The sequence below is a fragment of the Artemia sp. Qi Xiang Cuo genome, chromosome 6 (genome assembly GCF_049724085.1).
Source record: "Artemia sp. Qi Xiang Cuo chromosome 6, ASM4972408v1, whole genome shotgun sequence".
NCBI classification, from domain to species: Eukaryota; Metazoa; Arthropoda; class Branchiopoda; order Anostraca; family Artemiidae; genus Artemia; species Artemia sp. Qi Xiang Cuo.
Window position 1 is genome coordinate 12,179,173 of NC_142799.1, and position 134,043 is coordinate 12,313,215.

Consider the following 134,043-nt stretch of genomic DNA (forward strand, 5'->3'; position numbering starts at 1 on the left):
TTTTATTCGAAATACTACGTTGCTTGAAATTAAATGAGTAAATATACAATCCTTAAATTGTTTTGTTTCACAAAATTAGCAAATGCTTTATTCAAAATACCAAACATTTTATTCAAAATACAATGTTTCTTGAAATAAAATGAGGAAATAAGCAATTGTATTCCTCTAATTGTATAGTTTCATGAAATAAGCAAATGCTTTACTAAAAATACAAAATATTTGATTCAAAATACTTTTTTGCTTGAAATAAAATGAGGAAATATGCAATTTTGTTGCTCAAATTATATTGTTTCATGAAAAAGGCAAATGCTTTATTCAAAATAGTAAATAGTTTTTTTGAAATACTATGTTGCTGTAAATAAAATGAGAAAATTTGCAATAGTGTTGCTCAAATGGTATTGTTTCATGAAAAAGAAAATGCTTTATTCAAAATACCAAATATTTATACTAAATACTATGTTGCTTGAAAAAAAATGAGGAAAATGCAATGGTGTTGCTTAAATTATATTGTTTCATGAAATAAGCAAATGCTTTATTCAAAATACTAAATATTTTATTCGAAATACTGTATTGCTTGAAATAAAATGTGGAAATACTTAATTTTAATGCTCAAATTGTGTTGTTTAATGAAATAAAAAATGCTTTATTCGAAATACCAAATATTTTATTCGAAATATTATGTTGCTTGAAATAAATAAGCAAATATGCAATGGTGTTGCTCAATTTGTATTGTTTCATGAAATAAGCAAATGCTTTATTCAATATACAAAATATTTTATTCGAAATACTATATTGCTAGAAATAAAATGAGGAAAAATACAATGATAAATTTGTATTGTTTCAAGAAATAAGCAAATGCTGTATTCAAAATGTCAAATATTTTATTCGAAATAATATGTTGCTTGAAATAAAATGAAGAAATACGCAAGGATATTGGTCAAACTGTATTGTTTCATGAAATAAGCAAATGCTTTGTTTAAAATACCTTGTTGCTTGAAAATAAATTAGGAAATATGCAATTGTGTTGCTCAAATTATATTGTTTCATGAAATAAGCAAATTCTTTATCTAAAATACCAAATATTTTATTCAAAATACTATGTTGCTTACAATAAAATGAGGATATATGCAATGGTGTTGCTCTAAATGTGTTGTTTCATGAAATGCTTTATTCAAAATACCAAATGTTATATACAAAATACAAGTTTGCTTTAAATAAAATGAGGAAATATGCAATTTTGTTACTCAAATTATATTGTTTCATGAAAAAGGCAAATGCCTTTTTCAAAGTACCAAATATTTTATTCAAAATACTGTGCTGCTTAAAATAAAATAAGAGAATATGCGATGGTTTTGCTCAAGTTGTATTGTTTCATGAAAAAAACACATGCTTTATTCAAAATACCAAACATTTTATTCGAAATACTAAGTTGCTTGAAATAAAATGAGGAAATGGGCAATGGTCTTGCTAAAATTGTATTGTTTCTTGAAATAAGGCAATACTTTATTCAAAATACCAAATATTTTATTCCAAATACTATGATACTTGAAATAAAATGAGTAAAAGTGCAATGGTGTTGCTTAAATTATATTTGTTCATGAAATAAGCAAATGCTTTATGAAAATACCAAAAATTTTATTCGAAATACTATGTTGCTTGAAATAAAATGAGGAAATACGCAATGGTGTTGCTCTAATTGTATTGTTTCATGAAATATATAAATGCTTTATTCAATATACAAAATATTTTATTCGAAATACTATATTGCTAGAAATAAAATGAGGAAATATACAATGCTCAAATTGTATTGTTTCATGAAATAACCAAATGCTTTATTCAAAATACCAAATATTTTATTCGAAATACAATGTTTCTTGAAATAAAATGAGGAAATAAGCAATTGTGTTCCTCTAACTGTATTGTTTCATGAAATAAGCAAATGCTTTACTAAAAATACCAAATATTTGATTCGAAATACTTTGTTGGTTGTAATAAAATGAGGAAATATGCAATTTTGTTGCTCAAATTTCAAAATACCAAATATTTTGTTCGAAATACAATGTTGCTCAAAATAAATGAGAAAATATGCAATGGTTTAGCTCAAATTATTTTCTGTCATGAAATAAGCAAAGATATTATTCAAAATACCAATTATTTTATTCGAAATACTATGTTGCTTGAAATAAAATGAGGAAATGTGCATTCCTGTTGCTCAAATTGTAGTGTTTCATGAAATAAGAACATACCAAATATTTTATTCGAAATACTAAGTTGCTTGAATTAAAATGAGGAAGTAATGGTTTTGCTCAAATTGTATTGTTTCATGAAATAAGCAAATGCTTTATTCAAAATACAAAATATTTTATTCTAAATACTACATTGCTTGAAATTAAATGAGTAAATATACAATCCTTAAATTGTTTTGTTTTACGAAATAAGCAAATGCTTTATTCAAAATACCAAATACATCATTGGAAATGCTAAGTTACATGAAATAAAATGAAAAAATAAGCAATTGTGTTGCTCTAATTGTATAGTTTCATGAAATAAGCAAATGCCTTACTCAAAATACCAAATATTTTATTCAAAATACTATTTTGGTTATAATAAAATGAGGAACTACGCAATTTTGTTGCTCAAATTAATTTGTTTCATGAAATAAGCAAATGCTTTATTCAAAATACCAAATATTTTTTTTGAAATTACTATGCTGCTTGAAATAAAATGTGAAAATGTGCAATGTGTTGCTGAAATGGTATTGTTTCATGAAAAAGAAAATGCTTTATTCAAAATACCAAATATTTATACTAAATACTATGTTGCTTGAAATAAAATGAGGAAATATGCAATGGTGTTGCTCAAATCATATTGTTTCATGAAATAAGCAAATGCTTTATTCAAAATACCAAGTATTTTATTCGAAATACTATATTGCTTGAAATAAAATGAGGAAATATGCAAATCTCAATTTCTATTGTTTCATGAAATAAGCAAATGCTTCATTCAAAATGTCAACTATTTGATTGGAAATACTTTGTTGCTTGAAATAAAATGAGGAAATGTGCAGTGGTGCCTCTCAAATTGTATTGTTTCATTAAATAAGCAAATGCTTTATTCAAAGTACAAAGTTTTTAATTCAAAAACTATTTTGTTTGAAATAAAATGAGGAAATATGCATAGGTGTGGCTTTAAATATATTGTTTAATCAAATAAGCAAATATTTAATTCAAAATACAGATTATTTTAATAAGTTTAATACTCTGCTTGTAACAAAAGCCGAGAACATGCAATTGTGTTGCTCAAATTGTATTGTTTCATGAAATAAACAAACGCTTAATTCAACATGCTAAATATTTTATTTGAAATACTATGTTGCTTGAAATAAAATAAGTAAATATGCAATGATGTTGCTCAATATGTATTGTTTCATGAAATAAGCAAATGTTTTATTTAAAATACAAAATATTTTATTCGAAGTACTAAATTGATTGAAATAAAATAAGGAAATATACAATTGAGTTACTCAATTGGTATTGTTTCATGAAACGAGCGAATCCTTTATTCAAAGTTCCCACTTTTGTTTTAGAAATCCTATGTTGTCTGAAATAAAATGAAGAAATACGCAATGGTGTTGGTCCAATTGTATTGCTTCATGAAATAAGCAAATGCTTTATTCAAAATACCATGTTGCTTAAAATAAAATGTGGATATACGCAATAGTATGATGCTAAAATTGTATTATTTCATAAAATAAGCAAATACTTTATTCAAAATGCCAAATAATTTATTTGAAATACTATGTTGCTTTAAATAAAATGAGAAAATGTGCAATAGTGTTGCTGAAATGGTATTGTTTCATCAAAAGGAAATGCTTTATTCAAAATACCAAATATTTATACTAAATACTATGTTGCTTGAAATAAAATGAGGAAAATGCAATGGTGTTGCTTAAATTATTTTGTTTCATGAAAAGAGCAAATGCTTTATTCAAAATACCAAATATTTTATTCGAAATACTGTATTGCTTGAAATAAAATGAGAAAATATGCAAATCTCAATTTGAATTGTTTCATGAAATAAGCAAATGTTTTATTTAAAATACAAAATATTTTATTCGAAGTACTAAATTGATTGAAATAAAATAAGGAAATATACATTACTCAAATTGTATTGTTTCATGAAATAAGCAAACACTTTATTCAAAACACCAAATATTTTATTCGAAATACTATGTTGCTTGAAATTAAATGAGGAAATACGCAATGGTGTTGGTCCAGTTGTATTGCTTCATGAAATAAGCAAATGCTCTATTCAAAATACCTTGTTGCTTGAAATAAAATGAGGAAATATGCAATTTTGTTCCACAAATTATATTGTTTCATGAAATAAGCAAATTATTTATTCAAAATACCAAATATTTTATTCGAAATACTATGTTGCTTAAAATAAAATGAGGAAATACGCAATGGTGTTGCTCTAAATGTATTGTTTCATTAAATAAGCAAATCCTTTATTCAAAATAGCCAATATTTTATTCAAAGTATTATATTGCTTTAAATAAAATGAGGTAATACGCAATTATATTGCTCAATTTGTATTGCTTTAGAAAAAAAGCAAATGCTTTATTCAAAATACAAAATATTTTATTCAAAATACTATGTTGCTTGAAATAAAATGATGAAAAATTTAATCTTGTTGCTCACATTGTATTGTTTCATGAAATAAAAAAATGCTTTATTCAAAATACCAAATTTTTTATTCGAAATACTATATTGATTGAAATAAAATAAGGAAATATACATTGCTCAAATTGTATTGTTTTATGAAATAAGCAAATGCTTTATTCAAAATACCAAATATTTTATTTGAAATACTATGTTGCTTGAATTTAAATGAGGAAATACGTAAAGGTGTTGGTCCAATTCTATTGTTTCATGAAATAAGCAAATGCTTTATTTAAAATACCTTGTTGTTTGAAATAAAATTAGGAAATATGCAACTGTAATGCTAAAATTGTACTGTGTCATGAAATAAGCAAATTCTTTATTCAATATACCAAGTATTTTATTCGAAATACTATTTTGCTTAAAATAAAATGAGGAAATACGCAATGGTGTTGCTCTAAATGTATTGTTTCATGAAATAAGCGAATGCTTTATCAAAATACCAAATATTTTTTTCAAAATATTATGTTGCTTGAAATAAAATGAGAAAATACGCAATTGTGTTGCACAAATTGTATTGCTTCATGAAATAAGCATATATTTTATTCAAAATACCAAATTTTTATTCAAAATACCGTGTTGCTTGAAATAAAATGAGGAAATATTCAATTTTGTAGCTCAAATTGTATTCTTTCATGAAATAAAAAAATGCTTTATTCAAAATACCAAATATTTTATTCGAAATACTAGGTTGCTTGAAATAAAATAAGCAAATAAAAAATGATGTTGCTCAAATTGTATTGTCTCATTAAATAAGAAAATGTTTTACTCAAAATACCAAATATTGTATTCTAAATTAATGTACTGTTTGAATTTATATGTGGAAATACGTAAAAATGTTGCTACAACTTTATTGTTTAATGAAATAAGCAAATATCTTATTCAAAATACCTTGTTGTTTGAAATAAAGTTAGCAAATATGCAATGGTTTTTTTCATAATTATATTGTTTAATGAAATAAGCAAATTCTTTATTCAAAATACCGATTATTTTATTCTAAATACGATGTTGCTTAAAACAAAACGAAGAAACATTCAATGTTGTTGCTCAAATTGTATTGTTTCATGAAATAACCAAATACTTTATTCAAAATACCAAATATTGTTTTCGAAATCCTATGTTGCTTGAAATAAAATGAGAAAATGTGCAATAGTGTTGCTGAAATGGTATTGTTTCATCAAAAGGAAATGCTTTATTCAAAATACCAAATATTTATTCAAAATACTATGTTACTTGAATTCAAATGAGGAAATATGCAATGGTGTTGCTTAAATTTTATTGTTTCGTGATATGAGCATTTACTTAACTCAAGACACCAAATAATTTAACCAAAATACTATATTGCTTGAAATAAAATGAGGAAATATACAAATCTCAATTTGTATTGTTTCATGAAATAAGCAAATACTTCATTCAAAATGTCAACTATTTTATTGGAAATACTATGTTGCTTGAAATAAAATGAGGAAATGTGCAGTGGTGCCTCTCAAATTGTATTGTTTCATGAAATATACAAATGCTTTATCAAAATACCAAATATTTTATTCAAAATATTATATTGAATGAACTAATAGAAGGGAATATTCATATGTTTTACTCAAACTATATTGTTTAATCTAACAAATAAACATTTAATTCAAAATACAAAATATTTTATTCGAAATACTGTGTTGCTTGAAATAAAATGAGGAAATATTCAATTTTGTAGCTCAAATTGTATTCTTTCATGAAATAAGAAAATGCTTTATTCAGAATACAAAATACTTTATTCAAAAACTGTGTTGCTTGAAATTATATAAGGAAATATGCAATGATATTGGTCTATTTGTACTGTGTTATGAAATGAGCAAATTTTTTATTTAATATACCAAATATTTTATTCGAAATACTAAATTGCTAGAAATAAAATGAGGAAAAATACATTAATAAATTTATATTGTTTTATGAAATAAACAAATGCTTTATTCAAAACACTCTATTCAAAATACCAAATATTTTATTCAAAATACTATGTTGCTTGAATTTAAATGAGGAAATATCTAAGGGTGTTGCTCTAGTTTTATTGTTTCATGAAATAAGCAAATGCTCTATTTAAAATACCTTGTTGCTTGAAATAAAATTAGGAAATATGCAATTTTGATGCTCAAATTATACTGTTTCATGAAATAAGCAAATTATTTATTCAAAATACCAAATATTTTATTCGAAATACTATGTTGCTTAAAATAAAATGAGGAAATACGCAATGGTGTTGCTCTAAATGTATTGTTTCATTAAATAAGCGAATGCTTTATCAAAATACCAAATATTTTATTAAAAATACTATGTTGCTTGAAATAAAATGAGGAAATATGCAATTGTGCTGCATAAATTGTATTGCTTCATAAAATAAACAAATGTTTTATTCAAAATACCAAATATTTTGTTTGAAATACCGAGTTTCTTGAAATAAAATTAGGAGATATTTAACCATGCAGCTCAAATTGTATTCTTTCATAGAATAAGAAAACTCTGTATTCAAAATACCAAATATTATATTCGAAATACTAGGATACTTGAAATAAAATAAGTAAATATACAGTGGTATTGCTAAAATTATATTGTTTCATGAAATAAGCAAATGCTTTATTCAAAATACCAAATATTTTATTCGAAATACTATGTTGCTTGAAATAAAATGAGGAAGTACCCAATGGTTTTGCTCAAATTGTATTGTTTCATGAAATAAGCAAATGCTTTATTCAATATACCTTGTTGCTTGAAATAAAATTAGGAAATATGCAATTGTGTTGCTCAAATTATATTGTTTCATGAAATAAGCAAATTCTTTATTCAAAATACCGATATTTTGTTCGAAATACTATGTTGCTTAAAATAAAATGAGGAAATACGCAATGGTGTTGCACTAAATGTATTGTTTCATGAAATAAACAAATACTTTATTGAAAATACCAAATATTTTATACAAAATACAATGTTACTTGAAATAAAATGAGGAAATATGCAATTTTGTCACTCAAATTATATTGTTTCATGAAATAAGCAAATGCTTTATTCAAAGTACCAAATATTTTATTCGAAGTACTATGTTGCTTGAAATAAAATGAGGAAATACACAATGGTGTTGCTCAAAGTGTATTGTCAGAGGCAACGCTATAGCGTTGCCTATAGTAAAGGCCATACGGATTCAATGTTTTATTATTATTTTTTTTCCCAGAGGCACTTCATACGGAAGGGGTCGTCGCAGAAACTACAAAGGGGGCTCATTCGATTGCAAATTGAGAGTTCTAGTGCCCTTTTTAATAGTGGAAAATGATTCGAGGGAAACTAGCACCCCCCCCCCCCCATACCCATCATTCCCCCAAACACATCCAATCAAAATTTTGAGTTAGCCATTTTGTTCAGCCTAGTTGATTTCCAGATAGAAAATATATTTTTGAGGAGGACACTCCCCCACAACCCACAGGGCAAGGATTTTAAGTTATGCCCTGGGGGCATATAAGGTTTTTATAGAAGGTGTTGTCGTAGAAACTTCAAAACAGGCTCATTCGATTGGAAATTAAAGGGCTAGTGCCATTTTTAATAGGCGAAAGTGATAGGAGTGTAACTAGCCCCCTTCCCCCTACGCCCATCATTTCTCCAAACACATCCAATCAAAATTTTGAGATAGCCATTTTGTTCAGCGTAGTTGATTTCCAGATAGAAAATATATTTTTGAGGAGGAAACTCCCCCGGAACCCTAAGGGCAAGCGTTTTAAGTTATGCCCTGTGGGCATATAAGGTTTTTATAGAAGACGTTGTTGTAGAAACTTCAAAACAGGCTCATACGATTGGAAATTCAAAAAGCTAGTGCACTTTTTAATAGTCGAAAGTGATTGGAGGGCAACTAGCCCCCCCCACGCCCATTATTCCTCAAACACATCCAATTAAAATTTTGAGATAGCCATTTTGTTCAGCGTAGTTGATTTCCAGATAGAAAATATATTTTTGAGGAGGACAATCACCCACAACCCCCAGGGCAAAGGTTTTAAGTTATGCCCTGGGGGCATATTAGGTTTTTATAGAAGGCGTTGTAGTAGAAACTTCAAAACAGGCTCATTCGATTGGAAACTAAAGGGCTAGTGTCCTTTTTAATAGTCGAAAGTGATTGGAGTGATCCAATCACCCCCCCCCCACGCCCCTCATTTCCCCAAACACATCCAATCAAACTTTTGAGATAGCCATTTTGTATGGCGTAGTTGATTTTTAGATAGAAAATACATTTTTGAGGAGGACACTAGCCCAGAACCTTCAGGGCAAGGATTTTAAGATATGCCCTGGGGGCATATAAGGTTTTTATAGAAGGTGTTGTCGTAGAAACTTCAAAAAAGGCTCATTCGATTGGAAATTCAAAGGGATGATGCCCTTTTTAATAGTCGAAAGTGATTGGAGGGGAACTAGCCCCCCCCCCCCACACCCATTATTCCCCGAAACACATCCAATCACAATTTTGAGATAACCATTTTGTTCAGCGTAGTTGATTTTCACATAGAAAACATGTTTTTGAGGAGGACAATCCCCCACAACCCTCAGGGCAAGGGTTTTAAGTTATGCCCTGGGGTCATATAAGGTTTTTATAGAAGGTGTTGTCTTAAAAACTTCAAAAAAGGCTCATTCGATTGGAAATTCATAAGGATAGTGCCCTTTTTAATATTAAAAAGTGATTGGAGGGCAACTAGCCTCCCCCTTTCCCAACGCATCATTCCCCCAAACACATCCAATCAAAATTTTGAGATAACCATTTCGTTCAGCGTAGTTGATTTCCAGATAGAAAATATATTTTTGGGAAGGACAATCCCCCACAACCCTTCGGGAAAGGGTTTTAAGCTAAGCCCTGGGGGCATATAAGGTTTTTATAGAAGGCGTTGTCGTAGAAACTTCAAAAAAAGGCTCATTCGATTAGAATTTCAAAGGGCTAGTGCCCTTTTTAATAGTCGAAAGTGATGTTATTTGGGCCATTTTGCTTAGCGTAGTTGATTTTCAGATAGAAAATATATGATAGGTTTATATATAAATAGATAGGTTTCGATGTTTTATTGTTTTTTTAGTTGTGCAATAAAATCAGTGAAACCAGGACTACCAGCTCGAAGCTTTTTTACAGCCAGTCCCGTCTGGCCACCCCTTTGCACTAAACCCAACCCCCTCCTCCCATTTGTTGCACAAATAGGAGGATAGCTCTACATACTACTTTTTAATGGTTACCTCTTTTATAAAGCTATTTTAGTTGGGTTTTTTTTAATTAATGTTTTCTGTTCCTAAGTCTTTGACAATAGAAAACCAAAGGTCATAAAGACCATAAGACTTTAATGTTTTATTTGGGTCTTTTTTAACAGCTCCTCATTGTGCTATTCAAAGCCAGCCACACTTTTCCACACCTGTGCATTACACCTCACCACTTAATCTCCTCCCATTTTCAGTGAAAATTGGAGGATCTGCTTATATGCTACACTAATTGTATTATTCTTTCTATACCCTCAAATATCTTTCTCTGTTTGTAGATTTTGCCTCCATATAAAAGGATTTCCTTATGGCCATAAAGGCAATAAAGTTTCGATGTTGTATTGTTTTTAGTTTCGCAATAAGATAAGTAAAAACAGGGCCACCAACTGGAAGGTTTTGCGCAGCCAAAACTATTGGGCCTTCTTCTAAGAACTCCTTATTTTCAAAAATAAGCTCATTCGACTAGTTATCACGTACCCTTTTAAGAGTCAAAAGTTTTGAGAGGGCACCCCCCCTTACACATTTTTTCCTCAAATGAACCAGATCAAATTTGGAATAGCTATTTTAGTTCAAAATATTCCTAAGGCAAAAAAAATCACAGTGACATATAAGGTTTTCTTATGAAGAAAATAGGGCATGTTTGATCAAATTATTTATAATATCCTCCCATTTGCAGCGCAAATGGGAGGATAGGTCAGTCTAACCCCATTATATTCTCGCATTTGCAGCGCAAATGGCAGAATAGCTCTATATACTGCTTGTGAATGGTTATCTCTTGTGTAAAGTTATTTTAGTTTATTGTTAGTTATTTAGTTATTTAATTATTTTAGTTATTTAGTTTATTTTAGCATATGCCCTGGGGGCAGATAAGGTTTTTATTGAAGACGTTGTCGTAGAAACTTTAAAAAAGGCTCATTCGATTAGAAAAATTCAAAGGGCTAGTGCCCTTTTTAATAATCGTAAGTGATGTTATTTAGGCCATTTAGATCAGCGTAGTTGATTTCCAGATAGAAAATATATGATAGGTTTATATATTAATAGATAGGTTTCGATGTTTTATTGTTTTTTTAGTTGTGCAATAAGATCAGTGAAAACTGGACCACCAGCTAGAGGGTTTTGCACAGCCAGTCCCGTCCACCCACTCCTTTGCACTAAACCCGACCCCCTCCTCCCTTTTGTTGCGCAAATGGGAGGATAGCTCTACATACTGCTTGTTAATGGTTACCTCTTTTATAAAGCTATTTTAGTTTTTTTTTTTTTTTTTAATTAATTTTTTCGTTTAATAATTACTTTACAATATAAAACCAAAGTTCATAAATTACATAATAATTTAATTTTTTATTTGGTCTTTTTATAAAAACTCCTCATTTTGTTTTGCACAGCCATCCCCACCCGTCCACCCCTTAGCATTAAACCTGACCCCTAATATCCTCCCATTTGCAGCGCAAATAGGAGGATAGGTTTATATACTTCAACGATTATATAATTCTTTCTAGATTAGAAAGAGAATTATTAGATTAGAATTACTTTAGAGAGGGCTCATTTGACTGAAAATCGAAAGTTCTTGTTCACTTTTTAAGAGTCAAAAGAGATTGGAGGGTAACTAGTCCCCCCTTCTCCAAGCCCTAAATGCATCAGATAAAAATTTTGAGATAGAAATTTTGTTAAAATAGTTCAAACTTCTGATAACAAAAACTCCGGTGTCGACACAACCCATCAGGGCCCGGGGGTAAAAGTCTTAAGTTATGCCCTGGGGAAAAACTTATTAAGGGGGGTTTATAACTTATGGAAAGGGGATTTGTATGGGAAGAACACATAGGAAATATATTATAATTATCCAATTATAAGGCTAAAATACATACTCTGTAATAGATGCGAAATTGCTTTGGCACACAAAATCCTATTAAGGTCAATTCCAAAACAGTCGTGATCCCTTTTTGTCAGCAAGTGAAATGGTCTAAACCCCCATATTGGAGCTATTTTTTCAATCCATTCATTGTTGTCAATCGCTGTCCATAAGTTATGCAAGCTGTCCGTTGTTCATATACAGGATCTTTGTCTAAGGGATAATCGTACAGAATTCGAAAAACACTCATTCAATTTAAATTGAAAGTTCTAGATCTGTTTTTTAAATTAAATAATAATTGGACATTAAGTACCCCCCCCCCCCCCCATCCAATAAAAACTTGAAACCTTTTGCAATCAAAAACTAACAAAAATTAATTAAAAAAACTTTCCGAAAAATAAGTTTTTCAAAGAAAAGTAAAGGCCATTTTAAACTTAAGCTCAGGAAATACAAATACCTGTTAAAATTCAAACTCAAAACGACCAAGAATTACTACTAAAGAATAAATAAAGCCCAAAACGAACAGAAATTAAATAAACAATCATAGCAAAAAACCTACAACAAGTAATAATATAAATGAATAAATAGATCTTAAAGCGAGTAATGCTTAGATTGAATATGAAAATCAAGCTTAAAACGAAAACAAATATTTTGCTATTAAAGTATAAATGAAACTTAAAACGAACAAAAATTAAATAAAGAATCAATGCGAAAAAACATACAATATATATTAATGTAGATGAATAAATAAATCTTAAAACGAGTGAAACTTAAAAAGAATATGCAACTCAAGTTTGAATCGAATAAAAATAACTACAAACAAGAGTTTGGGTATCACCTCACTGCAGAAGCCTAAAACCTACTGCGTCATTGGCGCTTTACTGAAAACGAATTATATTACAAATGTTTTCTCTTGTACTTAATATTGAAAATAAATATTAAAATTCCAGTAAAATTTTTGAACTGATGAGATTTTAGCAATTAACATCATTATGCATCAAATATTCAGTTTAATTTATTAGTTCTTTTCAAGATTGGTCAAGACAAATATAGTTTCACTACAAACACAATTTGGATACTGCCCCTTCTTTAACTGTAAGAACTTAAAGCCTTCTGTGTCATTGGTGCTTCACTGAAAACGAATTACTCGTGTATTACAAATTTTTTATTTTCCAGTTCTTACAGCATTGAAAATCAAAATAAAAATTACAGTGAAAAAAAAGTCTTGAACTAATGGATCTTTCAACAATTAATATCAATATACATCTAATATTCAATTTGATTTTGTTTATACTTTCCAAGACTGTTCAAGACTCATATAGTTTTGCCATTATTTTAACTCTGCCAATTTTCAAACTAATCGTGTTATTTTGTTATGAAAACTATCTATGGCTTCTAGGCATTTCTATTTGAGCTCAAAACTGCACCTCAAACTTTATGGAACATACATTTTCTTGCATGAAACACCAAAATATAATAAAATGTCAAGTTTTGGAGTGTTCCACCACTCGCAAGCAAGTGCGATTCGTATTTTTGAATCCGCATGGTCAATTTAGGGGGTGGAGGGTAGGCTAATTCTCGTAGCCGCCTCATTCCGTCGTGGTATGATTCACATTTTCAACACATGGCGTCCGGACTATCATATAATCTACCAAGCATACAACTATCCCAAATCACTATCAATAAATAAATGAAACCCAAAACGAAAAAAAATTAAAATAAATATTAGAGTCAAACTCAAAACGAGCATAAATTAATATGAGTAGGGTTCAAAACCCCTATGCTTTCTAAAAGCCAGAATTATAATTTGTACTTTACTGAAAAAAAATTCAAATGAGTTTACTGAAAAAAAAGTGCATTGTCAATTTCATATACATATGCTGATATTTATTACCTAACATATTAATTAATTTTTGATTTCTTAAAGTTACAAAAGTGAAAACATTTCAAAGAATTGTTTTCAGTAAAGCATCAATGACGCAGTAAGTTTTAGGCTCCTACAGTGAGGCGACACCCAAATTCTTGTTTGTAGTTATTTTTATTCGATTCAAACTTGATTTGCATATTATTTTTAAGTTTCACTTGTTTTAAGATTTATTTATACATTGACATTAATATATATTGCATGTTTGTTCATATCGATTGTTTATCTAATTTCTGTTCGTTTTGAGTTTCATTTATACTCTAATAGCAAAATATTTGTTTTCGTTTTAAGCTTGATTTTCATATTCAATCGAAGCCTTACTCTGTTTAACATATAATTATTAATTCACGTTGTTACTTGCCAGGTGTTATTTGACATAATTGTTCGTTTAATTTCGGGTCGTTGTATGGATCACTTGATCTTTCACCGGATTTTCTGCTCGTTTCTACTCTAAATTCTGGAATGTATTTGTACATCTTGAGCTTTATTTTAAAATGGCTTTTGCTTTTCTTTCAAAAACATATTTATCGCTAAGCTTTTTAATTAATTTAATGAAATAAGCAAATGCTTTATTCAAAATACCTTGTTGCTTGAAATAAAATTAGGAAATATGCAATGTTGTTGCTCAAATTGTATTGTTTCATGAAATAAGCAAATTCTTTATTCAAAATACCAAATATTTTATTCGAAATACTATGTTGCTTGAAATAAAATGAGGAAATACGCAATTGTGTTGCTCTAATTATATTGTTTCATGAAATAAGCAAATACTTTATTCAAAATGCCAAACATATCATACAAAATACAATGTTGCTTGAAATAAAATGAGGAAATATGCAACTTTGTTACTCAAATTATATTGTTTTATGAAATAAGCAAATGCTTTATTCAAAATACCAAATATTTTATTCAAAATACTATGTTGCTTTAAATAAAATGAGGAAATGTGCAATGGTGTTGCTCAAATTGAATCGTTTCATGAAATAAAAAAATGCTTTATTCAAAATACCAAATATTTTATTCAAATTACTATGATACTTCAAATAAAATGAGTAAAAGTGCAATGGTGTTGCTTAAATTATATTTGTTCATGAAATAAGCAAATGCTTTATGAAAATACCAAACATTTTATTGGAAATACTATGTTGCTTGAAATAAAATGAGGAAATACGCTAAGATGCTGCTCAATTTATATTATTCCTCTAATTGTACTGTTTCATGAAATAAGCAAATGCTTTATTAAAAATACCAAATATTTGATTCAAAATACTATTTTGGTTGAAAAACAATGAGGAACTATGCAATTTTGTTGCTCAAATTTCAAAATACCAAATATTTTGTTCGAGCAACACCATTATACAACATAATACTATGTTGTATAATATAAAATGAGGAAATATGCAATGGTTTAAATCAAATTGTATTGTTTCATGAAATAAGCAAAGGCATTATTTAAAATACCAATTAATTTATTCGAAATGCTATGATACTTCAAATAAAATGAGTAAAAGTGCAATGGTGTTGCTTAAATTATATTTGTTCATGAAATAAGCAAATGCTTTATGAAAATACCAAATATTTTATTGGAAATACTATGTTGCTTGAAATAAAATGAGGAAATATGCAATGGTGTTGCTCTAATTGTATTGTTTCATGAAATGAGCAAATGCTTTATTCAAAATATAAAATATTTTATTCGAAATACCGTGTTGCTTGAAATAAAATGAGGAAATATTTAATTTTGTTGCTCAAATTGTATTGTTCCTCAAATTGTATTGTTTCATGAAATAAGAAAATACTTTATTAAAAATACCAAATATTTGATTCAAAATACTATGTTGGTTGAAATCAAATGAGGAAATATGCAATTTTGTTGCTCAAATTTTAAAATACTAAATATTTTGTTCGAGCAACACCATTATACAGCATAATACTATGTTGCATAAAATAAAATGAGGAAATATGCAATGGTTTTGCTCAAACTGTATTGTTTCATGAAATAAGCAAAGGCATTATTCAAAATACCAATTAATTTATTCGAAATACTATGATACTTGAAATAAAATGAGTAAAACTGCAATGGTGTTGCTTAAATTATATTTGTTCATGAAATAAGCAAATGCTTTATGAAAATACCAAACATTTTATTGGAAATACTATGTTGCTTGAAATAAAATGAGGAAATACGTTATGGTGTTGCTCTAATTGTATTGTTTCATGAAATATGCAAATGCTTTATTCAAAATAAAAATTTATTTTATTGGAAATATTACATTGCTTGAAATAAAATAAGTAAATCTACAATGATCACATTTTTTTATTCTATGAAAAAAGCAAAAACCTTGTTAAGATACCAAATACTATTACCAAAGCACTATGTTTCATGAATTTAAATACGGACATAAACAATGGTATTGCTCATAATTGTATTGTTTAAAGAAATAAAAAAATGCTTTATTAAAAATACCAAATATTTGATTCAAAATAATATGTTGCTTGAAATGAAATGAGGAACTATGCAATTTTGTTGCTCAAATTTCAAAATACCAAATATTTTGTTCGAGCAACACCATTATACAACATAATACTATGTTGCATAAAATAAAATGAGGAAATATGCAATGGTTTAGCTCAAATTGTATTGTTTCATGATATAAGCAAAGGCATTATTCAAAATACCAATTATTTTATTCGAAATACAATGTTGCTTGAAATAAAACTAAGAAATATGCAATGGTGTTGCTCAGATTGTATTTTTTCATGAAACAAGCAAATACTTTATTCAAAATACCAAATATTTCATTCGAAATACTATGTTGCTCTAAAGAAAATGAGAAAAAAGCAAATTATTTCTCAAATTGTATTGTTTGATGAAATAAAGCAATGCTTTATTCAAAATCCCAAATATTTTATTCAAAATCCTATGTTGATTGAAAGAAAATGATGAAATATGCACTGGTTTAGCTCAAATTATATTATTTCAGGAAATAAGCAAATGGTTCATTCAAAATACCAGATATTTTATTCAAAATACAATGTTGATTGAAATAAAATGAGGAAATATGCAGTGGTGCCGCTCAAATTATATTGTTAAATAAAGCAAATTCTTTATTCCAAATACCAATTTTTTTATTCAAATACTATGATGCTTGAAATGAAATGAGGTAAAATGAAATGGTGTTGCTTAAATTGTATTGTTTGATAAAATAAGCAAATGCTTTATTAAAAATACCAAATATTTTATTCGAAATACTATGCTGTGTGAAATACAATGAGGAAATACGCTATGATGTTGCTCTAATTATATTGTTTCATGAAATGAGAAAATGTTTTATTCAAAATACCAAATATTTTATTTGAAGTACTATGTTGCTTGAAATAAAATGAGAAAAAATGTAATTTTGTTGCTCAATAGATCACAGATCATCAAGATAGGTCATTAAGGCAAGGCGCGGACCACTGACCGCATCCTACGTCGTTTTTGATGGCCCAGAATTTACAGACATCGGTAGTTACATCAAGTCATGCACAGCTTGTCAAATGACCGCCAGACTCAAACAAAAGGAAGAGGTACCCCTTAGGCCTCTTCCCACCATAATTAAGCCATTCTCGAGAATTGCCATGAATATAGTTGGACCCTTACCTAAAAGCTCCACGGGTCATCGGTGGCATCTAGTTATTACTGAATACGATTCTAGATATCTTGAAGCTATACAACTGAGGTCAACAAAATCACCCGTTATTGCAGATGAAGTTGCAAAGTTCGGCTCGAGTTATGGAATTCCCGACGAAATCTTGACAGATCTAGGAATTCAGTTCTTGTCTTCTGTCTTAAAGAAGTTATACCAGGTAGTGAGTATAAAACTAATAAGGACAAGTCCATACCACACGGAGACAGATGAACGAACTGGAAGGTTCAACGGGACCCTAATATCCATGCTTCGCAAATACGTAAGGACATCAACTAACGACTGGCACAAGTTTATACCCTTCTTGCTATTTGCGTGTCGAAAAACAACGCATCCATGTCTGGGGTATAGCCTATTCGAGGTACTGTACGGACGGAATCCTCGCGGGGTCCTGGACCCAATGCAAGAAGAGTGGGAAGATAAAACGGGGGAAGACCTAATAATTATTGCAGAATATATTCGACAGATGCGCGTGCTATAATCGGAAATATGCGATATGGCCACAGAAACAAAAGCATCTGAGGCAGCAAAAATGAAGCGGTACTACGGCCAACCAACGCAGCCAAGGACCTTGTCCATCGGTGACCAAGTTCTACTTTTATTACCGGAAGGAAGTAACAAACTTAATGTACCTTGGCGAGGATCATTGAAGGTGCTGCGTATTATTTCATCAGTCGACCATGAAATAGAGCTTGGAGGCTCAAGAAAACAGAAAGCAATCTATCACAGATAGATTGCTTCCTCCTAAGGAAGTTTGAGGAAAGAGATGAGAAAGATAGCAATGAAGTTTTTGTTGCAACGGTCGATGAAAAAGAATAAAACACAGTTTCCATTCAAACCTACGAAAAATAGGGTATATGAAGTAAGGCCGGATATAAATCCTACCTTGCCACGGGATATGAGGGAAGAAATCCTAAATAATATCATGGGCCAGAAAGAAGTTCAGTCAATGAGTTTCCGGACCACAAATGTAGGACACGAAATACACACCGGAACCCATCCTCCCATTCCAGTTCCTCCATATCGTGTGCCACAGTCTCAGAGGGAAGTGCTGAAACAAGAAATGAAAAAAATATTACAAGATTGTGTTATCGAACCTTCACATAGCGAATGGTCGTCCCCTGTATTTCTCGTAAAAAAATGACGGCGAATGGAGGTTTGGCATTGACTATAGGCAAGTAATTGCAATAACTAAATTCGACACCTATCCCATGCCGCGCATTGATTAAATATTGTAAAACTTCTGGACTGCCCAGTTCGTCTCGATAATAGACTGCCGAAAAAGATAATGGCAAGTCAAGATGGCAAGTAGTTCAGTCGAGAAAACTGCGTTTTCGGCTCCATTTGATCATTACCAGTTCCATGTAATTCCATTTGGACTGAAAGACGCACCCGCGACTTTCCAGCAGATGATCGATGAAGTATTGAGAGAAGACCCACACGCTCGAGCATACTTTGATGACATAGTAGTTTTCAGCGACACTTTAGCAGAGCACCTAAGACACCTGAGTCAAGTATTAAAACATCTGAACAAAGCGAACCTAAAAATCAATACCAGGAAAAGTAAGCTTGGTTATACCAAAGTAGAATATTTGGGACACACCGTTGGGGAAGATACGATCAGTCCAGTACTGAATAAAGTACCAGCAATCAAATCATTTTCTCGCCCAGCAACCAAGAAAGTGCTGAGAACCTTCCTTGAAATGACCATCTATTATTCTCGGTTCATCAAGGAGTATGCCGGACTCACAAGGGAACACAGTGCACTAACCAAGAAACAGGTGCCTGACATTTTACCATGGAAGCCTAAACACCAAGTTTTGTTTGAAGAACTGAAATGCAGACTTACATCATACCCAGTTTTGTATTCTCCTGACTCTTCCAAGACTTTCTTCTTGCAAACAAACGCTTTCGGCATAGTAATTGGGGTAACGCTGTCCCAGTCCTTCAGTGGTGGAGAGCATCCACTTTGCTACCTGTCGGGAAAACTACTGGACAGAAATATTCGATATGCGACGATCGAGAAGGAGTGCCTTGCAGTGGTTTGAGCCCTCTCACGAGTCCGCTACTACCTATATGGGTGACATTTAAAGGTAGTAACAGACCACAATCCCCTGCCATGGTTAAACTCTGTGAGAAGCAGTAACCATCACCTTGAAAGATGGGCTCGGTCTCTTCCAGAATATAGTTTCACAATTCATGCAAGACCAGGAAAAATTAAATGCTAACGTGGACACCCTCTCGTGCCTCTAAGCAGCAGGCGTTGCTCAGTATGTAAATATGTGTGTTAATATTATTCTTTTTTAGATGGCAGACGATGCAGAAATCATCCTGTTGGAAGACAGGGACTTTCAAATAGACGATACGTTTGCGAAGCTTTTTGGTATCGCCGAGGTTTTTTCCGAGGACTTTGAGGACCTTCCAGAACTCGAGCCAATCAGGGAAGCATCCGGCACCACTGATGAGCTCCGGCCAGCTTTATCGGCCATGAATAATACTACAGAGATCCCATTTCTGACACCACCGACGCCAAAAACGAAACGTCCAGGGGCAGTTGTACGGAGGAAACAGCGCGAGTCCCTTAGAAAAATGTTTGACTACACACCTCCTGCTCCCCCACTACCAACTTTACCGACAAATGAAATAGTTTTCACCAGTAGCGATGGCAAAAGAATCATAATCCCAGAGGGAACAAAGCTATCGAATGATATGCTCGCCAAGTTTAATGTAACACAAACATTTGAAGCTTTACAAACTCTGAGGAAAGGGAGGAACTGTTATGTACCAATTAATGGCTTACTTGACCTTTCCAATGGGCTGAACTCAAATGTACCAATTAATGGCTTACGTGACCTGTCGCTTGGGCTGACGTCACACAAGAGTGCCCGCCGAGTGAAGAAGGAATGAATTGCTAGTATATAGGCAAATGTTGTAAATATTATAGTTAATTGAATTCTGACTACGGATTAAAACGGTTCATAATACCTTTTTGACTTACTTTATAATATTCCTTAATCATTGTAAGTTGGAAAATTCTACTCATGAAAAATCTCTCCCTTGCAAAGTTTCACCCTGAAATTATAAGAAAATCTCAGCTCGAAATTGATAAAACATTGGAAAACCATGGTCGAAAAAACACCAGGTACTGATATCCCCGACCTTGAAATGTGCGATACCACTAGACCTGATACAATTTAGCCCATACCTATAAGTGTGATGTGGACAACCCCTATACCGATACGTTTGATACAGTCGAAGGCCCTTTTCCCAGGGACTATGGAGGATCGTATCCTCACCGACTATGTTGAACAAGTGACTATGAACTATGTAGAATAAAATGGTTTTGTCAAAATTTTTATTGTATGACCTGGGGGGGAGGCTTTTTGGGAGGAATGCTTTCTGCCCTCCAATATTTTTGGTAACTCAACCCTTAACTGGTAGGGTGGGGTTTTTTTGACCCCAGGGACCCTTTGAGAGTGTATTCCTCCTCTGCCGTTAGGAGCAAAGCGCTGTTTTCTCGTGTATTCTCCGGAAACTTGGTGGTGTTGAAGCATACAATCAGTCAAATAGCTGGCACCGAAGGCAGAGGAGGTAAGAGGGGTCTGGGGTCATTTTGACCCAACCCTACCATTAACGTTACAAAAAAAAATGAAAATGAAGATTTGTTTTTTTTTGAAGAAATATGATATTTGTTGCTAGTATGACACGTTTCTGTCATTGCCAAGAGTGACTTAATTGTTTTTTCGTAAATTCTAGTTGGATTTCACTTTTTAATTTCTCTGTTTTGGCCTTTTTCACCTTCTCTTTCCGGATTTCACTTTTTAATTTCTCTGTTTTGGCCTTTTCCCCCTTTTCTTTCCGGATTTCAGTGTCGAAAAGTTATTCCTATGGAAAACTTTAACATTTTCTTTTGCCCTCAGAGAAAGAATGGTTACCCGAGCTGAGAAGCGCCTTACAGAGGAAGATATCATTTAGATACTTGAAGAAGATGACGATTTATCAAATGGTTCCGACACCCAGAACGACGATGATTACAGACCATCGAATGACGAGCAGGAAATCCTTGTTCCAGATGAAATTTCATCATCAGAAGAAAGCGCAGAAGAATCCAATGAAGCTACCGCTCCTTCAAGTCAATTTGGAGAACAGCCATCACCAGCTCCAGGTCAGCCAGACCTCGATGATGTGCCTCTTTCTCAAGGAACCAAAAGATGGACCCGCAAGTATGTGCTACTAGGACGTGACAGAACAACAAAGTGGTCAAAAAGTGCACCACCCCTGAGCCGAACCAGAGCTATAAACATCGTGACTGAACGAGCTGGCCCCAAAGGACCAGCACGAACAGGTCAACCTTTGCAACCAGAAACTGCTTGGGGTTTTCTTTTCCCTGAAAATATTATTGATGCAGTGGTGGAGCATACCAACAGAAAAATGGATTTCTTTCTTGTGAATTATGAAGCCGATCTACTGGATAAGCAGACATTTACAAAGCCAATTGATCAGGTAGAACTTCGGGCATTTTTTGGTCTCATATACCTTGCCGGAGTTTTCAAGTCTGGAAACGAAGATGCAACTGGCCTGTTTGCCAGCGATAGGACTGGGAGATATATTTTTAGAGCGACCATGAGCCTAAAAGGGTTGCCTTTACGTGGAGGCCTGTCTTCGCTTTGGCGATCCATGTACCCGTCTAGAAAGAAAAATGCCGCTTGCACCGATGTTCGATATTTACGAGCAGTTTGTTGGAAACTGCAGCAAATTTTACTCTCCTTCAGAAATCGCCACTATCAACGAGATGCTTATCGAGCTTAGAGGCAGATGTCATTTTCGTATGTACATTCCTACAAAACCCAACAAATACGGCATCAAAATGCAGAGCCTAGCAGACGCCCGTACTTTCTATCCCTGCGATGCGTTCATTTACTGTGGAAAGGAGACAAAGTTGCTTCGATCCGAGCATATTTTGGTACCAACTAGGACAGCCCTTACTTTGAGGAGGACCATCTCTGGCTCAGGTAGAAATATCACAGCCGACAATTGGTACAGTTCCGTTCAGATCATGGATGAGCTTCTAAAACAAAAGCTGACCTATGTAGGGACTGTAAAGAAAAACAAACGTGAAATATCTGACAGTTTCCTGCCAAACAAAACTTGCCAGGAAGGGAGTTCACACTTTGGCTTTAAAAGTGATAAAACAGTGGTTTCATATGTGCCAAAGAAAAGCAAGGCCGTCGTGTTGATATCATCGCTGCATCACACTCCTAAAGTCGACGAATACACGGGAAAACTGGAAACTATTGAATTTTACAACTCAACAAAGAGCGGAGTTGACAGTTTGGACCAGAAATGCGCGAACTATACCACAAGCCGTAGAACACGCCGTTGGCCAATGGCAGTGTTTTTTGCTCTATCAGACGTTGCTGGTGTGAACGTTTCTGTGCTTGTAAATCAAACTAGCAATCAAGAGAAGAGCATTTCCCACTGTGAGGTCCTCATAAGGTTAAGTATGGCTTTGGTCTGACCAATTTGCACCATCAGATCTTCAAACAAAGTTCTGCCATTAGAACTTCGTCGACTTAATGCCAGGTTGCTGGGATTCCCTTTGCAGAAAGCCAGAACACTGGGGAACAACATTCTGCAGCCAAACGAGCTCAATGTGGTATCTGTCCCAGGGAAAAGGACCGCAAGACTACCCTATGCAGTGCCATCTGTAAAAATAATGTCTGTAAGGAACATGCAGTGACTGTTTGCCCAAACTGGATCTAGAAACAAACTTTTTATGGGTTTCAGTGGTAGTTACGTCAATATATTTGAGAATAAAAGCTCATGTTTCCATCTAAATATTTTATTGACTGGTACCCTTTCGAAGATTGGGGTCATTTTGACCCCACCCTACCATGAGTGTTATAAAAAAACACCCTACCAGTTAAGGGTTAAAAAGGGCACTAGTAAATTTAATTTTCGTTTGAAGTAGCTATTTGAAATCTCTTTATGATGTTCTGGTCACCATTTAGCCCTGCTAGAAAAAAAAGTAACCGGGAGACAGATCAGTCCTACTTATGCAAAAAAAGGGATTTTCATTCTTGTTTAAGGTGGGGAACTGTAATTTACAACTACAAGGGTTTTGACCATTTTGAATCCAACGGCACACTTTTCATTTGGATCTGACGCCATTTTTGGGATGCTTTGTTTTTTTTTCAAAATTAACATAAATGTCTTTTCGCAGTAAACTTTTACTTTCAATATGAAGCGAAATAAGAGTTACCATTCCTTAATCATCGTCAGATGGTAATTTTTTTCACTAGGCATTTTTTTTTCAAAACGCATTTTTAACTTTTGGTTACTATAGACCTTGGTTCGCTCTTTACTAGGTTGCAGCTGCTGCTGTAACTCTGATTCATAAAGGTGTGAGGATTATAATTAAAAATATGGAATCAATCGATTTCTTCTAACCTTGTAATTTCTTGTATTGTGTTCAGTTCATCATTATTCTCTTCGACGAAAACATCAAGACTGTAGAAGCATAATGCGAAGCCAAGAAGCAGCCAAGAAGCAGACTGTAGAAGCATAATGCGAAGCCAAGAAGCAGAACAGAATATACTAGCAGAATTTGTAGAGTTTTTTTTAAAACTGCAACAAAAACTGCTACATATATTGAAAAATTTGGATGGTATCCCAATGAGAGAAACAACTTGAACGAGGCAAGTAAAATTGCTATCGACGCAGAGGTGACTGATATGTGTATGTTTTTACTTGCCCCTATTGTTGTTATTGTTAAAAAGATCAGGATAATTGAAGTAATATTCTCCAAGCTGCACCAATACCTTTTAAGGTCTTTGCTTATTTGAAAAAGTACACAACAAATAAGTCCAAATGTTAGGATTCCAAGCAGAACAATTATTGCTGTAAGATCTATATCCATCCCTGTCTTATTATCTCTGCCAAGAATGATTGTCATATTCTTTTGATTTCTAAACATTTGTTTTGTTAGCACAACATAGCTGGTTAGCGTGCCAATCATTATTAGGAACATAATAATAATTGGCCACAAACTCCAACTATATTTATGCCATTTATAAGAAACAACACTTCTTATAATGGGATGATCCAAAAGTGGCTGAAGACGTTTTGAAGATCCTATTTCTTCCAAAATATTTGTTCTTGAGTTTGTTATAGGTCTTGGCACTAAATTTTCATATTCTGCTTCAGTTGAATCTTTACTGGAATTGACAGGGGCCAAGAAAAATGAGAAGTCGAAATTCAGGCTGAAATTGCTGAAAAGAAAATTAAGATTTAAGACTCACTAAAAAAAGAACGACAACGCAGTTTATTTACTCTGACCATTGCACTAATCGTGTTTTAAGCTTATAAATGAAATCACACATTAATCAGACAGTAAATCATACCTTAAGTAAAAAAAAAATGCAACTGAGTAATCTTGGCTAACCCAAAAATTTTTGGTTAAATTATAGGTAGAATTTAAACGAAAATACCAGGCTATGAGGATTGCCAAAGCTTTACCTTTCTTAAGACCGTTATAAAATGCGTTTGAGGTAATTATTTGGTTAGAAAAAAAAGAAAAAAAACTGTCCTCCTACTCCAGTAATTGAGATAAACGAGGACTTGAACGAGGTCTTGATCTTACTTATCTGTCCAATTACCTAAGAAAAACAGTATAACCAAACCGTCAATCAAATCGAAACGTCCAAATCCATGCAAAGTCGTCATTAATAAATGTAAGCCGTTGTAAATTTTCAAGCAAAAGCCCCTCAAATCTAACAAAATATTCCCAAGTGATTACCTTTCATTAGGGCTCTTCAGAGGAATACCACCTGCATAAATGGGTTTCGATGATTTAATTTCCTTACCCGGCGAGGTAGAGTGTCTACCATAAAGCTCCTTTGTGGTATCCCTATGTTAGGTAAAACTTGTGAAATACATACCTACTAGTAAAACTATTCAAAAAAAACTACAAAATAAGATTAGCTCTATCCATTTCAGAATCCCATAAGTCAGTGAAACCTAAATACAAATATGAAACAATTACAGACTTTAAGAGCCGGATGTGGGCTTTGAGACAAAGTGCCTTAATGGCTTCTGGAACCAATTATAAATTTAGAGTCCTTCTAGCTGGTCCGGAAAACCCTGTATATATAGAGTAACCCCAAAAGAAAAATGAAAGAGAAGTTATATTAAAATATCCTTCAGTATTTTTTGATAATTTTATTATATTTACCTAAAAGTTCATTATATAGAAAACTAAATTTCTTAAATTACCAACTAATTTTATTGGCAGAAAAATCTCTTAAGATCAACTTTTGGCTAAGCGTTTGACATGCTTCTTAAAAATTTGTGTAATTACTGGAAACTTTTGCATTCCTAAATAGTTTGGAATAAAAAGCTAAATAAGGGATATTTGGATGTATATTACTTTCGAGAAATGGTAAATTAATTACTTACAAATCAAAATCGTCAGTTTTATCATATATTTTATAAACTAATTTGTTATTATCCGATATATTAATATTTTAGTGTAAAAAAGGTTCATGACCCATAGCAAGGTTCCAGAATTAACTCTAGTGGATAAATATTTTTCGAAATCTCAATAAACACCGAGCAATTTATCACCAGCAGATCATCCAGATATCTTTTATTATTTAAAAGGGAATATTCTACATTACTTGGGCTATTTTTATTTATCATATATTGATATTCTAATTGACTTAAAAACAGGCCCACTAAAAACGGACTGGCATTATCGCAGACAGTAATGCCTATAATTTGTTTATATAAATTACTATTAAACCTTATAAAAGTATTGAACAAAACAAATTCCAATAAATGATATATCATGCCCAAGATGTAAAATCTTTAGCTAATTATAATATAAAAGAAATTAGTTCATCGGGCTTTTTTATTAAAATTAAAAATTTTCAAAAATCCCATATTAGACAAAAGAAAAGATTTTTTAGAGACCGTTTTCAATTTTTTGTAAATACTAAATCAAGTGAAAGATTTGTATGCACCGTAGTAAATCCAATAAATCTACTGTTTTAGCTGAAACCATAGCCAAAGAGTCTATGACTTGTAATGAATTACTAACACTATAGTATTGATTAAAACTAGAAAAAATTTTAATTCCAGAGCAATATGCTTGAAATTTACTTCTAATTTCCCCTAAAATTTAAATATGGGTCCGTGGCCGCAATTCTTGTTAGACACCTCGCTGCCCCAGCAATGAAACGTGGTTCGGGTAGAATCTTATAAAATTTTGCCCTCCAATATAAGAAAGGGAACTTTTATCATTATCAATAATTTTATTATTGAATTCTTTCAAAATTATTTCTTCTATACTTTCAATTAAACTGTTATCCTCTAGATGAGCTATTTCGTATGCATTTGTTGTAAGTAACTCTTTTGATAAAATATCACAAAACAGTTTCTGACAAATTATGGAAAAATTATTAATAGCTTTATCATCTGGGACAATTACAAATTCATTCTGTATATTAGCTATTACTTGTTTCATATTAGCATAATAAAATATTGAATTTTCTTAGATTTATTTGAATGAATTTTAAATATATTGTTTGGTGCACTAGTCAAAATCAATTTCATCCAATTTAGAAAACTTTCTTTAATAATTTTTTTCGTCTTGCACCATTTACCAATAAGTAAATTCATATCATAATTTAACCCACTAAGAATACTTGCTGGCTTTATGTGATAGGAAAGACGGAATTTAGGCCCTATTTTCATCATATTTTGAAAATCAAGTTGCTTTATAATCGACAAATCCCTTTTTACAACATGTTCGCAAGTTTGATTTACATATTGTAAAAATTCCTCGCAATTATAGGCCGGTTTCCAATTGCTCTCCTTGTCTAGTTTTTTAAGTATTAAATTTTAGTTAAAAATTATTTGCCCTATCGTTTTTGAGAATTTATTTGTGAGAATCGGACTATCCTTATTCATCAAATTACTTTGAAGGGCATTTTTCACTTTCGCTGGTTTAATATTCAGGGTATGTTAATATCTTATATTTGTTTACAGCTAAAATTTTGCTGCAAAATATAAGATAAATATAATCTTTTATCCTTTTTAAAATTCTTATCAAATTTATTATAGTTTTAAATTAATTTTGTTTGAGCTAAAATGAAAACTGCATCGTAAGTTAATTTAGTTTTAGAATTACATGTAATGTTTTTGCAATCCAGAATAATTTTATTAAGTTATTCCTTGATAACTTATTGAAAGATTTTATTTTACTAGCAATACCATTAGAATCAAATATCTGGCATAATTCGATTAAAAATACTTTTAAGTTAAAAGAAATTTCAATTATTTTTCCTATGTCCTCTTGATCGTAAATTTATAACAATCAACGCCATAATAGGATAAATATCATGACTACCCTTCAGTTCCCTTAAAAAGCAAAATAACAAGAAATAACAAAACAGAGGACTTAAATACATTCTTAGACTTAAAATCCTCGGGTTTTCACCTTTTTTTTTTTTTTTTTCATTTTGTTATTTTCTTTCCTCTCTGAGTTTCATTTTTCAAAGAGAGGACTGTTATTGACGCCCAAGATAAAATCTGAAATTATCTAATTTTAGTAACGAAAAAGAAAAGTTAAATTAAGAAACCTTAGGAATGGCAACAAACATCTCAAATACAGATATAAAATTCTTAAGCAGTCCAAAAATGAGCTTATACTCATTCGATTGAAAATTGGAACGGCTAGTGCCGTTTTTAATAGTCAATATTGATTGGAAGGCAACTAACGCCCCTTCCACGCCCACAATTTCCCCAAACAAATCCAATAAAAATTTTGAGATAGCCATTTTGTTCAGCGTAATTGATTTCCAGATAGAAATTATGTTTTTGATCAGGACACTCTCCCACAGCCCTCAGGGCAAGGGTTTTCAGTTATGCCCTGGGGGCATATAAGAACGATGTTGGCACAAAGTAATATTTTTTTTCCCTTTAGACCGGGGCACTTTTTATCGAAGAAGTTGTCATAGAAACTTCAAAAAGGACTCATTCAATTGGAAATCGGAGTGGCTTGTGCCCTATTTAATAGTCGAAAGTGATCGGAAGACAACTAACACCCGTTTCACGCCCACCATTTCCCGAAACACATCTAATTAAAACTTTGAGATAGCCATTTTGTTCAACGTAGTTGATTTCCACACTGAAATTATGTACTTTAGGAGGACACTTCTCCAGAGCCCTCAAGGCAAGGGTTGTAAGTTATGCCCTGGGATCATATGATGTTTTTATAGGAACACTTGTCGCAGAAACTTCAAAAAGGGCTCATTCGATTGGAAATTAAAATGGGCCCTTTTAAATAGTCGAAAGTTATTGGAAGGCATCCAACACCCCTTCCACGCCCACCAATTCCCAAAACACATCCAATCAAAAATTGGAGATAGTCATTTTGTTCAACGTAGTTGAAAGTTCTGGAAATTATACCTTTGAGCAGGATACTCCCCCAGAGTCTTCAGGGCAAGGGTTATAAGTTATGTCCTGGAGGCACGTAAGGTTTTCATTCAAAGCCTTGTCGTAAAAAATTGAAAAAGGGATCATTCGATTGGAAATTGAAAAGGCTAGTGGCCTAGTGCAATACTTAATAGTCGAAAGGGATCGGAGGGCAACTAACCCCCCTCTCATGCCCACCATTTATCCAAACACATCCAATCAAAATTTTGAAAGAGTTGTCATAGAAACATCATAAAAGGTTCATTCGATTGAAAATTAAAGGGCTAGTGCCCTTTTTCATAGTCGAAAGGGATTGGAGGGCAACTAATCCCCCCTCACGCCCACCTTTTCCCAAAGCACATCCAATCAAAATTTTGAGATAGCAGATTTTGTTCAACGTAGTTGAAAGTTCTGGAAATTAGGTCTTTGAGGTTGATAACCCCCCCCCCCACATATTCGTCGGGGCAAGGTTTGCAAGTTATGCCCTGGGGGCATATAAGGTTTTTATAGAAAATGTTGTCGTAGAAACTTCAAAAACGGCTCATTCGATTGAAAATTAAAATGGCTAGTGCCCTTTTTAATAGTCGACAGTGATTAGAAGGCAACTAACACCGCTTCCACGCCCACCATTTCCCCAAACACAACCAATCAAAATTTTTAAATAGTAATTTTGTTCAACTTAGTTGAAAGTTCTGGAAATTTTACCTTTGAGCAGGAAACTCCCCCACAGTCTTCAGGGCAAGGGTCATAAGTTATGCCCTGGGGGCATATAAGGTTTTCATTGAAAGCCTTGTCGTAAAAAATTGAAAAAGGGCTCAATCATTTTGAAATTCAAAAGGCTAGTGGCTTAGTGCCATATTTAGTAGTTGGAAGTTATTGGAGGGCAACTAACCCCCCTCTCACACCTTCCATTTATCCAAACACATCCAATCAAAACTTTGAGATAGCAATCTTGTTCAACGTAGTTGTAAGTTCTGGAAATTAGGTCTTTGAGGTTGACAACTCCTCCCCCTATGAGCCCTCAGGGCAAGGGTTATAAGCTATGCCCTGGGGGCATATAAGGTTTCTATTGAAAGTTTCTCGTAGAAACTTAAAAAAGGGTGCATTTGATTGGAAATTCAAAGGGCTAGTGACCTTTTTAATGGTCGAAAGTGATTGGAGGACAACTAACCCCTTCTCACGCCCATCTTTTCCCCAAACACATCCAATAAATTTTTTTAGATAGCCATTTTGTTCAACGTAGTTTCAAAAAATGTATTTCAACTTTTGGGGCTACTTCTGCTCTTAAAATTTAACCAAATCAAAATAGATTAAGTGTATCGAAGCTATAAAGGAAAGTAAACAGATTTTTTTTGCGAATGGTATCAAGTTTTCTATTTCAAGTCACCAAGAGGAGGTATGAAACTAAATTAAACACTATTATTTGTGTAGAGATTTTTAAAAGGGTGTAGGCCTATGTCGTTAAAAATTGCTGAAAATTTTTATCCAGCAAACAAATAGCACGCCAAACTATAAAGTTAAAAAAAAGAAAAGATTTAAAGTATTATTTTCTTTTTCCCTCAAAAAATTATGTCAATACAAAAAAAAACAGAAATTAATTAAAAAAACCTTTTCCACAAAATAAGTTCTTCAATGAAAAGTAAAGAACTCCATTAAACCAAAAATGAGCAAAAAATAAAGTCAAATCATCTACCAAGCGTAAAACTACCACAAATGAGCATCGATAAATAAATGAAACCCAAAACGAACAGAAATTACAATAAATAACCGAGTCAAACTCAAAACGAGCAAAAAATTAAGATGAGTAGGGCTCAAAGCCCCTGTGCCTTCCCAAGGCCAGAAGATAATTTGCACTTTACTGAAAAAAATACAAATGAATGTGAATTGTCAGTTTAATATACATATACTAATATTTAGTAATCAAAATGTTAATATTATTTGATTTATTAAAGTTATGAAAGAAAAAACATTTATATTTTTCAGTATTTTGCAAATTGTGTTCTGGCCAAGGTAAGGCATAGGGGTTTTGAGCCTTACTCCTATTAATTTCTGCTCGTCTTGAGCTTGACTCGGTTATTTATTGTAATTTCTGTTCGTTTTCGGTTTCATTTTTTTATCGATGCTGATTTGTGGTAGGTTCACGCTTGGTAGATTATTTGACTTTATTTTTGCTCATTTTTGGTTTAATGGTGTTCTTTACTTTTCTTTGAAGAACTTATTTTGTAGAAAAAGCTTTTTTAATTAATCATTTAAAAAGATCGGGTGATTTGAATGCCCCTGAACGGCGTAGAGGCTATAAAATATTTAAGAAGGAATTAATAATGGTGCCTGCGCTTAAACTACCAAATCTTTTGCAAGACATGCTAGCAAACAAATGCGTCGTTTTAAGGGATTGAAGCTGAACTACTACATTTAGCCAAAGAAAGACCAAAGAAAGCCAAAGAATCTATATATCAATATGCTAGTCGTGCTTTGGCTGATGCTGAATTTATTTATCGATGCAGATTTGTGGTAGGTTCACGCTTGGTAGATTATTTGACTTTATTTTTGCTCATTTTTGGTTTAATGGAGTTCTTTACTTTTCTTTGAAGAACTTATTTTGTAGAAAAAGTTTTTTTAATTAATCATTTAAAAAGATCGGGTGATTTGAATCCCCCTGAATGGCGTAGAGGCTATAAAATATTTAAGAAGGAATTAATAACGGTGCCTGCGCTTAAACTACCAAATCTTTTGCAAGACATGCTAGCAAACAAATGCGTCGTTTTAAGGGATTGAAGCTGAACTACTACATTTAGCCAAAGAAAGACCAAAGAAAGCCAAAGAATCTATATATCAATATGCTAGTCGTGCTTTGGCTGATGCTGAAATAAAACACTCGAATTTTGAAAGGTAATGTTTAGCAGTGGTGGTGTACACCAAATATTTTCGTCAATATTTTCTCGCCAAAAAGTTTGACTTCAAAGCAGCCTTTGATTCGGTTGACCGTGGTTCTCTCTGGCTGATACTTGAACTCATGGGACCCTCTAAGAAGTATTTCTGTCTGTTTAAGGCCTTCTGTACTGATACTAAGACCATTGAACTACTGTATACTGATGCTATACTGATACCAAATAAACAGTCATGGCAGACCAGTATTCGAAATAAATACCGGCGTGAGGCAAGGATGTGCTACTACCCCTGAACTTTCCAACACCGTCAGCATTTATATTATGAACCGAACCACAAACTATCCTCACCTTGGACTGCAGTTTCGTGACCAAGTCCTCAGTGATTGCGACTACGCAGATAATATTGCTTAAGAAAGTCTATAGTCGATGTCAAAGAACCCCTTACCACACTGTCAGAAGAGACATCTAAAGTGGGCCTGAAAATCAGCTGGCAAAAAACTGAGGTAATGATCAATAATCTGGCAGAGGAAACCTTGAACTTATCTGCATTCAGTATATTGGGATTTACCATTGGAGTTGTGAAATCATTCACATATCTTTGCTCTCTCATCACGAACATCAAATCTATCGAAACTGAAACTCAGCACCGTATCATATAGGTTCCTTCAATCATGACCTGACTCTTTCGTTTAGTCATGTCAAAGCCCAGAACTACTCACAAAACAAAGGTGCGTATTTCTAAAACCACTTTAAACCAAGTTCTTCTGTACGATGTTGAAACTTGGCTTGCTGCCGTTTCAGTCAAAAACGCCATAGAGGTGGCTCAAACAAAGTTTCTCAGACAAATCGAAGGGATTAAGTTGTATGACTTAATCGCCAACCCTCAACTATTTTCAGTTAACAACTAGAACCCCTATTCGTGTCAGCTTGCTGCACGAACTCTTTTGTGGCTCAGCCACCCAGCCCACAGGTCAGTAGAAACGCCAGTCAAAGTTGACCTTAGATTCGATCCTTCGATACACGACTGAAAGCACCCGTGTTGAAGGTTTTTTTCTAGATGGAAGGACCGCCTTGATCACTTCCTGTCAATGATTGGAAGCATCCGACACACAGCTATCATGCTATCTAAGGACTCTCTGAACTCAACACAACGAGTGGCTTCTCTCACTATGTTGGACCAGCCGGTGCAATAAGTCAAGTAAGTCAAAAAGTTGTCCCTACCAGAGAACAAAAGATAGCTAATTTGGCTGCATATTATACAAAATAGTTAAGCAAGAATGACAAGATAGGTGCTCCACTTACAAGCGTACGATTATGACCCTATCAGAGGCAACGCTGTAGCGTTGCCTATAGTAAAGGCCATACGGCTCCAATGTTTTATTATTATTTTTTTTTCCCCAGAGGCACTTCATATGGAAGGGATCGTCTTAGAAACTTCCAAGGGGGCTCATTCGATTGGAAATCGAGAGTTCTACTGCCCTTTTTAATAGTCGAAAATGATTGGACGGCAACTAGCCCCCCCCCCCCACGCCCATCATTTCCCCAAACGCATTCAATCAAAATTTTGAGATTGCCATTTTGTTTAGCGTAGTTGATTTCCAGATAGAAAATATATTTTTGAGGAGGATACTCCCCCACAACCCTCAGGGCAAGGGTTTTAAGTTATGCCCTGGGGGCATATAAGGTTTTTATAGAAGGCGTTGTCGTAGAAACTTCATTCGATTGGAAATTAAAGAGCTAGTGCCCTTTTTAATAGTCGAAAGTGATTGGAGTGTAACTAGCCCCCCTCCCCCCCCCCACACCCATCATTTCCCGACACGTATCCAATCAAAATTTTCATGATAGCCATTTTGTTCAGCGTAGTTGATTTCCAAATAGAAAATATATTTTTGAGGAGGACACTCCCCCACAAGCCTCAGGGCAAGGGTATTAAGTTATGCCCTTGGGGCATATAAGGTTTTTATAGAAGGCGTTGTCGTGGAAACTTTAAAACAGGCTCATTCGATTGGAAATTAAAGGGCTAGTGCCCTTTTTAATAGTCTAAAATGTTTGGAGTGCAACTAGCCCCCCCCCCTACACCCATAATTCCCCCAAACACATCTAATCAAAATTTTGAGATAGCCATTTTGTTCAGCGTAGTTGACTTCCAAATAGAAAATATATTTTTGAGGAGGATACTCCCCTACAACCCTCAGGGCAAGGGTTTTAATTTATGCCCTGGGGACATATAAGGTTCTTATAGAAGACGTTGTCGTAGAAACTTCAAAACAGTATCATTCGATTGGAAATTAAAGAGCTAGTGCCCTTTTTAATAGTTGAAAGTGATTGGAGTGTAACTAGCCCCCATCCCCACCCACGCCCATCATTTCCCCGAAGACATCCAATCAAAATTTTCAGATAGCGTTTTTGTTCAGCGTAGTTGATTTCCACATAGAAAATATGTTTTTGAGAAGGACACTCACCCACCACCCTCAGGGCTCGGGTTTTAAGTTACGCCCTGGGGTCATTTAAGGTTATTAAAGAAGGTGTTGTCATAACCACTTCAAAACATGCTAATTAGATTTGAAGTTAAAAGGCTATTGCGCTTTCTAATAGGCGAAAGTTATTTGAGGGAAACTAGCCCCCCCCCCTCCCCCACACCCATCATTTCCTCAAACACATCCAATCAAAATTTTCAGATAGCCATTTTGTTCAGCGTAGTTGATTTCCAGATAGAAAATATATTTTTGAGGAGGATACTCCCCTACAACCCGTAGGGCAAGAGTTTTAAGTTATGGCATATAAGGTTTTTATAGAAGGCGTTATCTTAGAAACTTCAAAACATGCTCATTCGATTGGAAATTAAAGAGCTAGTGCCCTTTTTAATAGTCGAAAGTGATTGGAGTGTAACTAGCCCCCTTCCACCCACCCATGCCCATCATTTCCCCAAACACATCCAATCAAAATTTTCAGATAGCCTTTTTGTTCAGCGTTGTTGATTTTCAGATATAAAATATATTTTTGAGCAGGACACTCACCCAAAACCCTCAGGGCAAGGGTTTTAAGTTATGCCCTGGGGGCATATAAGGTTTTAATAGAAGGGGTTGTCGTATAAACTTCAAAACAGGCTCATTCGAATGGAAATTAAAGGACTAGTGCCCTTTTTAATAGTCAAAAGTGATTGGAATACAACAAGCCCCCTCCCCCACACCCATCATTTTTCCAAACACATCCAGTCAGAGTTTTGAGATAGTCGTTTTGTTCCAAGTAGTTGATTTCCAGATAGAAAATATGTTTTTGAGGAGGACACTCTCCCAGAACCTTCAGGGCAAGGGTTTTAAGATATGTCCTTGGGGTATACAAGGTATTTATAGTAGGTGTTGTCTTAGAAACTTCAAAAAAGGCTCATTCTATTGGAAATTCAAAGGGATAGTGCCCTTGTTAATAGTCAAAAGTTATTGGAGGGCAACTAGCCCCCCCCCGCACGCCCATCATTCCCCCAAACACATCCAATCATAATTTTGAGATAGCCATTTTGTTAAGCGTAGTTCATTTTCGGATAGTAAACATGTTTTTGAGGGGGACAATCCCCCAAAACCCTCAGGGCAAGGGTTTTAAGTTATGCCCTGGGGGCATATAAGGTTTTTATAGAAAGCGTTGTCATAGAAACTTCAAAAAAGGCTCATTCGATTTGAAATTCAAAGGGACATTGCCCTTTTTAATAGTCAAAAGTGATTGGAGGGCTACTAGTCCCCCCCCCCGACGCCCATCATTCCCCCAAAAACATCCAATAAAAATTTTGAGATAGCCATTTTTGCTCAGCATAGTTGATATCCAGATTGAAAATATATTTTTGAGAAGGACACTCCCCCACAACCCTCAGGGCAAACGTTTTAAAATATGCCCTGGGGGCATATAAGGTTTTTATAGACGGTGTTGTCGTAGAAACTTCAAACAGGCTCATTCGATTGGAAATTAAAGGACTAGTGCCCTTTTTAATAGTCGAAAGTGATTGGAGGGCAACTAGCTACCCCTCCCACGCCCATCATTACCCCAAACACATCCAATCAAAATTTTGAGATAGCCATTTTGTTCAATGTAGTTGATTTCCAGATAGAAACTATGTTTTTGAGGAGGACACTCCCTCACAACCCTCTGGGCAAGAGATTTAAGTTATGCCCTGGGGGCATATAAGGTTTTATAGAAGGCGTCGTCGTACAAACTTCAAAATAGGCTCATTCGATTGGAAATTCAAAGGGATAGTGCCCTTTTTAATAGTCGAAAGTGATTGGAGGGCAAGTAGCACCCCCCCACGCCCCTCATTCCCCCAACCACATCCAATCAAAATATTGAGATAGCCATTTTGTTCAGCGTAGTTGATTTCCAGATAGAACATATGTTTTTGTGGAGGACAATCCCCAAACACCCTCGGGGCAAGGGTTTTAAGTTATGCCCTGGGGGAATATAAGGTTTTTATAGAAGGGGTTGTCGTAGAAACTTCAAAACAGGCTCATTCGATTGGAAATTCAAAGGGCTAATACCCTTTTTAATAGTCGAAAGTGATTGGAGGGCAACTAGCCTTCCTTTCCCACGCCCATCATTCCCCCAAACACATCCAATCAAAATTTTGAGAGAGCCATTTTGTTCAGCGTAGTTGATTTCCAGATAGAAAATATATTTTTGAGGAGGATACTCCCCTACAGCCCTCAGGGCAAGGGTTTTAAGTTATGCCCTGGGGGCATATAATGTTTTTATAGAAGGCGTTGTCGTAGAAACTTCAAAACAGGATCATTTGATTGGAAATTAAACAGCTAGTGCCCTTTTTAATAGTCGAAAGTGATTGGAGTGTAACTAGCCCCCATCCCCCCTCCACGCCAATCATTTCCCCAAACACATCCAATCAAAATTTTCGGATAGCCATTTTGTTCAGGGTAGTTTATTTCCAGATAGAAAATATTTTTTTGAGGAGGACAATTCCCCACAACCCTCAGGGCAAGGGTTGTAAGTTATGCCCTGTGGGCGTATAATGTTTTTATAGAAGGCGGTGTCGTAGAAACTTCAAAAAAGGCTCATTCGATTGGAAATTCCGAGGGCTTGTGCCCTTTGTAATAGTCGAAAGTTATTTGAGGGCAACTAACCCCCCTCTCACGCCCATCTTTTCCCCAAACACATCCAATCAAAATTTTAAGACAGCCATTTTATTAAACGTAATTTTAAGTTCTAGAAATTAGGTCTTTGAGGATTACAACTCCGCCAAAGCCCTCAGGGCAAGGGTTATAATTTAAGGATTCTCTGAATCCTTCATATTATTTCTTATGGAAGGGATGCTCGCATAAACTTTAGAGACGGCTCATTTGATTGAAATTTGAAAGTTCTTGTTCACTTTTTAAGAGTAAAAAAAGATTGAAGGGCAACTAGGCCCTCTACCTCCTCCACGCCCTGAATGCATCAGATAAAAATTTTGAGATAGACATTTTGTTGAAATAGTTCAAAGTTCTGATAACAAAAAACTCCGGGGTCGAAACAGCCCACCAGGGCCCAGGGGTAGGCGTTGTAAGTTATGCCATGGGGCAAAACTTGTTAAAGGGGGTTTATAACTTATGGGAAGGGGTTTTGTATGGGAAGAACACATAGGAAATATATTATAATTATCCAATCATAAGGTTAAAATACATACTCTGTGATAGATGCAAAATTGTTTTGGCAAACAAATTCCTATTAAGGTCAATTCCAAACAGTCGTGATCCCTTTGTGCCAGCAAGTGAAATGGTCTAAACCCCCTTATTGGAGCTATTTTTTAAATCCATTCATTGTTTTCAATTGCTGTCCACAAGTTATGCAAGCTGTCTATTGTTCATATATAAGGTTTTTATCAAAGAGGTAAACGTACAGACTTTGAAAAAATCCTCATTCGATTTAAATTGAAAGTTCTAGATCTGTCTTTTAAAGTCAGGAATAATCGGACAGTAAGTACCCCCCCCCCCCCATGTAATAAAAACTTGAAACTTTTTACAATCAAAAACAAACTAGAATTAATTTAACAAAAAATTTCCGAAAAATAAGTTTTTCAAAGAAAAATAAAGGTCATTTTAAACTTAAGCTAAGCAGATACAAATACCTGTCAAAATTAAAACTCAAAACGACCAGAAATTACTATTAAAGAATAAATGAAACCCAAAACGAACAGAAATTAAATAAACAATCATAGCAAAAAACATCCAACAAGTAATAATATAAATGAATAAATAGATATTAAAGCGAGTAATGCTTAGATTGAATATGAAAATCAAGCTTGAAACGAAAAATAATATATTGCTATTGAAGTATAAATGAAACTTAAAACGAACAGAAATTAAATAAAGAATCAATGCGAACAAACATACAATATATATTAATGTAAATGAATAAATAAATCTTAAAACGTGTGAAACTTAAATTGAATATGCAAATCAAGTTTGAATCGAATAAAAATAACTACAAACAAGAGTTTGGGTATCGTCTCACAGCAGAAGCCCAAAACCTACTGCGTCATTGGCGCTTTACTCAACACGAATTATATTACAAATGTTTTCTTTTTTACTTAATATTGAAAATAAATATTAAAATTACAGTAAAATTTTGAACTGATGTGCTTTTAGCAATTAATATCATTATGCATCAAATATTCAGTTTAATTTCTCAGTTCTTTTCAAGATTGGTCAAGACAAATATAGTTTCACTATAAGCAAAATTTGGATACTGCTCCCTTCTTTAACTGTAAAAACCTAAAGCCTTCTGCGTCATTGGTGTTTCACTGAAAACGAATTACTCGTATATTAAAAATTTATTATTTTCCAGTTCTTACAGCACTGAAAATGACAATAAAAATTACAGTGAAAAAAAAAATCTTGAACTGATGGAATTTTCAACAATTAATATCATTATACATCTAATATTCAATTTGATTTTGTTTATACTTTCCAAGACTGTTCAAGACTCATATAGTTTTGCCATTTTTTTAACTCTGCCATTTCTTGTCACTAATCGTGTTAGTTTGTTATGAAAACATTCTATGGCTTCTAGGTATTTCTATTTGAGCGAAAAACTGCAGCTCAAACTTTGTGGAATATGCATTTTCTTGCCTAAAACACCAAAATATAATAAAATGTCAAGTTTTGGAGTGTTTCACCCCTCGCAAGCAAGTGCCATTGGTATTTTTCAATCCGCATGGTTAATTTAGGGGGTGAAGGGTAGGCTAATTCTCGTAGCAGCCCCAATCCGTCGTGGTATGATTCACATTTTCAACACCTTGCGTCCGGACTATCATACAATCTACCAGGCATACAACTACCCCAAATCAGTATCAATAAATAAATGAAACCCAAAACGAACAAAAATTAAAATAAATATTAGAGTCAAACTCAAAACAAGCATAAATTAATGTGAGTAGGGTTCAAAACCCTTATGCTTTCTAAAAGCCAGAATATAATTTGTACTTTACTGAAAAAAATTCAAATGAGTTTACTGAAAAAAATATGCATTGTCAATTTAATATACATATGCTGATATTTATTCCCTAAAATCTTAATTAATTTTTGATTTCTTAAAGTTAAAAAAGTGAAAATATTCCAAAGAATTGTTTTCAGTAAAGCGCCAATGACGCAGTAGGTTTTAGGCTTCTGCAGTGAGGCGATACCCAAACTCTTGTTTGTAAATAATTTTATTCGATTCAAACTTGATTTGCATATTCAATTTAAGCTTCACTCGTTCTAAAATTTATTTATTCATTTACATTAATATATATTGTATGTTTGTTCGCATTGATTGTTTATTTAATTTCTGTTCGTTTTAAGTTTCATTTATACTTCAATAGCAAAATATTTGTTTTCGTTTTAAGCTTGATTTTCATATTCAATCGAAGCATTACTCACTTTAAGATCTATTTATTCATTTATATTATTACTTGTTGTATGTTTTTCGCTATGATTGTTTATTTAATTTCTGTTCGTTTTGGGTTGCATTTATTCTTTAATAGTAATTTCTGGTCGTTTTGAGTTTGAATTTTAACAGGTATTTGTATCTCCTGAGCTAAAGTTTAAAATGACCTTTACTTTTCTTTGAAAAACTTATTTTTCGGAAAGTTTTTTTTTTAATTAATTTATAAAAAAGGGTATAAATAGGGTATAGATACTATTTATAAAAATATTAAATCAGAGTTCAAAGTGTATTTAGCTGGCATAAATCAGATATTTTATGACTTTATTTAATCATTAAGCTCTGTTTACCTTGGAAGTTGTGAAATATTTAAAAGCTCTGCAGTAAGCCTGTTTTGTAGTAATATTCGGTCAATTTTAAACTCTCCTTGATTATTAATGACGCTAAGTTAGTCCCACCCACAGGCTTATCTCTCGCTGTGTCTAATCGTTTCATTTTACTCCGCGATGACGGGCGAGAAACTGATTTGGAATGCAGTGCTAAATATCTTGTTTCGAGCAAGAAAAGCGAGGATTATTTGTATTGATATTGCAAAAACTGCTTGTGAATTTTTTGCCATTGATTTGATACTTGAAGCCAAGAAATTGTTGTTGACTGAAGCTGCCGTTTCTACACGTGCTACATATAGACAAAAGATGTTTGATAATGTCGGAGATATGATTAGATGTCTTGATCTCTGTGATGAGTATAAAATGGTCCTACCCATTTTGTCATTTTTGAACCTGATGAGGTGCCTGTAAAGCCCGGTGAAACAACTGTTAGACTTACTCGAAAAACAAAGAGTTATGCCAAAAATTTAATAATCTAGTTGATTCTTATTTGCTCAAGGCTAATGCTGGTTTGTCGCATAACGGGTCGTCCCAGGCTTCAAATCCGACCTATGTAGTAGTCTTGAAGAACCCACCCAAAGATTTTGACGATCCCGTATCGCGAAAAGACTTTCTTAGTAAAATGTGTGGCAATGGTAGTGATCGTATTATTGAATTAAAGCCGCGTAAGGAGGCTTGGGGGCTTATTTTGTCTGATAAAGATGCTGCTCAGATGGTAGCACACATTCTCAACGATCATGATCTATCTTTGAATGCTAAAGTGAAACCCCCCCCCCTCCTGAAAACCTTACATCTGATGATCTTATTCAGCTAGTAACAGACTGCTCATAAGCTAAGCAGCTAGGTAGAACGCGCTCCTTTCGGCTCAAATTTTCTGAAAAGGCACATCTCGAACAAGCCTCTTGTGAATGTTTATTAGTTGGATATGAGCGCCTACCTATTAGCGAGTTCAAGTTTCTGCCTATGCAATGTTATAACTGTCAATAATTTGGTCATGTCACGAAATCATGTTAAAATCCTCCCAAATTTGCAAGATGTTCTGGTGATCATTCAAAAGCTAAAGACAATCCGTGCAAGAAACCTATGAGGTGCAGCCTATGTGGCTCAACTGACAACCCTTCATACGCGTTTAAGTGTCCAGCCACACAGGCTATAATCAATAAATTACAGATTCTTCGCTCGGAATTTTTTCCTGGAACGCTAATGGTAGTGTTTTAACGAAGTGACCTCTTCTAGAAACATTCATTCAACATGAAACAAGTTTTAAGCTTTTTGCTTTTGTTTTATCATTGTTTTTTCTTTTCTGTTTGTTTAAAAAACGAGGCTATTCCAAGCTGAGGGGTGGGTGGACCGTGATGAACCCTAGTTTGATGGTAATTTGAATTTGCCTCCGCTGACATTCTTTTCTTGGGTTAGCGACAACTTCAGCCTCAAAATATTGCAATTGATGTTCATAATATAATAAATATTTCAATAAGTTCTTAGTCTAATAAATAATTCAATAGTTCAGAATAATAAATTTGCATCAACTTAAAATTTTTCAGCTGTAAGTAAGTATATTTCAGATTTAGATGAAGTTTCCAAACGAAGTTGTAGGTTTTCTGTGCTTCAGCTGAAGGTTTAAGGTCTTTGCTCTTCATTTGATGAGTTAAAACAAATAGTAAGCAGTGGCCACCCCCAATTTTATTGGTCTTTTCGAGACTTTCCTCAATTCAAAAATTGAATCTCTATTGCATCCCCCTGGGTACAAGATGGAGTATTTGAACCGTAGTAGGATGGTTAAAGGTGGCCTTGCTGTTTATTTTCGGAATATCATAAGTACTCTGTAAGACATGACCTGTCAAAAAATGAAGAAGGGATTTTCGAACCCATATTTATTCAGATTAATCATAAAATTTTTTTGCACAAAATAAGTTTTTCAAAAAAAAAAGTAAAGAACTCCATTAAACCAAAAAGGAACAAAAATAGAATCAAATAATCTACCAAGTATACAACTACCACAAATCAGTATCAATAAATAAATGCGGTCCAAAACAAACAGAAATGAGAATAAGTCAAACTCAAAACGAGCATAAACTAATCTGAGTAGGGTTCTAAACCCTTTACTTTCTAAAAGCCAGAATACAATTTGTACTTTTAGTCCAGTAAAAGTACGGAGAAAAGTGGGTCGACCCAGAAAAATTGCAACAAAAGGTTTTTTTACAGCAAAATGTTCAGAAAAAATAGCTGAACAATAAATCCAAAATCCGCTGAAATTGCCTGCCGGCAAAACCTTCTGGGGCTGCTTAAAGGGGGTAGAAGGGGGCGAAAAAATAGGTTTTTTCATTTTTGATATTTAGGAAGGTTTTTTTTACATAAAATGTTCAGAAAAAATCGCTGGATGACATATCCAAAATCTACTAAAATAACCACATGGAAAACCTTTTGGGACTGCTTAAAGGGGATGGAAGGGGATGAAAAAATAGTTTTTTTCAGTTTTGACGTTTAGTAAACTTTTTCTACACTAAAATGTTCAGAAAAAATTGCTGGACAACATATCCAAAATACCCTAAAATAACCACATGGAAAACCTTCTGGGGCTGCTTAAAGGGGGTGGAAGGGGGTGAAAAAATAGTTTTTTTTCAGTTTTGACATTTAGTAAGCTTTTTTTTTACACTAAAATGTTCAAAAAAAACACTGAACAACATATCCAAAATCCGCTAAAATTACTTGCTGTGAAAACCTCCTGGAACTGCTTAAAGGGGGTGAAAGGGGTGGAAACTCCTTTTTTTGATTTTTTTCATTTCGGTACGTTCGGAGACTCGATTCTGGTATAAATCAACTCGCTGAAACCGAATATGATATCACTTTTATTGTAACACTACTCTAACTTATATTAAACTACAAAAAATGAGAATTTAATAACTCCATTGCCAAAATAAAGGAAGTAGCTTTTCCTCCGAAGTTTTACAGAAGGATCAGATCAATGGACGCCTGAAATAGGACGCTGGCCGCTCCAGAAATTGACTTGGAAACCCAACTCTACATTTGACTTCATTTGCGAAAGTTACGTCAAGTATTTCACCACTAGATTTGAAAAAGCTTCTGTAGTTTTTGATGGATATGACAATGGTCCTTCGACGAAAGGTATGGCTCACCTCAAACCTTCCAGGGTTAAAAGTGCCTATTGGTAGAATTCACTGGTACAACAAAGTTAACAAGAAAGAAGGAAGAGTTCTTGCAAAACTGCACAAACAAGCAGCAGATAATTCTAGAAATAGGAGAAAAATTGTCCTCAGCAGGTTGTTCGGTATAACATGCTTCTGCTGACGTGGACGGCCTGATTGCAACCACAGCCATTGATAGCGCAAGAACTCAGTTTACGTGTTTCATCGGCAACGACACTACCTCCTTATCCTTCTCCTCTATCATGTCACTGCCACCCAAAAAAGCCTGTATTTCAGATCCGAGACGAAAGCTTCAAACGAACATAAGCTATGGAATATTTGCACCATCAAATAAAACCTAAGGGACATGTGTGGTGCAATTCTATTTTTGTTTGTGTTTCTAGGCTGTGACACCACTTCGAGATTACAGGGAATTGATAAATCTGTCAGACTGTCATTGTAACGGTCCGATCCGTCTTTTCGTGATGCTGCTAAGGTCTTTCTGCACTCGAAGGCTACGAAAAACGAGCTTATTGTAGCTGGTGAACAAGCTCTTTTGAGAATTTATAAAGGAAAGCCTGAAGAAACACTCGTGTCCTTGACACATCGTCTGCCCTTGACCAAGCTCGCTTCCGCTTCCGCATTTGTCTGCCCTGATCGAATGCCTCCCACACCCTCAGCTGCGAAGTTCCATTCTTTTCACGTGTATTTGCAGGTAATAGAATGGAAAAGCGAGGCTGCTGCAATGAAACCGGAGAACTGGGGATGGCGACTCTCTACTGATAGTTACATCCCAGTAATGACGGAGAAGAAAACAGCTCCCCAAAGTCTTCTTCAAATTATCCACTGCAAATGTAATTCAGGTTGCGATACGGCCAGATGCACTTGCCGTAAGAATTGCATGCCTTGCACACTTGCTTGCGGAGAGTGCATGGGAACAAGCTGTAATAACTCTGAACCAACATCTCTAGAAGAAGAAGAATTTTAGTGTTTTGCAATAACGGTGGTTGTGCTTTTTTGTGGTGCTCATTGATGAAATGATGATTCTCAATATTATATAATCTAAAAATGATGATCATCAAAACTGTGATTTATATATAGACGTGTAAATGTTTTTGTTTTCCAACTGTAAAAGAAGCCGATAATAAGAATGATTTTTCAAGTTTCTATGCGTCTATGCCTATAGTTTCCCTTTTTCTGCAGTCTGGTCTTCACACGAGTAGGAGAAGGAGTGCTGTTTCTACGGGTAATGACGTTACTCCCAATCAGAGAGCTAGAAATACTACTGGGAGTGACATCAGACCAGACTTCTGGGAATTTACCTTGAATTTACGTAATATGCATGTCGAACTAAGTAATATCTCTTTTGATGCAATTTCACCTTGGAACATTGTATAAGTCCGTTACACTTATTGCCTATTGTATCAATTCATTTGAGTTATTGAAGAATAAGCATTTGATACTATGGGAAATCTGGATAGAATTATTGACCAATTATATACAGTAAGTTTATTTTATAACTAATCTATGTAGATATTACGGTCTTTTTTATTTAATGCTTTCAAAAAATTTTTCTACATTCTTTAATTTGTATCAAATAGCTTTAACAGCTAGAAAAACAATGTTGTATGTTTTGACATTCCATGCAATGTCATCACGTTTCTAAGGATTCAACCTTTTTTCTTTACACACGTTAAAAAAAATGGTTTGTAAATATTTTGATTTATGTAAAATTGTCTTAACAGTTAGAAATACAGAGTGGTTTTCGAGGGCACTCACGCAAAGTGGGTTTTTGGGGGCATTTCATGCAAAGTTGACTCCATTTTTAGTTTCTTATATGATGTGAAAAAGGGTTAGTACATTCTGTATATATTTAAATTCATGTGTTCGTAGAGTGTATAACATTTTTGAATGTTATATGATAGGGATTTTGGTCTACCAAGCTATATAAATTTTACAATTTATCCCTCATATTTCTGGATTTAGTTATTTTCTTCTTTTTTATTCATTGTCCAAGGTTTTAGAAACATATTTTTTTGTTCACAACACATTTTACTCTACAAAAAAAAATAATTTAATTTCTTTTTAAGGATAATTTTGAAGAATGCGTCACTCCCCCCGAAAGAAGACCCGGATTGAGAAGGGAAACCATTTACATCCTTCAGTAATTAAATATACCGTACCATCCACGTTCTCCATACAAGGCGAGAATGTCTTTACCCCTAACGTACAACCCAACATTCAGGAACTTGAAAAAGCAGAAGTACCGCAAGAAGCTATTAAAGTGAGTTTGAATTTATTATATTTCTCATAAAATAAATACTATCAGTCACCAGCATGCACTAACCCATTGAAAACAAATCCTCTTCACGCATACAGGTACAGTTATGACTTAGTATCATAAATATGTTTTATTGTTATACCTAAGGTGTAAATAGAACTCTTTTAATTCTAAATTAAGTATGTTTCTTCTTCTTCTATAGCGGCCCGGGTTTTTCTTAGAAATGCGTCTGTTTGTTTGTTTTTTATTACACGTTTAAAGGTATAAAAAATCCTTTTTGTGATTCCAACTCAATTTCTTTTTTTCAGCTAAAAGGTAAATTAGCATATGTCAACTCTTTAATCAATATACGCCACCCCCATCACCCAACCCCCCCCCCTTTTAACCCGGGTTACTTCAGTGTGGTTTGATCCCTTCCATTAGGATCATGAAGGAGAATTTATCAACTTCGTTACTAGAAATGATCTTTTCTAATTGCTTTTATACACTATTGTTTTTTGATCTGAGTAAAACCAATGCTTTTATACTCCGTTCTTTCTGATCTGGCCTAAGTCGAAAAGGGAGATAATAAAATAATACCTCTTTTGCCACGACTAAACTTATTGATTTTTTTCTCATATTTTTCCAAGTAAAAGTAAAGAGCTGGAACTTTAAACCAAACATGAATAGAATTAGAATCGAATAAATGTTTATTCTGATTATGTACTATTCATTTTACATTCAACGTTTCAACATCATTTTACTTAAATTTAATTCATATTTAAGGAAAAGCCTTTGACATCATTCAAGCAACCCAAGAAAATTCAAATAGTGGAAATAAAAACACCCCAACCAATACACAATGTTTGGAGTGCTTTTCCATTACCAAAGACGAAGAAGCGCAACTCATAGAATTTACCATTAGAGTTTAAAAACGGGATAGTTTTGTGAAGAACTGGGATCACGAAGCACAATATATCTACCTTGATTCTAGATTTGCCCTTTTTTAAATGTTTTTATACACCAGTGTTTTTGATCCAAGTAAAACCATTGTTACTTTCAATTATGTTCTTTTTATTATAAGATTTTATTGATGATGATGATGATGATAGTATTTGGGACGCATTTCCTTTGAGTGTAGAAGAAGCAAAGGGATTGGGTGATCTTGTTGAGGGAATTCCCCTAAAGCTGATGATACAGCAAGCTAATTCTAAAAAATCCAGCCCCAAACCACATGTATATGATGATATTCTAACATTCCAGAATGAACCTGATGATATATTTAATTCGTTTATTTAGACAAAGTGTCTTTTAATCACTCGTGCATTAATGTGTCCTCGTCAAATCATAACAGCTTGAATAAAAAGAATTATAACAGTGAGAATGATCAACGCTTAAGAGAGCATAAAAAAATACACAAAGAAAATAACCCTTTGTATATTATGAGAGACTCAAGTGCTGCAAGAAATCGTACAAGAGTGCTTATAAAAGCAAAAGAAAAAGATAAACATTTTCGTTTATTTAAGAGAAGAGATGCAAGACGATAAACACTGCTAAATTATGAAAGGAATTATCCTGTAGTATCGTTATGGTAAATTTTTAATTTGTCCGGTGAATTTTCTTCCGAAAAAGGTTTATCCTGTGATTTCCAATGAAATTCAATGACTTTTAGGAGACCCTCTCTTATGATATATCTATCAGTATCGAAATTTTGTTTTTAGAATTTCGGTTACTATTGACTCGGATCACTCCTTCCTGACACTTCGTTAGTATGAACAATTTGACCAAGGAATTTTCTTCCGAAGAGCATTTCATCTATGACTATAAGGGAGGGATTTCACCCTTTTTCAAAATATGGTAAATTTCACAGATTCGTCTCATTCGATTTTGTTTTTAAAGTTTCAGTTACTATTTTCCATGAACAGTTTGACCATTAACCTTTTTTTTGAAAATAAGGTAAATATTCAAAAGTTCGTGACTTTTGATTGTAAGACATGAGACTTTTTTATTTGAAATCAGCATGAAAATTCAATTCCTCTAATGTCCTTACTTACAGTTCATTACCAAGGCAGTATGATGGATCAAGGCTCTTTACTTTTAATTGAAAGAGCTAGTGGGAACTTGCTGTTAAAGTGACCGCTAGCTCTTGATACAATAATTGGAGGGGTGTTATTCATAGTCAATCGATATTTGACAAGCACATACCACATTTCTATTTGACGTTACATTATATAATGTGTTATTCAGTTGTCAAAGTATAAAGAGAATATTCGTTTTCTCAAAGTCATTTAATATGTTATCGGATTAATATAACTGTTTCAGGGTGAAGTATGATGGTTATGTGTAAATGAATGAAGAGCTATACTTGTTTTTCTATTTCTTAATCTAACTATCGAATGCTATTTACCGTTGCTTTCACACAATATAACTTCGGTGTATGCTGATTCTTACATTAGTTTACCTAGAAATATAGATATATTATCCTGAGCTTAGCAATGAATGTACCAAGCAATGTAAGACTTTTTTTGTTTAATGCTATCCCAATAAAGACTAAGAGTCTGAGAAAATTACCTCATTTCAGAAATAATCTATGACTAGTTCTCGACACTACCTAGTTCATTTTATACATTAAATCAGTAATTTGCATACATTGGAGGGATAAACACCTGCATCATATTTTTTAAAAAGTGAAAATGAATTATTTTAAGAAATTGTATTATATTTATTAATATGAAAGAAACTTTTTTCTTTCCACAATGGATATTTTTCAACTAAAAGTAAAGAGCTGCTACATTAAATCAACGATGAGCAGAAATATGGTCCAATAACTGTTCAAGCGCAAATTTTCAGTAAACCTAGTTCTAATATTAAATTTGATAGTATGGCAGAAACATTTTCGTTTCCACAAAGGATATTTTTCAACTAAAAGTAAAGAGCTTCTACATTAAATCAACGATGAGCAGAAATATAGTCCAATAATTGTTCAAGTGCGAATTTTCAGTAAACTTACTTTCAATGTTATATTTGATAGTATGGCAGAAAGTTTTTTGTTTCCACAAAGGATATTTTTCAACTAAAATTAAAGAGCTGCTAGATTAAATCAATGATGAGTAGAAATAAAGTCCAATAGTTGTTCAAGCACTAATTTATGTAAACTTAGTTCTAATGTTATATTTATTAGTATGGCAGAAACTTTTTTTTCCACAGAGGATATTTTTCAACTAAAAGTAAAGTGGTGCTACATTACATCAACAAAGAGCAGAAATATAGTCCAATAATTGTTCAAGCGCAAATTTTCAGTAAACTTACTTCTAATGTTATATTTGATATTATGGCACAAACTTTTTCGTTTCCACAAAGGATATTTTTCAACTAAAAGTAAAGAGCTGGTACATTAAATCAACGGTGAGCAGAAATATAGTCCAATAATTGTTCAAGCGAAAATTTTCAGTTAACTTAGTTCTAATAATATATTTGATAGTATGGCAGAAACTTTTTCGTTTCCACAAAGGATGTTTTTCAACTAAAAGTAAAGAGCTGTTACACTAAATCAACGGTGAGCAGAAATATAGAACTTAGTTCTAATGTTATATTTGATAGTATGGTAGAAACATTTTTGTTTCCACAAAGGATATTTTTCAACTAGAAGTAAAGAGCTGCTACATTATATCAACGATGAACAGAAATATAGTCCAATAATTGTTCAAGCGCAAATTTTCGGTAAAATTAGTTCTAATGTTATATTTGATAGTATGGCAGAAAATGTTTTGTTTCCACAAAGGATATTTTCAACTAAAAAAAGAGGTGCTACATAAAATCAACGATGAACAGAAATAATGTTCATTATTTTTAGAGTATGTTTCTTCTTTCAGAATCCTCTATGGAAAGAGACGATTCTGAAATCATGCTGATTTCAAATAATAAAGTTTCATGTTTTACCCATCAAAAGTCACGAACGTGAGAAAATTTACCTTATTTAGAAAAGGGGGGAGGAGGAAGCCCCTAAGAGTCATAGAATTTTATTGGAAATAAAAAAAGCCTACTTCTTCATAAATGATTGAAAATATCTGAAAGATGACTTGGGGACTGCACAGGATGTAAAAAAGTTTTATGTTTTAAGGTTTTGACCAGGTTGAACCGTGAAAATTAATAACTGCACCTTCAAGTGAAAGCTATATACTCTTAATCTGATTGGTTTCATATTTTTTTCACCTTTTTTTGTTTTTTTTTGTTTTTTGCTGATTTTCCTCCCAAGTTTTTTTGTTTTTTAAAGTCTCTTGCCCACAATCACCAGAAATTGAACATCTACGCTTAAGTCTTTTCCTCAAAAATTGAATTTTTTTTATTAAAGACGGACTCACTTAACCAATTAAAACAAACTGGTTTCATACTCACTGTCCTTGGTATTCTAATGAATTATTAAAAAGTTTTTGCTTAGGGTAAATTTTATAACCTTTCACCTAGGGGCCTGTAGGGTGCTATTGTATCTCCGAAGACATTTATTAGACAATCAATGCTAATCTTCTTCTTCCTCTTTCATGACCCTCTTAGGAAAAGATCAGCAGCATATGTGCGTGCGCATCTCGTAGATATCATAAATGATCCGCGTTGCCATTGGTGCAAAAAGCGGAAATCTCATACAATTTCTAGAGACTGCATAAGCAGAACATTTATTTTTAAATGTAAGAATTGTGGTAAAGGTGTAGGAATAAATAATGCAGATGTAAAATATGATATTGATTAATAAACCGAATTTCTTATAAAAGTTCAATTCTCTGAAATTATATCTAGTGGAGAGAAATGGCAACCCTTATATCAATCATAATGCCTTGGTAATGAACTGTAAGTAAGGACATTAGAAGAATTTAATTTTCACGCTCATTTCATTTAAAAAAGTTTCATGTTTTACCCATCAAATTCACGAACCTGTGAAAATTTACCTTATTTTCGAAAAAAAAGGTGAATGGTCAAACTCTTCATGGTAAGGAAGATAGTAACTGAAACTTTAAAAACAAAAACAAATGAGACGAATCTGAGAAATTTACCATATTTCGAAAAAGGGTGAAAGCCCTCTCTTAAAGTCTTAGAATTTCATTGGAAATCACAAAAAAAATCTTTTTGGAAGAGCATTCCTTGGTCAAATTGTTCATGCTAATGAAGTGTCAGTAAGTTGCAATTCGAGTCAATAGTAACCAAAACTCTAAAAACAAAATTTCAATACTGATAGATATATCATAAGAGAGGGTCTCCTAAAAGTCATAGAATTGTATTTGAAATCACAAAAAAAAAAACACTTTTTGGAAGAATATTCACCGGACAAATTGAAAATTTACAATAACGATACTACTGGATAGTTCCTTGCATAATTTAGCAGTGTTTATCGTCTTGTATCTCTTCTTTTAAATAAACGAAAATGTTTATCTTTTTCTTGTTCTTTTATAAGCACTCTTATACGATTTCTTGCTTGAGTTTCTCATAATATACAAAGGGTTATTTTCCTTGTGTATTTTTAATGCTCTCTTAAGCGTAGATCATTCTCACTGTTATAATTCTTTTTATTCAAGCTGTTATGATGTGACGAGGATACATTAATGCAAGAGTGATTAAAACACACCTTGTCTAAATAAACGAATTAAATATATCATCAGTTTCATTCTGGAATGTTAGAATATCATCATATACATGTGGTGTGGGGCTGGATTTTGTAGAGTTAGCTTGCTGTATCATCGGTTTTAGGGGGTTCCCTCAACAAGATCATTCAATCCCTTTGCTTCTTCTCCACTCAAAGGAAATGCGTCCCAAACACTATCATCATCATCATCGAAAAAGCCTATAATGAAATGAACATAATCGGAAGAAACAATTGTTTTACTTGGATCAAAAATACTGGTGTATGAAAACATTTCAAAAAGAGCAAATCTAGAATCGAGGTAGATAGATTGTGCTTTGTGATCCAAGTTTTTCACAAAACCATCCCATTTTCTAACTCTATTGGTACATTCTATGAGTTGCGTATCTTCATCTTCGGTTAATGGAAAAGCACTCCATACATTGTGTACTGGTTGGGGTATTTTTATTTCCATTATTCGAATTATCTTGGGTTGCTTGAATGACGTTGAAGGCTTTTTCCTTAAATATGAATTAAATTTAATTAAATTAGTGTCAAAATGTTGAATGTAAAATGAATAGAACATAATAGGAATAAACATTTATTCGACTCTAATTCTATTCATGTTTGATTTAAAGTTCCAGCTCTTTACTTTTACTTGAAAAAAAAATATGAAAAAAATCAATTATTTTAGTTATGGAAAAATAGGCATTAATCTATTATCTCCCTTTTCGACTTAATCCTGATCAAAAAGAACGGAGTATAAAAGCATTGGTTTTACTCAGATTAAAAAACAATAGTGTATAAAAGCATTTAGAAAAGATCATTTCTAGAAACGAAGTGGAGACATTGTCCTTTATGATCCTAATGGAAGTGATCAATTCACACTGAATTAAAAGAGATTAAAGGGGGGGGGTGGTAATGGGGGTGACTTTAAGTGACTAAAGAGTTGATATATGCTAATTTATATTTTAGCTGAAAAAAAGGAATTGAGTTGGAATCACAAAAAGGCTATTTTATGCGTTTAAACATGTACTTAAAAAACAAACAAAGAAACATGTTTCTAAGAAAAACCCGTGACCAATGAAAGAAGAAGCAGAAAGATGCTAAATTTATAATTAAAAGAGTTCTAATTACACATATATACATAGACTTCAAAGTGCTTTAAATGTAATAGTGGAACATAAGCATAATAAGTTATATCTGTAATTGTATGTGTCAAGAGGATTTATTTCCATTGGGTGAATGCATGTTAGCGACTGATAGTATTTTTATGAGAAATATAATAAATTCAAACTCACTTTAATAGCTTCTTGTGGTACCTCTGCTACTTCACATTCCTGAATGTTGGGTTGTACATTAAAGGTGAAGACATTGTCGCCTTGTATAGAGGACGTAGATGGTACGCTATATTTAATAACTGAAGGATGTAAGTGGTTTCCCTCCTCAATCCGGGCCTTTTTTTCGGGGGGAGTGACGCATTCTTCAAAATTATCCTTAAAAAGAAATTAATTTATAGTTTTTTTTTGTAGAGTAAAATGTGTTGTGAAAAATAAATATGTTTCTAAAAACCTTGGACAATGAATGAAAAAGAAGAAATGTCTAAATCCAGAATTATGAGGGATAAATTGTCTTATTTATATAGCTTGGTAGACCAAAATCCCTATCATATAACATTCAAAAATGTTATGCGCTCTATGAACACATGAATTTAAATATATACAGAATGTACTAACCCTTTTTGACATCATATAAGAAAAAAATGGATTCGACTTTGCATGAAATGCCCCCAAAAACCACTTTGCATGAATACCCACGAAAACTACTCTGTATTTGTAACTGCTAAAACAATTTTACATAAATCAAAATGTTTACAATACATTTGTTTTTGAACGCTTATTAAGAAAAAAGTTTGAATCCTTAGAAACGTGATGACATTGCATGGAATGTCCAAATATACAACATTGTTTTTCTATCTGTTAAAACTATTTCATACAAATTAAAGCATGTAAAAAAAAAATTGAAAGCATTAAGTAAAAAAGTCCGTAATATCTATATAGATTATTTATAAAATAAACTTACTGTATATAATTGGTCAATAATTCTATCCAGATTTTCCATAGTATCAGATGCATATTCTTCAATAACTCAAATGAATTGATACAATAGGCAATAAGTGTAACGCACTTATACAATGTTCCAAGGTGAAATTGCATCAAAACAGATATTACGGAGTTCGACAAGTATATTACGTAAATTCCAGGTAAATTCCCAGAAGTCTGGTCTGATGTAACTCCAGGTAGTATTTCTAGCTCTCTGATTGGCTGTGACGTCATTCCCCGTAGAAAGAGCACCCTTTATCCTACTTACACGCTGGATTCTCATCGAATAACCAGGTTTCCAACGATTAGCGAAGCACAAAAGATTCGGGTACTTCTCTGCTCCTTTAAATTGCCGTTCGATATTTTCCTGTGTTGCTGTTTGAAGTATTTCAGGCTTCCATTGATCTGATCTTTCTAACACTTCGAAAGAAAAGCTATTTCCTTTATTTTTGCAATGGAGTTTTTAAAATCTTATGTATAGTTTAATGTAATTTAAAGACGTGTTACAATAAAAGTAACATCATTTTCAGTTTCAGTGAGTTGATTTATACCAGAATCGAATCCTTGAACGTACAGAAATAACTAAAATCTAAAAAAAAAATTTCACCCCTTTCACCCCTTTTAAGAAGCCCCAGAAGGTTATCCCGGTGGGAAATTTTCGCGGATTTTGGATATGTTGTTCAGCAATTTTTTTTAACATTATAGTGTAAAAAGCTTCCTAAGTGTCAAAAAAGAAAAAAACCTACTTTTTTGTCCCTTCCACCCCCTTTAAGCAGCCGTAGAAGATTCTTACGACGGGCAGTCTAAGCAAATTTCAGATATGTTGTTCAACGATATTTTCTAAATATTTTAGTGCCAAAAAAAGCTTCCTAATTGTCAAAAATAGAAAAACCTATTTTTTTGCCCCCTTCCACCCTCTTTAAGCAGCCCCAGAAGGTTTTCCCGGTAGGCGATTTTAACAGATTTTGGATCTTTTGCTCACCGATTTTTTTTCAACATTTTGGTGTAAAAAACCTTTTGTTGCAATTTTGTCCCGATCAAACCGTACTTTTACTAGACTATTTACTGAAAAAAAATTCGAATAAATTTACTGAAAAAAATGTGCATTGTCAGTTTAGTATACATATGCTGTTATTTATTCCTTAAAATCTTGAATAATTTTTGATTTCTTAAATTTATAAAAGTGAAAACATTTAAAAGAATTTTTTTCAGTAAAGTACAAATTATATTCTGGCTTTTAGAAACTATAGGGTTTACAACCCTATTCAGATTAATTTCTGCTCGTTTTGACTTTGACTTATTTTAATTTCTGTTTTTTGGGGGGGTTTCATTTATTTATTGATACTGATTTGTGGTAGTTGTATGCTTGGTAGATTATTTGTTTCTATTTTTGTTCATTTTCGGCTTAATAGAGTTCTTTACTTTTTTTTTTTGAAAAACTTATTTTGTGCCAAAAGTATTTTGATTAATTTCTTTTAGTTTTGTATTGACATAGTCTTTTTCAGGGAGAAAGAATGAGCCTCTTCTGAAGTTATACAACTATCCCTTCCATAAAAACCTTAAATACCAGCTGGGCCTAACTTACAACCCTTGCCCCTAATCTCTGGGGTTGGTTTCAAACCCAAAAGCCTTGTTATATAATATTTAGACTCTTTTGACTTGATTGGTTACCTCAAAATTTCTATTAGACGCATTTAGGGACAATACGACGCATGTGTAGGGGGGGGGGGGGGGGGGGAGGGGTTGCTGCCCTTTGATTACTTTGACTCTTGAAGAGAGCACTATAGCGTCCGATTACTAATCCAATGAGCTCCCTTCGAAGTTTATACGGCCACACTTTCTATAAAACCATGTATGTCCCCGGGACATAACTTACAAACCTTGCCCTTAGGGCTGGGAGGATTTGTTATCACAAATACCCCACGATTTCCAGACCATTCTGATAGTCTGAACAAAATAGCTATATAAAAATTTTGATTGAAAGTGTTAGGGGAAATAATAAGCGTGGAGAGGGGCATCTGCCCTCTGATCCCTTTCGACTAATAAAAAAGGCACCAGTCCTCTCAATTTCTAATCAAATGAGCCGTTTTTCAAGCTTCTTCGTCAAAAATTTCTATACAAACCGTATGTGCCTCAAAGGCATTACTTACGACTCTTGTCCTGAGGGCTATGGGGGAGGGTTGTCATCCTCAAAGACATAATTTAAAGACATTTCAACTACGTTGAACAAAATAACCATATCAAAATGATGATCGGAAATGTTTGGGGAAATAATAGGTATCGGGGTGGGTGACTCTCCCTCCGATTACTTTCGACTATTAAAAAGGACAATAGCCCTCTCAATTTCCAATCAAAAGAGCCTTTTTTGAAGTTTTCATGACAACACTTTCTATAAAACATTATATGCCCCCAGGGTACAACTTACAACCTTAGCGCTGAGAGCCTTGGGGGTTGTCACACTCAAAAACATAATTTCCGACCCTTCAGCTACGTTCAACAAAATGCTTTATAGCACTAGCCCTTTCAATTTCCATTCGAATGAGCCCTTCTTGAAGCCTCTACGAAAACTCTTTCTATAAAACCTTATATGCCCCCAGGGCATAACTTACAACCCTTGCCCTGAGAGGTTTAGGGGGTTTGTGATCCTCAAAGACATAATTTTCAGAACTTTCAACTAAGTTGAAGAAAATACTTGTCTCAAAATTTTAAATGGATGTGTTTGGTGAAATGGTGGGCGTGAGAGGGGGGTTAGTTGCTCTCCAATCACTTTCGACTATTAAATTGGGCACTAGCTCTTTCAATTTCAAATCAAATGAGCTTGTTTTGAAGTTTCTACGACAACACACTCTGTAAATACCTTATATGCCCCTAGGGCATAACTTTTAACCCTTGCCCTGAGGACTCTGCGGGGCTTATCATCCTCAAAGACCTAATTTTCAGAAGTTTATCTCAAAATTTTGATTGTATGTGTTTGGGGAAATGATGACCGTGAGAGGGGGGTTAGTTGCCCAATCAATTTCGACTATTAAAAAGGCCACTAGCCCTTTGAATTTCCAATCCGATGAGCTCTTTTTGAAGTTTCTACGAAAACACTTTCTATAAAAACCTTATATGTCCCCAGGCCATAATTTAAAACCCTTGCCCTGAGGGGTCTGTCATCCCCAAAGACATAATTTCCAGAATTTTCAACAACGTTGAAGAAAATGTCAATCCCAAAATTATGATTGGATGTGTTTGGGGAAATGGTAGGCGTGAGAGGGGGGTTAATTGCTCCCCAATCACTTTTGACTATTAAAAAAGGCACTAGCCCTTTTCATTTCCAATCAAATGAGCTCTTTTGAAGTTTCAAAGACCACACTTTCTATAAAAACCTTATATGCCCCCAGGGCATAACTTACAACCCTAGCTGTGAGGGTTCTGAGGGGGGTTATCATCCTTAAAGACCTTATTTCCAGACATTTTAACTATGTTGAACAAAATTCATATTTCAAAATTTTGATTGCTGGTGTTTGGGGAAATGGTGGGCGTGAGAGGGGGGGGGGTTAGTTGCCTTCCAATTACTTTCAAATAGTGAAAAGTGTACTAGCCCTTTTAATTTCCAATCGAGTAGGCCCTTTTTGAAGTTTTTACGACAACGCTGTCTATAAAATCTTATATACCCCAGGGTATAAATTACAGCCCTTTCCCTGATGGCTCTGAAGGGGGTTATCATCCTCAAAGACATAATTTCCGGACCTTTTAACTAAGTTGAACAAAATGACTATCTCAAAATTTTGATTGACTGTGTTTGGGGAAATGGTGGGCGTGACAAGGGGGAATAGTTGCCCTCCAATCACTTTCGATTATTTAAGAGGCTACTAGTCTTTTGAATTTCCAATCGATTGAGTCCTTTTTAAAGTTTCTATGACAACGCTTTCCATAAAAACCTTATATGCTCCCAGGGCATAACTTACAACCCTTGCCCTTAGGGGTGTGGGGGGGGAGTGTTCTCCTCAAAAACAAAATTTCCAGATCTTTCAACTACGTTGAACAAATGTCTATCTCAAAGTTTTGATTGAATGTGTTTGGGGAAATGGTGGGAGTGAAAGGGGGGGGGGGGTTAGTTGCCCTCCAATCACTTTTGGCTATTAAAAAGGCCACCAGCCATTTCAATTTCCAATCAAATAAGCCTTTTTGAAGATTCTACGACAATGCTTTCTATAAGAACCTTATATGCCCCCAGGGCATAACTTACAGCCCTTGCCCCGAGGGTTGTGGGGGGAGTTTCCTCCTCAAAAACTTAATTTTCCTCTGAAAATCAACTACGTTGAACAAAATGGCTATCTCAAAATTTTGATTGGATGTATTTGGGGATATAGTGGGCGTGGAAGGTGTTTTAGTTTTCCTTCAAATCACTTTCGGCTATTAAAAAGGGCACAAGCATTTCCAATTTCCAATCAAATAAGCCCTTTCTAGGTTTCTTTAACAACTCCTTCGATACAAAGTGCCCTGGTCTAAACAAAAAAAGAAGTAATATATTGTGCCAACATCGTTCTTTACTTAGGCAGCGCTATTGCGCTGCCTATGATTAAAACCCAAACTAGACCTCTGATTGTTGGCAATATATACCGGTCTCCTAATGGGTCTGTTTCTTCTATCCTTCAGACTCTTGATGAGGTTTTGGTAGCAATCCAACAATATGCATGTGAACTTGTCATTATGGTTGACTTCAATATTAATTTGAACGACCGGAGGTCATTTCTTCGGATTTTCTCTCATCTATGCTTGCTTGTGGCACATTACCTTCAGCATGCATTCCAGCTCGCATAACTGATACTACTGCTTCTTTGCTTGATAATGTTTATTCATCGCTGTCCTTGGTGCAAAATTCTGTTTTGATGAGTGATATCTCACACCATTTACCGGTTTTTTCCATTTATGATTTTTTCTGACTCCTTATCAAGGAGGCTCCAGGGAGCTCATTTTTCGTCTCTAAAATTTAATGATCAGTAGTTGACATTTCTTAGATTACGGTCGCCAGATCAAATTCTTATTATGACTCTTTGCAAGAAATTATTTTGGATACTTGTTATGCATACCAGTTTAATCCGAGATCGAAGAGAAAACCACTTTGAATCCTTGGATGACTCCTGGACTCCTTAGGAGTTAGAGGAAAAACAAATAACCTTTATAAGACTTATAGGTCCTCTAAGTCATCTTCAAGCGATTATCGATTTCACATTTTTAAAACTTATAGAAGAGTTTACAATTCTTTTTGCCGGAAGGCCAAATCGTCCTTTTATTATAACAAATTCTCTGCGTGCGATAAAGACATTAAAAAGACATAGCAAGTAATCAATTCTGTTATCAGGCCATCTTCTCGACCCCTTCTGTCCCTTCAAATGTTTTGATTGATGATAAAATCGTAGAGGGGGAACAGAAAGTGCAAGATTTACTTACTTCATACTTTGCTAATATCGGGAAAACTACAGCCTCTTCTGTAAGTCCTTCTTCTCTAAATGATTTTAGGTCTTATCTTGGACCTTCTTATCTTAAATCAATGGCTTTGGAGCCTATCTATGAAGTTGAACTAGCCAGAATTGTCAAAGGTTTGAAGAGCTCTTCATCTTCTTGCCCAGACTGTATTCCTACTAACGTTGTCAAGTTCATTTTTCCTGTCATCGTTTCTGCTCTTACGACACTTGTCAATATGTCTTTTCAAAAGAGTGTCTTCTCAAGTGCTTTAAACCGTGCTCGTTTTATTATATTTTTTAAAGTTGGATTACGGAATGACCTTACTAGTTATCGCCCTATATCTCTCTCATCAGTGTTTAGTAAAATTTCTGAAAAGCTTTACTTTCTCGGCTTCTTAATTTTCTTAATTTTAAACATTTTTTATGATTCCCAGTTTGGTTTTAGGGCAAAGCACTCAACTGAGCATGCAAGTGTGAATCTTTTGATTTATATACATACATCTCTGGACAGTGGTCTGGTACCTGCTGCTCTTTTTCTCGATGTACAAAAAGCATTTGATTCAATAACACACAAGATTCTTCTTTGGAAACTATACCATATTGGAATCTGAGAGAGTACATATTCTTGGTTTCTATCATATCTATCTGGTTGACTTATCTCAGTTGATCCTCTCTTTTCCAACCCTTCTGAAATAGTGGTGTTCCACCAGGATCTGTGATTGGGCCGATACTCTTTTTATTTTATGTTAATGACCTTATAAATGCGTATAAAAGTCTAAAACCTACCACATGCTGTCGTCTTTGTCATCCTGCAACTGTCACTAAGTGTGACAAGAGTTCGCCCTTCTCTGATAAACTTATAGCTTTTGCAGATTACAGTACTCTTGGCAGAGCCGGTAGAACTTAGCATGAGCATAAAAACGAAAACGGGCAGAAATTAGCATGAGTAGGGCTCAAAACTCCTATGCCTACCCAAGGCCAGAATATAATTTGTACTTTACTGAAAAAATATAAATTTTTTTACTTTTATAACTTTAATAAATCAAATAATATTAACATTTTGATTACTAAATACCAGTATATGTATAATAAACTGACAATGCAAATTCATTTGTATTTTTTTCAGTAAAGTGCAAATAATGATCTGGCCTTGGGAAGGCATAGGGGTTTTTAGCCCTGCTCATGTTAATTTCTGCTCGTTTTGAGTTTGACTCGGTTATTTATTGTAATTTCTGTTCGTTTTGGGTTTCATTTATTTATCGATGCTGATTTGTGGTAGTTTCACGCTTGTTAGATTTTTTTATTTTTGCTAATTTTTGGTTGAATGGAGTTGTTTACTTTTTTTTAAAAGATTAGTTTGTGAAAAAGTTTTTTTAATTAATTTATTTTTTTTTTATATTGATATAGTATTTTAAGGGAAAAAGAAAATAATTATTTAATTTTTTTTGTTTTTTAAGGCTTTATAGTTTGGCCAGTTATTTGTATGCTGGAGAAAAATTGTCAGCAATTTTTAACAATATACACCCTTTTAAAAATCTGGACACAAATAGTTTCAAATAGATTTAGTTACATACCTTTTCTAGGTGACCTGAAATAGAAAATTTGATACCATTTGTAAAAACAAATCTGTTTACTTTCTTTGATAGCTTGGATACGCTTACGGTATTTTGATTTGGTTAAATTTTAAGAGAAGAAGTAGCCCAAACAGTTTGAACATAAAACCAACAGTCATTCTTGGGATACTGCTGAGATGCTTTATTGGGAATTAGCATTAACAAAGTGTATTTTGATTTAATCTTAAGGCAACATTTAGTTTTTAAACATAATGGGCAAATGAGAGGGTGGGCGTGGGACGGGGACTAGTTGCCCTCCAATCACTTTCGACTATTATAAAATCATTAGCCCTTTCTATTTTCAATCGAATAAGCCCTTTTCAAAGTTCCTAAGACACCTCCTTCGATATGAAGTTCCCTGGGTAAACGAAAAAAAGGAAATAATAATACATTGTAACCACATCGATCTTTATTATAAAAATGTCAAGCCTTTCAGTTTTCAATTTCCAATCGAATGAACCCTTTCAGTTTCCAATCGAATGAGCCCTTTTTGAGTTTCAACGACTACGCTTTCTATATACGCCTTATATGCCCCAAGGGCATAAATTACAACCCCTGCCCTGAGGGCTGTGAAGGGGATGTCATCCTCAAAGACCTAATTACCAGAACATTCAACTACGTTAAACAAAATGGCTATCTCAAACCTTTTATTGGATGTGTTTGGGGAAATGGTGGGCGTGAGAGGGGCGTTAGTTGCTTTCCAATCACTTTCAACTTTTAAAAAAGGCTCTAGCTCTTTCAATTTCCAATCAAATGATCCCTTTTGAAGTTTTTACGGCAACGCTTTCAATAAAAACCTTTCATGCCCCCAGGGCATAACTTACAACCCTTGTCCAGAGGACTGGGGGGAGGGCGTTGTCATCCTCAAAGACCTAATTTCCAGAACTTTCAACTACGTTGAAGAAAATTGCTATCTTAAAATTTTGATTGCATGTGTTTGGGTAATGGTGGGTGTGAGAGGGGGGTTAGTTGCCTTCCGATCACTTCCGACTATTGAAAAGGGCACTAGCCCTTTCAATTTCCAAATGAATGAGCCCTTTTTGAAGTTTTTACGACAACGCTTTCTATAAAAACCTCACATACCCCAGGGCATAACTTACAACACTTGCCCTGAGGGATGTGAGGGGGCTATTATCCTCAAAGACATAATTTCCGGACCTTTCAACTACGTTGAACAAAATGGCTATCTCAAAATTTTGATTGGATATGTTTGGGGAAATGGTGGGCGTGATAGGGGGGCTACTTGCCATATAATCACTTTCGACTATTAAAAAGGGCACTAGCCGTTTCAATGTCCAATCAAATTATTCCTTTTTGAAGTTTCTAAGACAACGCTTTCAATAAGCAAAAACCTTATAGGCCCCCCGGGTATAACTTGCAACCCTTGTTCTGAGGGCTCTGGGGGGAGTGTCATCCTCAAAAATATAATTTCCTGACTTTCTAACTACTTCGAACAAAATGGCTAACTCAAAATATTCTATTGGATGTGTTTTTGGAAATGGTGGGTGTTAGAGGGGTGTTAGTTATCCTCCAATCCCTTTTGACTATTAAAAAGGGCAAAAGTCCTTCTAATTTCCAATCAAATTAGCCCTTTTTGAAGTTTCTACAACATCACTATCTATAAACACCTTATTTGCCCCTAGGGCATAACTTACAACCCTTTCCCCGAGGACTCTGAGGGGGTTATCATCCTCAAAGAGCTAATTGCTAAAACTTTTAACTACGTTGAACAAATGACTATCTAAAAATTTTGATTGAATGTGTTTGGGGAAAAGGTGGGCGCGAGAGGGGGGTTAGTTGCCCTCAAATCACTTTTGACTAATAAAAAGGGCACAAGCCACTCCAATTTCAAATCGATTGAGCCCTTTTCGAAGTTTCTAAGACAACTCCTCCGATACGAAGTGCCCTCGCTTAAGACAAATAACCAAAAAAAAACACATTTTGCCAACATCGTTCTTTACTTAGACAGCACTATTGCGCTGCCTATGATAGTAGAGATGCCTCATGAGGTCCTGGGACTCATCCCTGCTGCCACCTACAACTTTTTTACATAGTTTAAAGGGGACAGGGTCAATGACCTCTTTCTCCAAGGGTGTTTTTGGCACGCTCGAGGCGAATGTTATGATCCAGGAAAGAGTATTTGTTGTTTTTGGCATGCTAGGGGAGAATGTTATGATCCAGGAAACAGTATTTGTTGTTTTTGGCCAAGTGTCCGCTAGGGGAGAATGAAATGCTACTCCGGTACGAACCACGTGGTTAATGGGGTCAATGACCTCTTTTTCCAGGTGTGTTTTTGGCACGTTAGGGAAGAATCTTATGATCCAGGAAAGAGTATTTGTTGTTTTTGGCCAAGTGCCCGCTAGGGGAGAAGGTTATGATCCTGGAATTGTTTCCGGGGAAGTTAATTATTGTCTGACAGATGACGTCAAGTTAATTAATGTCTTTGGATTTCGACCAGAATTGTTTCCGAGGCAAAGTTTAATAATGTCTGACAGGTGATGTCATGATTGATTGATTGACAAGAAAGGGGAATTAATTTGTTGTTTGTAAAGAGAATCGTTTCCGAGCGAATGTTTTGATCTTAGCGATGAAGTGATTAGCGCGCGAAAGGGTTTCTTTGTAATTTCAAACGTGAAAGCACAGGGATGCCAAAAACAAAAGGAATTCGCTGAAATTACGTTTAGGGATTATTTGGGTGAAACCGTTTTAGCCATTTTAGGCAACTATTTCGGCGAAACAGTTAGAGACATTTTAAAAGATGATTTAAAAAATGATTTTAGAAGAGAATTTGAGGGTAAAACTCTGTGGTCGTTATAATACACAAGTTGTATTTTAAGAGTGTCGTGAGGTCCCCTACCCCAACCCCAAAGGGTTCCAATCCCCCTACCCCAACCCCGAAGGAAGCCCCTGGTCCTCAAAGGTCCCCAAAGCTCCCAAAGGGCTCCCGGACCCCTAAAGGCCCTCACCCGGTCCCAAAGGTCCACCGGGCTCCCAAAGGACCAATCGGCGCTCAAGGGCCCCCAGACCTCCAAAGGCCCTCCCCGGGCCCCCAAAGGCCCTCCCCCGGTCCCCAAAGGTCCCATGGGCTCCCAAAGGACCATCCAGCCCTCAAGATGCCCAAAAGCCCTCCCCGCCCCCCCCCCCCAAAGAGTCCCCTCTCCATTTTTTAATAATTTTTTATGGCTTTATTATATCTTTTCAGAGCAAGTTCCATTCTTAATGTTCATTCTAAACCCATTTTCCAACTTGAAGTACCAATCCTTTCACCCACAACTATACTTTACAGATTTTGGATACCTCAAAACCAAGAAATATTTTTCAAAAGTCATTTCAGAGCAAGTTCCTTTCTTAATGTTCATTCTAAACCCATTTTCCAACTTGAAGCATCCATTCCTTTCACCCACAACTATACTTTACAGATTTTGGATACCTCAACACCAAGAAATATTTTTCAAAGACCGTTTCAGAGCAAGTTCCTTTCTTAATGTCCCTCCTAAACCCATTTTACAAGTTGAATTACCCATCCTTTTCACCCGCAACTTAGTTATAGGTAAGAGTTTGAAGTTTTACCTTAGAGACTTAGCTTAGAGTTTTAGTTTGGTTTAGTTTTAGTTAAAAGTATAGAGTTTTTTAGCTTAGAGTCTTAGCTTAGAGTTTTAGTCAGAGTTATTGTTTAGTTCAGTTTTAGTTAAGAGTTTAGAGTTTTACCTTAGAGTCTTAGATTAGAGTTTTAGTTAGGGTTGAAGTTTCGTTTAAATTAGTTATAGTTAAGAGTTTTTAGTTTTAGCTTAGAGTCTTAGCTTAGAGTTTTAGTTAGAGTTATTGTTTAGTTTAGTTTTAGTTAAGAGTTTAGAGTTTTACCTTAGAGTCTTAGCTTAGAGTTTTAGTTAGAGTTGAAGTTTAGTTTAGTTACAGTTAAGAATTTAGAGTTTTAGGTTAGATTCATAGCCTAGAGTTTTACTTAAAGTTATAGTTTGGCTAAGTTTTAGTTAAGAGTTTTGGTTTTAGCTTAGAGTCTTAGCTTAGAGTTTTTTTTGTTAGAGTTCTAGTTTAGTTTAATTTTAGTTAATAGTTTGATGTTTTACTTTTGTGTTTCAGTTAGAGTTCTAGTTTAGTTTAGTTTTAGTTTAGAGTGTAGAGTTTTTAGCTTTGAGTATTAGCTTAGAGTTTTGTTGAAGTTCTAGTTTAGTTTAGTTTTAGTTAATAGTTTAGAGTTTTAGCTTAGAGTCTTAGCTTAGAGTTTTTTTTATAGTTCTAGTTTAGTTTAATTTTATTTAAGAGTTTGATGTTTTACCTTTGAGTTTCAGTTAGAGTTCTAGTTTAGTTTATTTTTAGTTAAGAGTTTAGAGTTTTTAGCTTAGAGTCTTAGCTTAGAGTTTTTTGTTGAAGTTCTAGTTTAGTTTAGTTACGTTTAAGAATTTAGAGTTTTAGCTTAGAGTTGTATCCTAGAGATTTACTTAAAGTTATAGTTTGTCTAAGTTTTATTTAAGAGTTTGAGTTTTAGATTAGAGTCTTAGCTAGAAGTTTTTTTGTCAGAGTTCTAGTTTAGTTTAATTTTAGTTAAGAGTTTGATGTTTTGCCTTTGAGTTTCAGTTAGAGTTCTAGTTTAGTTTTAGTTAAGAGTTTGGTGTTTTACCTTAGAGTCTTAGCTTAGAGTTTTAGTTAGAGTTCTAGTTTAGTTTAGTTTTAGTTAAGAGTTTAGAATTTCAGCTTAGAGTTTTTTTGATAGAGTTCTAGTTTAGTTTAATTTTAGTTAAGAGTTTGATTTTTTACCTCTGAGTTTCAATTAGAGTTCTAGTTTACTTTTAGTTAAGAGTTTGGTGTTTTACCTTAGAGTCTTAGCTTAGAGTTTTTAGTTAGAGTTCTAGTTTAGTTTAGTTTTAGTTAAGAGTTTAGAGTTTTAGCTTAGAGTCTTAGCTTAGAGGTTTTGTTAGAGTTTTAGTTTAGTTTAGTTTTAGTTAAGAGTTTAGAGTTTTTAGCTTAGAGTCTTAGCTTAGAGTTTTTGTTGAAGTTATAGTTTAGTTTAGTTTTAGTTAATAGTTTAGAGTTTTAACTTACAGTCTTAGCTTAGAGTTTTTGTTACAGTTGAAGTTTAGTTTAGTAATAGTTAATATTTTCGAGTCTCAGCTTAGAGTTTTATATTAGAGGTTTTGTTATATTAATATTTTAGTTTACACATAGTTAGGAGTTTTGAGTTTTACCTTAGAGACCTAGATTAGAGCTCTAGTTTAGTTTAGTTTAGTTTTAGTTCATAGTTAGTGTTTCTAGCTTAGAGTCTTAGTTTAGAGTTTTTGTTAGAGTCATAGTATAGTTTAGTTTTAGTTAAGAGTTTGGTGTTTTACCTTAGAGTCTTAGCTTAGAGTTTTAACTAGAGTTCTAGTTTAGTTTTAGTTAAGAGTTTAGAGTTTTAGCTTTGAGTCTTAGCTTAGAGTTTTTGTTATAGTTCTAGTTTATTTTAGTTTTAGTTAAGAGTATAGAAATTGTTGCTGAGAGTCATAGCTTGGATTTTTTGTTTATGTTTTAGTTTAGATTAGTTTTAGTTAATAGTTTGGTGTTTTAGCTTAGAGTCTTAGCTTAGAGTTTTTGTTAGAGTTGAAGTTTAGTTTAGTAATAGTTAAGAGTTTAGAGTTTTAGCATAGAGTGTTAGCTTAGAGTTTTTTTTAGAGTTCTAGTTTAGTTTACATATAGTTAAGAGTTTGGAGTTTTACCTTAGAGACCTAGCTTAGAGTTTTAGTTTAGTTTAGTTTTAGTTAAGAGTTTAGAGTTTTTTAGCTTAGAGTCATAGTTTAGAGTTTTTGTTAGAGTTATAGTTTAGTTTAGTTTTAGTTAAGAGTTTGGTGTTTTAACTTAGAGTCTTAGCTTAGAGTTTTAGTTAGAGTTCTAGTTTAGTTTTAGTTAAGTGTTTAGAATTTTAGCTTAGAGTCTTAGCTTAGAGTTTTTTGCTAGAGTTCTAGTTTATTTTAGTTTTAGTTAAGAGTTTAGAGTTTTTAGCTGCGAGTCATAGCTTAGAGTTTTTTTTGAAGTTCTAGTTAAGTTAAGGTTTAGTTTAGAGTTTAGAGTTTTATCTTAGAGTCTTAGCTTAGAGTTTTTGTTAGAGTTGAAGTTTAGTTTAGTAATAGTTAAGAGTTTAGAGTTTTAGCTTAGAGTCTTAGTTTAGAGTTTTTGTTAGAGTTCTAGTTTAGTTTTGTTATAGTTAAGAGTTTGGAGTTTTACCTTAGAGACTTAGCTTAGAGTTTTAGTTTAGTTTAGTTTTAGTTAAGAGTTTAGAGTTTTTTAGCTTAGAGTCTTAGCTTAGAGTTTTTGTTAGAGGTCTAGTTTAGTTTAGTTTTAGTTAAGAGTTTGGTGTTTTACCTTAGAGTCATAGCTTAGAGTTTTAGTTAGAATTATAGTTTAGTAATAGTTAAGAGTTTAGAATTTTAGCTTAGAGTCTTAGCTTAGAGTCTTAGCTTAGAGTTTTTGTTAGAGTTCTAGTTTAGTTTAGTTATAGTAAAGAGTTTGGTGTTTTACCCTAGAGACTTAGCTTAGAGTTTTAGTTTAGTTTAGTTTTAGTTAAGATTTTAGAGTTTTAGCTTAGAGTCTTAGTATAGAGTTTTTGTTAGAATTGTAGTTTAGTTTATTTTTTGTTAATATTTTAGAGTTTTAACCTATATTATTATATCATATTTTTTGTTATAGTTATAGTTTATTTTAGTTTTAGTTAAGAGTTTAGAGTTTTTAGCTTAGAGTCTTAGTTTAGAGTTTTTTGTTGAAGTTCTAGTTTAGTTTAGAGTTTTAGCTTATACTTAGAGTTTTAATTAGAGTTCTAGTTTATTTTAGCTTTAGTTAAGAGTTTATAGTTTTAGCTTAGAGTCTTAGCTTAGAGTTTTTGTTAGAGTTCTCGTTTAGTTTAGTTTTAGTTAAGAGTTTAGAGTTTTAGCTTAGAGTCTTAGATTAGAGTTTTTGCTAGAGTTCTTGTTTAGCTTAGTTTAGTTATAGTGAAGAGTTTGAAATTTTAACGTAGATACTTAGCTTAGAGTTTTAGTTTAGTTTAGTTTTAATTAAGAGTTTAGAGTCTTAGATTGGAGTCTCAGACTAGAGTTTTTGCTAGAGTTCTAGTTTAGTTTAGTTTTAGTTAAGAGTTTAGTGTTTTTAGCTTAGGGTCTTAGTTTAGAGCTTTTGTTGAAGTTCAAGTCTAGTTTAGTTTTAGTTTAGAGTCTTAGCTTAGACTTAGAGTTTTAGTTAGAGTCCTAGTTTAGTTTAGTTAGCTAAGTGTTTAGAGTTTTAGCTTAGAGTCATAGCTTAGATTTTTTGTCAGAGTTCTAGTTTAGTTTTAGTTAAGAGTTTAGAGTTTTACCATAGAGTCTTAGCTTAGAGTTTTAGTTAGAGTTGAAGTTTAGTTTAGTTAATTTTAAGAATTTAGAGTTTTAGGATAGAGTCAAAGCTTAGAGTTTTACTTAAAGTTATAGTTTTGTTAATTTTTAGTTAAAAGTTTCGAGTTTTAACTGAGTCTTAGCTTAGAGTTTTTGTTAGATTTCTAGTTTAGTTTAGTTTTATTTAATAGTTTAGAGTTTCACCTTAGAGTCTTAGCTTACAGTTTTTGTTAGAGTTATAGTTTAGTTTAATTTTAGTTAAGAATTTGATGTTTTACCCTAGAGACTTAGCTTAGAGTTTTAGTTTTGTTTAGTTTTAGTTAAGAGTTTAGTGTTTTAACTTAGAGTCTTAGCTTAGAGTTTTTGTTAGAGTTCTAGTTTAGTTTAGATATAGTTAAGAGGTTAGAATTTTAGCTTAGAGTCATAGCTTAGAGTTTTTGTTAGAGTTCTAGTTTAGTTTTAGTTAACAGTTTAGAGTTTTACCATAGAGTCTTAGCTTAGAGTTGTAGTTAGAGTTGAAGTTTAGTTTAGTTACTTTTAAGAATTTAGAGTTTTAGCTTAGAGTCATAGCTTAGAGTTGTACATAAAGTTTTAGTTTGGTTAAGTTTTAGTTAAGAGTTTCGAGTTTTAGCTGAGTCTTAGCTTAGAGTTTTTGTTAGAGTTCTAGTTTAGTTTAGTTTTAGTTAAGAGTTTAGTGTTTTAGCTTAGAGTCTTAGCTTAGAGTTTTTGTTAGAGTTCTAGTTTAGTTTACTTTTAGTTAAGAGTTTAGTGTTCTACCTTAGAGTCATAGCTTAGAGTTTTTGTTAGAGTTCTAGTTTAGTTTAGTTTTAGTTAAGAGTTTAGAATTTTAGCTTAGAGTCTTAGATTAGAGTTTTTGTTAGAGTTCTACTTTTGTTGTTTGCGCTCTAAGATTTCCCAGTTTTTAGAAGATAGACAGAACATTTAGTTTATGTTGTATTTCTATTTCTGACCATTATTATCTATGACTATTGAGATGTAGCTTAGAGTTTTTGTTAGACCTGGAGTTTCGTTTATGGTTTATTTTTATTTTGGGGAAGAGGCTTGTAAATGAGTAATAGACTTGAGTTTTTTATAGTTCTAGTTTACTTTATATATGGTTAATAGTTTGGAGTTTTACCAAAGAAACTCATAATAGAGTTTTAGTTTAGTTTAGTTTTAGTTAGGAGTTTATAGTTTTATCTTATAATAGTAGATTATAGTTTTAGAGTTCTAGTTTAGTTTAGATATAGTTAAGCGTTTGGAGTTTTACCTTCGAAACTTAGCTTAGAGTTTTAGCTTAGGTTAGTTTTAGTTAAGAGTTTCGAGTTTTTTAGCTTGGAGTCTTAGATAAGAGTTTTTGTTAGAGTTCTAGTTTAGTTTTAGTTAAGAGTTGGTGTTTTACCTTAGAGTCATAGCTTAGAGTTTTAGTTAGAGTTCTAGTTTAGTTTAGTTTTAGTTAAGAGTTTAGAATACCCAAATCATAGGTTAGGTTAGGTCAGGTTAGGTTAGAAGTTAGGTTTCTCCATGTTTAAGTTAGGTTAGATTAGGTTAGCTTATCATGAGCGCTCATGATAAGCGAACCTAATCTAAACTAACTTAAACGTGGAGAAACCTAACTTCTAACTTAACCTGACCTAACCTAACCTATGGTTTTGGTATTTATATGCAATATTGTGTAATTTTGTGGTTATGCTAGTTTAGACTAAACTTCAACTCTAACTAAATCTCTAAGCTAAGATTCTATGCTAAAGCTATAACTCTTAACTAAAACTAAACTAAACAATAACTCTAACTAAAACTCTAAGCTAAGACTATAAGATAAAACTATAAACTCTGAACTATAACTAAACTAAACGAAACTTCAACCCCAACTAAAACTCTAATATAAGACTTTAAGTTAAAACTCAAAACTCTTAACTAAAACTAAACTAAACTAGAACTCTAAATAAAACTCTAAGCTAAGACTTTAAGGTAAAACTCTAAACTCTTAACTAAAACTAAACTAAGCTAGAACTCTAACTAAAACTCTAAGCTAAGACCCCAAGCTAAAACTCTAAACCCTTAACTATAACTAAACTAAACTTCAACTCTAAGTAAAACTCTAAGCTAAGACTCTAAGGTAGAACTCTAAACTCTTAACTAAACTAAACTAGAAAACTATAAGCTATGACTCTAAGATAAAAACTCTAAATTCTTAACTATGACTAAACTAAACTTCAACTTCAACAAAAACTCTAACCTATGACTCTATGATAAAACTCTAAACTCTTAACTAAACTAAACTAGAACTATAACAAAAACTTTAAACTACGACTCTAAGCTAAAAACTCTAAATTCTTAACTATAACTAAACTAAACTTCAACTCTAACTATAACTCTAAGCTAATACTCTAAGCTAAAACTCTAAACTCTCAACTAAAACTAAACTAAACTAAAACTCTAACAAAAACTCTAAGCTAAGACTCTAAGCTCTTAAATAGAACTAAACTAAACTATAGATTCAACAAAAACTCTAAGATAAGACTATAATGTAGAACTCTAAACTCTTAACTAAAACTAAACTAAACTATAATTGTAACAGAAACTCTAAGCTAGTAGTCTAAGCTAAAACTCTAAATTTAACTAAAACTAAACCAGACTAAACCTCTAGCAAACACTCTAAGCCAAGACTCTAATCTAAAAACTCTAAAGTCTGAACTTAAACTAAGCTAAGCTAAAACTTTAGGGTAAGCTTCGAAGATAAAACCCCAAACACTTAACCATATCTAAACTAAACTAGAACTCTAAAAACACCAAGCTAAGATTATAAGATAAAACTCTAAACTCCTAACTAGAACTAAACTAAACTAAAACTCTAGGCTGAGTTTCGTAGGTAAAACTCCAAACGCTTAACTATATCTAAACTAAACTAGAACTCTAAAAAACTCTAAGCTAAGATTCTAAGCCAAAACTCTAAACTCTTAACTATTACTAAACTAAACTTCAACTCTAACAAAAACTCTAAGCTAAAACTCTAAACTATTAAATAAAAACAAAATCAGAAAGAAATACAAAAAAAAATATAATATAATACTATAATATATAAACTATATAGTATTAACTGAAAATAAACCAAACTAGAACTATAAAAAAAAATCTAAGATATTACTATTATTTATTACTATTATCTATTAAATATAACTAAACTAAACTATTACTCTAACTAAAACTCTAAGCTAAGACTCTAAGGTAGAACACCAAACTCTTAACTAAAAGTAAACTAAACTAGAACTGTAACTGAAACTCAAAGGTAAAACATCAAACTCTTAACTAAAATTAAACTAAACTAGAACTCTAACAAAAACTCTAAGCTAATACTCTAAGGTAAAACTCTAAACTCTTAACTAAAACTAAGCTAAACTAGAACTCTAATAAAAACTCTAAGCTAAGACTCAGCTAAAACTTGAAACTCTTAACTAAAACTTAACCAAACTATAACTTTATGTAAAACTCTCAGCTATGACTCTAAGCTAAAACTCTAAATTCTTAAAAGTAACTAAACTAAACTTCAACTCTAACTAAAACTCTAAGCTAAGACTCCATGGTAAAACTCTAAACTCTTAACTAAAACTAAACTAAACTAGAACTCTAACTAAAACTCTAAGCTATGACTCTAAGCTAAAACTCTAAACTCTTAGCTAACTAAACTAAACTAGAACTCTAATTAAAACTCTAAGTCTTAGACTCTAAGCTAAAATTCTAACCTCTTAACTATATCTAAACTAAACTAGAACTCTAACAAAAACTCTAAGCTAAGACTCTAAGGTAAAACACTAAACTCTTAACTAAAACTAAACAAAACTAAAACTCTAAGCTAAGTCTCTAGGGTAAAACATCAAACTCTTAAATAATACTAAAATAAACTAGAACTCTAAAAAAAACTGGGATCTAATACTAAAAGTTAAAACTATATTCACTTCCAAAACCATGCTAAAAACAGGAACTCTGACAATATATGAAATATAAGTCTCATTTATAACACAAAGCTTTTAACTAGATACTGACAAAAAAAAAAATTTCAGTAAATCTCCAATCTGACACTGAAAGCTAAAACTCTAATTAACTCTAATAAACTAGAACTCTAATTAAAACTCTAAGTCTAAGCTAAAACTCTAAACTAAAACTAAACTAAACTTGAACTTCAACAAAAGCTCTAAACTAAGACTCTAAGCTAAAAACACTAAACTCTTAACTAAAACTAAACTAAACTAGAACTCTAGCAAAAACTCTTGTTTAAGACTCTAAGAGTAGACTCTAAACTCTTATGTAATACTAAACTAGAATGAGACTCTAATATAGGTCTCTGGTTTAAAATATCGAACTATTAACTATACCTAAACTAAGCTAAACTAGAACTATAACAAAAACTCTAATGTTTGACTCCAAGCTAAGACTCTAAACTCTTAACTATAACTAAACTAAACTAGAACTCTAATTAAAACTCTAAGTCTAAGCTAAAACTCTTAACTAAACTAGAACTTCAACAAAAAACTCTAAACTAAGACTCTAAGCTAAAAACTCTAAACTCTTAACTAAAACTAAACTAAACTAGAAGTCTAACACAAACTCTGAGATAAGACTCTAGGCTAAAACTCTAAACTCTCAACTAAAACTAAACTAAACTACAACTATAACAAAAACTCTATGCTAAGACTCTAATCTAAAACTCTAAAATCTTAACTAAAACTAAACTAAACTAAAACTCTAAGCTAAGTCTCTATGGTAAAACACCAAACTCTTAACTATAACTAAACTAAACTAGAACTCTAACAAAAACTCTAAGCTAAGACTCTAAGCTAAAATTCTAAACTCTTAACTATTACTAAACTAGAACTCTAACTAAAACTCTAAGCTATGCAAAGACCCTTAAAATACCATAGGAAGGAAAATAAACCCTTAGAATAGCACATAAACCCTTAGAATAGCATAGGAAGGAACATAAACCCTTAGAATAGCATAGGAAGGAACATAAACCCTTAGAATACCATAGGAAGGAACATTAGCACTCTACTTTTATCTCAATTCTTAAAAACTTTTGATGACTTTTTATAAAAAAAATTCTTGAAACACAATGGCAGTTTAATTAGAATAATAAGATTTTCTAAAATTCTATAAGAACTTTATTGTAAAGATCAGGGTCTTGATGAGGGAGCAATCCCTTGCACATACGCAATAATTTCTGTTTGTTTTAAGTTTTAATGTTGATCCATGCTTTCAGTTGAAAAACATTTTCTATTACATACGGATAGTATTTGTTAATTAACGGGAAACATATGGAAACAAAATTGTAAAGAAAAGTCATGAGCTTCAATAAACCAAAAATGAGCGGAAGTAAAGTAAAATAATCTTCAAAGTAAAAAACTATGAAGTCTAAAAGAAAAGAAAAGACATAAAACATTTTTTTTCCATGAAAAACCCTATCGTCAATAGAAAACGAACACAAATGAATGTAAAAAAAAATTCCACAAAAAAGTTTGAATAAGAAAAATAAAGAGCTCCAATAAGCCAAAAAGGGCTAAAAATAATTTAAAATAATTTTCAAACCGTAAAACTACTACAAATCACCATCAATAAATAAATAAAACTCAAAATGAACAGAAATTACAATGAATGACCGAGTAAAACTCAAAAAGAGCAAACATTAACATAAGAAGGGTTATTGACCCCCATATCTTCTCATGACCAAAACAGAACTTGCACTTTACTGAGGACAAGTTACATTTTAAATGTTTTCACTTTTTGACTTTAATAAAAAAAAAAGTATTAAGACTTTAAGGAATAGATGTATATGTGTCATAGGCAGCGCGCTAGCGCTGCCTAAGTAAAGAACGATGTGGACACAATGTGTTTCTTTTTTTTTCCTCCATACCCGGGCACTTCGTATCGAAGGAGTTGTCGTAGAAACTTTGAAATGGGCTCATTTGATTGGAAATTGGAATGGCTTGTGCCCTGTTTAATAGTCAAAAGTGATTGAAGGGCAACTAGCCCCTCCCAGACGATAATTCCCCCAAACACATTCAATCAAAATTTTGAGATAGCCATTTTGTTCAGCGTAGTTGATTTTCAGATAGAAAACATATTTTTGAGGAGGACATTCCCCCACAATCGTCAATGCAAGGGCTTTAAGTTATGCCCTGGGGGCATATAAAGTTTTAATAGAAGAGATTGTCGTAGAAACTTAAAAAAATGCTCATTCGATTAGAAATTCAAAGAGCTAGTGCCCTTTTTAAAGGTCAATAGTGATTGGAGGGCAACTAGCCCCGCCCCACGCCCATCATTTCCCCAAACACATCCACTCAAAATTTAGAGATTGCAATTTTGTTCAGCATAGTTGATTTTCAGATAGAAAATATGTTTTTGAGGAGGAAACTCCCCCGAAGCCCTCAGGGCAAGGGTTTTAAGTTATGCCCTGGGGTCATATAAGGTTTTTAAAGAGTGTGTTGTCGTAGAAACTTCAGAAAAAGCTCATTCGATTGGATATTCAATGGGCTAGTGCCCTTTTAATAGTTGAATGTGATTGGAGGGCAACTACCCCCCCCCCCACACACCCATCCTTCCCCCAAACACATCCAATAACAGTTTTGAGATACCTATTTTGTTCAGCGTAGTTGATTTCCATATAAAAAATTTATTTTTGAGGAGGACACTCCCCCACAATCCTCAGGGCAAGGATTATAAGTTATGCCCTGGGGGCATATAAGGTTTTTATTGAAATCTTTGTCGTAGAAACTTGAAAAAGGGCTCATTCAATTTGAAATTCAAAGGGCTAGTACCCTTTTTAATATTCGAAAGTGTTTTGAGGGCAACTAACCTAACCCCCCTAACCTAACCTAACATAAACCGGAGATGACACGCACACAGAGACGACACACATATAGAATCGACACACAAACAGAGACGACAAACACACAGAGACGACACACACAGACAGACGACAAACACACAGAGATGACACACACATAGAGACGACACACACACAGAGGCGAAACATACACAGAGACGACAAACACACAGAGATGACAAACACACAGAAACATCACACGCACATAGACGACACACACACAGAGACGACAAACACACAGAGACGACACGCACACAGAGACGACACACACAGAGAGACGACAAACACATGGAGACGACAAACACACAGAGACAACACACGCACAGAGACGAAACACACATAGAGACGACACACATTGAGATAATACACGTAGATACACATAGAGAAAAGGTTTTTACTTAAATCTTTGTCGTAGAAACTTGAAAAAGAGCTCATTCGATTTGAAATTCAAAGGGCTAGTACCCATTTTAATAGTCGAAAGTGATTTGAGGGCAACTGACCCCCCTCTCACGCCCACCTTTTCCCCAGACATTCCCCCACAACACTCAGTGCAAGGATTATAAGTTATGCCCTGGGGCAATATAAAGTTCTTTTTGAAATCTTTGTCGTAAAAACTTGAAAAAGGGCTTCTTCGATTTGAAATTCAAAGGTCTAGTAACCTTTTTAATGGTCGAAAGTGATTTGAGGGCAACTACCTCCCCCCCCCCCCCTCTCTCACGAAAATCTTTTCCCCAAACACATCCAATCCAAAATTTTGGATAACCATTTTATTAAACGTAGTTGAAAGTTTTGGAAATTAGGTCTTTCAAAATGGCAACCCCTCCCCCCATCACCCTCAGAGCAAGGGTTGTAAGTTATGCCCTGGGGGTATATAAAGCTTTTATTGAAAGCGTTGTCGTAGAAAATTCAAAAGGGCTCATTCAATTGGAAATTTAAAGGGCTAGCGCCTTTTTAATAGTTGAAAGTGATTGGATAGCGACCAACGCCCCTTTCACGCCCACCATCTTCCTAAACACATCCAATCAAAATTTTGAGATACCCTTGTTGTTCAACGTAGTTGAAAATTCTTGAAGTTAGGTCTTTTAAGATGATAACCCCCTCAGAGCCCTCAGTGCAAGGGTTGTAAGTTATGCCCTGGGGGCATTAAATTTTATATCGAAAGTTGTTATAGAAATTTCAAAAAGGGCTTATTTGATTGGAAATTTGAAATTACACTTTTTAATTGTCGAAAGTGAGCGGAGAGTAATTAACCCTCCCCCCCTCTTACACCCATCATTTCCTCAAAAACGTTCAATCAAAGTTTAGAGATAGCCATTTTGTTCAACATAGTTGAAAGTTCTGGAAATTATGTATTTAAGGATGACGAAACCCTAAGAGCCCCAAGGGCAAAGTTTGTAGTTTATGCCCTAGGGCCATATAAGACTTTATATATAGAGTTGTCTGAAAACTTCAAAAGGGGTTCATTCAATTTGAAATTGAGAGGGCTAGTGCCTTTTGTAGTAGTCAAAAGTGATTGGAGCGTAACTAACCTCCCTCTCACGCCCACCATTCCTCCAAACACATCCAATCAAAATTTCAGATAGTCATTTTGTTCAACGTAGTAGAAAGTTCTGGAAATTAGGTCTTTGATACTGACCTTAGGGTAAGGGTTGTAATTTATGCCCTGGGGGCGTACAAGGTGTTTATAGAAAGCGTTGTCGTTTCCAAAAGTGCTCATTCGATTGGAAATCGAAAGGCCTAGTGCGCTTTTTATAGTCAAAAGTGATTGGAAGGCTTGACGTTCTTATAGTAAAGATTGATGGGGGTATAATATATTAGTTTTTGTTGTTGTTGTTGTTTAGACCAGGGCACTTTGTATCGAAGGAGTTGTCATGGGAACTTCGAAAAGGGCTCATTCAATTGAAAATAGAAAGGGTTGGTGCCCTTTTTAATAGTCGAAAATGATTGGAGGGCAACTAGTCCCCCTACCACTTCCCCCCTCTCATTTGCCCATTATGTTTAAAAACTAAATGTTGCCTTAAGATTAAATAAAAATAAACTGTAATAAGGCTAATTCCCAATAAGATATCTCAGCAGTATCCCAAGAACGACTGAGGGTATTATGTTCAAACTTTCGGGACTACTTCTGCTCTTAAACTTTTACCAAATCAAAATAGCGTAAGTGTATCCAAGGTATCAAAGAAAGTAAACAGATTGTTTTGCGAATGGTATCAAGTTTTCCATTTCAGGTCAACTAGAGGAAATATGAAACTAAATTAAACAGTACTATGTATGTCCAGATTTTTAAAAGGGTGTATGTTATTAAAAATTGCTCAAAATTTTTATCAAGCATACAAATAGCAGGCCAAACTATAAAGTATTAAAAAACTAAAAGATTTAAAGTAGTATTTTCTTTTTCCCTGAAAAGACTCTGTCAATATAAAACGAACAGAAATTAATTAAAAAAAACTTTTTCTACAAAATAAGTTTTTCAAAGAAAAGTAAAGAACTCCATTAAACAAAAATGAGCAAAAATAAAATCAAATAATCTACCAAGCGTGAAACTACCACAAATCAGCGTCGATAAATAAATGAAACCCAAAACGAACAGAAATTACAATAAATAACCGAGTCAAACTCAAAACGAGCAGAAATTAATATAACTTGGGCGCAAAACCACTATGCCCTCCCAAAGCCAGAACAAAATTTGCAATTTACTAAAAAAATACAAATGAATGCGCATTGTCAGTTTTATATACATATACTAATATTTAGTAATCAAAATGTTAGTATTATTTGATTTATAAAAGTAATAAATGTAAAAACATTTATATTTTTTCACAAAGTGCAAATTTTATTCTGGCCTTGGGAAGGCATAGGGGTTTTGCGCCCAACTTATGTTAATTTCTGCTTGTTTTGAGTTTTACTCGGTTATTTATTGTAATTTCTCTTCGTTTTGGGTTTCATTTATTTATCGTTGCTTATTTGTGGTAGTTTTATGCTTGGTAGATTATTAAATTTTTTTTGCTCTTTTTTTGTTTAACGGACTTCTTTACTTTTGTTTGAAAAACTTATTTTGTAGAAAAAGTTTTTTTGATTAATTGAATATAAACTGACAATCTTCGGCTATATGTTTTTTTTAAGTAATGTGCAAATTATGTTCTGATATTGAGAAGACATCAGTAGTGAATGCCTAATAATTAAAGAAGGGGCTCCTAATTTGGGCATTGACCTACTTTAGTGAGAGAGGCGTTAGAATTCAATAGTCAAATTACAGATACTCCTACAAGAGAACTAAATCTAAAAATAGTCTGTGACGTTGGGTTAACATCAAATTGTTTCTTCTGGAATTTGTTACAGGATTCTTGCAAGGAATTTGACACGAGGTTCTTACGTGCACATGGATAACACAAAGAATATATTTATTCCGAATGTATTCAATGCGGAAGTTTTAAATGCGTAAGTGTGGTCGGTATGATACACAAGAACCAAATGAAGAGTGTACTTAACATAAAATATTGTATAGTATTCGGAATATACATAAACTCGATATTAATAAAGCTGTATACGTTTTAGGTAATGATACGGCAGACATTTGTTGTCCATAACCCAACCTCCAAGGGCCCCAATTCTCCCCTCCCCCCGAACTTTTTGGACAATCCCTCATTTTTTTCTTATACTTTTTTCAGGTTTTTTTCAATTTTTTTTAACTTTCTCAACTTTTCTCAACTGAAAATTTTCTCAACTTTTTTTTACATGTCTCAGAATGACATGAAATAAACTTAAAACCAAAGACATTCACATTTAATATTTTCAAAATACAAAATGAGAATGATGTAGATATGTTAGTCATGACTTTTACTATTAGAAAAATAATGTTTGTAGTAGCACTTTTTTTCTGACTTGGAATTTTTTGGACTTGGAAAACTATTAATTTTTTTTTATTTATGCACCTGTATTAGTGATACTCTATGGTTGCTTATACACACTACGCGATTCTCCCAGTGATACTGTGTTTTTTTACATGTCTTAGAATGACAGGAAACACGCTTAAAACTATAAAATTCACATTTAATATTTTCAAAATACAAAATGATAATGATATAAATGTGTTAGTCATGGCTTTTACTATTAGAAAAATAGTGTTTGTAGTAGCACTTTTCTGTTCCTTTCTGACTTGGAAGTGTTGCTCATAGACCCAACACGGCTGTCCCAGTGTCTTAAAATGACATGTAATATTCTTCAAACAAAAAAAAAATCACATTTAATATTTTCGAAATGAAAAATGAGTATACTATAGATATGTTACTCGTGATTTTTACTATTAGAAAAATAATGTTTGTAGTACCTTTTATATTTTTTTAGACTTGGAATTTTTTGGACTTGGAAAAATTATTCAATTTTTTTATTATTATTTTCTTCAAATTGTTGTATATTTTTTCAGTTATATGACTTAACTTGTCACCGTTACATTCTGTTGATGTTTCAAACTTCATTTTGGCATTTTGCGTTGAAATGTAAGACTTGGAATATTTTTAAAGTGCAGTGTCGTGGTTTACCTTGTCACTTTTAAATTCTGCTGATGTTTTAATGTTCATTTGGAATTTTTTTCATTGAAATGTAAGACTTGGAAATTTTTATGTTGTGTTTTGTAGTGGTTTACCTTGTCAGAGCTACATTTTGTTGATATTTCAAAGTTATTTGGACTATCTTGTCATTGTAATGTAAGACATGAATATGTTTTGTAGTGTTGTGTCGTGGTTTACCATGACACTTGTAACTTTTTACATTCTGTTCATTTTTCAAAGTTCATTTTGGTATTTTTTGTTGAAATAAAAGACTTGGAATATTTTTGTAGTAATATGCCATGGCGTACCATGTCACTGTTACATTCTGTTGATGTTTCAAAGTTCATTTAGGAATTTTTTCCTTGAAATGTAAAACTTGGAATATTTTTGCAATGATCTGTTGTGGTTTCCCTTGTCAATGTTACAAACTGTTGATGTTTCAAAGTTCAGTCTGGAATTTTTTCGTTGAAATGTAAGACTGAATATTTTTGTAGTGATGTGTCGTTGTTTCCATTGTCAATGTTAAATTTTGTTGATGTTTCAATGTTCAGTTAGGATTTTTTTATTTGAAATGTCGGACTTGAAATATTTTTATAGTGCTGTATCGTGGTTTACCATATCATTATTACATTCTGTGTATGTTTCAAAGTTCATTTGGAATTTTTTCGATGAAATATAAGACCAAGAATATTTTTACAGTGCTGTGTTGTGGATTACCTTGTCATTGTTACATTCTGTTCATGCTTCAAATTTCATTTTGGAATTTTTTCATTGAAATGAAAGACTTGGAATATTTTAGTAGTGTTGTGTCATGCTTTACCTTGTCACTTTTAAATTCTGTTGATGCTTCAAAGTTTATTTGTATTTTTTATCGTTGAAATGCAAGACTCTGGAATATTTATATAGCGTTGTGTAATGGTTTACCGTGACACTTTTACATTTTGTTGATGATTCAAACTTCATTTTGGAATTTTTTCGTTGAAATGTAAGACTTGGAATATTTTTGTAGTGCCGTGGTTTACCTTGTAATTGTTACATTCTGTTGATGCTTCTAAGTTCATTTTGGATTTTTTTTTTCATTGAAACGTAAGACTTTGAATATTTTTGAAGTGATGTGTCGTGGCTTTCCTTGTAATTGTTACATTCTGTTGATGTTTCAAAGTTCAATTTGGAATTTTTTCGTTGAAATGTAAGACTTGGAAAATTTTAGTACTATTGTGTAGCGTTTTACAGTGTTACTGCTACATTCTGTTGATGTTTCAAAGTTCAATTTGGAATTTTTTCATTGAAACTTAGGACTTTGAATATTTTAATAGTGTTGCGTCGTGGTTTAACTTATCATTGTTACATTCTGTTCATGTTTCAGGTGTCAGGTGTTACATTCTGTTCATGTTTCAAGACGTAATTTTCATGGAGATTCTATGACTTTTTTTAAGGTTAACTTACACTAGGTTAAGTGATGGGTCACTTAACCTAGTGTAAGTTAACCTAAAAAAAGTAATAGAATCTCCATGAAAATTACATATTCAGATTCATAAGATAAGATAAGACAATATTTATTTTCCAAACGCTATCACAAGCTCTAATAGAGCCGAATTCGCTTCATATGTCAAAAAGAAATAGACAAAGCAAAATGAAAAAAAAAATAATACAGCAAGAAAAGAAACACTAATCAAGCATAAAAATTGTCGATAAGAATTTAACAAATGGCTAGAATAGAAACAGAAGAATAGAAGAAGAAGGGGTGGGGGATAAAAGAAAATCACAATCAAGAAGAAAAACATTGCCAAAATCGTGTTCAAGGTCAAATACATAAAATTAAAAAAAACACTTAAAATCAAGGCAAATTAGTTGTCAAAAGAAATATTTACAATTAAAGAAAGGAATACAATTAAAGGAAAAACATTTAAAATTAAAGGTCAGAAAAGAAATTTAACATAAATAATTATCAACAAAATAGAAAATAAAAGTGACAAAGATAAAGAGAAAAAAAAATGACACATGATTATTGGGAACATACGCAACAACTAAAATAAGAGAGAGGGGAGTTAATTTTGGTAAAGAGCATATTTCAGGAATTATTGAGGTGCGCCAAAATACAGGGGATAAAACTTTTCCGGAACATCTAGTTAACGGTATGAAAAGATAAATATGTTGGAATTACCAAGGAAATTAAGCGGGGGAGACGGGGTCTAAAGGGGTCATATAAATCAGGAAAGATGTCCTCAGTACGAGGATTTGATATTGCGGATTTAGCAAAACAAAAACATTTGTACTCTCCTTTCTTTTAACGTTGTAATACCAGCAGATTTAAGGAGGAAGGAGTATGGAATTTTGCTCTCTTTATAGATGATCCTGAGAAAACACTTTTGAACCGACTCAATTTTGTCACTAAGCTCGCTCGAAAGATGCGAATGCCAGACCTGGCATGCATATTCTAATAGCGGTCTCATAAATGATAAATAAACACAGAGGGACTGCATCTTAGGGCAATTAAATCTGTTTAAAATTTTTAACATAGATAATGAAACGTTTGCTTGTTTAACAATATTAGAAACATGCATGTCCCATTTAAGATTATTTGAAATTTTGACCCCAAGGAGTTTAACATGTTTCACAGGCACTTCGGGAGGGATAGGGTCAAGGAAATCGGGCATGGATTTCAAGAAATTTATCGTCATTATATTTGATTTGGTGGAATTTACTTTCATATTTAGGTTCTTAGCATCATCTGAAATGTGGGTTAGGATTTCAAGGGGGTCACTTTTAGAATTCCTGTGACACACCTCAAGGATCGACAAGTCATCCACGTAATTCACCTTTCGGGAAAATCCCCACCAATATAAATAGGGTTCTCCTAATGTCGGAGAACCCTATGGTTCTTATGTTTCAATGTAAATCACCCATGATAACCTAACCTAAATGAATCTAAATTAAAAGCAGCGAATCTTACTACAACCACTAGGTTCAACGACATATTCTGCCTTTACATGGAGTTTCCAAATTTTATTCAGCTTTGTTTTTGTTTAAGTATGAACGTGGATTATTGCCACAATGTTTTGATCAAATGTTCGTGTCTGGATGTAATTTCAATGAATACTCAACCAGAACAGCATCCCAGATATATATCTTAGGCTTCAACTCGAAAATCATTCTTCTCTATCCGTTATATGGGAACAGGGTTTTATAATAGTTTACCAAATGAATTATTAGTTGAAGAAAATATTGCTAGTTTTAGGGGTATCTTAAAATCTATGTGTTTTGGTGAGTATAATATTTCTTAATGATTTCCTCTTGAGTTGTCTCTCAGTTGTATTTTGGCTATTTTTTATTGTGGTTGTGTGAAGGTGGTAGTGAGAGAACGGTGATAATTCGTTATAGTTTGTTTTTTTATTTTAGGAGTTGCACTAAGTTGGAGGAAGTTGTGCCGTGCTTTTTTTTCTTTTTTATTGTTCTATTCTTTTAACTTGTTGATAGCGAGGCATATATCATGTTTTTTTTGAAGGGTGTATAGCCTAAACAAGTTTGCTTCTGGTGGTTCATTTATTTATTTGTTTGATTTAAATAAAAAAACCTTATTATTATTATTATTATTATTATTATTATTATTATTATTATTATTAGGTTACTTAATGTAACCTACTGATGATATGACAGCCCTATTAGGGAATTTAAAAGAAAATCCAAAATGAACTTTGAAACATGAACAAAATGTAACAGTGACAAGATAAACCATGACACAAGTCTACAAAATTATTCCAAGTATTACATTTCAAAGAAAAACATCCAAAATGAAGTTTGAAACATCAACAGAATGTAACAGTGACAATGTAAACCACGACACAACACTACAAAAAATATTCTAAGTCTTACATTTCAACGAAATAATTCCAGAATGAACTTTGAAACATGAACAGAATGAAACAAGGACAAGGTAAACCACAACACAACACTACAAAAATATTCAATTCTTACATTTCAAAAAATATTCCAACATGAACTTTGAAATATCAATAGAATATAACAGTGTCATGTTAAACCACGACAAAACACAACAAAAACATTTCATGTCTTACATTTCAATGGAAAAAAAATTCCAAAATGAACTTTTAAACATAAACAGGATTAGCAGGGACAAGGTAAACCACGACACAACACTACACAAATATTCCATGTCTTACATTTCAACAAAAAAACTTTCAAAATGAACTTTGAAACATGAACAGAATATAAAAATGACAAGTGTCGTGGTAAACCACGACTCAATACTACAAAAATATTCCATGTCTTATATTTCAATGAAAAAAAAATCCAATTGAACTTTGAAACATCAACAGAATGTAACAGTGACAATTTAAACCACCACACAACACTAAAAAAAATATTCCAAGTCTTATATTTCAATGAAAAAAATTCCAAATGAACATTAAAACATCAGCAGAATTTAAAAGTGACAAGGTAAACCACGACATAATGCTACAAAAATATTCCAAATCTTAAGTTTCAACCAACAAAAATTCCAAAAAGAACTTTGAAACATGAACGGAATGTAAGAATCACAAGGGGAACCACAATATAACACTAAAAAAAATATTCCGGGTCTTATATTTCAAAGAAAAAATTTCAAAATGAAATTTCAAACATCAGTAGAAGGCATAAGTGACAAAGTAAACGACGACACAACACTACAAAAATATTCGACATAACACTACAAAAGAAAAATTCAAAATGAACTTTGAAACTTCATCAGAATGTAACAGTGATAAGGTAAACTATGACACAACACTACAAAAGTATTCCAAGTCTAACATTTCAATGAAAAAAAAAATTCCAAAATGAACTTTGAAACAACAATAGAATGTAACTGTGACACGGAAAACCAAGACACAACGCAAACAAAATATTCCAAGTCTTACATTTAAAAGAAAAAATTCCAAAATGAACTTTAAATCATCAATAGAATGTAACAGTGAAAAGATAAACCCACTAAACAACACTACAAAACATAATCCAAGTTTAACATTTCAAAGGGAAAATTCCAAAATGAACTTTAAAAGATCAACAGACTGTAACAGTGACAAGGTAGACCACTATACAACACTAAAAAAATATTCCAAGCCTTACGTTTAAAAGAAAAATTCCAAAATGAACTTTGAAACCTGAACAGAATGTAACAATGACATGGTCAACCACAACACAACACTATAAAAATATTCCAAGTATTAAATTTCAACAAAAAAAATTCCAAGATGAACTTTGAACCATCAGCAGAATGTAAAAGTGACAAGTTAACCATGACACGACACTACAAAAATATTCTTGGTCTTATATTTCAACAAATAAATTCCCAATTGAACTTTTAAACATGAATAGAATGTAACATTGACAAGTTAAACCACGACATAACACTATAAAAACTGTCTTACATTTCAACGATAAAAAATCAAATGAACTTTGAAACATAAGCAGAATGTAAAAAGGGACAAGATAAACCACGAGACAACACTACAAAAATATTCCAAGTCTTACATTTCAACGAAAAACTTCCAAAATGAACTTTGAAACATCAACAGAATATAACAGTGACAAGGTAAACCACGATACAACACAAAAATATACCAAGTCTTCCTTTTTAACGAAAAGATTCCAAAATGAACTTTGAAACGCCATCAGAATGTAAAAGCGACAAGTTAAACCGCAACACAACACAACACAAATATTCCAAGTGTTACATTTCAACAAAAAAACTTTCCAAAATGAACATTGAAAAATGAACAGAATGTAAAAAATTACAAGTGTCGTGGTAAACCACGACTCAATACTACAAAAATATTCCATGTCTTATATTTAAATGAAAAAAAAATCCAAATGAACTTTGAAACATCAACAGAATGTAACAGTGACAAGGTAAACCACTACATAATACTACAAAAAATATTCCAAGTCTTAAATTTCAATGAAAAAAAATTTTTTTAATGAGCCTTGAAACATCATCAGAATGTAAAAGTGACAAGGTAAACTACGATATAACACTTTAAAAAGATTCCAAGTCCTCCATTTCAACGAAAAAAATCTCCAAAATGAACTTTGAAACAAGAACGCAATGTAACAGTGCAACAATGTAACAAGGTGAATCACAATACAACACTATAAAAAATATTACAAGTCTTACATTTCAAAGAAAAAGTTTTAAAATGAAAGTTGAAACATCAGTAGAATGTATAAGTGACAAAGTAAATTTTGACACAACACTACCAAAATATTCAGGTCTTACATCTCAACTAAAAAATTCCAAATGAACTTTGAAACATGAAGAAAATGTAATAATGACAAGGTAAACCACAATACAACACTATAAAAATATTTCAAGTCCTTCATTTCAATGAAAAAATTTCAAACTGAACTTTGAAACATCAACAAAATAAAACAGTGACAAGGGAAACCACGACACATTACTACAAAAATATTCCAAGTCTTACATTTCAACGAATTAAATTGGTTTGCAAAAGTGAAATTGTTAGACAGAAAGATATTGCGAAACATTACATTGGCTTGGGATTGGTGACGTATAATCCTCTTCTACGTTTATCAATGAATTCCGTGACCCAGTGATTATAGAATTTTATTGGATATCCTTTGCTCATTTAATTAAGACGTAAGTGGTTTTATAAGACATTTAGTAACCCTAATTAGGCAAGCAGGAGAGGGGCAGTTCCCCCGTCGCAAGCGTCATTGTACCTGCTGGGAGAGCCTCCCTTAAACTGTGGGGATAAGGTGAACGGGGGCTGATGCTTCCCTTGTCGTTTTGGGAAGGCCCTATTATAACCGCCGCACTCCGAGTACATCAATTATTTTTTCACCTATGATTTCCCCCTAATTATTTCAAAATTCATCTACCATTTGAATGAGCAATACGTATTGTGAACGCGCTATATCTGTTTATCATGTCTGGAGGGGATGAAGAAAATTTGCATTATTGTCTGGGGCTGAATTTCGTTCAGAAAAACGTTGAGAAAGGAATTGATGATGAGATGATTATGAAGTTTGTTGCAGAGTTTCTTGACGTTGATGATATTGTGAAGGCAAAGAAATTGCTTGGGTCCAAGCTATATCCAGAAGTCGGATCGAAAGCGTCACTGAGCCATCTAGGTGATATTCTGGACTTTATCAAGAATGTTAATACAAACGATTTCGAAATCCCAGTATTTGTTATTCTAAGCACGAATGAAGTGCCATTGATACCAGCCAAAGCTTATTCTACTCTTTTTTCGAGAGTGAATGAGCTGCATGTCCAGTTAAAGAAAATTTCTAACCAGTTCGAGGCATATTCCAACTATTTCCCGCCACTACTACAGGCTGGAGCCAGTCCCACGAAACCAGCCGATAGCCACTCTACTATTGTTATCTCTAAATTGCCACCGTCAATTAGTGATCCAACAAGCCGTACGGACTTAATCGACCAATTAAGTGGTCATGATTCGATTGCTAGTGTTCGGCCGTTGAGAGATAATCTTTTTGTTAATATTCTGAAATCTGTAGCTTCTGACTTCTGTGAGTCAGTGAAGTCTGTTGTTTCGGGTGCTGGCAAGAAGATTCTGCAGAAGCGGTTTCTCAGAATAGTAAAAGGAATCCCGCTGTCATTTAATTCTAGTGAATTCAAAATGCACTCAGGAGTCGAGGATGCAAGTCTATTTGGGTCGTCCCAAACTATCAAGTTAGTTTTTTTGGACTTGTTTGGTAAAAGTGACACGATAAAAATGGTGTGAAAATTGGATACGAGATTATCAGCGTTTATTACTTTATAAGTGTACCGCGTTGTTGCTTTAAGTGCAGGTCTCCTGATCACGTTCTAAACAAATGCAACAATCAAGTGGAAAAATATGCGCACTGTGCTGGCAGTCACTCTTCTTCGAAAGATGCGCTCTGTACCAACATCCCTTATTGTGCGAACTGTGGCGGGTCACACGGTTCTTATTGTCTACTGTGTCCGGTGCTCAAATCTCGTATTGCGGCCGGTGTGAAAAAATGATGTTGCAATAGTTCTCGGTTATTTCGTACAATATAATCGTAACGCGTAGGAAAGAGCACATCATTGACGAACTTTTGTGCAAATACGACATCGTCTGTCTTCAAGAGGATCTTCTATCATCAGCTAATACCATTCTGCTGAAACGGAGTGGGAATCACATTGCGTTTGTAAATGCTGCACGGTCTACGTTTTGCAGACCTTCCAGAGGCCTCGCCTGTATTTTAAAACGTAGCTCTTTTTCATCCTTGACGCCAATGGTGTTCCACAGTGAAGAAAACATCTTGGTTGTGCGAATTGCATGTAGTATTTATAAATTTATATTTTCCTTGTGATCATAAATCTGTTCAGTCACTGAATAAAATTGCCAAAACTGGTAGTGTTTTGAAAAAAAATGGCAGATTCTGCATTGCCTTTTGGTTATCAATTTGTTGTTGCTGGGGATTTTAATGCTGATTTATTAAATTTAAACATCGGATATGATTTTCCAGTCTTTGTCCGAGTTTAAACTACTGAATAAAAATCCTTAATTTTCATATATCATCATTCTGGGAGCCATACTAATATAGACCGCGTTCTTTGTTCTCCAAATTTATCGGTTTCAATTGTTTCTGTTCACGAAACAGAAAGTGATATAGACCACCTACAAATTTCCTTTTCGTTCTATATCTCACTGTCACCAGATATTTCATTCGTGAATCGTAGATGGTTTACCAGGCGAAATTGGAACAAGGCTAATTGAGCGCTCTACATTTCTTCTCTTACATCTCTTTTGTTTACGACAAAAGTTTCCTTTCAGCTACTTCAGATTGGATATAGATTTGTGTATGATAAGAATTTGTTTAACAATTACTATTTAGATATTATATCATGTATGAAAGAAACCAAAAGAGCGGCCGTTCCAGAGGACCGTGTAAAATTTAATACGCGGAAGCCTGAATAATCGTGGGACCCAGGTCTAATAATAGTGAAAAATAAAGCCAAATTTTGGCTGCGTATATTGGTTTTCTTGTGGACGGCCACTTAACGGCGTAGTATTTGAGCTTAAACAAAACATAAACTAGAGTATAAAAAGTATTTACGATCTGCAAAATCTCAAAATCTAAAGGTAGTAAATTCAGATAAAATTGATGATTCTTTTTCAACGAGTAACCCAATTAGTCCTGCTGCTTGGTGCAATTATTATGATCACATTCATGCTACATTTATGAAGCTTCATTATTCTGTTCTTCCTACCTCACTCCGCCAGAACCAGATCCTCCCAGTTCATTTATCTTCGGTGGTACTAGCTATAAAGAAGCTCAAGTCAAGTTCTAATGATGGTGATGGCATAAGTGCCAAACACCTAAAGGTTGATTGTCCAGCTCTTGCCCAACATCTACAACTTCTTTTCCAAATTTTTTTATGTACCTCGTTTGTGCCTGAAAATTTTTTGTGCGGAAGAGTTACCTCAATTTTAAAAAAAGAAAAATTCCGATTGAGCGTTTATCTTACAGGCCAATAACGGTTTCTTGCAATGTAAGTAAAATTTTAGAGTATATTCTCCTCCCTTCAATAACACTTCCGCATACTTCGGTGAAAACCATATCGGGTTTTCAGCTGGGGTAAGTTGCTAGCAAGCACACCGTGTTTTTGTGAATATTCTTACTGAGGTGACTAAAAATGGATTTGATTTAAATTTATGCGCTTTAAATCTCTCCAAGGCCTTTGACATTATTACCAATTTTCAAGCTATTTTTTCTCTTTTTAGTCACGGTATTAACATTTTGGCAATCTTTCTTCTTGGATATTGGTATTCCATTTCTTTTTTTCAGATCAAAGTGGACATGAATATTATCGACTCCAAAATTCCAGTGCGGTGTGGGGTCTGGCAAGGTGCCGTCCTTTCTCCTTCTATTTTTAAATTTTGTAAATCATATGTTGTTTCTTATATCCCATCCACTTGCATTCTTAATTCCGTTAACATCTCTTATCTTACTTATACAGATGATTTTCTTTTGATCAGTAGGACTAAAGAGGGGCTTTCCCTGTCTGTCTCAACAATTGCATCTAAACTTCATACCATTGGACTTTCTCTTAATCGTTCAAAGTGTGAATGTGTGAAAGTGTGAATGACCCCTCTAGTTTGCAGATATTTTTCTGTCCCGTTGGCTCCTTCTTTCCGGTGGCCGGGTATAATTGTTAGTAAAACACTAAAATCTTTCCGAAAACTTGTCGTCGCTGATTGCAAGAAGAAAAATTCAGTCAAGTTATTCTAATATTGTTTCAAATCGAGGTAGATACAATTGAAAGTCTCTTGCTAGATTATATTCGGTTTTTACAGATCATTCGGTTTTGTTCTTGTCTGGAATTTACCCTATTCTTCACCAAAAAGACATCAGATTACTTCATTCATATTATTTCCAGTTTCCCGCTTTCTATTGTATCTGCCTCCATGGTATAGAAATCGGAATCTTATGTCTGTTTTCGGTCTTCGGGATATTGGGTCAAGGCTTAAAGAATTTGCCGGCAAACTACCCCAGTCTACATATAAGTATTTGCCAGCCCACAGTGGCCTTTCTCGTTTGCTGTATTTTTTTTGTATCTTGATTGTTTTTCTTCTCTTTGGTTACTCTGCTCTTACGAAGTTTTTAAGATTTATCTACTCATGTATGTAATGCATTATCTACTTTTTTCTTTATACTCCACAATTATCATTTTTGTAAAGGAAGTGGGTTAAAAATAAATTATTATTATTATATTTCAACGAAAATAATTGCAAAATGAACTTTGAAACATCAACAAAATGTAAGAGTGTCATGGTAAACCACGACAAAACACTAGAAAAATATTCCAAGTCTTACATTTCAATGAAAAAATATTCCGAAATGAACTTTGAAACATCAACAGAATATAGCAGTGGCAAAGTAAACCATTACACAACACTATAAAAAGATTCCAAGTCCTCCATTTCAACGAAAAAAAAATTCTAAAATGAACTTTGAAACATTAACAGAATTTAAAAATCACAAGTGTCGTGGTAAACCACGACTCAATACTACAAAAATATTCCATGTCTTATATTTCAATGAAAAAAAATTCCAAATGAACTTTGAAACATCAATAGAATGTAACAGTGACAAGGTAAACCACCACACAACACTAAAAAAAATATTCCAAGTCTTACATTTCAATGAAAAAAATCCAAAATGGAATTAAAAACATCATCAAAATTTAAAAGTGACAAGGTAAACCACGACACAACACTACAAACAAATTCAAGTCTTACCTTTCGACGAAAAAATTCCAAAATGAACTTTGAAACATGAACAGAATGTAATAATTACAAGGTAAACCACGATATAACACAATAAAAACATTCCAAGTCTTACATTTTGACAAAAAAAATCCAAAATGAACTTTGAAACATCAAAAGAATGTAACTGCGACAAGCTAAACCTTAACATAGCACCACAATAATATTTGAAGTCTTACATTTCAACAAAAAACTTCCAAACTGAAATTTGAAACATCAACAGAATGTAACAGTGACAAGCGAAACAACGACACAACACTATAAAAATATTCCAAGTCTTACATTTCAACGAAAAAATTCCAAAATGAAGTTTGAAACTTCAACAGAATGTAACGGTGACAAGTTAAGTCACATAAATAAAAAAATATGAAAAAGAATTTTAAGAAAATAATAATAATGATAATAAAAAGTTAAAGTCATGACTAACACATCTATATCATTCTCATATTGTATTTTGACAATATTTAATGTGAATTTTTCAGTTTTATGCGTGTTTTATGTCATTCTAAGACATTTAAAAAAAACACGGTATCACCGGGAGAACTGCATAGTGTGCATGAGCAACCTTAGAGTACCACTAATACAGGCGCATAAGTAAAAAAAAAATTGAATAATTTTCCAAGTCCAAAAATTCCAAGTATGAAAAAAAAAGAAAAGTTCAACTACAAACATTATTTTTCTAATTGTAAAAAGTCAACTAACATATCTATATCATTCTCATTTTGTATTATTAAATGGGATTTTTTGGTTTTAAGTTTATTTCATGTCATTCTAAGACATCTAAAAAAAAGTTGAGAAAATTTTCTGTTTAAGAAAAATATGAAAACATGAAAAATATGAGTTAAAAAAAAGATAGAAAAAAACTTGAAAAAAAGTATAAGAAAAAAATGTAGGGGGGGAAGTTGGGGGGGGGGGTATTTGGGCTCTTTGAGGTTGGGAGATGGAAAACTAATGGCTGCCGTATCATTACCTAAAATGTATGCAGCTTTATGTATATCGAGTTTATGGTTATTCCCTATACTATACAATATTTTATGTTCAGTACACTCGTCATTTGGTAATTGTGTATTATACCGACCAAACTTACGCATTTAAAATTCCAGCGTTGAATACATTCAGAATAAATATATTCTTTGTGTTATCCATGTGCACGCAAGAACCTCGTGTCAAATTCCTTGCAAGAATCCTGTAACAAATTCCAGTAGAAACAATTTGATGTTCACCCAGTGTCACAGACTATTTTTAGATCTAGTTCTCTTGTACGAATATCTGCAATCTCACAATTGAATTCTAACGCCTCGCTCACTAAAGTGGGTCAATGTCCAGATAAGGAGCCCCTTTTGTAATTAATAGGCCTTCACTACTGACATCGGCGTTGTCAGCCCTATACCTTTTAATTTTTGCTTGTTTTGAGTTTGAATAGGTTATCTATAGTAATATCTGTTCGTTTTGGGTTTTATTTATTTATTAATAGTGATTTGTGGTAATTTTACACTTGGAAGATATGAAAAACAAATTCCTAGAATTTGATAACTTTTTTGTCCGTAAAAATTAAAACGTTGGTCCCCAAGGCCAATTATCTTTTCAAAGGAAAGCTAAACCTTTTTAAGCTTTTTGTTGCTATATGTTTTTAGCCTAAATATGATGACTTTTTCCCTATATCTTTTTCCATCTTTTTTTTTTTTTTTTTTTTAATTTGGCACACGCTACTGGCAAAACTTGCAGAAGTTCATATTGAAGTCTTTTTAACAAAAATGAATTTGCGGTTTTTAATATACTTATAAGTTTTTAATATACTTATGGTGCGCAAATTCTTCTTTTTCCCTTTCCTTAATACATTTCAACAAAACTGAAAAAAAAACTAACTCAAATAAATTCTCAAATTTGGAAAACCCCATTTTCTGTTTGGGGGGGGGTGGTATTTTTCAGGGTGGTATTATCAACCTAGCAATTGGGGAATATAGCAGGAACAACGCACTTATTTATACACAAAAATAAACGATCACATTACTGCTATCATGGAAAATTTGAAAGTGAATTCTAGAATTAGAAGGGGAATTTCGAAACTAAAGAAATCTGAAAAGCCTAAACTATCTGTCTGGCTATAATTAGCAGTAAAATATTATTAAGAACACTATAAATAAAATATTATAAGCAATGAATATTATTAATAAAACTATAAAACCATATGATCTGGCTGAATATATGTTATTGTCTTTCAAATAAAGTGTTTAATTAGAATAGGCTTTTCGTACGTATGTTTAGCTTGTATTCTAAGTCTTAGGATTAGAACGGGATGACCGTTTTTCCTGTTCTGGAAAGTATTTATCAATATTGTTTTTGTGTTTGGACATACATCCCAGTTTAAACTTCTTTTACAAGTCCACTATTTTAAAATTTGTCAATTCTATTCAGTATGTCTGGCTCAAAGAATTAATCTCACATTATGATTAATAAGAAGAGATTCTTTAATGGCATTTTGTATTTAAAGGACCTTAAGTTTTCATTACAAAGGACACTTTCAGTAGAGTCCTAGATTATACTAACACCACGGCCATGGGAAATACTAAACCGTATCGAGGTCATTCCCTTTTGAGAATCGGTTAACTGTATCAATACCAGACAATCTTGAATCTCACTGTACTCTCTAGCCTTGAGTAGTGCAGTGAAATAGTTGCACAACAGATTCTGAGGGTTCGATGGCTCCTTCCCGCAATGAATTCTACGGGTGTCGTGCATCATTGGGTCTTATGGATAACACCGGTGTCATGCATAAATGCGTCGTATGGATTAGATTGGAGTCAATGATTTCTTTCATAATCGATTTCTTTGGCCTTAAGAGTGGATATAAACAACTTGACGGAGAGTTAATATGACAGTTCTAAATAGACATTTGACTAACGTAAGTTGATTCAAGTTAAAAAAACGTCTGAACATTGATTGAATTGTAAACAGTTATGTCTAGTAAGAGAAGTTACGATATGGATATAAATTCTGATGTACCATTGGAACAGGTTTGTGACCTAATTTTTTTTGTCATATGCTTAGTAGAAGGGGTTGATTTATCGAAACACAGTAACAATCCCTTTAGTTAACAAATTGCAAGGAACTGTACATATATATTATCTTTCATTTAAAAAAAATCCTCTTCCTACTAGTTATTCTTGAACCTTTGAATTCAACTCGTGAAATATTTATGAGCCTAGACCGTCAGGGGACGGCAAAGAGCAATATCAACTAAAAAGCGCATAAACACTGCCTTTGAGTGGTTTGCAAGCTTAGCCCATAAGACGAATCATACTTATTTTTGATTCTGAACATTTTAATTTTTTTTTTGGGGGGGGGACTTAAATTTTTTTTGGATCAAGTTTATGCTAATAAATTTTTCTTAGAAAGATATTGGCAGAAACCCTCGTATATCATATTATGAATTAACAATTAAATGAAATCAGTAGTATCCTATTAACATTTCTGACCATACCCATTGAATTCATGAATTATTTGTCTGGTGTATGAATCAAATGTGAGACCCAAGCTTTCCTAAAAGAATGATGCTTGATCCATCTGAACCAACAAGTCAATGATATTATTATTCTCTTAGAAATAAAATTTAAGAGATAAGTTTCATGCATTGAAAAATAACAAACAAGTATGTGTCCAATAAGAGAGTCATACTTATTCCGGCCATTTACCCGTGCCACAGCCACTTAAACATTTGGCTCTTAATTACTTGGAGAATCTGTCTCGGCTTTTCTCTTTCTACAATTACCCATGTCTTGATGCAACCTACTGCAAAATACTTGATGACTTCAATTCAAGATCAACGGTAATCAATCCGTTGATTTAGAATTGAAGTTATCAAGTATTTTGCCATAGGTTGCATCAAGACATAGCTAATTGTAAAATAGAAAAGCCAAGACAGATAGTCCAAGTAATTGAGAGGCAAATGTTTAGATGGCTGCGGCACGGGTAAATGGCAGGAGTAAGTATGACTCTCTTATTGGAAACATACTTGTTTGTTAGTTATTTTTTGGAAAGGCACGCCTGCTTAGAGTCTCAGTCATGTTGATCAAGATTTTAAAATTGACATAGGACAGTTAGATTGCCTGGAATGAGAGGCAAACAAGGCACACCCGCCTATGGTCTTAAGAAGGTTGACCAAGAATTTAGAATTAACACAGGACCATTAATTTGCTTGAAATAAAAGGTAAACAATCGTTTAAAGCCATCTTTATCTTCAAAATAGTACCTACTCTTTACCTAAGCTCAGCCCAAAATTCTGAGAAAATTTCAATTTTTCACAGTTTTTTCAAATTTGTGGGTAACTTGCCCGAGACTCTGGGCGGGTGGGCGCCACCGTTCACGGATGCCCATCGTTTCCAATCACTTTCCAAATAGTATCTATCCATTGCCTCAGCTCAGTCCAGAAATCTGAGCCAATTTCACCTTTTTCAAGTTTTGGGTCACTTGCTTGAAACACTGGGCAGGTGCACTACTCCAAATATTGTCCTAAATTCCTCTCTCACCTTAGAACTTATTCACGGATGCCTAAAGCCGTGAACGGTTAGACTGTTTCCCTAGTGGTAATTATGTGCTACACACATACCAACAATATTTTTTATTTTTCACATGGGATCCCAATCTAGCCCTATGCCATTGTATTGTATGTACTTGTATATCATGTATCATCTTTAGTTTAAAAAACTCCCCTTCCTACTAGTTATGCTTGAACCTTTGAATTAATTTCACGAAATACTTTTGAACCTGGACCTTTAAGGGAGGGTAAAGAGCAATATCACCACTGAAAGTGCATAAACACTGCCTTTGAGTGGTTTGCAAGCTTAGCCCTTGAGGTGACTCTTACTTATTTTTGATTCTGAAAAAAAAATTAAGTTCATATGAAAGTGTTTTAAACAAAAATGGATTTGCGGGTTTTTTCTAAGTTTTTAACATACTTATGGTGTGCAAATTCTTCTTTTTCCCTTTCCTAAATACATCTCACCGAAACTAAAAAAAATAACTCAAATAAATTCTCAAATTTGGGACACTTCATTTTCTGTTGGGGGGGGGGGTATTTTTCTGGGTAGTGTTATAGCCCACCCTAACAATTGGGGAATATAGCAGGAACAACAAACTTATTTAAACACAAAAATAAACGATCACATTACTGCCATCATGGACAATTAGAAAATGAGCCAAAATACACTTAATTTTTGTTCCAAAACATGTTATTAAGAAATAACTTTCGTTAGAAGTGGAATTTTGAGACTAAAGATATCTGAAAAGCCTAAACAATCTGTCTGTGTAAAATTGGCAGTAAAATGCTATTAACAAAACTATAAGTAAAATATTATTAGCAATGAATATTACTAATAAAACTATATAATCTGGCTGAATGTATGTTATTGTCTTTCTAATAACGCGGTTAATTAGAAAAGGCTTTGCGTGCGTATGTTTAGCTTGTATTCTAAGTCTTAGGGTTAGAACAGGATGACCGTCTATCCTGTTCTGGAAAGTATTTATCAATATTGTTTGTATGTTTGGACATACATCCCAGTTTAAGCTTCTTTTACAAGCGCACTATTTTAAAATTTGTCAATTCTATTCAATAAGTCTTGCTCAAAGATTTAATCAAACATTATGATTAATAAGAAGAGATTCTATAATGACATTTTGTATAAAAAGTACCTTAAGTTTTCATTACAAACGACACTTTTAGTAGAGTCCTAGATTATACTAACACCACGGCCATTAAAAACATAAAACCGTATCGAGGTCATTCACTTTTGAGAATTGGTGAACTGCATCAAGGCCAAACAATCTTGAATGTCATTGTACCCTCTAGCCTTGAGTAGTGCAGTGACTTAGTTGTGTGAGTGTGTGTGTGTGTGTGTGTGTGTGTGTGTGTGTGTGTGTGTGTGTGTGTGTGTGTGTGTGTGTGTGTGTGTGTGTGTGTGTGTGTGTGTGTGTGTGTGTGTGTGTGTGTGTGTGTGTGTGTGTGTGTGTGTGTGTGTGTGTGTGTGTGTGTGTGTGTGTGTGTGTGTGTGTGTGTGTGTGTGTGTGTGTGTGTGTGTGTGTGTGTGTGTGTGTGTGTGTGTGTGTGTGTGTGTGTGTGTGTGTGTGTGTGTGTGTGTGTGTGTGTGTGTGTGTGTGTGTGTGTGTGTGTGTGTGTGTGTGTGTGTGTGTGTGTGTGTGTGTGTGTGTGTGTGTGTGTGTGTGTGTGTGTGTGTGTGTGTGTGTGTGTGTGTGTGTGTGTGTGTGTGTGTGTGTGTGTGTGTGTGTGTGTGTGTGTGTGTGTGTGTGTGTGTGTGTGTGTGTGTGTGTGTGTGTGTGTGTGTGTGTGTGTGTGTGTGTGTGTGTGTGTGTGTGTGTGTGTGTGTGTGTGTGTGTGTGTGTGTGTGTGTGTGTGTGTGTGTGTGTGTGTGTGTGTGTGTGTGTGTGTGTGTGTGTGTTTGTGTGTGTGTGTGACATTCTGAAGATGTTTCAAAGATGTTTCTATAAAAACCTGTTCCTGTTTCTGAAGATGTATCTATAAAAACCCTATATGCCCCCAGGGTATAACTTACAACCCTTTCCCTGAGGGCTAAGGGAGGGGGGAAGGTCATCCTCTCAAAAATAGGCTAAAAACTATATTTTCAAGGACTTTCAACTTCGTTGAACAAAATTGTTATCTAAAAATTTTGATTGGATGTGTTTAGGGAAATAGTGGACGTGGAAGGGGTGTTAGTTGCCTTCCAGTCACTTTTGACAATTAAAAAGGGCACTAGCCATTCCAATTTCCGATCGAATGAGCCCTTTTCGAAGTTTCAACGACAACTACGTTATACAAAGTGTCCTGATATGGGAAAAAAATAATTCGATATGAAGTCCCCAAAAATGTTTGGGGGAATAGTGGGTGTGAGAGGGGGGTTAGTTGCCTTCCAATTACGACAGCACTCTCTATAAAAACCTAATATACCCCCAGGGCATAACTTACAACCCTTGCGCTGCAGACTGTGGAGGGAGAGTCCGGCTCAAAGATATAATTTTCAGACTATTCAACTGCTTTGAACATAATGGCTATCTCAAAATTTTTACTGGATGTGTTTGGGGAAATGTTTGGCTTGGAACGGGTGTTAGTTACCTTCCAAGGGTTTGCGAAAGCATAGGTTGGCTGGCCCCCACCCCCCCCATTGCACTTCCTGGCTGAAGGGCCACGAAACGGAGATCAGCACCGCCGGTTTGGACCTTAAGGGTCTAGTGCCGCATCCTTTACCTTTACCTTTTACCTTTAGTTACCTTCCAATCATTTTCTACTATTAAAGAGGGCACTAGCCATTTTAATTTCCAATAGAATGAGCCCTTTTTGAATTTTCTAAACACATAGAAAAATACTTTTCTAGAAAAATACTTTCTATAAAAACCTTATATGCCCCCAGGGCATAACTTAAAACCCTTGCCCTGAGGGCTGGAGGGTTGTCATCCTCAAAGACCTAATTTCCAGGGCTTTTAACTATGTGAACAAAATGGCTATCTTAAAATTTTGATTGGATGTGCTTGGGGAAAAGGTGGGCGTAAGAGCGGGTTAATTGCCCTCCAACCACTTTTGACTATTGAAAAGGGCACTAGCCTTTTGAATTTCCACTCCAATGAGCCTTTTTTGAAGTTTGTACGACAACGCTTTCAATAAAATCTTGTATGCTCCTAGGGCATAACTTAAAACCCTTGCCTTGAGGGCTGTAGGGGAGTGTCCTCCTCAAAATCATAATTTCTACCTGGAAATCAACTACGCTGAACAAAATGATCATATCAAAATTTTGATTGGATGTGTTTGGGAAAATGGTTGGCGTGGAAGGGGTGTTAGTGGCCTTCCAATCACTTTCGACTATTAAAAAGGACACAAGCCATTCCAACTTCCAATCGAATGAGCCCTTTTCAAAGATTCTGCGACAACTCCTTTGATACGAAGTGCCTTGGTCTAAAGAAAAAAAAACAATACATTTTGACAACATCGTTCTTTACTTAGGCAGCGCGATTATGCTGCCTATGATTCCCTATAACTCTCGGCTATTTTTCATTACGCGCTACCCTGCAGTGACTATAAATTGCTCAATGAACCTCAAGCCTCCGATTTCCTTGACATTGGCGGTGTTGAGGACAATGGGTCGGTTGGATGTTTTTTTGAAATTTATTGGGGGATTTCAGTGAAGCTTCACGAATCAGTAAAGGATTTTTTCCCCATGCCTTAATAGACCTGTGTCTAGGGACTCTTGGAGTCCTCAGAACAGATGTTCGGTCGTGGAGGAGGAAAAACATTGGACACCTTCAAAACAAAAACTTATTACCGACCTCCTGCCGAAGAAAAATATTGTTGTACATCTTTTGGCGTTTAAAAGGATGTGCGACATCAGTTTCAATGTCACAAAGATTGATAAGGCCCACCAATTGAGTCAAAACCTTATTTGAAAACGTTTGTTGACACTTTTGCCAAGAAACATTCTGAAGCGAAGTTAAAGGTCAGAAAAGAAATCTATAAACTCATTTTAAATTCGGTCTTTGGTAAAATATGCGAAAGTATTTGCAATAAAAGTCGTCGTGACGTTGTGACCGATCCCGAACAATATGCTCAAATTAATGCCAATCCAAACTTCACTTCCTATACAATCATTGGCCCGGACATGTTGCTATTGAATAGAAAAAAATTCCCCATAATAAAATATTGCTGAAGGCAGTGCTATTCTCGAAATTTCTAAAAAGCTCATCTTAGAATTCTACTACAATGTGGATAGGGCACAGTAGCCGGGGAAGGAAAAAGTAAAGGTCTGCCATGGGGACACAGATTTTCTACTTTTATAAGTAAAAATCGGAAACTTAATAAATGATTTCGCAAGTGGCTAAATCCTCACTTCTCAGATAGATTATACCAACTGGGACGGGAGGTCTATACGGAACTTGTCAAATATCCGGCACAAAATCAACTTTTATTTTTAAAATCAGAAAAAGGAAGCTAAATGATTTCCCGTGGTATGTTTTTATGTCCAAAGGTGTACTTTATACTGACACACAATGAGAAACTCAAAAAACGATGCAAGGGAGTACCTACCCACTATGTGGAAAAGACTTTTGACACGGACATTCATAGTAATTGTAGTGTTGGAAATACAATTTCACGAGCGAAACTTTTGGCAATTTGCTCGTTAAACTATAAGATTTTTACCGTAAATATTAAAAAGATTGCTATTAGTACCATTTCCGACTAGATCTATCTTTGTAGAGATTGCGTCAGTACCCTCGCCCTTGGACACTACTTAACCTTCGACGAAAATGAGTTTGTTAGTCATATGGACAGTCTCGGTGTAAGTGAACTTCAATAAAACAAATTTCCCAAAACCTTGGGGGGGGATCGTGGCCCAGGGTAGAGCTGCGTTTGGCCGCCATGCCAGTCGCCAGTGGAGAGGGGGCACCGTCGGTATCTTTTACTGACTTTTTGCAGATTTTTTTGTGTACTTTATTTTGTGTGTATATACAAGCTGTTTTTGTTGTTTAATATACATTTTATTAAATAGTTTTTTTCTATGTATGCACCAGTCTTTTTTTGTACTGTCGTTAAAAAACTGTATTTAAATATATTTAATATACTAAACTATTGGATTTTAACTCAGTTGTTGATGTTTATTGAGTAGGATCGCATGCAAAAAAACAGGGGTTCATAGATTATGTGCAAGTTTATAATACCTTTCAGAGATTTAATCTGTGGGCCATCAATGAGTGGGAAAACAACATTTTGATGAAAATAATTCAGAATTGCCAAGAAATGTTGTTGTCAGCAGATCAATATGAACGTCAATAAAAATATATACTATTTCTATAGTGTTTGACAAGAACCATATAATCGGATAAGGGCCATTGAACATCAATTTAAATTCATCAAGGGATTGGACTCTATATTGAATTCATTGGAACCAAATTCCATTGGAACCAATGGCTTGTTATTGATGATTTGGCCGAATCAATAGAGTAATGGTCTGAGTAAATGGTTCAATTGTTCACAGTACGTTCTCATCATGAAAATATTTCCATCACCATTGTCCTAAACAATCTCTTTCATCAGAGTAAATGTACGCGAACTGTTGCATTGAACCTTACTCATTACATTGTGTCAAAGTTGTTCGTGACTCAAGTTCCCTAATAATTTTAAACACCCAAATTTATCCGGGTCAACGTAAATTCCTGCTTTCATTTTACAATCAGGCAACAAGCAAACCATATGGATACATTGTAATTGACCTTAATCAAAATACACCAGAAAAACTACGTGTTGTTGGTAATATTTTCGATCGTGAAATAACTGTATATTTGCCAGTGGGGATAGGAAAAGATTTTAGCTGAAACTATGACGTTGAAGAAGTTACGTCACAATGGATTCTTATTTTCTGTTTTGAGTAGTGCAAAACCACGACTTAGGAAAGCCATACTGAACAATGTAGATCGTGAGTTTATTAAACTCATTTCCGAACTGTGTTTCAATTTGACTGCTGGCAATGTTAAACTATAAGATGTTATTAAGAAGCAGACTGGAGAACATCAATCCATTTTTCGTGCTCTTTCCAAGAGAAAAACTAGTCAAAAAGTGGAAGGGGAAGTTTTTTCACAGTTCTATTGGCAATAATCGCTGGTCTTGTTAGCAATCTTGTTCTTTCATCATAAGAAGAAAATATGGCTAAACCATATAAATTAAGTGTAATTGACGAGGCTCTGTCTTTACTGCACCGTTTGGAGGGTGATCTCATAGATTTTCTTAGTGACAATAGTATACCTGATAATCAGAATTTTTGATTTTTCAAATGGAACTTCGTCGTGTTAACAAACAAAAACAGTATCAAATAAAACCCATCAGTGTTGTGAATGTTGCAGATAGGACCCAAGAATCAAGTACTTCTTTAGCAGCAGCAGCTGGACCCTTACTATCAGACATATCAAAAATATAACATTTATTACCAGTTGCCTAGCGGGAGCGAGGTAGAACATTATTAAACTGAATAATGAAAGCAGTGATGTTCAAATGGATGCTATAAGTAAGCAAGTCACTCTAGGTAGCAGCACTTATCATCCCATTGATCTAAACTGTATTCTAAACCCAAACACAAACACACAAACACACACAAACATACACAAATTGTTATTTGAACTTCCTGGGGCATGAAGGTAGTGTTCACTAACAGGAAAGTGTAATTGAACCCATAATCATCCATTCCCCACCCTGACCACACCATTACGACGGGTCCGCCACCTGTCCAAGTCCTTGGTCTTTTCATTGGATCAGTCTAGAATAATAAAATAAAATATAACCAGACTAAATTGTTTTGATTTTTTTCTTCGACTATAATTTCTTAGACTTTAATTTTGAGTCTCAAATCCCGAGAAAACTGTACCCATTGACACAAATCTTCTGAAAAATTTAAGCACATCAAACTTTCCCAAATTACTTGTGTTTAACAGAAAATTTTTAAAAGAATTGATATAAGCAAATGATGAGGATGATGATGACAATTCTGAAAAGAATAATTTTAAAACGTTAATGCTAACAAGTACACCCAAAACAATCTACACCAGTGATAATGATGATGATTAAGCTATAAAGGATAGTAATAAACTTCTTTCCACCGCTGCCACCAGGGTTAGTATACAAAAATGTAGTTAAAGAGGCAGTTCACATTTACATGGAAAATGGATGAAACTCCGGAACGTATCTGTGCAAATGTTGGTGAGAAGGGAAGTCTTAGGTACATTTGCTTATAACTCTAATGTCCACCAGAGTGTAGCTATACTCTTCAACAAAATCCTGGACTTCGTAGTAATCAATATAAAAAAAACAAAGGCTTTCTACCCACTGCAGATCATGGAAGCTGATCTTATGACTTTGGATGAGATACAGCGACAATACAATACACCCTATTAGTAAATTCTATTTGCGATTATTATTTTTAGTCGCTACTCCTATGCAATTTCACTGAAATCTTTGCGTGGGAAGGAGATTGCAATCGCTCTAGAAACAATACTTGGCCAGAATTCCTATAATAAAATTCAGACAGATCGAGGAAGTGAACTTGTCAATCCACATTTAAACAAAACTCGATTGAAATATGGTACAGAATTGTATAATAGTCATGGTCCAATCAAAGATACATGGGCTGAACGATTGATTAGAACCATTTGTGTTCACATTTTTAGATAATCCACACTCAAAAATACTGCCAGCTGTATTCATGATTTGGAAAAAATAATGTATGTTTACAATCAACATTCTCATCGCTCCCTGTCCAATCTTAGTCCTCTTGAAGTTCATCACAGTAACAATAAACTTGACACTTTTCTCAAACAATATTCTTCTCCTAGCAACGAAACTGGAATTAAAAGCAAATTCCCCGTCGGTGATACACTTCAAATCAATCATACAAATAATATTTTTGAAAAAGGAAATTACCTATGGTCTACTGAACTTTTTAAAGTTTCAAAAATTCTAGAAACTAGACCCCCTATCGACTACGAGACAGCAAAGATCATGAGATTTTGGGATGATTTAATGACTATGAATTGCAAAACGTTAAAGACAATAGTTTTTGTCAAATTGAAAAAGTATTAAAAACTCGAATACAGGGTGGTAAGAAAAAGTTGCTTGTTAGCTGGCCAACCATTATCAGTTTGATTCTTGGATAGGTGTAATTTGAAAGTAGATATGAAATTGCTCTTGTCAATTGTATTAGTATATCAAGGATATGTAAGATGTTCTAAGAAAGGAGACCCCATATGAGATTAAAAGAAGACTCTTTGACTTCGGTGATGAAGGTGCGGTGGCAATTTTGAATCTAATGGTTACTCTATTTCTACAATACCCTAGAGGGAATACAACAATATGCATGAGCTGTGTCCAGTTATCAACAAAAAAATTACAAGTCGAAAAAAAGGTGGTTTAATTTTCAACTATTCAACAGAACAAAGGAGAACTTGTATTAGCAATTCATATGAGAATAAAAGAATTTTCCTCAATGAAAATTTACGCGAGGTTCACGGTTTTAGAAACTGTATTATTAAAGCAGAAAATTTCAGTGGCAAGGACCATGTTATACGTGCAGACTATACACCCAGTTTTCCCTCGGAGAGTTGTATATTTATTTACAGTTCAATTGTGGAAACGTCAAGAATTGGTGATTCAAATGATCCCCTTCTATGTGTTCAACAGAGAAAAGGTATAGAAAACAATATTCACCACTACAATATAAGACATTTCCAGTATGGTCCTGTAAAGACTTCGTATTCAGGTCAGAGAAAGGTCTTGGTTTAGATCAGAGAAAGATTTCTTCTCTTAAGATGATCTACCTCTTCTAAAAAGAATCGCATCCATCAATCACCTTGTCATTGAATTTATTTAAGGCTGAAAATCTTGATGTCAGTGCCAAGTATGGGTACTATGAACAATTTTAGCCTCAGCAACCCCTGTCAGAAAATATACACTTTCAAATATTTTCCAAAGATGATTATTTCATCAATTTATCATCCACATTTATTGATTTAAATGTTGTGGTACAGAAAAATTCTGACAATCAAACTTCTATCACTACCGACGGTGCGTGACTATGAAAACTGTATCCTTCACAACTTGTTCAAACAAATGAATACATTCATTAAGGAAACCTTGGTGAGCACTAGCAATAATTTATCATACTATGCAAGCTACATGCAGTTTATGTTGATGACTCCAAAGTCATACAAGGAGTTGAGAGGACAGGCACTGGGTTATGAATATAGACCGAATGTTGATGCTGATGGAGAGTTAACTGCTGCAGTGACCAAAGAGCATTCTTTAGTTGGAACTTTCAATCATGAAACATTTAACATACCGCATTAATTGCCTACCAATGTTAAAATTGACATAAAGTTACAACTAGCTGCAGTCAGTTTCATTTTGAAAAAAACACTTGTTGCAGCACCTGAAACAAATTTCGATATCACTTCAGAAATTCTTCATGCATGAAAACAACAGGTTAAGAGCTCTGTTGCATTAGCAGTGAAAAATCTGAGAGCCAGTGGTAACAATATCAAACTTCTTGTTCCTCATTAAGTCACCAATCAATGTCAAATTGCCACTGGTTCTCGTAATTATACCGATTCATCATTTATTAATGGAGAAATCCCCTCAAAACTTGCCTTGGCCTTTGTGAGGAGTGCTAGTGCCTTTGGATCCTGGACTGCATCACCGCACAATTTTATTTTTTTTTACTTGTCCAGTCTTGTGTGCAAGGTGAAGGGAATTCGCTTGTACACTTTATCAATTGATAAATTTTTTTTACAGAACTCTGTATGAATTGACTATACTATCACTAGATCACGATTCATAAGTATTTGAAAATGGAATAACAAATTCAATGTTTTCAGACAATCATGGTGTAACTGTTTTGGTCTTGTCAGGCATTCAAGGTATGAGAGTTGTTAGAAGTTGGAATGCACGCTTAGAGTATACATTCGTTGCAGCTTTGACTGAAAGTATCAAGTCAATATCAGTCAGTCAATTTGAAACCTATTGGGAGATCACCCCCAACGACAGTGTTCAACTAGACTTGCCACCATAAACACAAATCAAATAATTGATCTATTTAACTTGGAATTGTTCATTTCCAAATAAAAATCTTATTGTATACCCTCCGATTTTCTTTGAAAAAATTCAAAGTGATAACCATACCATTACCATTGTTAATAGCAGTTCACTGAATATAAGACATACTGGTCACTGGCTATGTATATTTCAAACTAGGAAAAGCATTGAATTTTTCGATCCTCTTGGCTTGCCATATAATCCTATACTCCTTATTTCAGCACTTGTGTTGAAATCAAGGGTAAATCTATTGTTCAGAACCAGAGTAGAGTACAATATTTGACGACCAAAAGCTGTTGCTTTCATGAACTATTGTATTTTGTTTTCCGATGTCGTGGATATACTTACAAGGAATTTATCAAAATTTACGCGGACGATCCTCGTCTGAATGTTTTCATTTTAGAAAATACCCTCTCCTATCTGTATAATATCGATTTCAGTGCTCTAAGAATAAATGTTCTAATAATGTTTGTAAATTTGTTTTTTTAATAAAACATATATATATATATATATATATATATATATATATATATATATATATATATATATATATAAAGTCTTTTTCGTTTTCTTTAGATTTCTTCTCCTACACACAAGTATTCATCGTCGTCAGCAACGACTAGCGGTGGTAGATCATTTGCATTTACCTTTTATTGGTCATGTTGAGAAAAGTCGGGATCGCATTTACTACAGTACAACGTAGTTTCACTCTTATCATATCGCTTTGTGAAGTCAATGATACTTTTTCCATTCATATTGTTAAATTCCCGTGTTTCAATTTGTTTATTCCATGCTATGTCACAAAAAAAATTTCCAAATGAAGAATCACTCTCTGTAATAGCCAAACAGTCTCTAACAGTATGTAACAGCTCTGTGTCCTTAGGCTTATAATCATACCTACCATTTTCTTCACAATGATGATGTAGACACCATACTCTCTTGTTGTTTTGACAATTGATACGTGGACCAGATTCTTCTTCCCGAAACAATTTGAACCCAAGACGATACCAGTCTCTTATTGAGTAAACTAGATGTTTGTTGAGGGTTTTATCTAAGCATACCTGGATAAGTATTTTCCCACTGATCACATTCATCATAGTGACACTTTTAGAATAGGAAACCTTTAACCTGAGATTCACAAACTTTTTAAAGACATGAATTACAGTATTTAACAGTAACTGCATATCCTCTATGCAATTTGCATGAATTGTACAATCTACACTTTTTGTTACATTCATCTGCGACAGTGCAATTCTAGCAGGAAGACAAACTACCCAATGTATACAAACATAGTAGACGGATATATTACATTTTGTCTTTGTTGACTGTCGCACTGCCAAATAACAACTAACTTGCCATCAAAAAGGAATATTCTTTTTATTTCAAAAGAGAGAGAGAGATTAATCGAGTAGTGTCAAACCTCAAAATCGATTAAAACATGCTTGAACTTTTTTTGATTGTCGACTTATTTGCTGTTTTCATGAAACAATAAGTCGGATATAATTTTTAATCAACGTAGAATGTTTAGGTATTGTTCAATAGCAAAATCCACAGTATAATTTTGATTTGTTTTGATTAGTATGTCAATAAATTGAGTAAATGCATTTGACCCACATAATAAAAGGCTCATACAATAATTCAAAGATGGAGATTCGTTTTTCATGATATTGTTCTTGGAGAGAATATTTTCCTTTGCACTGATAACTTTTGAAACTGGTCATTTAGATTCAAACATATTTCCAAAGTCACAAGATTCCGCAAGGTTTTTTTTCTCAAATCCATCCATTTTTTTTCTCTTGACACTCACACTATCAATTATAAACTAAACTAACTCATAGAAAAAATTATTTGTTTTCTACTTTTGAGCACGTTCTCATCACCTATTGGTTCCCTTGGGAGAGGAGTAAACGACTAACTTAAAACATTTAACCAGAAAAAAATAATTATAAAACATTTCTATTTTCAGAAATGTAATAATAAAATAAAAACTACATTTTCACTCTTTTTTTCAAGATATCACAATCCATTGTCCTCTAGGTACTTCATGACTGCAATCAACCCAAGTTGTAGTCTGAATATATGCGTATTACTCATTATTGAGGCAGACCATAATTGTTCTTCCGATTTGTATTTGATCAAAGACGTAGCACATCTTCCGAACATAACAATACCTCTCAAATGTAAGTCGACATTCTTGTGCAATATTCACTACCAAATTGGGAACTCTCGTCTTTATATCATTATTGTCAACTCCTTCAAGTTGTAATTGTGTAAAACCACTCGTTTTAGTATTAGAAGGTTTTTCGAACTTTAATCAATTTAAGTTAATCAAATGTCTATTTGGAACCGTGAAATTAACTCTCCATCAAGCTATTTATATCCACGCTCAAGGCCAAAGAAATCGACTGTGAAAGAATTCATTGACTCCAATAAATTGATGCATGACACCGGTCTTATCCATACGACGCAATAATGCACGATACCTGTATAATTCATTGTAGGAAGGAGGCATAGGACTCTCAGAATCTATTGTGCAACTAAGTCATTGTACTACTCAAGGATAGAGAGTAGAGTGACATTCAAGATTGTCTGGCCTTGATACAGTTCACCGACTCTCAAAAAGGAATTACCTTTATATGGTTCAGTGATTGTTAGCTTTGATCCTTTAGCACGGATGCTTGTTTATTTGGGTTTTTTTTATCAGGGGGGATCGTATCGAATCAGTGATCGTTGCAAATCCGAAGAAGGCTTATTTGATCGGAAATCAAAAGCTCTAGTGCCCTTTTTATGTGACCAAAAATATTGACAAAAAAATGACAAGAAAATGTGTTCCTGGAAAAGTATAAATTCGGCATTAATTAATAGTTAAATTTGGCATTAAAAAAATTTGGCATAAAAGTATAAATTCGGCTGTTGCATTAATACAGCCTAGTACTGTATCACTTGACATAAAAAACGACACTTTGACAAAACAATATGGAATATTTTAGAGCATTTCAAAATATGAGACAAAGTTCAATTACAGGCGACGATCTCAAATGCAATTAAAAAAAGCATTAAGTAACCATTTTTTAAAAAGATTTATGTATCTTTAGAGATGATCGCTGAAGCTCTGTGAGGGTGCCGTTGAATATTAACTACTTTAAATCACATAGGCTAAATTTCACATAGGCTAAAAATCACATAGGCAGCTTTGTTAGTATAATCTAGGACTCTACTACTTTCAAAAGGGAAAAGTAACGGGACTAACCTTGAAGTTGGCCTTTCGTCGTTACTGGTAATACATTCATCGAAATATGCGTTCAGGATCCTGGGGTGTATGCTGTATAATGGTGAAATGCCTTGTTTGTTTATAATGCTTGTATCAGCTCCGTGATGTAAAAATAACAAAACAGCTTCTTGGCATCCTTTCATTGCAGCCAAATGCAGCACCGTATTGCCTTTGTCATCTTGAGCATTTATATTCAAATTAAAGTTTTGAAATTTTAATATCATCTCCAAATGAGCAAAATACTTTGCAGGTTCTTCTAAGAGAATTTCAATAATGTCATGGAGGAAAGTTTGCTCAGTATCTGTAATTTTATCAGAAATATTGGCAAGATATTTGAGTAAAAGCTGGATTAATCCAATATTACCAGCTTCAAATGCCAAAACTAATGGTTTCTTGTTATTAGCAATGCAGGTGACATCTGGTCGAGCACCGTGATTTAACAGAAATTCAGCCATATTTTTAAGACCGTTTTTACAAGCAAGTTGCAGATAAGTTTGCTTGTCGATACCATTTTTATTCAAGTCAATTGCTATGTTTGTAGCAACAGCTTGATTTAAAATTGCTTCACATTGCTCTGGACTATCATTTTTTAAAGCATTGAATAATTCCGATCGAAGCTGCATTTCTTTTTCTTGAACATTCAAATCAGGAGGCAGAAGATCTCGTATATGGTCCTAAAAGATTCATGCACTAAAATAATCCACAATCTTTATAAGCAATTTATAAGCTCTTTGAGCAATTTATAAGCTGTTTATAAGCTCTTTAAGTAGTTTAATATCTTTTCATAATGCAGTCTTTTCAAATATATTTGATTATTGAAGAAAGTTCGTACAATAAATTCATACACTAAAATAATCCACAATCTTTATACGCAATTAATAAGCTCTTTGAGAAATTTATAAGCTGTTTTTAAGCTCGTTAAGTAGTTTAATATCTTTTCATACTGCCGTCTTTTCAAAGATATTAACTAAAAAAAAGTTTTTTCATTTGAAAGTAAGGAGCGACATTAAAACTTAAAATGAAGAGAAATTATTATGAAAGGGGCTGTCCCCACCTCAACACCTCGCTCTTTACGCTAAAGTTTTTTATTGATTTAAAAAATAAAGTTGTGAGATAGAGTCAATTTTTAGCGTAAAGAGCGAGGCGTTGAGGAGGGGACAGCCCCTTTCATATACGGAATAATTTCTGTTCGTTTTAAGTTTTAATGTCGCTCCTTACTTTCAGTAAAAAAAAACTTGTTTTTTTTAGTTAATTTCTGAACGTTTTTGAATTAATGCAGCTTTGATTTTGGCTCACCGCACTCGTATAATTAAAACGAAATTCGCATATTAATTTTCCTTTTTTTGTTTAATTGGCTTTCTCGAAACTTTGTTCTGACGTAACTTACGAATTAACTTACGTAGCAAATTTATATATTCGTATGTTTTTATTCCGTATAATAGGGAGTTCGCCCCCTATTCAATACCTCGCTCTTTACGCTAAAGTTCAAATTTTGTTCGAATCACAAACCCCTAAATCACAAAGGCCGGTTAATTAGAATAGATAGCTCTTTTGAAAGTACTAAAAAACTTTAGCGTAAAGAGGGAGGTATTGACGAGGGGGCGAACCCTCTGATCTGACGTAACTTACGAATTAACGTACGTAGCGAATTTCTATATTCGTATGTTTTTATTACGTATATTTGGGAGTTCGCTCCCTATTCAATACCTCGCTCTTTACGCTAAAGTTCGAATTTTGTTCGAATCACAACCCCCTTAAGCATAAAGGGCATTTAATTAGAAGAGATAGCTCTTTTGAAAGGACTAAAAAACTTTAGTACTAACTTCGTATTATTGACTTGGGTGTAAATTACCTCATATACGCCATCATTTCGGTTTATTTTCAGTCTTAATGGTGCTCCTTACTTCCAGTTGAAAAAAACTTGTTTGTTTATATACTTTCTGATTGTTTTCCAAATAATGCTGGGAAATCTGATATGTTCCTTCCCCCAAGGAAATATCCTCCATAGAAAGATCCTCCCCCGTAACCCCTACTCTGACCCCGACCCCCAACTATAAAAAAAATCCTCCTGAAAACACTTGTATTCTTCCCAATAATCAATACTATATGTAAACAATTTGCAAAGTTTATTATTTGCAGCCCTTCCCCCGGGAACTGTGAGGAATTAAGTCATCGTCAAAGAGATATTAATTAGAGTTTTGACTATGCTGAACAAAATAGCAATCTCGAAATTTTCATTGGGTGACTTCGGGAAAAAAATGAGCCTGGGAGGGGACCAAGTTGCCCTCAAATTTTTTTGGTCACTTAAAAAAGCCACTACAACTTTCAATTTCCGTTTGAATGAGCCCTCTCACAATATTCTAGGAATAATGGATCGATACAATCACCCCTGGAAAAAAAAAAATAAATAAACACGCAACCGTAATCTTTCTTCTGGCAAAAAATGCAAAATTCCACATTTTTGCAGATAGGAGCTTGAAACCTCTATAGTAAGGTTCTCTGATATGCTGAATCTGATGGCGTGATTTTCATTAGAGTTCTATGATTTTTAAACGTTGTTTCCCCCTTTTTTTGAAAATAAGGCAAATGTTCAGAGGCGCATAACTTTTGATGGGTAAAAATAAACTTGATGAAACTTATATATTTGAAATCAACATAACAATCTGATTCTTCTGATGAATCTATTGGTATCAAAATTCCTTTTTTAGAGTTTTGGTTTCTATTGAGCCGGGTCGCTCCTTACTTACAGTTCGTTACCACGAACTGTTTGGTTTGATTCTTGAAAAGAGTTCGACTCCTAACACTGAATGTCTACTAAGGTTCAAACTTTTGGTTTTCTTTTTTAAGGTATTTGAATTGTTGTAATCCCTTGTTAAAATACATTCAAATATTTAAGTAATTAAAAGTTTTCCGCTCTTTTAGCAATTTAATTTAATTTCTCCACGCATGAAAATCTTCAATTTTTCCACACAAATGTGAGAAGTGTGACAACTTCATTGCGACACTGATGTATATAAACATTAAGTCACTCACATAAATATTTTTTTTCAAAATTAAGGCTCTTGACGATTATTATCAACCTTCTGACAAATCTAGATCATTTTTTTTAACAGAATTTCCCAGAATACAAATTTTACCAAAAAAAATATGGAGACGTATTCGAGAAAAAATTCATAAATACATATATTTTTTTTTTTTTGCTACGGCAATAAACACAACCGCCAGGTTCTGTTAGTCGCGACTCTACTTTGTTTTGATGGCAATGAGAAGGTAGCATCAACAGAAAAAACTAAGGGTGTTAATCATCCGTTTGAAGAACTAAAAAATCGTCTCGATGTTTACCGACAGTTTAAAAAAAGGGAAAATTTTGGTAACAGATACACAACTCTCAATTCCCACTAATGACCTCTGTAGACTAGTAATTGCTACAGAGAATGAACTTGCGGCTACAAAGCAAAATCTAGCTAAAGAAATCGAGAGTTAAACTAACGAAAAGCTAAAAAATCGACTTTGTAGACTGCAGCTAATTTTCATGTTAAGTTTCCTGTTGAAACAATCGTTTCAGAAATCAATGATGCAGTACATTATGAGTTCTATCCTAAATTTGAACTGATTGAAAAACAACTAAAAATATGCATGCATATGATTGATTTATTGCAAACCCGCGTTTTCAGTTTGAGCTCAAGCTAGACAATATAGAGCAGGAAGGGAGAGGGGATTCCCTGTTGTTTAATGGTGTGAAGCAAATGCCTTCGCAGAGTGTGGTGGAAATCATGAATTGTGTATTGCTTGTCAAGGAGGCACACTTGTGCCTCTATAAAGAGGCGACCCACCACAATGTTAAGCGATTTCAGGTCCTAGAGGTCGCAGAGAGACGGCGGTAATTGCATTTTGTAGCCCAAGCTCAAACTAAGAAACTTGCAAAATTTCATCCTCCTCCGACTTTATCTTCATGGGGTAAACTGGGCCGGAAGTTTGGACCCTCCCACCACAGCCCCCTTTAACGTTGTCCGATTGGGCTGAAATTTAGAGGTTAAGCTTTCCTAGGGCCCGGGAGATTATCCTAGAAATTTCAGCTCAATCCGATCACTCCTTCCCTGTTTTCAAAAAACCAAATATAGCCACTTAAAATTCATCTCTTTTTTTTTTTCTTAGCCACGCCTACAGGCCACAGTTGGCCACGGATCCGGTTGAATGAGGACTCATTCGAAGCAGAATTCGACCTGTTAGGGCCTTTTGATATTTTCAGACCGAAAAAATTATCCCCCGAATTTACATTTACGAAAAACCTCGTTTTCCTACATTAGCCCATGTTAATTTTTCCCTCCACAACCCCCCCTTTAACATTGTCTGATCGGGCTGAAATTTAGAGGATAAGCTTTCCTGGGGCCTGGGAGCTTATCCTCGAAATTTCAGCTCAATCTGATCACTCCGTCCCTGTTTTCCAAAAACCACATATCAAGATTTTTGGGAATTTGCTTGCGTCGAAAATACCTTCTATCTGCTAAACAACTATTACTATTGTGTTTGTATAGTCCAGCGGCTGAGACTTCAGACTTTCAGGCGGAAAACTCGGGTTCGATTCACCATCAGAGCAACTTTTTTATATACTTTGAAAAGAAACTCAGTTTCTTTTTTAAATTATTTGAAAAAAATTACGTTTTCTAAAGAGTTAAAGAGGCTGAGTTACAAGGTCGACCCTTAAAACGTACAGGGATTAGGAGGCACAGTTGGGGGGCTGTTAAAGAGGCTGAGTCACAAGTTCGAACCTTAAAACGTACAGGGATTAGGAGGCACCCTGTACGACGTGATTTGAGTATTCAGGAATTAAAAGCCTTAACACAAGAATGTTCAAGAGCGGGGGTTTGGGGGCGGCAGCCCCCCAACTTTAACTCCTGACACGATCAGCTAACAGTTAGTCAAGCAATAATAAGTAATAAACTGTACAAAAACGTGCAGAAATTATTTGAAAAAAACTACGTTTTCTAAAGAGTTAAAGAGGCTGAGTTACAAGGTCGAACCTTAAAACGTACAGGGATTAGGAGGCACAGTTGGGGGCTACCACCCCAAACCCCCGCTTTCGCAGCCTTTAAATATAAAAAAAATTTCTTTAAACTGAAAGTAAGGAGCGACATTAAAACTTAAAAAGAACAGAAATTATTCCGTATATGAAAGAGGCTGTGCCCTCCTCAACGCCTCGCTCTTTACGCTAAAGTTTTTATTGTTTAAAAAAAGAGTTGTGAGAAAGTCAAACTTTAGCGTAAAGAGCGAGGCGTTGAGGAGGGCACAGCCTCTTTCATATACGGAATAATTTCTGTTCTTTTTAAGTTTTAATGTCGCTCCTTACTTTCAGTTTAAAGAAATTTTTTTTTTATATTTAAATTCTGCGAAAGCGGGGGGTTTGGGGGGTGGCAGCCCCCCAACTGTGCCTCCTCATCCCTGTACGTTTTAAGTTTCGACCTTGTAACTCAGCCTCTTTAACAGCCCCCCAACTGTGCCTCCTAATCCCTGTACGTTTTAAGGGTCGACCTTGTAACTCAGCCTCTTTAACTCTTTAGAAAACGTAGTTTTTTTCAAATAATCTAGATAAGGATTCAGTCGTAGTTGGGGTTCAGGGGTTTAGAGTTGGATCAAATAATACTCAAAGACCAGATAAAGTTGCCCCTGTTCTCTTCAAGTTTCGATCGAAAGAAACAGCTTGCCATGTTTATAAAGCGAAGAAACAGCTTAGTGGCTCAGGCGTATTTGAAGCTGAGAACCTTACGAAACGTAAGCACGATCTTCTGAACACTTCAAGAGATAAATTTGGAAACCACAGTGTGTGGTCTGATCAAGGCCATATTTTTGAGCGCGATACTGAAACTGCTCCAATCAGACGTATCTGGTCAATTGACAAAATTATATAGTGTTTTCAATATTTTTTGTTATTTTTTTATTTCTTTTTTCAAGTGCTATTTCTTGTTCTTTTATGTGAAAATTGATAATGTGTGATCAATACTGATTTAGTCTTTAGGATTATCTATCAAGAGGTATTGCCGGCGATGAAGATACACCGATTGTTGAGCTAAAACTTATGAGGGAGAGTGAGTCTATTCGGTTGCCATACAATCATGATATAAATGAAATGAGTCTGCGATTATGTTCTTGGAATGTTCACGTGATTACGAGCTACCTGGACATTTTGGAACATATTGAAGAATTTTCTTCTTCTTTGGACACTATCGGATTATGTGAAACATTGTTTATTTCAAACCTGTCTCTCACTGTATTCATTTCCAGGTTATGATCTTAGGGTTAAGAACCGAGTGTCGATAGGTCGTAGCGGTGTTGAATTCCTTTTGAAAAATGGGTTGAATTATAATGAAAAGGAATCTCTTAATATTTGGCTTGAAGGTAAGGTTTAAGTTTTTTCAATTGAAATTGAGTTTGATGGGAGAAAGAATTAATAATTAGTATGGTGTATAAGCCGCCCAGTGCTCGCCTGTATGATTTTCTGGGAGGTATGAGTCAGCTGATTTTGAAGGTACCATCTGGGGCTCTGCATATTGTTATGGGTGATTTTGATTTTATTCTGCATAATTTGTTTAATCATAATGCTCATTTTTTTTGTGATGTCAAAAGATCTATTCCCGCTTGTGAGTGTACCCGCAAGGATTACTGGACAGAGTACAATCCTAATTAATAACATTTTCGCTCGTTCTGTAGATTTGAAGCTTTGTTATGCTGAGGTTTTGGGTTTTCCTGCTTCTGGCAATCTTCCATTGGTGACTGTATTGAAGTGTCAGTTGCACAGACCAACGAGAAATAAAATAAAGACATGGTTAATGAAAAAAGAGAATCTTCAAAGTTTGTGGAGGAAATTAGAGTTATGGATAGGACCCCGTGTTTTCTGAGGAAGAATCCACTACGAAAGCACTTGATAATCCAATGTCTGTTGTTGTACCCATTTATGATAGTTCTTGTCCTATTAAGGGTAATGGACGTGAAGAAACAGGAACCCCGTGAGCCATGCATAACGAGTGAAATACTGGAAGAAAGTAAAAGAAGGATTGAGCTTTATCAAAGATATCTGGATGATAAAAGTGATGGTTTGTATAATTGTTCAAACAACGGCACAATTTGGTGAGTAAATTACGTCGCAAAGCTATGACCAAATATTATGATAGAAAGTTTTCTAATAGTAAAGTAAATATGAAAGAAAAATTGAAACTGATAAATAAAGTGACTGGTGGGTATGCTGAAATTGAAAGGGATGATGTACTACTTGAAAGATACGCCTCCTGATAATAAGTCTGGAATTGTAAATAAGTTTGGTAATTTTTTCTCTAATATTGGTATTAAAATGCAAAAAGGTGTAAAAAATAGATGTCCCCTACGAGAGCACTTGATAATCTAATGTCTGTTATTCTACCCATTTATGATAGAGCTTGTCCCAATAAGGTAATGAAAGTGAAGGAACAGGAACCCCGTATGCCATGGATAACGAGTGAAATGTTGGAACAAAGAAAGAGAAGGATTGAGCTTTATCAAAGATATCTAGATAATAAAAGTGATGGTTTGTATGAATTGATAAAATTAAACAGTGCAATTTTGTGAGCAAATTACGTCACAAAGCTATGGCCGAATATTATGATAGAAAGTTTTCTAATCGTAAAGTAAATATGAAAGAAACATGGAAACTGATAAATGAAGTGACCGGTGGGAATACTAAAATTGGAGGGGATGATGTACAACTTGAAGGATTTACCCCCTGATGATAAGTCTGGAATTGTAAATAAGTTTGGTCATTTTTTAGATAATATTGGTATTAAAGTGCAAAAAAGTGTAATAAATAGATGTCAACAGGTTCAAGATGTCCCGGCTCAGTTAAAAGTTACGAGTAATACCACTTCAACAAGGTGGTCGTAAAAAGGAAATCGAGAATAGGAGACCGATTTTGATCCTTCCATTGTTTTCGAAATTGTTAGGAAAAGCTGTTCATAAAAGTCTATTTAGTTTCCTACAGGCTAATGGTTTGCTGAATAAGAACCAATTTAGATTTCACAAAGGGAAATCGACAGCGAATGCTTTGGAACAATTTATGGAAAATAGTGGTATGGAAAGAGGTGAAACGCCTTTGTCTATAGTTATAGATATTCACAAAACATACGATACAGTTGATTTTTTCAAACTCTACTAAGTCAGATGGAGTCGTTAGATTACTCTGGAAAATGCTTATAGTGATTTAATGTTATCTCTCAGGGTTATCCCTCAAAGTAGTGTTGAATGATGTAAGCTGAGCAGTATTTCCAGTGACGTGCTGAGTACCACAAGGGTCATGGCTAGGGCAGTAGTTACCTAGTATGCACTATGAGATATACATGAAAATATACATTGAAATTGCTGTTGATTTGAACGGTACATGAAAACATACATTAGAATTTCGCAGGAAAAACCCATGGCTGTGTCATTAAACTTACACGTGAACATTCTGAAAAGCTGCCATGGTTTTTATTATTGTTGTCAATTGCAAAATGAATGTATCGTTTGACGCAGACATTTTTTTAAGAGCCAATCAGAGGCAGCGATGGTTGTTCAATACACGATAACTTGATTTGTGGTTGGGATTTGAATAAAAGGAATGGTTTTCACTACAATTCATATTAGTAAGAGAATTGAATTCAATTAAGAATGTAACATGTGGCGTTTGATTGACATTTGCAAAAAAGGGTTTAGCATTTGCAAATTTGATCCTATTAAGGTGGAAAAAAAAGAGTTTAGCATTTGCGAATACTTCAGAGCCGAAAAACCCGTGTGATTGACTTGAAATAAAAAATTTTAACAATAAATGGCTGATAAGTGTTTTGGGGGAGATGGGATGATTGTGTACTCTATAATACACAAGTGATGTTTGGAGAGTGTTGTCAGTTTAAAATAGTTCTCACTGGTTCCTGACACTAGGCTACGCATATCAAGTTGAAAATTTGACAGAATGAGGTATTTGAGGTGGAACTTGAACTAAATCAAAACACACTATGTGCACGCTGATTTTCAAAATGGCATATCTCAAAAAGGGATTTGTGTATTAAGTTGGAACTTTCAGAGAGTGCTTAAAGGGAAAGTCAATTCGCCAAAAGGAGCTGGTTCCTGGGAGTAGGCTACGCATATCAAGTTGAAAATTTGACAGAATGAGGTATTTGAGGTGGAACTTGAAATAAATCAAAATACACTATGTGCACGCAGATTTACAAAATGGCATATCTCAAAAAGGGATTTGTGTATTAAGTTAGAACTTTCAGAGAGTGCTTAAAGGGAAAGTCAATTCACCAAAAGGAACTGGTTCCTGGCAGTAGGCTACGCATATCAAGTTGAAAATTTGACAGAATGAGGTATTTGAGGTGGAACTTGAACTGAATCAAAATACGCTATGTGCACGCAGATTTTCAAAATGGCATATCTCAAAAAGAGATATGTGTATTAAGTTGGAACTTTCAGAGAGTGGTTAAAGGGAAAGTCAATTCACCAAAAGGAACTGGTACGAGGGTTCAGTTAAAGTGGGTACAGTTACACGGGGGTTTACTTAAATGGGGTTGAGTTGCACGAGAGTTGAGTTGCACGAGGGTTCAGTTGCACGGGGGTTCAGTTACATGCGGGTTCAGTTACACGGGGTTTAGTTAAATGTGTTTAATTTGCACGGGAGGGTTGAGTTGCACGAGGGTTCAGTTAAAGGGGGTTCAGTTGCACGGGAGGGTTTGAGTCATTTTTACGGGGTTTGAGAGACTCTGTTGCCTGATTCCGTGTGGTTTTTCTTTACTTGGTGCCCAATAAAAAAACGATAGAAATAGTTATTTCCTTCAAAAATCTTTTCCGATGTAACTAAAAGGCATTTGTCTTTGTAATTAGTGAAATGCTCCCTTTTGGAAAAACGGGCATCGCAACCTTGTGTTATCTTAGAGATTAAAGCGTAACTCGAGACATCTTGGCAAAGTTTTTAATAGAGGCTGTTTCCACAGATTTAGGATTCATTATAAAAAATTTTAACGAGAAATGTCTGAAAATTGTTTTTGGGGGGATGGAGTGATGACAGATTGGATGTCTCAGACTAGTGATAGTGCTGTACTGTGGTACGAATTGCTTGTGAAAAACCCAACTGAATGACTTGAAATAAAATTTTTTACAAGAAATGTCTGAAAAGTATTTTTTGGGGGATGGGGCGATGACAGAGTGGATGTCTTAGACTAGTTATAGTGCTGTACTCCGGCATGATTTGCTTTCGAAAACCCGGATGAATTAGTTGAAAATGAAGTTTTAACAAAAAATGTCTGAAAAGTGTTTTTTGGGGGATGGGGCGATGACAGAGTGGATGTCTTAGAATAGTTATAGTGCTGTGCTCTGGAATGAATTGCTTTCGAAAACTCGGATGAATTAGTTGAAAATAAAGTTTTAACAAGAAATGTCTGAAAAGCGCGATCAGAAATTAAGAATTGTCTTGCGGGGGGGGGATTTTCCATGGAAAAGGGGAAGGATATTTTTACATGAAAACAACTTCAACCGTGGCACGCCCCCAAGATCAGAAATTAAATTATAAAAAAGTTTCTTCAACTGAAAGTAAGGAGCAACATCAAAACTTAAACGGCCAGAAATAGAGGCTGTTTCCACAGATTTAGGATTCATTATAAAACTTTTTAACGAGAAATATCTGAAAATTGTTTTGCGGGGGATGGGGCGATGACAGATTGGATGTCTCAGACTAGTGATAATGCTGTACTGTGGTACGAATTGCTTGTGAAAAACCCAAATGAATGACTTGAAATAAAATTTTTAACAAGAAATATCTGAAAAGTATTTTTTGGGGGATGGGGTGATGACAGAGTTGATGTCTTAGAATAGTTATAGTGCTGTACTCTGGCATGAATTGCTTTCAAAAACTCGGATGAATTAGTTGAAAACAAAGTTTTAACAAGAAATGTCTGAAAAGCGCGATCAGAAATTAAGAATTTTCTTGAGGGGGGAATTTTCCATGGAAAAGGGGAAGGATATTTTTACATGAAAACAACTTCAACCGTGGCCCCCCCCCCCGCGATCAGAAATTAAATTATAAAAAAGTTTCTTCAACTGAAAGTAAGGAGCAACGTCAAAACTTAAACGGGTCAGTAATAGAGGCTGTTTCCACAGATTTAGGATTCATTATAAAAAATTTTAACGAGAAATGTCTGAAAATTGTTTTTGGGGGGATGGAGCGATGACAGATTGGATGTCTCAGACTAGTGATAGTGCTGTACTGTGGTAGGAATTGCTTGTGAAAAACCCAAATGAATGACTTGAAATAAATTTTTAACAAGAAATGTCTGAAAAGTATTTTTTGGGGGATGGGGCGATGACAGAGTGGATGTCTTAGAATAGTTATAGTGCTTTACTCTGGCATGAATCGCTCTCGAAAACTCGGATGAATTAGTTGAAAATAAAGTTTTAACAAGAAATGTCTGAAAAGCACGATCAGAAATTAAGAATTGTCTTGAGGGGAAAATTTTCCATGGAAAAGGGGAAGGATATTTTTATATGAAAACAACTTCAACCATGGCCCGCCCCCCCCGTGATCAGAAATTAAATTATAAAAAAGTTTCTTCAACTGAAAGTAAGGAGCAACATCAAAACTTAAACGGGCCAGAAATAGAGACTGTTTCCACAGATTTAGGACTCATTATAAAAAATTTTAACGAGAAATGTCTGAAAATTTTTTTTTTTGTGGGGGGGGGGGGTGGAGCGATGACAGATTGGATGTCTCAGACTAGTAATAGTGCTGTACTGTGGAACGAATTGCTTGTGACAAACCCAAAAGAATGACTTGAAATAAAATTTTTAACGAGAAATGTCTGAAAAGTATTTTTTGTGGTATAGGGCAATGACAGAGTGGATGTCTTAGACTAGTTATAGTGCTGTACTCTGGCTTGAATTGCTTTCGAAAACCCAGATGAATTAGTTGAAAATAAAGTTTTAACAAGAAATGTCTGAAAAGTACTTTTGGGGGGATGGGGCGATGACAGAATGGATGTCTTAGAATAGTTAAAGTGCTATACTCTGGCATGAATTGCTTTCGAAAACTCGGATGAATGAGTTGAAAATATAGTTTTAACAAACACTGTCTGAAAAGCGCGATCGGAAATTAAGAATTGTCTTAAGGGGGGAATTTTCCATGGAAAAGGGGAAGGATATTTTTACATGAAAACAACTTCAACCGTGCCCCCGCCTTGATCAGAAATTAAATTACAAAAAAGTTTCTTCAACTGAAAGTAAGGAGCAACATCTAAACTTAAACGGGCCAGAAATAGAAGTTGTTTCCACAGATTTAGGATTCATTATAAGAAATTTTAACGAGAAATGTCTGAAAATTGTTTTTCGGGGGATGGAGCGATGACAGAATGGATGTCTCAGACTAGTGATAGTGCTGTACTGTGGAACGAATTGCTTGTGAAAAAACAACATTACTGACTATAAATAAAAATTTTAAACAGAATCGTCTGAAAATCTGTTTTGGGGGGACTGGGCAATGACCTAGGGGATTTAAAGGACGAGTGATATTTCTGTACTCTTTCAGGCATAGAAGCCGACAACCCGAATGCATTAGTTGAAAATAAAGTTTTAACAAGAAATATCTGAAAAGTATTTTTTTTTGGGGATGGGACGATGACAGAGTGGATGTCTTAGACTAGTAATAGTGCTGTAATCTGGCATGAATTGCTTTCGAAAACTCGGATGAATTAGATGAAAATAAAGTTTTAACAAGAAATGTCTGAAAAGCACGATCAGAAATTAAGAATTGTCTTGAGGGGGGAATTTTCCATGGAAAAGGGGAAGGATATTTTTACATGAAAACAACTTCAACCGTGGCACACAGTTTCCGAGAACTTGATTTACATAATCGGTGTGAGATGTATTGATCTAGGGGAAGTGAATTTCCGAGAACTTGATTACATAATCTCCCGGGCCTATATAATTTATGCAGTTTTTTATTGTTTTTGTCACAGAGAATAAAAAAACAAGATTTTTCTCACTTTGATGTATTTTCATGATTTATTAATGTCTAATGGATGATGTCAAGGTCGATTGATTTTTTGTTGGTGTTCTTGTTGTTTGGCCAAGTGTAATGACACGAGGGGTGATTTACATAATCGCTAGGGGAATGTATTGATCTAGGGGAAGTGAATTTCCGAGAACTTGATTTACATAATCGGTGGGGAGAATGTTTTGATCCAGGAATGGGAAACAGGCAGTACATGCCTCATTCTAAGCCAATCAGAGAGTCGGTTAAATATGGTTTCCCAATACATCGCAATTCGCCCTTGAGATTTCATATATAACGGACATGCGTTTTGATTAAATTATCAGAAAGTTCCAAGACACAATGGATAAAACAACGAATATTATTGATGAGCTAGAAGCCTTGGCTACTGCGATTTACAATGTGAGTTCTGTTTAGTACATTTTCATTCTTTAATTTCAAATAAAATTATTTTCCTTGGTCAACCTCCAGTATATTCAGGGTATACCCCCCCCCCACACAATACAAACTCCACTATATATTGTTTATACTCGCTAGAAAGCTTAAAATATGTTCTTTTTTACCACCTAAACCTAACCCCCCCCCATCCTCCCTCCCCCCTCCTTTGTTTATGACTTTAATTCTTCCATTGGAAATAACTCTGTTTTTGAACTCTCCCTTTGACAGGCAACTTCCGTTAACTCTTAGGTATGCTATTTCTCTGGTTTGACATAAGCATTCCCGCAATGATTTAATTAGCTGTCACCCCACAATTGCACTTCCTGCATGTTTAAGTTAGTGGTTTAGCCAGAAGGTTTCACAGATCAAAAAGGATTGTTTTTCCCGTCAAATTAAAACAGTTTCAAGCAAAAAGAGATTGCAATAATTAAGCTAGGCCTACGCAACCTGTATGGAAGAGTGAAACGAGTTATCCCCCAAATTAATTGCTAGCAAATATTTTTAGAACATTATGTAAAAAGGGGGAAGGGGATATGCTTCAATTCTATCACCATCATTGTAAAGTGAAAACAAACTGTTTCTTCGTATGAAAAGTAAGGGGCCGGGATTTCTAAGAAAAAGAATACATAGCTTTATTATGTGTAAATTGAATACCATTTACGTCTAAGATCTTAAATTTAGGAATAAAAGCTGCTGGGTTAACAATATTTTTATCTATTTTAAAGCCTAAAGACGGGAACATTTAAAAAAAATTTCTTAAAGGTAAAAATAGAAAAATTGATTTCTATCCTAAGACTACAAACTAGTGATTGTCAACTTTTATTTTTCTCACAATTTGTTCAATAAAAACATGTGATTTTCATGCATAGAATATTTCTCGTAAATTTTACTTTTTGCTGTGCTGGAAAGGGGGGAGGGGGACTTCATTATGATAAATGCTTTCTAGACAAAATTATAGCTAGGTTAGGTTAGGGGGTACTAATTTTTATTCTGTAAAAAGGGAAAAAATTATTTAAATACTAACTTTTTTCTCTTCTTTAAGGATATTTATGATGAATGTGCGCCTCCACCTGAAAAGAGAGCAAGGGAGGGTGAGGCAGCCACATCAGTGCCAGCCCCTATACAGTCTGGGCAAAAGCCAAAAAGAGAATGGGCCATAAGGATGGAGAACCCTGCTGCATCATCGGTGCAAGCCCGTAACATCGCTGACTCAACCGCCCTCCATCATGCAATTCCTAGGCCTTCAAGAGCTGCCACAACTACACAAGGTCAGGAGGTGGCCCTCCAGCATGCTTCGCCAGGGCCTTCAGGCACTCAACTGCAGCCCGGATATAAAAATGTGAGTAAAAAACCAACAAAGAGAAAAATCTCTAAAAAAAAAAAAACAAACGAGACTGTGGCCAGTGGAGAGAAAAGAAAAACAACAGAAACAAAACAACGCGGATATTTTGCCTTTATACAAACAAGGCGTCTTCAGCACGAAACACACTAAAAAAAACAAGATAAAACTAAAAACAAATAAAACCACCACAAAAAAAAAAACAAAACTGTACAATCGGCTCAAACTAATCCACGTAGGGAAAATATTCTAATATAGAGTTACTTCATTGAGGACACCAGAGTAACTTAGGAAAAATAAAAAAACTGTAAATTACTTTAATTATTCAGTTGCGAAATAATCCTTTTGTTAGCTATTACTGAAGCAAATCGTTTTGGTCTAACAGGTAAAATAGTCCCCTGGTGATTATTTAAAATCTTTACTCCCTTATTGACAATTGATTCACTCTTTAGAAGGTTATCATAAATTGGGTCAATATTTAAATTACCCGTGTCCCTATTTATGGAAAGGTTAGCAAACATATGTTTTTTAATTTCTATGGCTTCCCTGGTCCATTGGGTGTACCCCTTATCATTAGAAATAGCCAAGGCTTCATCAAATTTTACAAAATGATTTGGTTGAAGCCAAATATGCTCTGCTAAAGCTGAAACGAAAGTTTCTGGAGGCTTGCTTAATTGTAGGGTTTTTTCTATTGAATTACGGTGTTCAATAAACCTTTCAACAAATTGTTGGTGAGTCCTACCAATATAGAAATTCCCAGAAGAACACGGAATTTTATACACCCCACTTACTAAATTTCCCCGAGTTAAATCCTTACCAGAACTAAAAAAACTACTCATTGGCCTCAGCGATTGGAAACATGTATCAATACCAAATTTACGTAAAACCCGTGAAAGTTTCTCCCCCAAACCAGGTACATATGGAAATGAAATGAAGCTTTTTGATACAACTAAATCTAAAGTCTGAGAAACCTCAATAACCCTACTACTATGTTTGGCCCGTCCATTTTCAATTATTTTATCAATGAACTTAATTGGATAACTATTACAAAATAAAATATCCCTCAAGTATAACAAGTCCGAATCCAGAAATTCCTGGGAACCGATTTTAAAGGCCCTATCCACTAGTGAAATTAAAACCCCCCTTTTCACCGACATAGGGTGGCAAGAATGAAAATTTAAATACCTATCATTGTGCGTAGGTTTTCTGTAAATCGAGAAAAGTAAATGGAAATCCCTTTTAATTAATAAAATATTCAGAAAAGGTAATTTATTATTATCCTCAAATTCAACTGTAAATTTAATATTATTATGAAAACTATTTAAATGCTTACAAAAAAGGTCTAAGGAGTCCAACCCATGTTTCCAAACGCATACCACATCATCCATGAACCTACCCCAGAAGCAGGGGGAGATTTGAATACATGGACACAACATCAAAACTGCAAAGAATTGAACTCTCCTCCAGCGTGAAATTGCGCAATTTATTAGTAAGATCAGTCGAATTTTTTAAATATGATTTTTGTGTTCCCAAAAGTGGACGCAAAGCTACCGACAACCATTTTCCTAATTTTAAAACAGGTGACAGAAAAGTTGACACAATAGGATGGAGGGGGGTTCCAGTCTTATGAATCTTAGTTAGACCATAAATCTTTGGTGCCGAAAAACCCCTAGGATAATATTTGTTATAAAACTTTGGGGTGATATGAAAATTATTTTTCATTGACTCTAATTCCTTTCTTGTTGATTTTACATATTTATCTGTAGGATCAAAATCAAGTTTTTTGTATGTAATAGTTTCCAAAATAATGGATTTAATTTGATTATTATAATCTTCAGTGTTTATAATTACTATCGTGTTTCCCTTATCGGCTCTGGTGATAGTAAGGAATTTATTCTTTTTCAAATCAGAAAGGATTTTAATGTCATTTTTTTTGTGAAATGTCTTTACCAATGAAGTTCATATTAAAGATGTTTAGTTTTCTTACGATCTCAGCTCTGAGTTCTTGAGGAGTATCAACCTTATCTATAGAAGCCCTAATTCCTGACTCCACCTTTGAAATTATTTTTGAATAGGAGACTGGTGTTGGAAAACAGAACTTTGAACCTTTCAACAAAACGGCTTCCTGTTGAATATTAAGAGGCTTAGAAGACAAATTCTTAATTGCTGGACCCAGACAATGACGAGGATAAAAAACATCTGAATCTTGGAAATTCTCAAACAAAAGTTTATTAAACTTTTCAACCAAACGAACATTTGACAAATGAAAATCAGGGCTAAATTATCTATGGGACATTTCATTAATTATTATAAAATTATCATTTGTATGTTTATTTCTTTAATTTTTTTAAAAAGATTTCATTTCATTTGAATTTTTAAAACGTCTCTGTTTTTGTTCATAAATTACGTGATTTAAAGCTATTAGGCTTAATTTATTTTTTAATTTTGTTTTATTTTCAGTTCCAAAATGGGTAGGCTACATATTTTAAAAGATTTCGGAATCACTGATTCCTTCTTGCAATTTTTTAAGAAAATTTGTTGATTTAACAGATTTGAATGTTTTTTGACTAAAGACAAATAATAATTGACAGAAGCGGCTAATTGTTGCCCGTACAATTGACGAATGAAAGATCTTAAGCCGAACTGGCCAGCCATGACAAAAAACCAACATAGAGAAAAATCTCTAAAAAAAAAACAAACAAACGAGACTGTGGCCAGTGGAGATAAAATGAAAACAAAATACAAAAAAAACCGCTTTTTTTTCGACTTTTTAAAAACACGGCGTATAAAGAACGAAAGAAACAGAAAAAAAACAAGAAAAACATAAAACTCACTAACCCACCCCTCAAAAAAAAAATACAAATATGTAAAATCGGCGCAAAAAAATCCACGTAGGGAAAAAATGCTATTATATAGTTAATTAAGTGAGTACACCAGAGTAACTGAGGAAAAATAAAAAAACTGTAAATTAATTTAATTATTCAGTTGCGAAATAATCCTTTTGTTAGCTATTACTGAAGCAAATCGTTTTGGTCTAACAGGTAAAATAGTCCCCTGGTGATTATTTAAAATCTTTACTCCCTTATTGACAATTGATTCACTCTTTAGAAGGTTATCATAAATTGGATCAATATTTAAATTACCCGTGTCCCTATTTATGGAAAGTTTAGCAAACATATGTTTTTTAATTTCTATGGCTTCCCTGGCCCATTGGGTGTACCCCTTATCATTAGAAATAGCCAAGGCTTCATCAAATTTTACAAAATGGTCTGGTTGAAGACAAATATGATCTGCTAAAGCTGAAACGAAAGTTTCTGGAGGCTTGCTTAATTGTAGGGTTTTTTCTATTGAATTACGGTTTTCAATAAACATTTCAACAAATTGTTGGTGAGTCCTACCAATATATAACTTCCAACAATAACAAGTAATTTTATACACCCAACTTACTAAATTTCCCCGAGTTAAATCCTTACCATAACTAAAAAAACTACTCATTGGTCTCAGCGATTGGAAACATGTATCAATACCAAATTTACGTAAAACCCGTGAAAGTTTCTCCCCCAAACCAGGTACATATGGTAATGAAATGAAGCTTTTTGATACAACTAAATCTAAAGACTGAGAAACCTCAATAACCCTACTACTATGTTTGGCCCGTCTATTTTCAATTATTTTATCAATGAACTTAATTGGATAACTATTACAAAATAAAATATCCCTCAAGTATAACAATTCCGAATCCAGAAATTCCTGGGAACAGATTTTAAAGTCTCTATCCACTAGTGAAATTACAACCCCCCTTTTCATCGACATAGCGTGGTAAGAATGAAAATTTAAATACCTATCATTGTGCGTAGGTTTTCTGTAAATCGAGAAAAGTAAATGGAAATCCCTTTTAATTAATAAAATATCCAGAAAAGGTAATTTATTATTATCCTCAAATTCAACTGTAAATTTAATATTATTATCAAAACTATTTAAATGCTTACAAAAAAGGTCTAAGGAGTCCAACCCATGTTTCCAAACGCATACCACATCATCCATGAACTTACCCCAGAAGCAAGGGGAGATTCTAAAACTGTTTATAGCGGAGGTTTCAATGGCATCTATGAATAGATTTGCCAATAAAGGAGAAAGAGAAGCCCCCGTAGGTAACCCATAAATTTGTCTATAAAACTCCCCTCGAAAACCAAAATAAAAAGAAAATTCATTTACCAGCATAATTAGTTTCATAATGACATTAATATCCAAACTGGCTAACGTCACATCCTGTATTAAATCAAAGGGTTTTTCTAATTTACTTTTTAAAATATCCTCGCACCTTTTTAAATCACAATTTGAATACATGGACACAACATCAAAACTGCAAAGAATTGAACTCTCCTCCAACGTGAAATTGCGCAATTTATTATTAAGATCAGTCGAATTTTTTAAATATGATTTTTGTGTTCCCAAAAGTGGACGCAAAGCTACCGACAACCATTTTCCTAATTTTGAAACAGGTGACAGAAAAGTTGACACAATGGGGCGGAGGGGGGATCCAGTCTTATGAATCTTAGGTAGACCATAGATCTTGGGTGCCGAACAACCCCTATGATAATATTTCTTATAAAACTGTGGGGTAATGTGAAAATTATTTTTCATTAACTCTAATTCCTTTCTTGTTGATTTTACATATTTATCTGTAGGATCAAAATCAAGTTTTTTGTATGTAATAGTGTCCAAAATAATGGATTTCATTTGATTATTATAATCTTCAGTGTTCATAATTACGATCGTGTTTTCCTTATCGGCTCTGGTAAGGAATTTATCCTTTTTCAAATCAGAAAGGATTTTAATGTCATTTTTTTGTGAAATGTCTTTACCAATGAAGTTCATATTAAAGGTGTTTAGAAAATATTGGTGAAGCGGGAAGTTTAAGTTGCCCTAAAACGCTTTCTAAAGTTGTCTCTGACAGCACATTAGAAAAAAGCAAAAGAGTATCAACAGAATGAACCGAGTTACACACAGCATCGGAATCGTAGGCTTCTTGGCAAAAAATATCGACAAACTAAAGCCTTTTTCCCTCTGCATATAATGCAAACGGATCTTTTAACTTTAGACGCAATTCAACAGCGTCACAATGCACCCTACAAACATATTCTGGTGGCAATCAGTGTTTTTAGTCGCTATGCCTATGCCATTTAATTACGGTCAAAGAGTGGTGTTGAAGTTGCTCAGGCCTTAGAAAGTATTCTTGAACAGGATTGCTATAGAAAAATTCAATCAGATCGTGGTAGTGAATTTGTTAATCCTCATGTGCAAAAAGTTCTATTGACATATAATACAACACTTTATCATCGTCACAGCCCGATAAAGGCTGCTTTGGCTGAACAATTGATATAAACGATTCGTCTATTAATTTCAAGATATTGTACACTGAAAAATACACCTTCTTTTATTCATGATTTAGATAAAATCATGCGGATATACAACCATCAACCCCATCGATCATTGTCTAACTTAAGCCCTCGGGATGTTCATTGCAGTGAAAATACATTTGATGCTTTTCTAAAGCAATATTCCAATGGTGAAAAAGAAAAAAAAATGTGAAGAAGAAATTCAATGTTGGTGATACTGTTCGAATTCATAGAACCACCAATATTTTTGAAAAGGGGAATTATTTATGAAGCACTGAACTTTTTAAAGTGTCCAAAATCCTGGACACCGAACCCACAACATATCGACTGCGAGACACCAAAGATGATGAAATTCTCGGGGGTTTTTATGAATACAAATTACAAAAAGTTTGAAAAACTAGCGAAAGTTATCAATTGGAAAGATATTAAAGAGTCTTAATCAGAGGGGCCAGAGACAGTAGCTTGTTCGCTTGTTTGGACACAACTCAGATTTTGATTTTCGGATCAAGGTTGAAGATATTGACAATGCCCAATGACTTCTATGTGACTTTTATGTCCAATGTTTCTGATCCTCTCAACAATGACTTGAATAGAACAAGTGATTTTTGGAAAAAACTCTCCCCCACCATCAAATTCGACGATGGAAAGTATGAAGTGGCTCTTGTCGACTGTATTTTCAAAAATACCTACGACATCCTGAGAAAGGATCGTAAATATGAAATAAAAATTAGACCCTATGATTCACCGCCACCACCCTCAGGTGATCAAGAACAAATTCAAAAGATCAATTGAATGGATTATCCATATATTGAATTACCCTACGAGGAACTCACCTGTATGAATGATTTATATCGTTGTATTAATAAAAGAATTTCCGCTCGTAAAAAAAGGAGCTTTTCATTTCAACTATTCAAAGAAGGAGGGCAAGATCTACATTAGTTCACCTATTGCCAACGAAAAGGTTATTCTCAATGATAATCTAAAGGATGTTCTTGGCTTTAAGCTTAATATAATCAACGGTAAAAGTGCCGGAAACACTAATTTCATTTTGGCTGACTACCCACCTGCCTTCTCCACGGACACTTGTATATTTCTCTACCCTTCATATGTGGAAATATCCTGGGTTGGTAATTCAAATGTTCCCCTCCTACGAGTTCTTGAATGAAAAACCAATCAAGAACATATTCACCACTACAATATAAAGCATCTTCAGTATATTCCCGTAAACACTTCCTATTTGGAACTCTGTCAGTTAACACTAAGAACTGAATTAGGGGATCCAATAGAAATTTCAAAAGGTTTGGCTGGGTTTACATGCCATTTTCGTCCCATCGTTCAACAAGATGTCTAATAGAAAAGTGGTATTCATTTGTTCTGATATTGACTGCTATGTTAATACTCTTGGCCCAAGACAACAGGGCAATGGAATGGACTATTACAAAGGGCGCTCGTCAATGTCTGGCTATGGTCTTGGCAGTTGGTTTGCTAAGTTGTTTCGCTCTTCACTATCTCTGGCTAGAAAATATCTTTTACCGGCTGCGACAGATTTTGCATCCTCTACGCTATACGATTGGGGCTCTGGAAAGGATTTTAAAAAAAGAGCTACGGAAAATCTTAGGTCCAGTGCGCAAACCCTTTGGCGAGAGATTAAAACAAAATGTTAAAGGTTTAAATTGTAAAGGTTAACAAAATGGTAAAAGGTCGAGAAACAATGCATCACTCATCAGTCTCTACTCAGGTCGGAAACGCAAAACATCACCCCTGTCAAAGAAAAGAAGGAAAAAGCCGACACGTACTGTAAACAGCAGAAGAAGAAGCCCCAGGAAGAGAATTGTTAGATCAAATCTAGATTTCATTTCCTAAGATGTCATACCTATCGCATAAGAATTCCCAACCTTCAATCACCTCCTCTTTGAATCTATTCAATGCAGAAAATGTTGATGTGAGTGTCAAGCATGGATACTATGAACAATTTTATCTTCAACAACCCCTCTCCGATAATATCCACTTTCAAATCTATTCCAAAGAAGACTAATGGACAAGTCTTCGACATTTATAGATTTACAAATGGAAGTCCGGAAATCCGATAATACAATGCCAACTCTGGCCGATGGAATATCCTATGAAAATTGTATATCACATAATTTATTTCGTCAAATCAGTGTCTACATCAATGGCACGCTGGTGAGCACAAGCAACAATCTCTCAAATTATACAAGCTATATGCAATTCATGCAGATGACACCCAAGTCATACAAGGAATCGAGAGGCACCTCCAATGGATATGAATATATTACTAATACTGATAGCACAGATGCACTTAAAAATGCTACAACTAGTGAATTACATCTAGTTGGAAAAATATATCATGAAATATTTGATATACCCCAATGGTTGCCACCCAATGTTAAAGTGGATATAAAACTGACGCTTGCACCATCCAATTTCATATTGAGAAAAGAACTTGCTCCCAATCCTGATGCATGTCTCTCCCTCACCTCGGCAATACTTCATGTACGCAAACAACAAGTCATGAGTTCTGTTGCTTTGGCAGTGGAAAAACTGAGAGTCAGTGGAAATAATATTAAACTACTTGTTCCTCATACAATCACCAATCAACGTCATATTTCCAGAGGGTCACGCACCTTCACCGACTCATCCTTTATCAATAGTGAAATTCCACCAAAACCCGCTTTGGCATTTGTAAAAAGCGCTAGTGCAATAGGTTCGTGGACTGGATGCCCACATAAATTTGAGATGTTTGGACTTTCACCTCTTGTGTGCAAAGTGAACGGCATCCCACTCTACAATCTATCTTTTGATAAATCCTATAGAACATTGTATGAGTTGACCATGCAAAAACTAGATCATGATTCGTAACTATTTGAAAATGGTATAACCGAAGAAATGTTTGCTAAAACACATGGTATCAATGTACTAGATTTGTCTGGTACGTAGGATATGAGTATAGTACGTACGGGGAGTGTGTGTTTAGAGTGTACATTTGCTGACCCATTGGCTGAGAGAATTGCACTAATCTCACTAAATCAATATAGAACCTATTGGGAAATCACTCCCGAAGGCAGTGTTCTACTAGACTTGGTGCCATGAACACCAGTCAAATAATCAATGTATTTAATATGGATCCCTACATGTCCCAGTACAAATCCCATTGTCTGCCCTCGGACTTTTTTGGAAAAATTCAAAGTGTCAACAATACCTTAATTATTATTAATAGCAGTCCGTCGACTGTTCTGACGGGTCATTGGCCCGTCAGCATTCTACACACCTCTACACACCCCACATCAGCAACTATATTGAGAGCAGTGGGAAAACTATTATTCAAAATCGGAAGAGAGTGCAGGATCTGACGACTAAAAGCTGTGGCTTCCATGCAATACTCTATTTTGTGTTCCGATGCCGCGGCTATACTGACAAGCAGTTTCTCAACATTTATGGAGGCAATCCACGTCTGAATGATTTTCTAGTGGAAAATATCCTCTCAGACCTGTACAGTATAAATTTCAGTGCCCTAAGAGTAAAGTGCTTAAAAAATGTTTGTGAATTTGTTTATTAATAAAATACGTATATATACAACAATGTCTTTAAATATTCACTTTAGATTTCTTCTTCTTCGATATATAGGCAACTGTTTGTGAACCACTAATGTCGGTAAATCATTTGGATTAAAGAGTAAAGTGCTTAAAAAATGTTTGTGAATTTGTTTATTAATAAAATGCATATATATATACAACAATGTCTTTAAATCTTCACTTTAGATTTCTTCTTCGGTGTATAGGCAACTGTCGTGAACCACTAATGTTGGTATATCATTTGAATTCACTGTATATTGATCTTGATTGACTGCAAAGTTAGGGTCACATTTTCTATAGTACAATGTAGCTTCACTCTTGTCGTATTTCTTTGTATAGTCAATGGTATTATTTGCATTCATATCGTGAGGTTCACGACTTTCAATCTGACTATTTAAAGTAATATCGCACACAGTATTTTCAAATTGGGAATTACATTCGGTAACAGCCAAATAAAAATCACTTGGCTTATAGTCATAATAGATAGTTTCGTCACAACGATGACGTAGAAACCAAATTGTCTTGTTATCCTAACAGTTGAATCGTAACCCAGATTCTTCCTCCCAGAATAATTTAAATCCACGACGATACCAATCTCGTAGAAATAAACTAAAATCACGTTTGGGGTTCTTTCTAATCATAGCGAGGTAAGTATTCTCCCACTAATCACATTTGTCATAGTGACAATTGGAGCACAGATGACCTCTAGGGTGAGAGTCACAAATCTCTTCAAGACATGAATTTCATCCTTTAATTTGTACTGAATAGCCTCTATGTAATTTACAATTATTACATAATTTACACTTTTCATTATAGTCATCGATAATTGTACAATTTTCACATTGAGTCCAACTGCCAAGAGTGTACATGCATAGTGGACATGTATAGAACATTTTTTGGTTTCCGATGTCAACTCTATCTCACGGCTAAGACGAAACTGATCGTCCCTGCTGACGGATAAATTCAGGGTGGAGGAATGGGAGAGGAGTAATTTTGTGACGTCACCTCTTTTGAATGGTGGGGGAGCCATATACATTGAATCTATGGCAATGTTTTCAAAAGTATATGAAGTTTTCAAAAGCGTTGAAGAGATAAATCGAAAAAATCATCATCCAAAATCAAATGTTTTTCCATAAACACAAGATTTGATCTAATTCTCTCTCTCTCAAATTTATTCATTTTTCAATCCTTTCACTCTAACTGCTGACTCTAGACTGACCATGATTCTTTAGCCTAACATTCTAACAACAAAAAGAAATGAAACATTTTTGATTTCGAAACAATTTTATTGGATAATTACAACAACAATACTAAGCATGTACAATTAGCGATACAGTTTATTGTCTTCGATATGTTTCTTTAATGCACTTAAAGCACATTGAAGTCTATTCACATGCGCTATATCAACTTTTGCAGCGAAATATAATTGATCCTCCTTTTTAAATTTGCTCAAGGATATCACATATCTTACATATACTTCATCCCATTCCAGACAAAGCCGTGATCCTCTCGTGATTTCCACCGCAATGCTTGGTGCTCTTGTATTATTGCTACCAATTCCACTATCAACTTTTAATAGGGTAAACATTCAACTCATCATCAGCACAAATATATCCAAATGAGTAAAGTCAAACTGTTCTCGCTCCTTTGAATTCTGTTCACAGACTAATAAAAACTATAGCAAAAATTCTTTCCTTATATTCTCTGCAAGCCTCGCCCGCTAATATGTAACCGACTCTCTGATTGGCTTAGAAGGAGCCATGTACTTCCTGTTTCCTATTCCTGGATCAAAACATTCTCCCCACCGATTTTGTAAATCAAGTTCTCGGAAATTCTCTTCCCCTGGATCAATACATTCCCCTAGCGATTATGTAAATCACCCCTCTTGTCATTACACTTGGCCAAACAACAACAACAACAAATCAATCGACCTTGAAATCATCCATTAGACATTAATAAATCCTGA

General features: G+C 34.0%; 1 protein-coding gene across 1 annotated transcript; it reads right to left on the reverse strand.

Annotated features, from left to right (window-relative positions):
- Positions 1 to 23,873: 23,873 nt before the first annotated feature.
- Positions 23,874 to 114,459, reverse strand: LOC148950871 (transient receptor potential cation channel protein painless-like). The gene is made up of 4 exons (XM_089090936.1): positions 114,442 to 114,459; positions 108,249 to 108,943; positions 24,296 to 24,713; positions 23,874 to 23,996 (listed from the first exon to the last, which is right to left on the reverse strand). Exons 1-4 carry the CDS (start codon positions 114,457 to 114,459, stop codon positions 23,874 to 23,876), a joined length of 1,254 nt encoding a protein of 417 aa, XP_088947062.1.
- Between the last annotated feature and the right edge of the window lie 19,584 nt (positions 114,460 to 134,043).

Bases quoted from the DNA above. Each gene is read 5' to 3' on its own strand.
- LOC148950871 (XM_089090936.1), bottom strand. The intron at 24,714-108,248 runs GTTAGTCCCGTT...TTTTCTTTTCAG, and splicing joins GACGAAAGGCCAACTTCAAG to CAATTTCAGCCTGAATTTCG. The intron at 23,997-24,295 runs GTACTTTTTCAA...ATGCTTCTACAG, and splicing joins CATTTGGACTTATTTGTTGT to TCTGCTTCTTGGCTGCTTCT.